This window comes from Xenopus laevis, chromosome 9_10S (assembly GCF_017654675.1).
Source record: "Xenopus laevis strain J_2021 chromosome 9_10S, Xenopus_laevis_v10.1, whole genome shotgun sequence".
NCBI lineage: Eukaryota > Metazoa > Chordata > Amphibia > Anura > Pipidae > Xenopus > Xenopus laevis.
The window spans coordinates 105,556,094-105,665,122 of NC_054388.1; the positions used below are offsets into that span (position 1 = coordinate 105,556,094).

Sequence of the window (109,029 nt, forward strand, 5' to 3'; positions counted from 1 at the left end):
AGCTTATACAAAAACATCTAAAATCCATGGACCTTGAACAAATCCACAACTTGCCATGATAGTACTAATGGTCTCCTTCTGTAATCCATTGTATACAACACAACACATCAGAGCAAGCCTAATGACCCCTGATTAGTGATGGGCGAATAGATTAGTCTGGCACAAATTTGCGGCGAGTTCCAGCGTTTCTCTGCCGGCGAATAAATTCTCTAATCTCCCGCGAAAATTCGCCTGCTCAATTTCCGATTTTCACGATATTTTCGTGAAAACATTCAAAAAGCTCAATTTTTTATTAAAAAGGCTTGAATTGCTTGATTTTTTTGTGAAAACGTTCGAATTGCTTGATTTTTCGTGAAAACATGCGATCTTCACAAATTTTTCGTGAAAACTTTTGAATTTCACAAATTTTTCGTGGACTTTCCAATTTCACGGTTTTTCGTGAATTTTTTGCCGTTTCACGAATCTTGCAGGAGACATTCGCCCATCACTACCCCTGATTAAAATAAACTTTTACTTTATATGACGAAAATCTTGTTATAGGGTATGCCATTCCATGAACAATTCATGACAGGTGTGGGATCCATTATCAGGAAACCTGTTGTCCAGAAAGCTCTTAATTACAGAATGGCAGTCTCCCATAGACTCCATTTTATCCAAATAATCCAAGTTTTTTTAAAACACTTCCCTTTTTCTCTGTAATAATAAAACAGTAGCTTATAGGAGAAGGAAAGGCTAAAACTAAGTAAGCCTTATCAGAAAGGTCCATCTAAATATACCAGTAAACCCCCAAAGTAATGCTGCTCTGAGTCCCCCGTAAAAAGAAACACAGCATTTCTTTCCTTCTATTGTGTACACATGGGCTTCTGTATCAGACTTCCTGCCTTCAATTTAAACCTCATTGCCCTGGGCAAGAGCATGCTCAGTTTGCTCCTCTCCCCCCACCCCTCCCTTCTCTACTGTAATCTGAGCCCAGAGCAGGGAAAGACTCAGGCAGGAAGTGATGTCACACCACATTAATACTGCAGCGCATATTCTAAACAAACAGAGAGTTTCTAGAGCTTTTTACTCAGGTATGGTAAAACATTCTACAGAATAAATATAGCATTCTAGCTTGCACTATTGCAGCTAATCTATTGGCAATAAAATTCCTACGTAGCTTTCCTTCTCCTTTATACTTGATCCAAACTGAGATATAATTAATCCTTATTGGAAGCAAAACCAGCCTATTCGGTTTATTTAATGTTTAAATGATTTTCTAATAGATTTAAAGTATGAAGACCCAAATTACAGAAAGACCCGTTATCTGGAAAACCCCAGGTCCCGATCATTCAGGATAATAGGTCCCATACCTGTATCCCATTGTCAGATAATGCTTTATATAGCACCTTCATTAGGGATAGACCATAGGATCAGCAAAGGCATCTGTCCCAAAAGCTTTACCTTTAAAAAAAAATATATCCAACTTATTTAAAATCACGTGTTCTTTTCCTGTAGAAACACTGATCAGTGGTCAAAACTGTCAAAAGTACATTTCTCAGTAAGAATCTTGAAAAGCTGTATGATGAATCAATTCACCTAATTCTTAATATTTGCATTAATGAATTTAATTTCTATATTGAGAACTTATTATAATTGTTATCAGTTGAGCAGTAGCCCTAAAATACTTTTAACTCTATTACTAAGCAATTGAATTCATAAGTAGGGCTACAGTGCGTGATTGCAATCAGTTTGGGTACTATCACTACTTAACCTTCTACCAATCTAATTGTTATTATCATCAGGTAGAAAACCGTATACCTTCTTAATTGAATTAATTGATCTATTTTAAAGGGTAAACAATTAATTATTTTTGTAACCACAGACATTGATCGTATTATTCAAGCACTGGCACTTTATTTAATTAATGAACTTCTGCACACCATTTAGAATCATTTTTTAATATGATTACAATAATCAACACCAAATCACAAGTTTTTTATTGACACGCGCCTGAGTGAATACAGCCCCATTTGAAATAATGACATGCGTCTATTCCTGCACTCCCCTGCGGCTGAACGCCAAAAAACGTAACGCAGGGGAGCGCAGGTCAGAACGCCAGTGAGTAAGAGCCCTTAACAGCTATAAGGAATTATGGGACAAATTCACTAAGATGCGAAGTTGCGCCAGGCGCAACTTCGCCGCACTTCGCCAGGCGTAGTTTCGCCAGGGCTCCGCAAATTCACTAAAATCCGAAGTTGCGCACTGGGGTAGCGTAAGGTTGCGAAGTTGCGCTAGCGTTGATTCGCTATATAAAGCAAAGTTACGCTAGCGAAGGCTAATTTGCATACGGCGCGAAATTCAAATTTCAATGGAGGAACACGTATCAGCACTACAAATGCCTAGAAAACCTTCAAATCAGCAATTAAAAATGTTATTTTGCCCTACACATGTGCCCACTGTCTAGGTAAGTTGCCATGAGTCAGGAAAATTTTCGATCTTTTTCAGCCTATCAGCCATCATGTAGAAAACACGCCAGCGTTTTTTGGGACTTAGAAAAAAAAATGACTTTTTTTTAAACAATCCCTATCTACTCTATTGTGCTTCGCCAGGTCTGAGGTGGCGAAGGAAGTCTAGCGTAAAAGGTAGCGTTCAGTACACTGCGCAAGTTAGTGAATTTGCGTAGTTTTGTCGCTAGCGAAAATTCGCCTGGCGTAAGGTTGCGAAGTAACACTAGCGAAACTACGCCAGCGTTCATTAGTGAATTTGCGCAGTAGCGAAAATGCCAAACGCTAGCGAATTAACGCTAGCGTTCGGCGCTTCGCGCCTTAGTGAATTTGCCCCAATGTCTCAACACTTACCCAGCACCTCTTCTACACACATCATATGGGTCAGCCCTTCTTGAGTGTTTTTGCCAATGGCCAATGAGATTCTCATGTATTTTTCTGAGACTGTTCCTCTGACCTGCCCAGAGAGCAAAATAATGTATGAAAATAGTATCAGTAATGGTTAGGGATATCCCATTGTCATATCCCAGTTTTCAAGTTCAGTTCAAGTTCAGTGAAGTTATATGTTTCACAATAACTCGTTGCGTATTAAAGGAGAAGTAAAGCCTAAAGTAGTCGCTGGAAATGTTGTACATTATGTTTTGGGCTTCTGTACCAGCCCAAGGCAACCACAGCCCTTTAGCAGTAAAGATCTGTGTCTCCAAAGATGCCCCAGTAGCTCCCCATCTTCTTTTCTGCTGATTCACTGCACATGCTCTGTGCTGCTGTCACTTACTGAGCTTAGGGACCCACTCACAATATACAGTACACATAGAATAGAAATGTCACAATATAAGGCTGATTAGTAATTAATACAGATAATTACTACATGGCAGCACAGAAACCAGTGCAATTAGCATGAGAATTTAATAATCAGCAAACCTGTAGCATCAGCTTATATTACAGCCAGGGAAGCTCATTTTCTGCTGGATAATTAGTGACGAGCCCTAAGCTTAGCTTCTCAACAGCCAATCAGAGCCCACTGAGCATGTGAGTGTCACAGACACTTTCCAAGATGGTGACCCCCTGTGACAAGTTTGAAGTCCTGGATCATTGCTGCTATTGACAAGCTGACACTTTAGCCTCGTGCAATAAGTTCACTATATAAAATATGCCATTTTTAGGTCTAGTCCTTTAAAGCTGCCGATATTGATCCTTTAGACTGATTTGGCAATTTATCTGCCCGTGTGTGGGGCTTCCGACAAGTCTCCCCGATCAACATCTGGCCAAAAATCGGCCTGATATTGTTTGGGCAGGTTTGATTTTTCCTGAGTTTGAAGATCGCATCAACTAGTTGAAGCCACCCTACGACCCTACGACCCAACCCATTTTCTTCTTTGTAATCCGACTGTTTGGCCCCAGGGCCTGCTTTAGACCTATGGTCCTAAGTGTCCTAGAGACACGAAACTCGTCAGGCAAGAGATGTTCGTACAATAAAGATTTATATTTTTCTTCATCTTCTGGTCTGATCTATTCGTGGCTTTCTGGAGTGCCTTGTACCAACATTTGTTTGTCTGCTCAAGGAAAAGTCATCTGCCTCTTCCTAGAATTTATAGTGGCACAATGCACAACTCCGTGACTCTCATTATTAACAAACTGCTGTTCAGCCACCAATACCTTGTTTTGTACTTCACCTCTCGGTGCACTCTAAACTTAATCAGATGCAAAACCTTCTCAGTGCAATGGTATCTGAAATTTCTACAGCTATCCAAACACGAGTGGCAGGGTTGGACTGGGGGGCTTGGGGCCCACCAGGGCTACTGCCCCAGGGCCCCCCTTCGACTCTCTCTGGCGCTCCACCCCCAGCCGCTCCGGTACGCTGCGTTTGTGCTCACGCGGCGGTGCTGGGTATGTGCGTATGCACGTGTACGCAGCACCACGTCAGTGCGCACGATCGAAATTTTGATTTTACTGCGACCCCCTTTGTCAGGGGTCGCGCCACTGAGAAGCGGATCTGGGCCACAAGAGCCTGGGGCCCACCGGGTATTTTCCCGGTCTCCTGCCGGCCCAATCCGACACTGACGAGTGGGGCCTCAGTCCTTGGTGCTCTGTGCCTTCTCCTAGAACAGGGATGTCCAACCCGCGGCCCGAGGGCCACATGCAGCCCAGGATGGATGTGCAGCGCCTACATTTGTGAGCAACTTTTTTCAATAATGAACACGCTAAAGCTGGCCATAGACTCAAAGATTCGCTCTTTTGGCGACATCGCCAAACGAGCGGATCTTTCCCCGATATGCCACTAACAGCATGGCTATATCAGGGGTAATCTGAACGTTCAACAGTATGTCCAAACGATCGAATTACGATGCGCCAAGGGGCTCTGACGGTCGGTCGGTTAAAAATCAAACCTTCCTGATCGATATCGTGGCCAGATATCGATCGGGAAGACCCGTCGGAAGCCCCCATACACGGGCAGATAAGCTGTCAAATTGGTCCAAACGACCGATATCAGCAGCTTTATCTGCCCGTGTATGGCCACTTTAAGAGTGAAATTAGAAGCAAATTATCTGATGAGCACCTTGAGAATTCACTGAGAATTACAACTACTTCCATTCAACCAGATATTGATCCATTCGTTTCTCAAACACAATGTCAAAAATCCCACTAGGTTTATGATCCCCTCTTTTCTTTTACTTTTACAAAAAAATAAATCAAAAGTTAGAGTTAGTTTTTGTGTGTATTTCTAGTGCGGCCCCAGAATTTTGTTTTCTTCCAATGTGGCCCAGGGAAGCCAAAAGTTTGGACACCCCTGTCCTAGATGTTCTGTCTCCTAAACTACGTCTGGTAAGTCAAACTTTAACCCTGAGTTAACAGGTCAGATATGGAAAGAAAACGGAGATTAATTGATGTATTTCCTCTTAATTCAATCATTCAGCTGTAATCTAACCTAATTATCTACCTCACAAGGACCAAAAATGGAGTAGGTTTTTTATGTTTAAACTTTCAGCACAAGACCTGTTCATTGCACTCATGTTGAAAAAGGACGTTTACTTGCCCTTTGGTGTTCTACAGATTTAGGGCACTTACAATCTGGAATGGAGAGACTGGCCTACTAGAGGATCTCCCGTTGAGGCCTAGGCCCTAGTGGGCACATATTATAGTTATCGCCAGTACAGGCTTCTAAAACGAGAAAGAAAATTGCACCAAAAACATGTGCTTGCACCGGCAGGAGTTAATATTCTATTCTTGTAATCTCAAGGCTCACACCTATTTAATTGAAATCTTCATTTGTAAAATTAAAAAAGGGAATTTGTTTTCTATCTCCAGGTGAGGCAAGCACCAGTGCAATTAACTGTAAAATTCTGAAAGTAGCTTTTGCTGAGAGCTATTATAATTGGTTTTAATAACTGTTAAAGGAGAAGGAAAGCTACTGAAGCACTTTATTTCCAATAGATTAGCCACAATAGTACAAGCTATAACACTATATTTATTCTGCAGAATGCTTTACCATACCTGAGTAAACAGCTCTAGAAGCTCTCTGTTTGTTTAGGATAGCAGCTGCCATATTAGCTTGGTGTGACATCACTTCCTGCCTGAGTCTCTCCCTGCTCACTCAAAGCTCTGGGCTCAGATTACAGCAGGGAGGGGAGGAGGGAGGGAGAGAGGAGCAAACTGAGCATGCTCAAGCCCAAGCCCTGGAGATTTAAGCTGAAAACAGGACGTCTGATACAGAAGCCCATGAGTACACAATAGAAGGAAAGAAATGATGTTTCTTTTGACAGAGGACTCAGAGCAACATTACTTTGAGGGTTTACTGGTGTATTTATATAGACCTTTCTGATAAAGCTTACGCCTTTCCGTCACCTTTGATAAAGCACTAGCCTATTCTGCCTATGCAATAAATGAGTGTTACAAATTACATACAATAATGTCATGGATACAAAAGCACATACAAATTCCAGAAATGCATTAATTAGAATATGGGTTAAAGGCAGAACTTCTGGACAAATAATGTTATGTAAATTGCTGGATAGTATTTGTAGAATTTTATGTACCTTTTTATAGAACCGACTCTGAGACAAAATGCCTTAATGGTTAAAATCAGAGCAGTTATATGAGAGTCTCAAAACAATTATCCATGCTCTTGATCTATCTGAAAACATACACTGGCAAGATCAATACGTTTCCTCGAAGGAAAATATGTTACCGTCTCATCTGTGATCAATGTCTCGAAAGCGGTACCTTCAGCCTGTTCACTTTCCTTGGATGAATAATTGATGGTGGTTAAGTGTTTGTAATCAGAATGTTTATGTCTTGCCCCCTCCTTTTCATGCTGGGTTGTAACTCTTCCCCATCCCTAAGATTTGCCAACCCTGCGTCTATAAGATAGAATTGAGGCTAAAACAAAATTGGAGGTTTTTTTTGCAAAATATATCAAAAAAATTTGTAAAAATACAGACATTGATTAGGACATGAGAGACAAAGGCCTAATGCGTTTCATGCCTACTACAAAAACATTGATTAGGACATGAGAGACAAAGGCCTAATGCGTTTCATGCCTACTACAAAAACATTGATTAGGACATGAGAGACAAAGGCCTAATGCGTTTCATGCCTACTACAAAGACATTGATTAGGACATGAGAGACAAAGGCCTAATGCGTTTCATGCCTACTACAAAAACATTGATTAGGACATGAGAGACAAAGGCCTAATGCGTTTCATGCCTACTACAAAGACATTGATTAGGACATGAGAGACAAAGGCCTAACGCGTTTCGTGCCTACTACAAAGACATTGATTAGGACATGAGAGACAAAGGCCTAATGCGTTTCGTGCCTGCTGGGGCACTTACTCCTTAGTAAATGCCCCAGCAGGCACGAAACACGTTAGGCCTTTTTCTCTCATGTCCTAATCAATGTCTTTGTGTTTTTAATCATTTTTGCTCATATTTTTTTCAAAAACTCACATTTTGATTTTGTCTCATATATGCACCCACAGACTGGGGTGAACTGTGAGTTCTGTCTTTTTCTTTTTTTACTGAACTATTACGTACTCTGGTACTGCCTATATCTTAAAGGAGAACTCAACCCCCCATGAATAAAAACCCCTACTCAGTACCCTACAAACTCCCCTCCCCCGCTTAGGGGATAACACCTATAAGTGCAACATAGCCTTTACTTGCCTATAGGTGCAGATTTATCGCAGCGGAGCTCATGGACATCATCTACCAGCTCTTCGGATTTCTTTGGGAAGTGAGCTTCATATTGGTGCATGTGCAGTCGGAACAGTCTTCCTGTTAGTAGCAACTGCACATGCGCTAAAAGTGACGGAAATTGCTGAAGGGAAGGAAGAGGACCTGAAGAAATCTGAAGAGCCGGAAGACGGCACCCATGAGCTCCCCTGTGCTGACTGCACCTATATGTGAGTAAAGGATTAGGGGCACTTATAGGTGTTATTACCATACCTCCCAACTGTCCCTTTTTCAGAGGGACAGTCCCTCTTTTGACAGCTCAACCTGCAGTCCCTCATTTGTACTGGAAAGTCCCTATTTTCCCTGCACTGAACAGCCAGAAAAAGAAACAAAGTTTCTAACTTAATTGGCTTTTAGCAGAGAGCCCAGAACAGCTAACAGGTGCAAATAAGATACTTTGTAACAATTTTGAGACACAAAAACACAGTTTAGATAAGGAGAAATATTTTCAAACTTTCATAACCTGCCAAATTTTGTAAAATGAACATGGTAATTAGGGGGTGTGGCCACAGAAAAGGGGCACGGTCAAAAAATTTTGTTGCGCTAAAAAAAATCCCTCTTTTTACTTCCAAAATGTTGGGAGGTATGTTATTACCTATGCGGGGGGAGCAAGGAGGACGGACTATATAGGGTAGAGTCCTGCAGCGGCCCGGGTACTCGCAGGTTCTCGCAAAAAAAGGGGTTACCGTGCGGAATGAATGTAGGCTTTTCAGGTGCGGGTTGTGGTTATCTTCCTGCTGCAGCTCTCTCCCTGCAGCTTTCCCTTCACTCGTCTCGCCCTTCCCATTTGACTTCAGGCTCAGCTCTCTTACATCACACGGCGCGCTTCTGTTCCTCTCGGCTATCAGGCACTTTTGATGATGGCACTTCCGGTTTGCAGCAACATCACTTCCTGTTTGATGGTGGTCAGCAGGTTGCGGATAAGGCAGGTCCGGTTCGGGTATCAGGTGAAAGTGGGTAAATATGCGGTTCACGTTGTGGGTTTGGGTCGGGTCTGGGTCTTAGAAATTGGTTCCGCACAGGACTGGTGTAGGGTAGGGGTTTTTATTAGTGGGGGGGTTGAGTTCTCCTTTAAGTGACATTCTGCACCATCCTCTTTATTTTGTATATAGAATTGAGGCAGGCTAATATTAGCCCAAAATGGCAGTCATTCTGTAAGGGGAGGAGGTGGTGGTGATAAAGCCATGCAGAGGCAGCAACCTGTCTCAGTGTAAATGCCTTTGTACCAGAGTCAGCTTCTTAAATGGAGACTTACCACTAATGCATCATTGATCTGTGCTCCCTTTGCTTACGTGATGCATTTGAGCTGTCCGATAGCTGAGTGAGGGACAGTAAATGGTAATTTGGTTATTTTAAAATAGTACAGAATTTTTAGTTTTTTTACATACACAACTCTTTCCATTTTCATACACACACGAGCATTTTGTATTATCCGCAGGAGTAAAGCACAGCCCAAGCTTTTTTACTGTATTTTATTTCCTCCAGGTAAATACCCAACTGTTCAGCACCAAGAGAAACAGCAGCTGGCTGAACTCATTAATACCATGCTTGCCTATAACCTGATATACCACCAGGAGTGGACCATGGAAGGGCAGTGTGTCTACAAGTTGGATCCATGAGTCGGATTTTGCTTCTTCCATATTGGTGTTCATGGGATTAGAGTTTGGCTCGGAATACTTATTGACTAGTAAGGAGCTCAGATTTACTTTCGCTTCAGTAAAGCTGCCCAGACTAGGCATGGCTACTGATCAGACACTTGTAAACAAGATGGTCCAGTTCTGTGCCAGCCTGGTAACTGTGAAGTGACTAATTTCCTGGACATCTAAGCTGAAGGTCCTGGGCATGTGCACTTGGACCCCTACAAAGAATTATTAGATTCTTCTTTAAAGAAGGAAAACTACCAAAACAGTGTATTGCCAATATATTAGCCACACTAGTGCAACCTATAACACTATATTTATTCTGCAGAATGCTTCTAGAGTAAACTGCTCTAGAAGCTCTCTCTGTTTGTTTAAGATAGCAACTGCCATATTAGCTTGGTGTGACATAATTTCCTGCCTAAATCTCTCCCTGCTCACTCATAGCTCTGGGCTCAGATTACAGCAGGGAGGGGAGGAGACGGAGAGAGGAACAAACTGAGCATGCTCAAGCCCTAGCCCTGGAGGTTTAAGCTGAAAACAGGAAGTCTGATCCAGAAGCCCATGAGTACACAATAGAAGGAAAGAAATGTGCTGTTTCTTTTGACAGAGGACTCAGAGCAGCATTACTTTGAGGGTTTACTGGTGTATTTATATAGACCTTTCTGATAAAGCTTACTTAATTTTAGCCTTTCCTTCTCCTTTAAGTATAATTACCCACTTTTTAGGCAGCTTATTGGTGAATATGGATCCACGGAGTACATGTTTATTTAGATATTAACCTAAAGAGTGGAAATCGCAGTTTGTGGCTCCTTACTGCAACCCCAGCCAGATTTGCCAGTCAGCCTGTAGGCCTAACAGTTGTATTAACCCTGTTGGGCTAAGATCTGCCCATCTGGGTTAGTTAATGAGATCCTTTCTATAGGTGTATGAAGAAGGCTTGGCATTTTCTCTGTCTGTTTTCAAATGTGGCTAAAAATTCCTTACTGCACCAGCCTAAAGTTTCAGCTTGTCAATAGCAGCAATGATCCAGGACTTCAAACTTGTCACAGGGGGTCACCATCTTGGAAAGTGTCTGTGACACTCACATGCTCAGTGGGCTCTGATTGGCTGTTGAGAAGCTAAGCTTAGGGCTCGTCACTAATTATCCAGCAGAAAATGAGCTTCCCTGGCTGTAATATAAGCTGATGCTACAGGTTTGCTGATTATTAAATTCTGATGCTAATTGCACTGGTTTCTGTGCTGCCATGTAGTAATTATCTGTATTAATTACTAATCAGCCTTATATTGTGACATTTCTATTCTATGTGTACTGTATATTGTGAGTGGGTCCCTAAGCTCAGTAAGTGACAGCAGCACAGAGCATGTGCAGTGAATCAGCAGAAAAGAAGATGGGGAGCTACTGGGGCATCTTTGGAGACACAGATCTTTACTGCTAAAGGGCTGTAGTTGCCTTGGGCTGGTACAGAAGCACAAAACATGATATACAACATTTATACCTACTTCTATAGTTAGGCTTTAGTTCTCCTTTAAGGAGCAGTTACCTATTGATTAGGGTGACTGTGCAAGGTACATCTTGAATTTTCTACCATGCAGCGTAAATATGAATACCACAGCATAGTCGCACATATATGATAGACTAGCCAACATATTCATGCATCTGACACCCAACTCCTGAATGAAGACAGAATGAAGAGAAACAGATGCTGAGAGAGGAGTGAAGATAAACTTGATTAATTCAGAAATGGTACAGAATTTTTAATTTGGAAAGTGTCAGTTTGCTGAAGCTAATTTTCAATTTTCAATATCCTGATAGTTCCCCTTTTATCCTGGCTCTCGTCTATCAGTTTGTCTACTTTCCGGCCAGACTCTTTCATTTATCACTGGGAGGGAAGGGTCTCAATCGCTTTGAGGACTTTCATTTGTTGGCTGGCGATAGTTTCCCTGGAGTCTGCTCGCATGAACTTGCTCTCTTCTGCCCTCTAATGGTGCCACAGAGAAGCAGCAAGGGTAATATCTATTTTTGTTTGTACTACCTCTCACCTTGACTTTTATGGACAATTGACTTTTTAAGCTTTCTGATGAGGTTTGTGCTGTCCGACCAGTCATTTAGTTGTTGTGACAAAGCCAGCGTGTGCCTGTTTGAGACATGACGAGACTCCTGGAGGTAACACTTAGTCTGTAATAGAGAGCAGTAGTTGTGTCTCAAATCCATCTGGCCGCAGGTATCGGAGCCAAGGTACTGCCATGTTGTGGTTTTAGATTTTTATATATAAATATATCCAAAGTATAAACAATTTATTCAACAAACTAACGTTTCGGCTGCAAATCAGCCTTTGTCAAAGTTGCAGCCGAAAAGTTAGTTTGTGGAATAAATTGTTTATACTTTGGATAAGTCCTGTGAGTGCGGCTTATTCATTGGAGGATCGTATGTGTACTTGTGGCGTGCACCCAGGCAATGAGAGACGACTTATGGTGAGTGCTGTGATTTTGGGGATTAAATAAATAAATTATATATATATATATATAACAAACAAGGGAAAGTTGTGCTCACCACTATTTTTTAAAACCATTAGGCGGGGGTGCAATGAGGCTGTGACCACAAAATACATATAGTCAAATACAAGAGTCCTCTGCACTCAACCCATTATCAATATATTTAAGACAGAGACATTTTGTGCTACTGCTACTAAAAATAAAAGGGCAGCCAAGTTTGGGAGTTTTACTTTGAAAGCAGCTAGTAAGTTGCAGGTAAAACTTAGTCCCTGTGTAAAATGTATAATGAAGCAACAGAATTCTTAATGAATCAGATGAAAATTAAGTGTAGGACTGGCCAGATATGGGATGACTTTGACGTAGTTGACCAGCTTAAATATATTGCAATATATGGACAAACAATCCCTGTGTTGTTTAAAGGGTAAGGCATTTTCAGTAGCAGTATGCACACAATGTCTCTGTCTTAAATATATTGATAATGGGTTGAGTGCAGAGGAATCTTGTAGTTGACTATATATATATATATATATATATATCATACCTCCCAACTGTCCCTTTTTTGGAGGGACAGTCCCTCTTTTGACAGCTCAACCCACAGTCCCTCATTTGTACTGGAAAGTCCCTCTTTTCTCTGCACTGAACAGCCAGAAAAAGAAACAAAACAAAGTTTCTCACTTAATTGGCTTTTAGCAGAGAGCCCAGAACAGCTAACAGGTGCAAATAAGATACTTTGTAACAATTTTGAGACACAAAACACAGTTTAGATAAGGAGAAATATTTTCAAACTTTCATAACCTGCCAAATTTTGTAAAACGAACATGGTAATTAGGGGGTGTGGCCACGGAAAGGGAAAAAAAAATGTTGTCCCTCTTTTTACTTCCAAAATGTTGGGAGGTATGATATAGTCCAAATCCTGCTGAAAAATGCTAAATCCTGGCCGAATCCAGGATTCTGTGCATCCATAACAATTCCTTTAAGCCTACTTACCCTTTAGAAAAAGCAAGCTTTGCAGGTCATGATTGGCGTCCAAGGTGTTGTTCTTATGCTTTAAGGTAACTGCAACCCTTATATTGGATTCCCCCTCCCCCTTATAAATATATCTCCATGGAATTATAGTGCATAATATAGATGGAAAGTAGAAAAACCTATTTTTGTCCTTCCAGTTTTCAGTCCCTGGAGCCTTATTGTGTGACGTCTGCACAGTTGCAACACCACTATTAACCACTCCTGGTGTAATGATGAACGTCGTCTCTTCATGCCAGGCAATCCCAGTAGGTTCACAGTTGGGGAAACATGAATGTCCCAGAAGGGTTATAGTTTATATTGTATCCCAGAGACCTTAGGCAGAGGATCCAAAACAAGAGTTAGAAATACGTACACGGCCTCCATGGGTTGTTGACTGTTTTGCTCGGCGATACTTAATAGTCAGCAATTTGCTGCTAAGTATATTTACATGGTTTTTCCTGATGAGGAAATGGAAGACTTCTATGTGCTTTTCCCACCCAGAGTAAAGGGTAAAACCTGGTATGAAGATGAATGATCCAATATATCTTATAGGGGGGCTCCTTTTGCCTAGAAGATGTATTAGACCTCTCTCTATTAAAATCACCAGACATTATGGGGCAAATTCACTAAGCGCCGAAGCGCCGAACGCTAGCGTTAATTCGCTAGCGTTTGGCATTTTCGTTACTGCGCAAATTCACTAACGAATGCTGGCGTAGTTTCGCTAATGTTACTTCGCAACCTTACGCCAGGCGAATTTTCGCTAGAGACGTAACTACGCAAATTCACTAACTTGCGCAGTGTACTGAACGCTACCTTTTACGCTAGACTTCCTTCGCCACCTCAGACCTGGCGAAGCGCAATAGAGTAGATAGGGATTGTTTCAAAAAAAGTCAAATTTTTTTCTAAGTCCCAAAAAACGCTGGCGTGTTTTCTACATGATGGCTGATAGGCTGAAAAAGATCGAAAAATTTTTTGGGGCTCCCCTCCTTCCCCCCTACATTTCCTGACTCATGGCAACTTACCTAGACAGTGGGCACATGTGTAGGGCAAAATAAAATTTTATTTGCTGATTTGAAGGTTTTCTAGCCATTTGTAGTGATGATACGTATTCCTCCATTGAAATTTGAATTTTGCGCCGTATGCAAATTAGCCTTCGCTGGCGTAACTTCGCTTTACATAGCGAATCAACGCTAGCGCAACTTCGCAACCTTACGCTACCCCTGAGCGCAACTTCGGATTTTAGTGAATTTGCGGAGCGCTGGCGAAACTACGCCTGGCGAAGTGCGGCGAAGTGCGGCGAAGTTGTGCCTGGCGAAACTACAAATGTTAGTGAATTTGCCCCTATGTCTCTCTACATGCAGAATTTGTGCAAAAGGCAGTTATTTTGTTAGATTTTGTTTGTACTGGAATCAGTTATTTGAGTGAGCTCTAATACATCTGCTAGGAAAGGAGCCCCCCTATAATATATATTGGATCTAACTGTCAATGAATAGCTGACACCCAACTGCAACAGATGCTGAGAGAGGGATAGTGAACATCAACTGGATTATTTCAGAAACAGTACAGAATATTAAATGGATTGTATTTAGAAAGGTTCTTAAATTAAATTTAAGTTTTTACGACAGTTCCCCTTTAAATCTTCGGTTTTAAATTGTGTGTGAATGGGAGGAAATATATTTGGGGGAAAAAGTACTATAATCTAAAATCTAATTGTTATGGCCCTACTGAGTAATAGAATCATAAACTAGGTACAAAGGTTGCTCCTTATAGCAACCAGATGGATGTTTCCTAGGCAAGGAACAACTAATATATTACATTATCATTTGGCTTCCTTATAATCCTTGGCTTTGCAATAAATGCTTATTTAACATAATGGAGAACAGAATGGAGAAAATGAGCGTATGGTTCCAGTTAGTTCTAATAAGACCACCAATCCCATTGCTGCTTGCCTCCTACTTCTGTCAGGGCTCCTACACACGGACGTTTTTACCTGCGCTCCCCTGCGTTGCACTTTCTTCCGTTCAGCCGCAGGGGAGCGCAGGAGTAGACGCAGTCAATTATTGTGAAGGGACTGTACTCACACACACGCATGGAAGCGCCAAACGCAGGCTGGGAAGCATGTTGCATTTCACCTGTGTTCGTCGCATACATGAGTACAGCCCCCTTCACAATAATTGACTGCGTCTACTCCTGCGCTCCCCTGCGGCTGAACGGAATAAAGAGAGCGCAGGTAAAAATGGCCGTGTGTTCTGGCAAATTTTATCTACGTGGTTTGGTCCTGCAACGAGATACAACAGTTCTGTAACTCTGTTTCTGAATACACATCTGAGATTGTAAATATCCCAATTCAACTTGACCCGTTGACCAAGTGGAGACCTAGTCCCAACCAGAGCAGCAAGAACCCTTCTAGCTATCCTATATACTACTGCCAAAAAATGTATAGCCATGAATTGGAAAGCACGGGACCCTCCTTCACTTGCCATGTGGCAAAAACAGGTTAATTCAATAATCCCTCTCTATAAGATAATAAATATTAGGAGAGGCTGCCCTGAAAAATGTAAGAAAACTTGGATAAATGCTCAACCACATATCATGGAATAATGCGAAATGTGAAGCAAGTACTACCACAAAAGTGACTCCTACATATTCCCTAGTTTACTCCAAGTTGGTGTTTAAACCCTTCCCTGATACATCAAGTAAGAACCATAAGCCCACGTGGTCAGTGGTTAAAAGACTTACTGCACTGATACGAAACTCTTAACTATTCAATACTCCACTTACCCAACACCTACGGCAAGGTTTTGAAATGCTCTTCTACTTATGATTTATATGTAACATTTATGGATTCAAAATGTACTGTGCACAGGGCCGCCATCAGGGCCCCCCTTACGAGCGCCCAAGCCGTACGTCTTGCTTCTGCGTTGCCGAATGCAGAAGTGCCGATGCGCCGAAGCCGATGCGCCGAAAAGACCCGAAGTCCCGAAAACAGCCAAAGTCCCGAAGCGCTGAAATGACCCAAAGTCACGAAAACAGCCGAAATTGAAGTCCTGAAGCAGCGCAAAGACCCGAAGTCACGAAAGGAGGCGAAGTTGAAGTACTGAAGCCATGAGTTCAATTCTACTGAACACCAGTTTGTGTGATTTTTTTTTTTAATCCCCTGGCCACCAATGTATTATTTTAATATTCTATAGGCCCCTGCCACCAATCTTTTTTTAAAACATTTTTTTTTGGGACCCCAATTTTTTTTAACTTGTAAGGGGGCCCCTGCCACCAATCTTTTTTTTTAAAACATTTTTTTTTGGGGCCCCAATTTGTTTTTAATTTATAAGGGGGCCCCTGCCACCAATGTTTTTTTTTCAAAAAAAAATTTTTGCTGGGTCCCCAATTTTATAAAACTTGTAAGGGGGCCTCTGCCACCAAGGGGTTTTTTTTCAATTTTTTTTTGGGGGGCCCAATTTGTTTTTAACTTATAAGGGTGCCCCTGCCACCAATGTTTTTTTAAAAAAGGGGGCCCTGACCATCAATAGCTTTTTATAACTTGTGTGGGGGAGTTTACTTTTTTAGCGCTGATGTCTGTGTGGTCTTTTAACTGCGATGTGGAGTGGGCGGGATATGGGGTGGAGCTTGGGCGTCAGTGTGGGCGGGGCCCAGGGGGCCCCAAAAATTTTGTTGTACGGGGCCCCGGGATTTCTAATGGCGTTCCTGACTGTACGTACCTGTATCAACAATGCAATACCTACCTGTGTACTATTGACGCTATACTTGTATACTTAATAAAATTAAATTGTTAAAAAAAAACTGATCCACTGCAACCAAATTGGGGTTGTGCCTTAAAGCGTCAATTAATTTGTTTAATTTCTTTTGCAGCCTGAAAAAGATTCCTTTGGTCGCCAGATAGTCAAGAAGGTGGCAGCACCAGTGGCAGGTAAGTAACACATATACAGTATAGCATTGCCTTCTGTGTATCTGGTACAAGTAATTCTAAAACAACTGGACTTGCTGAGTAATCAATGAAGACGTTTCACTACTCATCCGAGCAGCTTCTTCAGTTCAACTGACTGGTGTGGGAAGTTCTCGGCATATAAACTCTTCCACTAATCCAATCACAATGGCACATTTACTCTTCAGAGAGGCGACAGTTGAAACTCACAGAGGTGTGTTAGTCCCTCCTATAGATTTTCATGTTTTACTGAGGGACATATATATATTTTATAGAGACTGAGCGTTACCACTGAAGAACAACTGGGTGGATTTTAGCTGAACCTTTCCACCAAGCTCATTTGGATTTCACTAAACCAGTGGAGCTATTAAGGATATTTTGCATACATAAGGGGCTGTGTGTATTTAGAGGCATAAACAGACTTAATCTGGGCATCTCCTTCTTTCCCGGTTCGCCTCCAAGTGTGGGCGCCAAAATATATAAACAAGTTTTTGGGTTACAACCGTTCTTTGTTAGTAAGAAGATAATAAAAACATGCCTTTCTGCTCTCTTGGTTTCCACTGATTGGTTACCAGGTTGGTTTACCCGTGTTTCAGGTAAGTCAATACAATCACTTGGGGGTGCCTAACATTTGGCACCCTCAAGTGCACCAAGCCTTTCCTTCTCCTTTAACTGTAACACTCCACTTCAATAAAAGGTGAACTGTCCCGGGTTAGTTTTCAGCAGGATGAGACACCACAATCTTCCCTCAGGCACCCCCTGCTCCTTAGTCAGACTTTCATTAAGAAACTGTTCTGTACTGCGCAAGCAGATGAAAACAACCTCAGACCAATGCACTTTTTAAAGTAGAGTAGATGTAAGTGACTACAGTTGCTGGGGGGATAGAGTACCTAGCAAATTGGCACCCCACATACGCAAGGTTTCCTTGTCCTTCATATTTAACCCTCCACCTCTAGGCCTTCCATTATTTCTTCTCCAGTTCCTGCCTTCTAGGAGAGGCTTATTTCCCCTTTCTTTTTTTCTTTTTCCTGTTTTCCATTATTCTTTGCTTGTCCATATGTCTCCTCTTCTTGTCCCCTTCCTTTCTAACCGTCTGTATAGGTCAGTTATCTCTATTCACGAGCCCTTCTTTCCTGACTACCTAAGGGACCATTATCTGCTTCTTTGGCCCATTCTTTATATGCCCTTTTATCACCTCTTGCTGCCTCTCTGTAAATGGCAATTCTTTATTCCATCCTCCCTCCCTCCATGAGCTTTTCCATCTCCAACCTGCTGTGTGATTCAATCATACCTTCCCACGTTTGCCATATTCTCTGTTCTTCCTCCCTTCACTTTTGCTCATTTCCTGGGGCCTCCTATACCTTCCACTATCCCAAATCCCAAGCTATGGATTTCTTTTTCCAATTCCGTTAATGTTTTAACATAATAAGATTAAAAAAGCAACATGGAAGGAACAGTTAAATATATATTTTTTTAGAAAGCATTTTGTATTTCCTTTACATGTTTGAAAAGTAAAATAGGTCTGTGGAAACACAATAGAAAGAACTACATTTAAGAGAAGGGGGAAAAACAAAACATCAAATTCCTTATTAGGGGTGGTCTATAGGGTTAACTGACTTTTAGGGGTAAAAAAGCTACAGAAGAGTTGGAGATTTATCTAGTAAAGTATTGACATCAACCTGAAGAAAGCTTAAAGGGACACTAAAAAACCTCCATTACCCTACTTGATTGCTCCATTGTTGTTACCCACTTGAGCAAAGGGGAGAGTTTATTTACATGCCCTTGCCATAGCAGTACTATTGGTAACATATCGCTTAGAAAACGAGTCTGAGCATGCTTCAAGATGCCTTCATTGGTAACACAACTTAGTTGAGTCTCAGAGAAGGAGAACATTTAGGGGTGGTACTTCGTCTCTTCAACAGATGACGTTTGAGAGCAATTGCTCCAACTGACCATTCCCAAGATAGACTTGATTTAGCCATGTTAGGGTTTAAAGTGTTTGATGAGGGTGGGCTTAGGCTAGGGCTAAAAAGTAGAGTAATGAAGTATTTGTAGTATCCCTCTTAAGCATTACCTAGTGCATAGGCCGGTAAGGTAGCGTCAGTGGGCTTTGCATTTACCCACAATAGACTGGGAATTCTATTCTGCATAGTACGGAACATTGTTCCCCCAAAGCCCCCGTCTTTATTATTGCTGTCATACAAACGTGACAACCGTATGAGCCCCTAATATCCCCCCTCTCACTGCCCCATCGCTTATAATGATAGCTAGAGATTAAATATTAAAGATTCAAGGCCACATTAATCCCCGTTTTTAGTGGCCTAGCAAAGAAAATCCCAGATGATCAAATTATTCCACCCACCTCTCTATTTAATACATTTTGTTTAATAGCCTTGATAATGATGCAGTGTAACCTCTCTGAGCAGCTTCCTATCTATCTCCTAATATTGTATAGATTATAGTACATTCAGAGTACATGGGTAATGGATAATGCTGGGGGGTGGGTGGGGAGGGAGCATTCACAGTATGCTGCATTTGCCTCTTTCCACCCAAGGGTTATTCTTCATCAGCTCCGGATTTAGGAAAGGGTCGTTGGGTACACCGTCCTCAATCCACTTGAGCAGCCTGTTGGAAGAAGACGATTTTGAGTGGGGATTGGAAGCTGCAGCAGGCAGGATAGCATTTATTTCACAGTGGGTATATAATCGCCCTGCACGCAGAAGAGCTTTCCATACTGTACTTGTTGCACTGATGAAATGATCAGCTATGATTCTTGGGTCTCCAGTAGCCCTCAGTTTATCAGCTAGATGTTAACTGATGACCTAATTAAGCACATGGGAGTAATTAACAGACAAGGGTTATACCCTGCCGCTGACACATGTTGGCTTCAATGGTAGAGCTCTATTATAGAGTCACATGAGTGCAGTAAGAGCCTTCTCTGGATCTGCAACTGGAACATACTTGAGTGATTACAGGGCAGCTGCCTAAGCTGTCAAATACAGCAGCCACATGGAAAGACCACAGCAGCCCCATGGAAAGACTACAGAATATACATGGAAATACTACAGCAGACACGGAAAGACTACAGCAGCCACATGGAAAGACTACAGCAGCCACGCGGATAGACTACAGCAGCCCCATGGAAAGACTACAGAAAATACATGGAAATACTACAGCAGACACGGAAATACTACAGCAGCCACATGGAAAGACCACAGAAGCCACATGGAAAGACTACAGCAGCCACACGGAAAGACTACAGAATATACATGGAAATACTACAGCAGACATACGGAAATACTACAGCAGCCACATGGAAAGACTACAGAATATACATGGAAATACTACAGCAGACATACGGAAATACTACAGCAGCCACATGGAAAGACTACAGAATATACATGGAAATACTACAGCAGACATACGGAAATACTACAGCAGCCACATGGAAAGACTACAGCAGCCACATGGAAAGACTACAGCAGCCACATGGAAAGACTACAGAATATACATGGAAATACTACAGCAGCCACATGGAAAGACTACAGCAGCAACATGTAAAGACTACAGAATATACATGGAAAGTCTACAGCAGACATACGGAAATACTACAGCAGCCACATGGAAAGACTACAGCAGCCACATGGAAAGACTACAGAATATACATGGAAATACTACAGCAGACACATGGAAAGACCACAGTTGACCGGAAAAACATCCAATTGGTTTTTGTCCCCAAGACTTAATGCTACTAAACCCTAAAGAAGCTACTGGGGATGCACCAAATCCCAGCTGCATTTGAGTGAATGTGTAACATGCAAAGGCTTAGCCTAACGCTGAATCAAAGCCAGACTGTCATTTGCATATGCAAATCTGAGCATCAATGACACAACGGCATCATTTGTAAACAAATCACTAAGGTTCTGGTGAGCTGATAGAGTCCTACAGGTTGGTAAGAGATTTTGTTTTAGCTGAAACGTTGGATCCCAAATCCTGAGATAATTGCTGGATTTGGCCTAAAACGGTTTGATAAGGGATTGAAAAAGGGGAGGATGGGGTCAAAATGGAATAAATTCTCAGAAGATGTAAAATCCGGGTTCAACTGTAACTGTTCATGGCAGGGACCCCCCTGTAACTTTATACACTCCTATGTACATCACCACCTGCTCATGCTGATTCCTGCTACTATACACCATCTCTCCTACTATACCTGCTATCCCACAGTCACACTCCCTTCCCAGAGACTATTATCCCACTGTTACTATAGGCACCATCTCTCCCTACTATACCTGCTATCCCACAGTCACACTCCCTTCCCAGAGACTATTATCCCACTGTTACTATAGACACCATCTCTCCCTACTATACCTGCTATCCCACAGTCACACTCCCTTCCCAGAGACTATTATCCACTGTTACTATAGGCACCATCTCTCCCTACTATACCTGCTATCCCACAGTCACACTCCCTTCCCAGAGACTATTATCCACTGTTACTATAGGCACCATCTCTCCCTACTATACCTGCTATCCCACAGTCACACTCCCTTCCCAGAGACTATTATCCACTGTTACTATAGGCACCATCTCTCCCTACTATACCTGCTATCCCACAGTCACACTCCCTTCCCAGAGACTGTTATCCCACTGTTACTATAGGCACCATCTCTCCCTACTATACCTGCTATCCCACAGTCACACTCCCTTCCCAGAGACTATTATCCCACTGTTACTATAGACACCATCTCTCCCTACTATACCTGCTATCCCACAGTCACACTCCCTTCCCAGAGACTATTATCCACTGTTACTATAGGCACCATCTCTCCCTACTATACCTGCTATCCCACAGTCACACTCCCTTCCCAGAGACTATTATCCACTGTTACTATAGGCACCATCTCTCCCTACTATACCTGCTATCCCACAGTCACACTCCCTTCCCAGAGACTATTATCCACTGTTACTATAGACACCATCTCTCCCTACTATACCTGCTATCCCACAGTCACACTCCCTTTCCAGAGACTATTATCCCACTGTTACTATAGACACCATCTCTCCCTACTATACCTGCTATCCCACAGTCACACTCCCTTCCAGAGACTATTATCCCACTGTTACTATAGGCACCATCTCTCTCTACTATACCTGCTATCCCACAGTCACACTCCCTTCCCAGAGACTATTATCCACTGTTACTATAGACACCATCTCTCCCTATTATACCTGCTATCCGACAGTCACACTCCCTTCCCAGAGACTATTATCCACTGTTACTATAGGCACCATCTCTCCCTACTATACCTGCTATCCCACAGTCACACTCCCTTCCCAGAGACTATTATCCACTGTTACTATAGACAACATCTCTTCCTACTATACCTGCTATCCCACAGTCACACTCCCTTCCCAGAGACTATTATCCACTGTTACTATAGACACCATCTCTCCCCACTATACCTGCTATCCCACAGTCACACTCCCTTCCCAGAGACTATTATCCACTGTTACTATAGGTACCCTCTCCCCCTACTATACCTGCTATCCCACAGTCACACTCCCTACCCAGAGACTATTATCCCACTGTTACTATAGGCACAATCTCTCCTACTATACCTGCTATCCCACAGTCACACCTCCTTCCCAGAGACTATTATCCACTGTTACTATAGGCACCCTCTCCCCTACTATACCTGCTATCCCACAGTCACACTCCCTTCCCAGAGACTATTATCCACTGTTACTATAGGCACCATCTCTCCCTACTATACCTGCTATACCACAGTCACACTCCCTTCCCAGAGACTATTATCCACTGTTACTATAGGCACCATCTCTCCCTACTATACCTGCTATCCCACAGTCACACTCCCTTCCCAGAGACTATTATCCACTGTTACTATAGACAACATCTCTTCCTACTATACCTGCTATCCCACAGTCACACTCCCTTCCCAGAGACTATTATGTAGAACTGTAGTGTAGATGTGGAACAGATCCAAGGCAGCAGTCAAACTGCAAAAAATCCATTTATTGGGGAGTGTACAACATGTTTCGGGACAAGCCCTTTATCAAGTGATAAAGGGCTTGTCCCGAAACATGTTGTACACTCCCCAATAAATGGATTTTTTGCAGTTTGACTGCTGCCTTGGATCTGTTCCACATCTACACTACAGTTCTACATATTGATTTGGGTTATCGGACACAGGATACCCGTGGACGGGTCTGATCTAAGTATGTGGTGAACTCCTTTCATACTAAATTGTCCAGAGACTATTATCCACTGTTACTATAGGCACCATCTCTCCCCACTATACCTGCTATCCCACAGTCACACTCCCTTCCCAGAGACTATTATCCACTGTTACTATAGGCACCCTCTCCCCCTACTATACCTGCTATCCCACAGTCACACTCCCTACCCAGAGACTATTATCCCACTGTTACTATAGGCACAATCTCTCCTACTATACCTGCTATCCCACAGTCACACTCCCTTCCCAGAGACTATTATCCACTGTTACTATAGGCACCCTCTCCCCCTACTATACCTGCTATACCACAGTCACACTCCCTTCCCAGAGACTATTATCCACTGTTACTATAGGCACCATCTCTCCCTACTATACCTGCTATCCCACAGTCACACTCCCTTCCCAGAGACTATTATCCACTGTTACTATAGACAACATCTCTTCCTACTATACCTGCTATCCCACAGTCACACTCCCTTCCCAGAGACTATTATCCACTGTTACTATAGGCACCATCTCTCCCACTATACCTGCTATCCACAGTCACACTCCCTTCCCAGAGACTATTATCCACTGTTACTATAGGCACCCTCTCCCCCTACTATACCTGCTATCCCACAGTCACACTCCCTACCCAGAGACTATTATCCCACTGTTACTATAGGCACAATCTCTCCTACTATACCTGCTATCCCACAGTCACACTCCCTTCCCAGAGACTATTATCCACTGTTACTATAGGCACCCTCTCCCCCTACTATACCTGCTATCCCACAGTCACACTCCCTTCCCAGAGACTATTATCCACTGTTACTATAGGCACCATCTCTCCCTACTATACCTGCTATCCACAGTCACACTCCCTTCCAGAGGACTATTATCCACTGTTACTATAGACACCATCTCTCCCTACTATACCTGTTATACCACAGTCACACTCCCTTCCCAGAGACTATTATCCACTGTTACTATAGGCACCATCTCTCCCTACTATACCTGCTATCCCACAGTCACACTCCCTTCCCAGAGACTATTATCCACTGTTACTATAGACACCATCTCTCCCTACTATACCTGCTATCCAACAGTCACACTCCCTTCCCAGAGACTATTATCCCACTGTTACTATAGGCACCATCTCTCCCTACTATACCTGCTATCCCACAGTCACACTCCCTTCCCAGAGACTATTATCCCAATGTTACTATAGGCACCATCTCTCCCTACTATACCTGCTATCCCACAGTCACACTCCCTTCCCAGAGACTATTATCCCACTGGTAATTGGCCACCCCAGTGTAGTGCCAGTACTCACTCTGGTATAGCTTTGGAACACATCTCTCTCTTGTAAGCCAGCTGGTACTTCAGACTCTCTACCTCCTTCTTCATCTGTGGAGCATCCATTTCATCCATTGCAGCAGAGTTAAATGGTACAAGCCCTTGGAGAATACACTGTAATACAGGAAAGAAATTCAGCACATGGCACACAACCTGTATTTAAAGCAACATACCCTGGTTGCAATATATTATCTATACAGTACAGTCTATATTGAAATGTAGAGAAACGGAATGCTTTATGGGGGAAAGCTTGCATGAATTGAAAATATTCATCCTCCAGCTGTTGTAGAATTACAACTGCCAGCATCTGTTACAGTTGTAGTGTAACTAGAACTGTATGATGCCGCCTGGACATCTACAATGTAAATAGTGGACCCTCTCTACCTCCTGGGCTGACCCAACAGTTGCTGCTCCTCTTCCTCTATACCAGTTATTAAACTCAAGGCACCATATGTACAAAGCTGGACTAATAGCCTATTGTGCTTCTGGCAATCTCAGCATTACCCGGAGTTGTAGAAACCCAATGAGACAAGAGCTGGCGGCTTTTTCTTACCTGCCGGGGGCCACGAGCCTAATTCCTTACGGTTGTCTCTTGTCTCTGATGCTCCTCTGATTTCTCTTATTTGTACAGACTCCCAGCAAGAGCTTTGGCCTTCAAATCTGCAGAGAGAATTTGATTGTGATTTGAATGTTCCAACGCCGGAGAACTTCTGTGACATAGGGGGGGCTGGGGGGCCACTGCTGAGCCAGTGGCAGATTGAGGCACAAGTAGGGCAGTCGTGGTGGGACGGTGGTCTAAGTGCCTGGGGGGGGGGATGCTAAAGTAGGACAGGAGCAGACTAGAAACATTGATTCACTCATTCACTGCCATGGGCTTTCAGCAGCAATTAAAGGGGATCTAAAGCCAAAAATAAATAGCAGAAATCAGATCTCCAGGTCTATTGTTCCAGTAGTCAAAATCAGCAATGCAGAGCAGACAAGCATCCAGACACAAAAGCCACTACAATTACAAATAACTTCAAAATGCAAATTGGGCTGTCATGCCCCCATCTGCCAGCACCCCTCCCCCCATACACCAAGCTGCCTGCCTGCGGGTGTGTCTGTGCCTTTAATTGAGATGGGACACACTATAACAGATGCTGTCAGGCCGCATTAGCGGAACACCACCTAGAGCACTCAGGAAATGTAAATATGATGGTATTTATTACCGCTCGGGAGGAGCACAATGATTAACCAGACTTATGTTACCGCTGCTTTAATTAAAGGAATATTACACTTTAGTGGCATGTCACCCTGAGAGCTTGAGTGCGAGCAGTGTTATTCTATGCAGGAAATTTCTCCCCCCCCCTTTAATTTCTATAGCAGGCACCTGAACCCTTTTTGTGTACTTGTGGACCAGGCAATTGGTGCTGCTGCCATAGAAATTAATGGTGCTTTGTAGCAGCTAAATGCCCTTCCTTTACCCTTAGATTAATGGTCTCAATTCATGAAACCCCAGTTGATATAGTTGCCCTATGCTCACGGGACTTGTAAAGGGTATAAATGGCTGATTTGTGGCCAGGTACTGTCTGGGAGGCTGCCAAGCAGTCAATATGCTAGTGGGTAGGTTACAGGTATGTAATCCCTTATCCGGAAACCCGTTATCAACAATTACGGAAAGGCTGTCTCCCGTAGACTCCATTTTATCCAAATAATCATAATTTTTAAAAAATGATTTCTTTTTTCTGTGTAATAATAAAACAGTAGCTTGTACTTGATCCCAACTAAGATATAATTAATCCTTATTGGAAGCAGAAACAGCCTATTGAGTTAATTTAAAGGAGAACCAAACCCCTTATTCATAAAAAAACCCTAACCCCCTGCTCTTCATAGCCCCCCCCCCTGCTCTCCCACACCAGCCTAGGTGTAAACTCCACTAGTTGCCCCCAAATCTTTACTTACCTCTCTTTGCAGATTCAGTGGAGCTCACGGACTCCATCTTCAGTGATTCGGTAATCTTAAGTAAGTGCAACCGTATCGGCGCATTTGCGATTGTAGCAATATTTCGGTCCTGAATAACTGTGCATATGCGACCAAAGTCACGGATATAGCCGAGGAAAGGAAGACCCGAAGATTACTGAATTGCTGGAAGATGGCGCCCGAATCTGCAAGGAGAGTTTACACCGAGGCTGGGGGGGAATATATAGGGTAGGGGTTTTTATGAATAAAGGGTTTGGTTCTCCTTTAAATTAATCCAATAGGCTGGTTCTGCTTCCAATAAGGATTAATTATATCTGAGTTGGGATCAAGTACAAGCTACTGTTTTATTATTACACAGAAAAAGGAAATCATTTTTTAATGTTTACATGACTTTCTAGTAGACTTAAGGTATGAAGATCCAAATTATGGAAGGATCCTTTATCCGGAAAGCCCCAGGTCCTGAGCATTCTGGATAATAGGTCCCATACCTGTACCAACAGGTTACCTGCCAAAAAAATTAGGTACACTGTGGGTTACAGGTAGAATTTTCAGGTGGGGATATAGATGCAGGTCGTGTAGCGAGTATCTGTGTTGTATTATCTACATTTTACTCCTATAAAAATCTTTTTAGATTTTATTTTCTGGCCCGCCCACTTTTGATGTCACTTCTGGTTTGCAGCAACAGCATTTCCTGTTTAGCGAGTTGCGGATCATGCTGCAGATAAAGCAGTTGTGGCGGGTATAAATGCGGGGGTGGCAGGTCCAGTTTCCAAAAATTGGTTCCACACCGGTCTCTACGCTCAATCTCAGTCTAAAGAGGCCAAGTCAGTAGCATCCGTGTCCGTGTACGACCTGCATTCTCTCCACCTCTATCTATGAATATAATATGTTCCAATTTATTGTAGAGCTGCCTAACTACAATCCTCACAAGACTGGCCTCCATAATATATGGAGCCTTTGCATCAATGATATTATCCAAGGATCTTTACAGACTGTTTTCTCAGTTGTTTGTTTTTAAGTACATGCGCCACCTAGAGAATCTAATAAGAAATAATCAGTGAAACAAAATAAAGACAGAAGGGACAGAGTCCCTTTAAGGGCAGAGACACACGCTCAGATTCGGGGAGATTAGTTGCCTGTCGACATATCTCCTCTTCTTCGGGGCGACTAATCTCCCTGAACTGCCTCCCCGCCGGCTAGAATGCAAATCGCCATCGGGATGGCACTGAGAGTGTTCGTTTTTCGAAGTCGCCCGAAGTTTCCTCGTGAGGCAACATCGGGCGACTTTGGAAAACGAAGCGCACTGATTGCCATCCCACCGACAATTTACATTCTAGCTGGCAGGGAGGCAAGTCGCCCCGAAAAAGAGGAGATTTGTCGACAGGCGACTACTCTGACCGTGTGTCTCTGCCCCAAAATGTATTAGCATTTTCATTTCTGCACATGCCCCCCAAAAACAATTATCTTTTCTCTGGCTTTAGCCAAAAGCGGCTAGTACACCAGTATCTACTCCTACTGTGGCTAATTAACCCAATACATGATTTAATGATGGCAACACTGCCTGGGGCCCGTCCCCTGAGACTCAGCAGAGATAACTGCAAAATCCTGAGCAAAGGGAAAGTGCTGAGCTGAAGGGAAGTGTTGTGTATATCTATAAATATATCTATAATCATGTATCTATCTATAACCCACACACTGAAAACTGACAGGTCTGAAAGCAGCAAATAAATACCTTGTTAAGGCTTAGGAAATAGAAGATTGCATATTCTGTCTCGGGAAAGAAAGGGGGGAAGAAGTTTTCAGTTGCACTTGGCAGGAGGAAGCACTGTGATGCAAGAAGCAGCTGGGAGTTAGAAGAAATCCTGGAAACAAATAGAAATAATATTAAGGACAGTTTAATAGAAGGAGATAATCACCTAAAAACAGAAGCAGAACTAGACACTCATTTCATCCAGCGGAAATGTGCAAATAATGTCCTCTCGTCAATCACTAACTTGTGGGCGCAGCTATGCCCGAAAATTCGAAAAAGAAACAGGGTTGTCCAGCACTCAAACGGATCCACAGGTCCCAAATATTTTAGTTAAAAAAAAATATTTTTATTAGTCAACGTTAAAAAAAATTATACTTGCATCTCCATCCGCCCAGGGGTGTAACTACAGAGGAAGCAGACCCTGCGGCTGCAGGGGGGCCCAGGAGGTATAGGGGCCCCATGAGGCCCCGATTCATATAGTAGTTAAATAAATATTGGTAAAACAAGTCAACCTTTAGACATTTTGAGGGCCTGAAAAATAATTTGCTGTGGGGCCCGGTGATATTTAGTTACACCACTGCATCCGCCCTATGCGTTTCGTGCCCACAAGGGCACTTAATTATGGGCTATTGGGCCATGGAGGGGTAAAACGGGTGCAGTTGGACAGCCCCTTAACAGCACAAATGTAAACTTGTGGTTCTTGTGCTAAGAAACAGCATTTGCTGAACGAATGCTGGGAATTATAGTTCGGCTAGACCAGTTTTGGTCTAAAATGAATTCTACGAGAAATGAGTTTAGGTTCAAGAAGTTTAGGTTCAAAAAGAGCTTTGTATCAGTGGCTTGTTGCTATTTGCCCTTTAACTCCCTTTAATGCAACAAATAGCAGCTGCGCATAAAGACTGTCCTATATGGAATGAATTGGCAGCCAATTGCTTTTTTTTCTGCACTTATGATTTGGTGACATGACAACGACTGCAAGCTCTTCTGGCAAGCATGTCTAGTAACATTTTATGGAGGATATTTGGTTTTATTAAACCAAATGTGCAACTTTCTGCCTTCCCGAACTACAAAAGCTCACAGCTCCCACTGACAGTTTTCATCTACTGGAGACAAGAGCACCACCAATCTTTGTCTCTAAGGGTGAGTGTGTGGCTAACGCTAGACCCCCTATGAAACACCAAACTGTACAACATAGTGATTTTCCCTGGCAGTAACACAAAAGGTCCCAGTTTACTGGAAACACCTGTGTTCCCCTGATGGCTGCCTTGGACAGATGGAAATAAGAAGGACAACCCACATGTACGACATAACCAGCCTCTTCACTTAAAGGAGAGGCTAAAACTAAGAAAGCTTTATCAGAAAGGTCTATATAAATACACCAGTAATCCCTCAAAGTAATGCTGCTCTGAGTCCTCTGTCAAAAGAAACAGCACATTTCTTTCCTTCTATTGTGTACTCATGGGCTTCTGTATCAGACTTCCTGTTTTCAGCTTAAACCTCCAGGGCTAGGGCTTGAGCATGCTCAGTTTGCTCCTCCTCCCATCCCTGCTATAAGTGAGCAGGCAGGAAGTGATATCAAACCAACCTTATATGGCAGCTGCTATCCTAAACAAACAGAGAGTTTCTAGAGCTGTTTACTCAGGTATGGTAAAGCATTCTGCAGAATAAATATAGTGTTATAACTTGTACTATTGTGGCTAATCTATTGGCCATAAACTGCTTCGGTAGCTTTCCTTCTCCTAAGTGAACAAGGGATGATGGGAGCTGTAGTTTTATAGCTGGAGATCTATAATCTAATCATGGGGAATTAGTGATTTTTCTGTACATTTCATATAGGTGCCACATCACCGATGAATGAACTACAGACAAGCATGCAAGCTACAAGGTTTTCTGTCCCAAGCGTTAGTAGAGACCAAGAGGAGTGATGGCTAGAGATGAGAAAAACTGCCCTGTTTCCCTTCGTTGCATAATGGTGAGATTTTACAAAAAAACATGGTGAAATTCCAGTCCAGATAATGCAAAAAATGTCGACACTGTGAAAATCGTGAATTTTTCTGTGAAGCTGATTTTACAAAATTTGATGGTCCTGTGTCTTGGTCTGTGTTGGACGAGCGCTGCCACCTCAAGGGCCCAACACTACTCCCCTGCCCATCACTATCTACCGCCCGTGTTTATTAGCATGACCCCTCCAATCCTGGTACCATGTCAATTTTACTTCCTACACTTTACATGTACCTCTGATCTGCAGACCCCAATGAGGAGCAGCCCGAGCTTGTACATAGTGTCTCCTAGACACAGAAAGTGAGTAGATAGATTGTGTGAAAGGACCAAAAATGTAACATTTAAAGTGCGGACACTTCACAGCAGTGAAATAGCAGGTATAGTAGAGAGAGATTGTGCCTATAGTAACAGTGGGATAATAGTCTCTGGGAAGGGAGTGTGACTGTGGGATAGTAGGTATAGTAGGGAGAGATGGTTGCTATAGTAAAACAGTGGGATAATAGTCCTCTGGGAAGGGAGTTGTGACTGCTGGGATAGCAGGTATAGTAGGGAGAGCATGGTGTCTATAGTAACAGTGGGGATAATAGTCTCTGGGAAGGGAGTGTGACTGTGGGATAGCAGGTATAGTAGGGAGAGATGGTGTCTATAGTAACAGTGGGATAATAGTCTCTGGGAAGGGAGTGTGACTGTGGGATAGCAGGTATAGTAGGGAGAGATGGTGCCTATAGTAACAGTGGGATAATAGTCTCTGGGAAGGGAGTGTGACTGTGGGATAGCAGGTATAGTAGGGAGAGATGGTGCTATAGTAACAGTGGATAATAGTCTCTGGGAAGGGAGTGTGACTGTGGGATAGCAGGTATAGTAGAGAGAGATGGTGCCTATAGTAACAGTGGGATAATAGTCTCTGGGAAGGGAGTGTGACTGTGGGATAGCAGGTATAGTAGGGAGAGATGGTGCCTATAAGTAACAGTGGGATAATAGTCTCTGGGAAGGGAAGTGTGACTGTGGGATAGCAGGTATAGTAGGGAGAGATGGTGCCCATAGTAACAGTGGATAATAGTCTCTGGGAAGGGAGTGTGACTGTGGGATAGCAGGTATAGTAGGGAGAGATGGTGCCCATAGTAACAGTGGATAATAGTCTCTGGGAAGGGAGTGTGACTGTGGATAGCAGGTATAGTAGGGAGAGATGGTGTCTATAGTAACAGTGGATAATAGTCTCTGGGAAGGGAGTGTGACTGTGGGATAGCAGGTAAAGTAGGGAGAGATGGTGTCTATAGTAACAGTGGGATAATAGTCTCTGGGAAGGAAGTGTGACTGTGGGATAGCAGGATAGTAGGGAGAGATGGTGCCTATAGTAACAGTGGGATAATAGTCTCTGGGAAGAGAGTGGACTGTGGGATAGTCAGGTATAGTAGGGAGAGATGGTGCCTATAGTAACAGTAGGATAATAGTCTCTGGGAAGGGAGTGTGACTGTGGGATAGCAGGTATAGTAGGGAGAGATGGTGCCTATAGTAACAGTGGATAATAGTCTCTGGAAGGAGTGTGACTGTGGGATAGCAGGTATAGTAGGGAGAGATGGTGTCTATAGTAACAGTGGATAATAGTCTCTGGGAAGGGAAGTGTGACTGTGGGATAGCAGGTAAAGTAGGGAGAGATGGTGTCTATAGTAACAGTGGGATAATAGTCTCTGGGAAGGAAGTGTGACTGTGGGATAGCAGGTATAGTAGGGAGAGATGGTGCCTATAGTAACAGTGGGATAATAGTCTCTGGGAAGGGAGTGTGACTGTGGGATAGCAGGTAAAGTAGGGAGAGATGGTGTCTATAGTAACAGTGGGATAATAGTCTCTGGGAAGGAAGTGTGACTGTGGGATAGCAGGTATAGTAGGGAGAGATGGTGCTATAGTAACAGTGGGATAATAGTCCTCTGGGAAGAGAGTGTGACTGTGGGATAGCAGGTATAGTAGGGAGAGATGGTGCCTATAGTAACAGTAGGGATAATAGTCCTCTGGGAAGGGAGTTGTGACTGTGGGATAGCAGGTATAGTAGGGAGAGATGATGCCTATAGTAACAGTGGGATAATAGTCTCTGGGAAGAGAGTGTGACTGTGGGATAGCAGGTATAGTAGGGAGAGATGGTGTCTATAGTAACAGTGGGATAATAGTCTCTGGACAGGGCGTGTGACTGTGGGATAGCAGGTATAGTAGGGAGAGATGGTGCCTATAGTAACAGTGGGATAATAGTCTCTGGGAAGAGAGTGAGACTGTGGGATAGCAGGTATAGTAGGGAGAGATGGTGTCTATAGTAACAGTGGGATAATAGTCTCTGGACAGGGCGTGTGACTGTGGGATAGCAGGTATAGTAGGTAGAGATGATGCCTATAGTAACAGTGGATAATAGTCTCTGGGAAAGGAGTGTGACTGTGGGATAGCAGGTATAGTAGGGAGAGATGGTGCCTATAGTAACAGTGGGATAATAGTCTCTGGGAAGAGAGTGTGACTGTGGGATAGCAGGTATAGTAGGGAGAGATGGTGCCTATAGTAACAGTAGGATAATAGTCTCTGGGAAGGGAGTGTGACTGTGGGATAGCAGGTATAGTAGGGAGAGATGGTGCCTATAGTAACAGTGGGATAATAGTCTCTGGGAAGGGAGTGTGACTGTGGGATAGCAGGTATAGTAGGGAGAGATGGTGTCTATAGTAACAGTGGATAATAGTCTCTGGGAAGGAAGTGTGACTGTGGGATAGCAGGTATAGTAGGGAGAGATGGTGTCTATAGTAACAGTGGATAATAGTCTCTGGGAAGGGAGTGTGACTGTGGGATAGCAGGTATAGTAGGGAGAGATGGTGCCTATAGTAACAGTGGATAATAGTCTCTGGGAAGGGAGTGTGACTGTGGGATAGCAGGTATAGTAGGGAGAGATGGTGCCTATAGTAACAGTGGATAATAGTCTCTGGGAAGGGAGTGTGACTGTGGGACAGTATATGAATAGGCTGTAGTTAAACAATAGCCAAACTAACCCACTTTATATAAATAATAGGCCTAGAAAGTCTATTTAGCCCCGGGCCACACCACTAGAGACGTCCCTATGTATATATTAACCCTTGCATGCTTGAAGGCTAACGCCTAACTCAACAACATACAAATCACTCACCTCGTGCTGAGACGCCTGGAGCAGAATTCGGGTGTCGCTGACAATACGGAGAGACGGGGGCAGATGTGTCCGGCAGTAAGAAGGGCCAGTGGCCTTTTATCAGAATGAATCCAGTTAAATGTGCCCGAGAGCCAGAATGGAATCTATTAATGCCCGGCCAATCCAGCTGCATTACACAGAGAGACAGCGGATAAGGAGAATGTTCTTTTCGATTCCCTGATATTTTTTATATCATTGCTCCCCCCCTGAGCACAGATAGAATGCCGGCCTTATGGAACGCTTTACGGACACAGCCAGGATCTCTCTGTTCATCTCAAGCACTTAAATTGCTCTCTGCAATAAGTGGCAGTTTTTTTCCTATAGCAAAACACACGCAGAGCAGCAGGCGGCAGTTACGGCCTCAGATGGCGCTGTGGCTAATGACATGCGATGTTTGGCTACCATAGCTACCTGTCTGAGAGATTCTCCCTTAATTGCCTCCCCGGAGGAAAGTACAGAGAGGCAGCTGTGTGTTTTATACGGACGCCCAAATACACGGCGAGGGAAAAGGAGCCGCAGCCTCGTTTACGAATAGAGCGCAATTACGGAACGCAAATAGCCATTTTTTATTCTTTCGTGAAAGATTTAGCCGAATACTGAACCAAATCCAAATTTGCAAATTAGGGTTGGGGAGGGGAAAAAAAAGAGCTTTGTGCGGCTAAAAAATTTTTTACTTCCTTGTTTTGTGACAAAAAGTCACGGGATTTTATGGATTCGGTTTGGCCAAAGCCTTCAGCTAAATCCAAATCCTGCTGAAAAAGGCTGAATCCTGGCAGAATACTGAACCGAATACTGGATCCCTACTTTTAGTATGTTATAGAACAGCCAATTCTAAGCAACTTTTCAATTGGTCTTCATTATTTTTATTTTTTGAATTATTGGCCTTTTTTCTTCTGACTCTTTGCAGCTTTCAAATGGGGTCACTGACCCTCATCTATAAAACAAATGCTCCGTACAGCTACAATTGTATTGTTATTGCTACTTTTTATTGCTCATCTTTCTATACAGGCCTCTCCTATTTATATCCCAGTCTCTTATTCAAATTAATGCATGGTTGCTGGGGTAACTTGGACCCTAGCAACCAGATTGCTGAAACTGCAACCTGGAGAGCTGCTGAATAAAAAGCTCAAAAAACACAAATAATGGCATGTAAAACAATGGGAGGCCTAGGGGGAAGAGGAAAGGGTTTTGGTATTCAGCTTTCTCTCTGCTTATGACAAGGGCAACGGGAAAAATTAAGTTATCATATAATAAATAGGGATGCACCGAATCCACTATTTTGGATTCAACCAAGCCCCCGAATCCTCTGTGAAAGATTCAGCCGAATACCAAACCGAATCCTAAATTGCATATGCTAATTAGAGGTGGAAAGGGGAAACATTTTTAATTCCTTGTTTTGTGACAAAAAGTCACGTGATTTTCCTCCCTGTCCGTAATTTGCAAATGCTCGGCCGAATCCGAATCCTGCTTAAAAAGACCGAATACCGAACTGAATCCCGAATTCAGTGCATCCCTAATAATAAATAAAGTTGTGTTCAGAATAATAGTGTGTTTAACAAAGTGAATAAAGCTCAGAATCCATATACAGGTATGGGACCTGTTATCCAGAATGCTCGGGACCTGGGGTTTTCCAGATAATGGATCTTTCTGTAATTTGGATCTTCATACCTTAAGTCTACTAGAAAATCATTTAAACGTTAAATAAACCCAATAGGCTGGTTTTGCTTCCAATAAGGATTAATTATATCTTAGTTGGGATCAAGTACAAGCTACTGTTTTATTATTATATATAAAAAGGAAATCACTTTTAAACATTTGGATTATTTGGATAAAATGGAGTCTATGGGAGACGGCATGTTTCCTGAATTTGCTTTCTTTTGAATGACTGAACTAATATTGAGTTGTATAACGGTGTTTCTGAGAACTGCTGCACATCTAAGGCAGAGATACGCGGTCAGATTCGGGGGAAATTAGTCGGCTGGCAACAAATCTCCTCTTCTTCGGGGCGACTAATATCCCCAAACTGCCTCCCCTGCCTTCATGACGGCTAGAATGTAAATTGCCGGCGGGATGGCACTTGAAGCGATTCGTTTTCCGGTCATCCTACGTTTCCTCGTGAGGCGACTTCGGAAAATGAAGCGTTCTGAGCGTCATATTGCTGGCGATTTACATTCTAGAAGACGGGAAGGCAGTTTAGGGAGATTAGTCGCCTCGAAGAAGAAGAGATTTGTCACCAGCCGACTAATTTCTCCGAATCTGAGCGTCTCTGCCCTTACATGGACTCCACCAACTTCCAACAACCTGTTACATTCCTCAATTCTTCTACATTTCTTGCACTTGCCTCACAAACACCATTTTTCATGTCACCCCAAAAGTTTTCTATTGGATTAAGGTCCAGGGATTGGGCCACTCCATAATGTCAATCTTGTAGGTGTGGAACCAAGATGTTGCTCATTTACTGGTGAGTTTGGGGCCGTTGAAACCCCCATATCAAGGACATCTCCTCTTCGGCATAAGGCAACATGACCTCTTCATGTATTTTGATGTATTGAAACTGATCCATGATCCCTGGTATGAGATAAATAGGCCCAACACTATAGTATGAGAAACATCCCCATATCATGATACTTGGGCCACCAGCTTCACTGGCTCCACTCTGTACTGTGACTTGAATTCAGTGTTTGGGGCTCGTCTGACAAACTGTCTGTGGCCCCTAGACCCAAAAAGAATCTCTCTCTGTCTGTCTATCTCTTTCTATGTCTGTCTGTCTATCTATCTCTCAATCTCCTTATCTATCTATCTCTTTATATATATTTATATCTCGGTCTATCTCTTTATCTATCTGTCTATTTCTATCTATCACTCTCTCTTTCTCTGTCCGTCTATCTATCCCTCTATCGTATCTCTCTCTGACTTTCCATTTCTCTCTATTTCTTTCTCTGTGTGTCTATCTATCTATCTATTATCTATCTATCTATTATCTATCTATCTATCTATCTATCTATCTATCTCTCTATCTCTCTCTCTCTCTCTCTCTCTCTCTCTCTCTCTCTCTCTCTCTCTCTCTCTCTCTCTCTATCTATCAATTTTCTGTCTATACTCCAAGCAGATACAAGACTGATTCCCTTTTCAGTGTAATAATAAAACAGTAACTTGTACTTGATCCCAACTAAGATATAATTGATCCTTATTGGAAGCAAAACCAGCCTATTGGGTTTATTCAATGTTTAAAGTATTTTCTAATAGAATGACTAAAGATCAAAATTACAGAAAGATCTGTTGTCTGGAAAACCTCAGCATTCTGGATAACAGGTTAATTCTATGATTTCTGTAGTCCTACCCTTAGATTACACCTCAGTGATATTATGCAGGTAGGATGATGTAGGACAAGTTGCTGATGTAGGACCTGACCAGAAGGGAGACTCATTGGCCAGAGTTTATAGGTTTGAGTGCAGAGTTTGGAAGCCGACCTTGAGCCTGTGATGCTCCATGTTCCATGAAATTCAGTGTTACTGATCCCAATGCATTAGATATATGAATAAAGGTGTAATATAGGGATGATGTCTGATATAAGAAGATTACTAGGAGAGATGCCCCATATTTTATGAATTGGGTGCAGCTGTCAGTCTGGCAATAACCCAAATAGAGAGGCCAAGTTAATCCCCTGAAAAGTGCACCCTTTTATAAATTGGAAACCATTGTATTTTATCCTAATCTGGGAGGTAATCCTTTCACTGGCAAATGGCTCAGGCGTCTGATCTCTGTGTCCCACTCTCAGGGACCTTTCAGTCAATATGGGTCCACACTCACGTCACACAGGGACAAGCTTCTACTTGGTTAGTTACATTTCTCAAATTTATTGGACACCCTCTTGCTTCATATGTCAGTTTTCTGTTCACTAGAACCTTATTTACCACTGACAGCCAGTGCTTTACTGAAGGAGGCTGGGGGGGGGGGGGGTCATCCACTTTATGACCATGGATTATTTGGGGTAGAATATGACAGTTTAATAAGGATTCTAGTCCTAACTAGGGGGAGATGCCTTCTATTATTCCCAGTAAGCACACTCCTGATGTGCAGCCCCAGTGAATGTCAAATGGTCCCGCAAGTAGTCCACAACTTTAGACCAAACCTGAAAAACCATTGGGCACTGCTTTTTCCAGGGAAAACAACCCCAACCTTGACAGTCTCCCCTCATAATTTAACTCTTCCCTCCCTCTAACCAGTTTAGTTGCACTTAGTCTCTGCACTCTCTCCAGCTCATTTATATCCCTCTTAAGGACTGGAGTCCAAAACTGCCCCCATACTCCAGATGAGGCCTCACCAGGGACCTATAAAGAGACATAATTATGTTTTCATCTCTTGAGTTAATGCCCTTTTTTATACAAGACAGAACTTTATTTGCTTTAGTAGCCACAGAATGACCCTGCCCAGAATTAGACAACTTGTTATCTACAAAGACCCCTAGATCCTTCTCATTTAAGGAAACTCCCAACACACTGCCCTTTAGTGTATAACTTGCATTTATATTATTTTTGCCAAAGTGCACAAACTGCATTTATCAACATTGAACCTCATTTTCCAGTTTGCTGCCCAGTTTTCCAGTTTAGACAAATCCCTCTGCAAAGTGTCAGCATCCTGCATGGAACCTATAGTTCTGCACAATTTAGTCTCATCTGTAAAAATAGAAACAGTAACTTTCAATGGCCACCTCCAGGTCATTAATAAACAAGTTGAAAAGCAAGGGACCTAGTACAGAGCCCTGCGGTACTCCACTAACAACACTGGTCCAATTGGAGGCTTCATTAAAGTCTATGGCAATGGTTCCCAAACGGAGACTGAGAGCAATGGCTAGGGGCAGATTGAAGGTAAGTTTGAGGTGAGCTTTGAGGACTCAGCCTCTTTAATCTCCTAGATACACCTTCAATTCCAGCTTGAAGATCTTTGACATCGGCCAGATATTGATCGGGAAAGCCCGTCAGAGGGTCCTTCACATGGGCCGATAAGCTGCCGACTAGGGATGCACCGAATCCGCTATTTTGGATTTCCCAAAATATTTGCGAAAGATTCGGCCATATGCAAATTAGGGATGGGAAGGGGGAAAACATGTTTTACTTTCTTGTTTTGTGACAAAGTCTTGCAGTTTCCCACTGACCCTAATTTGCATATGCAGATTAAGATTCTGTTCGGCCGGACAGAGGGATTCTGCCGAATACGAATCCTGCTGAAAAAGGCAGAATCCGGTGCATCCCTACTGACGACAGACTGAGTTTTATCGGCCCGTAAGTCTGTCCAATCTGCTGCTCTCTAGTGAAAGCCCTGGAGCAAGGCAAATACAGGATAATAAAAAGCCCATGCCTTACCTGCAAATGCACCTGTTGAGCAGAGGTTGCAGCAAATAAACAAATGGACTTGTGGGCGAGTGCACCCCACCGTATATCCTTCCGACTGCATTCCAGGACCCTATTTATAAGGACCGGCTCTGTGTTCGGCCATATTGCTAATTGGCTCCCTATGTAATCTGATCGCCTTGTGCGGTAACAAAGCCAATGTAAACGGGAAAATATTCCGCTATGTGTGCCAACGTTATATTTATATTATTCTCTTGTATAATTCAGCATGAGCCTGATAAATATTTCACCATGATTGTAAACCTGTATCACTCACACTGAAAAATCCCCTGCACCACCTTCCAAAAAGCCTCTTTATCCTTTCCAATGTCCTTCTTTTAAAGGGAAAGCTCATCTGACCAACACTATCATAATAGAAGTTACAGTATTCTCAAGGTCAGTTGCCCCATTGACAATATCCTAATGATTGCATATTGGAAAGTTAAGTGCTAAAACGGCTACACCAAATACTATCACATCCTCCACTGACTACTTATGAAGAATATAACACTTCAGGAAGACTACGGGATAAGAAAAGGAATGTTGGGGTTCAGAACAACGCTTTGCTACAAGGCTGAAACTGGCATCGGAATAAAAGTAGATCTTTACCCAACTAGGCCAACATCCTGGGGCCAAATTAGCGAGATCCAGACAGGGCATAATGGGGACCTAAGTGGAACTCCCAAACGTGGGCTCCATCAAGGTAGACGCAGTCCTTGTCTGATATCAACAGTCCTGTAGACTGTTAGGGCTGCAGCTTTTATTGGTCCATGTATGACCACTTATAGCAACACCTTATGTGATATCTAGTTGGAAGCTGGTGGGTCTGATGAAGTCTATCCAATTGACTTTCAGCAACGTAACAATGCGGTCCTTACCCAATGGGATTTTCTAACCTGCCCAGCTATATATCAAGTAGGCTGTGGTGAGAACCAATAAGCTTTGGCGTTAGCAGCTTTAATTGGCCGGTGTATGGTCACCTTAAGCAACACCTTCAAAGGTAGCAAGGCACTAAATGCAGGCTGGTGGGCCTGATGAAGCTTTCAATATATTAATGTGGTCCTAACCCAATGGTATTTTCTAATGTATTGTGAAGAATGGGAATCATTCACGACAGCAGGTTAACTGCAATTATGCTGTTTATTGTGTCACCACACGACATGTTTCGGACCTATTGGCCCTTTTTCAAGTGTGGAATGGTATTTTCTAACTTGTCCAACCAGATTTCAGGTAGGCAAAGCCCAAAAGCCAATAAGTGTTGGGAGTCCGAAGCTTTTATTGGCCACTTTAAGCAACACCTTCAAAGGTAGGCCTGATGAAGCCTATCCAAATGGCTTTCATCATTAACACAGTGATGTGGTCCTCACCAATGGGCTTTGATATCAGGCAGCCCAATAAGCTTTGGAGCTGGCAGCTTTTATTGGCCCATGTATGGCCACCCTAGTAATACATTCAAAGATAGCAAGGCTCCAGCTGGAGGCCCGCAGGTCAGATCCAGCCTTTCAAAATGTCTCAGCATGCCTAAGGGCATTTTCTAATCTAATACTCCTGTTTTACACTTGCTTTGCAATAGAAAAAGGCTAGAAATTCTGTATTTTGTATACTAAACATAAACTTACTGCACCACAAACCTAATCAAACAAATGATTTATGCTTTCAAAGTTGGCCACAGGGGTTCACCATCTTGTAACTTTGTTAAACATCTTTGCAAGACCAAGACTGTGCACATGCTCAGTGCAGTCTGGGCTGCTTAGGGATCGTCATAAATGATCAAAACAGCACAAGTCAAAATTATATCTGCCAGAAGCCGATACAGCAAGACTGATTAATAATCAGAATATACAGACTGCACTGGGTCCTGTGTTGTCATGTAATCAAATGTGGATTTTATAGTTTTTGTATTGTTTAATACAAACTCTCTACAACTCTGCAGAACCAGTGGCTGCAGCAAAATAATCCTCCAAATAGAATCCCAGTTTATCTGTTTAAATCTGGCTCCATGATCTTTGTCCCTGCAGCTGGAGTTGGAAATAGTAAAGGCGATGTCAAGGCAAAGATAAAATCTAGGGATGCACCGAATCCAGGATTCGGTTCGGGATTCGTCCTTTTTCAGCAGGATTCAGCCGAATCCTCCTTCCCAGCCGAACCGAATTTGCATATGCAAATTAGTGGCGGGGAGGGAAATCTTGTGACTTTTTGTGACAAAACAAGGAAGTAAAAAGTTTTCCCCTTCACACCCCTAATTTGCATATGCAAATTAGGATTCGGATCGGTATTCGGCCGAATCTTTCGCGAACGATTCGGGGGATCGGCCGAATCAAAAATAGTGGATTCGGTGCATCCCTAATAAAATCCAATACAAATCTCTACACAGTCGCCGACTGCTCTACAGGGAAACAAACAAAGCTGCTTGAGTTCTGCATGGCTGGGAAGTAAGGTGGGGGCCCCCCCTACTGTTCATAAGTATGATTGTTTCCCTGCAGAGCAGTTAGGGACCGTCTGACAATTCCTATCCACAGCAGTAAATTAAGTGAGAATTTCACTGCAGGCAGGTTTCTTATAAAAACGGTACACATTTTTTAATTAAAATATATTGGAAAGTTAAAATGGGATTTTATTTTTTTGCCTTTTCATGACCTTTAACATCATTTTCACTGGAATTACAGCAAAGCAAATGAGAGTGTAGTTACCCTTTTAAAAAGCAGAAAGGTAGACATGCAACGGCAATGACTAGTTGTCTGCACTGGGACTGGTGTAAAACAGGCACTTTAATAAAGATTCATGAAAACAAAACACTGCTCGTGGACAAACGAATGAGAAGAGATCCAATCAGAATCACTTGAACCTTTTCTTTTTAAATAGGGCAGAAATACGCCGGTGTCTCAATGAAACAGAACATCTTTATTTGCTTCCTATACAACATGCACCACTAAATCTGGCCATAGATGCAAAGATCCGATCGTACGAATCATCTCCCGACCTGCCACTAATCATTCAGATCAAATAAAGTAGTAAAAGAACAGATCAGCCGATGTTCTGCCCCTGACAGCAATCGTACGAAAGTTATGTCCGACCAAAGCTGGTGACAGTCTCCCTCTGAAAATCGTACGATCGGCAATACATGTAAGAAAAATGTCGGGACTCTCCACACATGGTCCGAAAATCGTACGAATCCTCGATTTGTGCGATCAGATCTTTGCGTCTATGGCCAGCTTAAGTCAAGAACGGTGTCTCTGTAAAGAACCCGCGGCCTGAGTCATAGGCCTGTGCCAGCCAGTCATTTAGAAAGAGTGGCAGAAGGATTATGGGAAAAGTAACATCATGGCGCCCCTTTAAGTCAATGACAGGCAACAGAGGACGGGTATTTGACATTTGGAGAGAGATAATTTCCAGCGTGGAGGGCAGGTAGGGGGCAATGTTTGCCATTACACTTATACTACTTTGACCTCTGGTTGCCCAGTTGTTGCTGTACTAGACTCCCAGCATGCTCAGTGGATGCTCAGCAGGGGACCTAGACCTTGAATATTACCTACATATACGCTCCATGGTGTGGCGTCACAAAACTGGGGGCCAATATTACTCTGTAGTATTACCTAGGGATGTCCCGAATTCACTATTTGGGATTCGGCTGAATCCTTTGTGAAAAAGTTGGCCGAATACCGACCCGAATCCTAATTTACTTATGTAAATTAGGGACGGGAAAGGGAAAACTAGGAAAACTTTCTTTTTACTTTGTTACAAAAAGTCACGAGATTTCCCTTCCCACTCCTCATTAGCATATGCAATTCAGGATTTGGTTGAGCCGAATCCTGCTGAAAAAGGCTGAAAAAGGCTAAATCCTGGCCGAAACGAATCCCGTGCATCCCTAGTATTAACTAGGGATGCACCGAATCCAGGATTCGGTTTAGGATTCTGCCTTTTTCAGCAGGATTCGGCCAAACTGAATAGGAATTTGCATATGCAAATTAGGGACGGGGAGGGAAACAAAACAAGGAAGTAAAAAATGCTTTCCCCTTCCCACCCCAAATTAGGATTCGGATTTAGTTCGGTATTTGGCCAAATCTTTCGCAAAGGATACGGGGGTTCGGCAAAATCCAAAATAGTGGCTTCGGTGCATCCCTAGTATTAACCCATAACAACCAATCAGTATATCGCATTCACTAGTTGCCCGCAGCTGCTCAACCAATGCTGATTGGTTTCTAGGAGTTAAATAGGGTGTACCAGTAAAGACTGCAATTCAGCCTGGCACACAGTAATGGAATACCGTGGTATGTGCATCATAATAATAATACTACTAAAGTCACCGGGAAAGTAAAACTGCATGCCTGCAAATAACAGATCTTAAAGACAACACTAGCACCCCCTGCTGACACAGGACAGAACTGCAGCTGGATACTACACTCCACCGACATCTGGAATATAAAAGTCAGCCAGATATAAAAGCTTTTCCTCCATTTAAAGTCCAAGAGGCACTTGAGTTATGAGAACGGACATGAAGATTCTCTCGGCACAAAGTGCATGTGTGTTTAATGCAGTCTCTCTTTTTGGGCACCTCTAAACCATTAACAGCGGTTTCTTAGTCTGACAATCTTGTTTTGCAACGCCTGGATCTCAGTGAGAACGTGTAGACCCTGCAAGTCCAGAACCTGTATGTGATAGAACAAAATAAACGTCAAGCAAAACCACTTATGTGTGTATATGTGTGTGTGTATGTATGTACATATATAATATATATATAATGTCATTTTTGTCACATGACTCACTAAAACTTGTGATTATAATAAACAAAGAACCCCTGTTGGAAAATATAAGGATATTAGAAGTGACCTCGGAGTTCCATAACCAGTATAAAAGCACTCAGCCTTCGGCCTTGTGTTTTTATATGGTCATGGAACTTCTCTGTGACTTATAATATCCTTATATTTTACAATAGGGGGTACTTTATTCACTATATATATATATATATATATATATATATATATATATATATATATATATATATATATACACACAATAGCCATGAATATCTTGTAAATTGTAGCCTTCGGTCGTTGTGCTTTTACATGGTCATGAAACTCCTTGGTAACTTATAATATCCTTATAATTTACAAAAGGGGGTACTTTATTCACTATATAAAATACACAAAAGCCATGAATATCTTGTAAATGATATCCTTATAAATGGTGACTAGTGATGTCATCAGTTATAAACAGTGAGTTCTGATGTCATTTTTGTCACATGACTCACTAAAATTTGAGTATTATAATAAATAAAGCACCCCTTGTTGTAAAATATGAGGATTTTATAAGTAACCTTGCCCGTGCTTTTATATGGTCATGGAACTGTGACTTATAATATCCTTATATTTTACAATAGGGGTACTTTACTCATTATATATATATATATATATATATATATATATATATATATATATATATATATATATATATATATATATATATATATATATTATATATATATATAGTGAATAAAGTACCCCCTCTTGTAAATTATAAGGCTATTATAAGTTACCGAGGAGTTTCATGACAGAGTGCTTTTATACAGGTCATGGAACTCATTTTCCAACAAGGGGTACTTTATTTATTATAATGCACAAGTTTTAGTGAGTCATGTGACAGAAATGACATCACTACTCCCCATTTATAACTGATGACATCACTTGTCACCGTTTATAAGGATATATTCATGGCTTTTGTGTATTATATAGTGAATAAAGTAACCCACTTGTAAATTATAAGGATATTATAAGTTACTGAGGAGTTTCATGACCATATCAAAACACGAGGCTGATGACAGAGTGTTTTTATACAGGTCATGGAACTCCGAGGTAACTTCTAATATCCTCATATTTTGCAACTGGGGGTACTTTATTTATTATAATACACAAGTTTCAGTGTGACAGAAATGACATCAGAACTCACCATTTATAAGGATATAATTTATAACATATGCATAGCTTTTGTATATATATATATATATATTCATAGGAATGATGAAAACCAGCACTTACGATGAGGAAATCACTATCGCCTGGGTGCAGTCCTTGGTGATAATGAATGGATGTATGTGAATGTCGCACTCGCGGGTCTTAGAAGAATAAATAAGCTTTTTATATGTGGACAATCGCTGACGTTTCGGCTGATGCAACAGCCTTTCTCAAAGTGAAAAAGGGGGTCAAGCAAACGGAATAAATACCTGGTGTGGCGGGAAGAAAACAACCAAAAGCAGGGGAAGTGACGTGACTGTGACATCACACGTAAAACACACAGTGGAAAAAGTGAAAAATACTTATATGTAACAAATTAAATGTACTTATTGGAACCCATATCTTTATATATAGAGCCGCTAATGTATATGTATAGTTATCTCTTTGTATCTTAAAATTACCTCTAATTTGGCCCAACATAACACATCAAAGCATGTAATAACGATGTTTTGGTGTTACAAGGAAATGTAAATGGTGGAGATCAAAGGAAAGCAGGAAATGAGAGACACTGTGTTGTGTGGTGTATTGGTTCCATAGTATAGATCTGCGCGTCTCTTCATTGGCGATATACAAATAGAAGGGGACTAGAGTATAAGGTTTATGAAGGAAAAATGAGACTTGAGTATGAGCTGAAAGAATACAAGGCAAGATGAGAAATCGAAAAAACAAAAAAAAGGAATAGATAATGAAAAGATAAAAGAATAATGGAAAATAAAAAAATAAGTAAAAATAAAAATAGAAAACAAAAAATAATTTAGAAAAAATAAATGAAAAAAGGGAAAAATAAAAAAGAATAAGAAATAAGAAAGTCCTTTGGTCTGTGTCTCATTCTGTGAAGCTCACAGCAGACCTAAATAGGAAGGAATTCTCCGCGCCGGTTGTAGTTGTGGATTGTGTCACTGGCACTTGAAAAGTCAATTGATAGTCATCGCTATTGCTCGTATTACCAGCAGTCATCAAGTCTTTCGTAGTTAGTTGTTGGTGGAACCTCTCGTTGTGTCGAGATTTATTGTAATTCATACATGTTTCATGGGTTATTGATCGCCTTGTTGTAACTGAACTGTTTCGTCACATAGTATAGGGACCATATAGTGTTTGGTTGTCAGTGGTCCGACGTGCTGTGGGTTATCAGGTATCTCTCCGTACCCTGCCGTGTGCAATGGGGGACTAGTCTGTCAAAGGTCAGGTTGGCAGACATCAATGGTATGTAGTTATCAAGCCGCACAAACTCTGTGGCTCATTTGTGGTTCAGTAGTTTGGATGTCAATGGTCGTTTGCCAAATAGTAACGAAAAGTCGGAAAAATATTTGCAGAAGTCTTCAGTTGTAGCTGGTAGAGCTGGTCTCAGGTCCTCAAGTGGTTATTGGGACTGTGTCGTGTGCATGGGGTGACTGGTCCATCGTACCTTAAATCCGCCGACATCCCGAGTGTCTCCACATCATGCTGTCACATACATTGTTGTAAGGTGTTTCCGATGTCAATGGTCATTTACCAATCGGTAAGGAAAATGTAAGATAATTGGACGCACAAATGAAATAAGCCACAACGGATGGCCCGAGGGGAAAAAAAGGGGGTTTTCCAAATAGGATGGATCCGGGTAATGCAGCGTGTACATACGAAAATTGTAAAATGGACTTGAAAAATATATAGTGTACTCAAAATAGGAGAGGTCTTCAATTATACCAAAATGAGTAATAATGACTGGCAAAAAATAGAAAAATGTAAAAATGAATAACAAAAGTGGGTATACCAAAAATAAACAAAATAAATATAAATCAAAATATAAAAATAAATGAACAAAAAGCGAGTAAGAAAAATGCAGTTTAGGGAAAGCACCGCTTGGAAGAAAACAAAAGACAAAAAATGTCAAAAAGGGGAGACACAATACAGATAACAAAGGAAAAAGATAAATGGTAGTTACTGAGAAAAGATTAGGGGGAACGAAAATTATGAACAAAATGATCTATGTGTGGATGGATACAACCACGGTGACTCCAGTATAAGTGTGCTAGAAATGCAGCATATAGTACCAAAAAATGGGAAACCGTGAACAAAAACTGAAGGAATATAGAAAATACACTTGTTGCTTATGTACATACTTCTAAGAGGGTACAATTTGTTTCATACAATGTTATTGAGGGTATTTTTTAGAAGAGTATCCAAGACAGGGGTGCCCAAACTTTTTGCAACGAGGGTCAGATTTGGTGAGGTGAAAATGTTTGGGGGCCGACCATTCAGCCCGACATTCTTTGAAACATTAACATTAAATTACAGGAATCGTAGCAGTAATATTTGGGCACATTAGTGAAATGATCTGCCACTCGGTCTATACTGCTGCCTGTGTGCTGAAGGTGTTAGTAATAGACACGTACTGGAACGTAGTGACGCCATACTTCTTTAGTTTACTTTACTGGCACGTCAGTACATCTATTGACACCTTCAGCCCTAAAGAAATATTCGAAAACAGTGCGTCTCTACATGCCAGATCATTTCACTAATGTGCCTTAATATTACTGCTATGGGATTCCTGATCGCACTGTGCTGGGGGGGCCTCATTATTATTCATTTCATGATGGAGGCTGAGGGCCGGTGTAAATTTGAAAACAGCCCGCAATTGGCCCCCAGGCCACACTTTGGACACGCCTGATCTAAGAATTTAAGGATCAAAAGACTTTCAGTATTGGATCTTAATGCCTCAATCATAACTATTATAAATACAATTATAAACACAACGGTGTGGTCTGGTGTAACTACAGCTACTGTTTGGGATGTTACTTATGTATAAATGGAGAGTAGGATATTAATTTATTGAGTCAATACAGGCTTAAAGTGTCGAGTCTATGGATCCATCGTAGTTCTCATTGAAGTAGGATCTTCTCACTGTTACCTCCTTGGATCGGTTGGGGTACGTGATCGATAAGCATACAACGGAGACTTGCCAATGTGGGTCTGTTAAGGAGAAAATGGGCTGCCACAGGTGTGTCCGCCTTCCCCGTTTTGAGTGCTGCTCTGATGGTGGACCGATGATTGGCCATACGTTCTCGGAATGTTTGATGAAATAGAAGAGAAATTTGGAGGCGCACGTCAGTTTGTAGTTAATGTCAATGGGTTTGCCAGAATGAGGGTAATTGAATGTAGAACCTGTGATAAGATAGTTGGAGGTAACCATGAGAAAATCCTACTTCAACAAGAACTACGATGGATCCATAGACTCAACACTTTAAGCCCATATGGACTCAATGAATTAATATCCTACTCTCCGTTTATACATAAGTAACATCCCAAACAGTAGCTGTAGTTACACCAGACCATACCATTGTATTTATAATTGTATTAGTAATAGTTATGATTGAGGCATTAAGATCCAATACTGAAAGTCTTTGATCCTTAAACTCTTAGATACTCTTATAAAAATACCCTCAATAACATCGTATGAAACAAGTTGTATCCTTGAATCACATTCCTAGAAACTCCGTAAGAAATAATTGTACCCTCTTCGAAGTATGTACATAAGCTACAAGTCCCAATAACCACTTGAAGACCTGAGACAAGCTCTACCAGCTACAACTGAAGACTTCTGCAAATCTTTTTCCGACTTTTCATTACTATTTGGCAAATGACCATTGACATCAGAACTACTGAACCACAAAGGAGCCGCAGAGTTTGTGCGGCTTGATAACTACATACCATTGATGTCTGCCAACCTGACCTTTGACAGACTAGTCCCCCATTGCACACGGCAGGGTACGGAGAGAAACCTGATGACCCACAGCACGTCGGACCACTGACAACCAAACACTGTGATTGAACGATGGTCCCTATACTATGTCACAAAACAGTTCGGTTACAACAAGGCGATCAATAACCCATGAAACATGTATGAATTACAATAAATCTCGACACAACGAGAGGTTCCACCAACAACTTACTACGATAGACTCGATGACTGCTGGTAATACGAGCAATAGCGATGACTATCAATTGACTTTTCAAGTGCCAGTGACACAATCCACAACTACAACCGGCGCGGAGAATTCCTTCCCATTTAGGTCTGCTGTGAGCTTCACAGAATGAGACACAGACCAAAGGACTTTCTTATTTCTTATTTTTTTCCTTTTTTCCTTTTTTTTTTCTAAATTATTTTCTATTTTTATTTTTACTTATTTTTTCATTTTCCATTATTTTTTATATTTTCATTATTATCTTGTCCTTTTTTCTGTTACTTTTTGTTTTTCGATTTCTCATCTCGCCTTGTATCATCATAATCAAGTCTCATTTTTCCTTCATAAACCTTATACTCTAGCCCCGTTCTATTTGTATATCGCCAATGAAGAGACGCGCAGATCTATACTATGGAACCGATACACCACGCAACACAGTGTCTCTCGTTTCCTGCTTTCCTTTGATCTCCACCATTTACATTTCCTTGTAACGCCAAAAATCTTTATTACATGCTTTGATGTGTTATGTTGGGCCAAGTTAGAGGTAATTTTAAGATACAAAGTTATTTGAGCTACAAAGAGATAACTATACATATGCATTAGCGACTCTATATATATGTTCCAATAAGTACATTTAATTTGTTACATATAAATATTTTTCACTTTTTCCACTGTGTGTTTTACGTGTGATGTCACAGTCACGTCACTTCCCCTGCTTTTGGTTGTTTTCTTCCCGCCACACCAGGTATTTATTCCGTTTGCTTGACCCCCTTTGAGAAAGGCTGTTGCATCAGCCGAAACGTCAGCGATTGTCCACAAATAAAAAGCTTTCTTATTCTTCTAAGACCTGTGAGTGTGATCTCTATCATTCATATATATACATTTATTTATATGTTGAGGTCAAGTCCAGCAGGATAACCACTCCTCTTTGTATTTAACGTGCCTGCTTAATGGACCAATATAAAAGGGCCATTGGTTTGGACAATAAGGAAGTAACTTGGATACAAGGAGCCATGTTTGAGCCCATCATTGGGGAATATACACACCTACATCTGAAAACACATTGCAAAAGGCAGCTGCTTAATATGCATTCAATGCTGGGGGACCTCCCTGCCTGTTACAACAGACAAGGCCCCAGTATTGTGCTCTGCAAGTTCCATGATCACAGGTACAAAACGTGGGGGTCGCTTACCCTGGCTTTCAAGTAACCGGCAAGGGTAGGGCTCCATGTGAACCTGTGGAGGAAAACAGAACCAGAGTAACAAGCCATTGGCTTCTTGTGAAACAGGGCCATGCAGTTGAATTGTGATTTACAGATAATAAGTAGCATTTAATTGCTAGATGGCAGCTCCCCCATGAAAAAGGGGCGTGTACCTTCCATAAGAGTGTTGGTAAGGGTTAAAGGACAAGCAAACAGGGGCAGTGTATTTACTGCAGGTCTGACTGTGCAATAAGCAAACATCAAATATGTCTAACCCTGTGGTGCCAGGGGGGGGGGTGGGAAATTACACCTTAAAGGGGTTGTTCACTTAACTTTTAGTATGATGTAGAGACTGATACAATTTCATTTTTTATTATTTATTTGTTTTCGGTTTGCAGGTCAGCAGTCCAGTTGCTAGGGTCTGAATTACCCTAGCAACCAGGCAGTGATATGAGTAAGAGACTGGAATATGAATGAGAGACTTGAATAGAAAGAGTAATAAAAAGTAGCAATAACAATACATTTGTAGCAGAGCATTTTTTTTTAGATGGGGTCAGCGACCCCTGTCTGAGAGCTGGAAAGAGTCAGAAGAAGGCATATAATTCAAAAACTAAAAAAGAAAAAACGAAGACCAACTGAAAAGTTGCTTAGAATTGGCCACTCTATAACATACTACAGGTATGGGACCTGTTATCCAGAATGTTTGGGACCTGGGGTTTTCCGAATAATGGATCTTTACATAATTTGGATCTTTATAGTTTAAGGGGGTTATTTAGCAAGGTCTGAATTTATCTCAGTATTTCTTATATCCAACTCCGAATTCCCGAATGGACCTTATTTATGAAGAAAAGAATAGGGTCGGGCCAAACACTGAATATTTCGGAGCTTTCCCTGAAAAATCCGGATTGTTCGTAGTTTTTCACAAAACCGACAATTTTTTTCTGCGTTTTTGGAGTTTTTTGCAGCGAAACCCCAAAATCATCGGATATTGGTACGGACATCAGCGCAGACACTGGGACCTTCCCCATTGACTTATTATTTGATAATATGGAGTCTATGGAAGACGACCAGTCCGTAATTTGGAGCTTTCTGGATAACGGGTCCCATACCTGTAATAGTTAACTGAAAGGTGAGCCGCCCCTTTAAATTAACTCACATTTTCTTCTTAATTTGATCCACAAGCCTCTTTCCCATAAGCACCAACCTTTTGAGGTCTGTGGATCAGGATTGTTCATATAAATATATGACATAGTTAGGAGGTATATACTTATTATTTTCTGCTCCTTTCAGTGTATGATTTAGGCTAAGCACTACATTAGTCACAAGATAAGTGCACGGTTGCTACAGTAAACGAAACCCTAGCAACAAGCTCCAATACTCCATAAAACACTGCGGTTGTCTTGGTGTTACCATTTGTCCTTTAACTCTGTATAAGAAGGAATATTCAGATGGTGCTTACATTTTTAAATTCAGTATGATGATGTCGAGGATGTGAAAGCCAACAGAGTGAAGGGCATCAAACGAGTGCAGTAAAAATGCAGAGACCAAGTGTGATGCATAGGTGGAGCCATATCTTCTCAGTCTAAGAAAGAAAGAGCACAGAGAGGGTGTTACAATCAAGCTGCCTGCCAGGGAGTTTTGGGTCCATATCTATGGCTACATTACAAGCAGTGCTGCTACAGCAGAATTCTACACTGAATCGGTTTCTTAAAAGAACAAACATATTTTTTTATATTTAATTTTGAAATCTGACATGAGGCTAGACATATTGTCAGTTTCCCAGCTGCTCCCAGTCATGTGACTTGTGCTCTAATAAACTTCAGTCACTCTTTACTGCAAGTTAGAGTGATATCAGCCCCCCCAGCAGCCTAACAGCAGAACAATGAGAAGGTAGTCAGATAGCAGCTCCCTAACAAAAGATAATCGCTGCCGGACCCGAACCGCAACCAGCATATTTACCCACTTTGATCCGCTACCCAACCCGCAACTGCCTTATCATAACTCAACCCGTCGACCACTATCAAACAGGAAGCGATGTTGCTGCAAATTGGAAGTGACATCATCGAAAGTGGGCGGTGACAGAAACATGTTTTGTAAAACTTTAAAAGGAGTAAAATATGGACAATATTACACAAGATAAGAAATTTAGATGAGACCCGCGACCCGCATCTATAGCCACACCTGAAAATCCTCCCCTCATTCCGGAGGGTGCCCACTTTTTTTGCGAGCAACCCGCGGGTACCCGACCCACTGCAGGACTCTATCCCAGAATACCCTTGCTGAGAGAGGTGATGGGAACCATGGCTGTGCCAGAGCTAAATGCCAGATATTAGCAAAGAGCACTTGTAAGGATGGAGTAGAGGGAACAGTGTATATTACGCTGCCAGAAGAAGCTGCTTGTCTTCGCACAGATCTTTGTTTAGGTTGGCTACAAAGCTGAAGAGCAGGGATTGCATGGGGGAGATCCCGTCCAATAACAGCACCAGCGCCCAAATATTAGTCTGGGAAGAGAGGGGAAAAAAAGATTTTATTATAGGCCAACAGTACAAAACTATCATGGACTTCCGAAGGCACATTGTCTAGTTACTCAATCCTTACCCTAAAGGCTAACACCAGTTGTAACGTGGTTTGTAGAGGGGCCACTGAATTCATCATGAACTGAATGACAGCCTGGACCACAAGGATCAGCTCACAGCTAAGAGGAAACTGCAAGAAACAGAGCAAAGGAATCAGTGGCAGTGCAAATACATCATTAACAGTCATCCGGCTGCCCTGTTGTATATTAGTCTCGTCATATTCAAAGGAGAAACATGTAAAGCTAACAGGAGAGGAAATCTAAATCAACTGTGGGAGACCTTTCAAGACCTTTAGTATGATGTAGAGAGGGATATTTTGAGACAATTTGCAATTTGGTTTTCATTTTTTATATTTGTGGTTTTTGAGTTATTTAGCTTTTTATTCTGCAGTTTGTAATTTCAGCAATCTGATTGCTAGGATCCAAATTCCCCTAGCAACCATGCACTGATTTGAATAAGACTGGAATATGAATGGGAGAGGCCTGAATAGAACGGTGAGTAATAAAAAGTAGCAATAACAATCTGTAGCCTTCCAGTTTCCAGTTGTTTTTTTCAGATGGGGCCAGTGATCCCCAACTTGAAAGCTGGAAAGAGAATAAAAAAATGCAAATCATTAAAAAACTATAAACAATAAATAATGAAGACCAATCAAAAAGTTGCTTAGAATTGGCCATTCTACAACATTCTAAAAGTTAATTTAAAGGTGAACCAGCCCTTTAAAGGCAGACTTTGACTACAGATAACATTAAAAGGATCATTCACCTTTAAATTCAATTTTAGTATGAAGTAGAGAGTGATATTCTGAGACAATTTGCAATTGGTTTTCATATTTTTATTGTTTGTGGTTTTTCAGTTATTTAGCTTTTTAATCAGCAGATCTCCAGTTTGTAATTTCAGCAATCTGATTGCTAGGGTTAAAATTACCCTAGCAACCATGCACTGATTTGAATAAGAAACTGGAATATGAATAGGAGAGGCCTGAATAGAAAGACGAGTAGTAAAAAGAAGCAATAACAAAACATTTGTAGCCTTACAGAGCATTTGCTTTTTTCAAATGGGGTCAGTGATCCCCACTTGAAAGCTGGAAAGAATAAAAAAGGCAAATCATTAAAAAACTATAAATAATGAAGACCAATTAAAACGTTGCTTAGAATTGACATTCATATTGCGGTGCTCCCCAACCACCAACTCTTTAATAGAATTGACATTCTACAACGTTCTAAAAGTTAATTTAAAGGAAGAAACACAAGGTCAGATTCGGGGAGATTAGTGCACGGCGACAAATCTCTTCTCGGGGGCGACTAATCCCCAAACTGCCTTCCCGCCAGCTAGAAGGTAAATCGTCGGCGGGATGGCACTTCGTTTTCCGAAGTCGCCCAAAGTTTCCTCGTTAGGCAACTTCAGAAAACAAAGCGCTCCAAGTGCACCCCCCTGCTATAAATTCACAAAACAAAAATCACCCCCATTTTCCTCTGCCATGAGCTCCCTTAACAACAACAGATTTCTCCTACTGCTTCCCTCCAGTCCACAGGTACTGGACCAACTAAGAGAAAGCAACTTTGATTCCAGTACCTGATCAAATTTTCGTATGCGATATAATAATGGTTGAATAATTTGTATTCCCTGTAAACAGGGATTACAAAAATTTAAAAAAGAAAATATGGGCAGCAATGGGACTGCAGTGCCATCAAGTGCTGAGTGGAAGGTATAGAACAGTCACTACACAGGAGAACGCCCACTTGGGCCAAAGAGCTCCAAAAGAACAGCCACTTAGGCTCCAGTAACATACAGTGGTGCTTGAAACTTTGTGAACCCTTTAAAATGTTCTATATTTTTATATGAATGTGACCTAAAACATTATCTTATCTTCAGACAAGTCCTATAGATGAAGAAAACCTAGCTTCTTTATAAAAACTATAGTAGTACTTATCTGTTATCTACTGTGTATCCTGTGCTTGAATGGCTGCCCCCATGGCTACACAGCAGCTTGTTTATATAAACTATAGTAGCACTTATCTGTTATCTACTGTGTATCCTGTGCTTGAATGGCTGCCCCCATGGCTAAACAGCAGCTTGTTTATATAAACTATAGTAATACTTATCTGTTATCTACTGTGTATCCTGTACTTGAATGGCTGCCCCCATGGCTACACAGCAGCTTGTTTATATAAACTATAGTAGTACTTATCTGTTATCTACTGTGTATCCTGTGCCTTGGCACTTGGATCGCTTCGGTTTTCTGAAGCAGCCCGAAGTTTCCTCGTGAAGCAACTTCAGAAAAGTGATCCAAGTGCCATCCCACCGGCGATTCACATTCTTGCAGGCAGGAAGGCTTTTTGGGGAGATTAGTCGCCCGAAGAAGAGCTGATTTTTCGCTGGGCGACTAATCTCCCCAGAATCGCCACGTGTGCCACAGCCCAAAAAGAACTGGCCAAATACTGAACCGAATCCTGAGTCGGGAAAGGAAAAAGTGAGGGAAGTAAAGTATTCAGTAGTGGGTTTAAATACCCATTATCAATATCTGCTCAATAGGGATATTCCATAGTATAACAAAATAGTGCCGGTTCCCACCCTTCCCCCAGCTCGCCTTCTACCTAGCTACGTTGGGAAGAGTGGGAGCTATTCACAGCACCTTCCACCTACGCCGCCCTACGCGTTTTGCTGACAAGCAGCTTCGTCAGGGGCATAAGTGCTGTTCGCGCTCCTTTCTCCCCTTTAAATAGGCCTCCAGCGCTAATGCGGAATGCCGAGATTAGCGCTGGAGGCCTATTTAAAGGGGAGAAAGGAGCGCGACCAGCACTTATGCCCCTGACGAAGCTGCTTGTCAGCAAAACGCGTAGGGTGGCGTAGGTGGAAGGTGCTGTGAATAGCTCCCACTCTTCCCAACGTAGCTAGGTAGAAGGCGAGCTGGGGGAAGGGTGGGAACCGGCACTATTTTGTTATACTATGGAATATCCCTATTGAGCAGATATTGATAATGGGTATTTAAACCCACTACTGAATACTTTACTTACCACCATTCTAGCCTACGCTCTGGTTTTTAATTGTGTGTTATTTTAGGGACATAGTCCCACACGGCGTAGTGTCTTTTCACGCTGAGTGTGTATGCTGGTGTTGCCAAACGAATAATTCTTTTAAACAGTTTGAATTAAAAGTTATGTTTTAATACATTGTAGTAACCTTGGCCTGAACTGGTTGGCTGGCTGTAGCTGAATTAGATGGGTGTGTCACTCTCCACTATTCAGGGCTAAAGGCCACACTGAATTTAGTCAGCTCCGACTATCTTTCTATTTATGCCCAAGAGTTAAATAAAGAAAAGAAGTGGGGCACACAGTACTTACCTCTGGAAATGGAGCGGGGAGGTAAGCATGTGTTTGTCTGCACAGCTCATCCAGGATGGCACAAGACATGTTTGTCACCATCTGTAGGGAAAAGATATTGGGACCTTTCATCAACATTGAACATTTATTCTTTTCCAAACTAAACACGGGCAGGAGAGAAACGAGTGTGAGTGTAAACCCCGGCCAGAAGGGGGCGCTGGGGAGTCAGATAGCTGGGTGGTACCAGCAAGTAGCATATAAGGCACCTTTTAAAGCAATACAGAGGCAGCAATAACGTTTCTATCGTAATGCCAGGGCCTGATATGCAGAGCATGACACTTCATTTTCAGAGCTCCAACCATACAGAAGTGCAGCAGTCAGTAGCCTGTATATACAGCGGATCCAGGGGATGGCACTGCTACATTATTTAGAGATTTTCTGCTGTTACTATAGCTTTAAATGAGCATCCATTGTTTACTTGCTGCCTGGCAATCATTACCACCTGCCAGAGCCCTTCTATACCATTATTAACCCTTTACTTGAAGGTGGCAAAGGGCAAGGCCTAGTGGCACTGTGGGTGTGGCCAGATTAAAGAGCTGAATATGCAAAAAAAAACAAAACAAAAAAAAAAAAAACAGGCATAGCTGCTAGGGATGCACCGAATCCAGGATTCAGTTCGAGAGTCTGCCTTTTTTAGCAGGATTTTTTTTTTTGCATATGCAAATTAGGGGCAGGGAGGTAAATCACGTGACTTTGTCAAAGGAAGTAAACCATGTTTTCCCCTTCCCTCCCCTTATTTGCATATGCAAATTAGGATTTGGTATTCGCCTGAATCTTTCGCGAAGGATTCAGGGGTTCGGCCGAATCCAAAATAGTGGAATCGGTGCATCCCTAATAGCTGCACATAGAACCACTAAATGCTCCATATCCTGCATATAGTGAATAATAACTCCCCCATTGTGATATATAAAAATATTTTAAGTCTATAAATAAAGTGGGAGGCGGAAGGCCAAGTCTATACAGGTCATGGAACTTTGAAGTGACTTATTTAAATGTGACTGTTGGACAACAGGGACTGCATTATTTATCATAATACTCAAATTTCAGTAAGTCATGTGACTAATTACATCACTAAACACCAATTATAACTGATGACATCAGTTTATAAGGATACCATTAACAGTATATTTATGGCCGTTGTGTACAGGTATGAGATCTGTCATGCGGAAACCTGTTATCCAGAAAGCTCCCAATTATGGAAAGGCTGTCTCCCATGAAGTCCATTTTTAAGAAATAACATTTTAATAATGAATTTCCCCGTTTCTCCCTAATAATGAAACAGTAGATTGTACCTGATCCCAACTAAAATATAATTAATCCTTATTGGAAGCAAAACCAGCCTATTGAGATTAAGATTTTAATTATTTTTATAAGGCTTAAAATATGATCCATATTACAGAAAGGAAAAACCCAGAGTCTGAGCATTATGGATACAGGTACCTGTCAGAATGCTCAGACCCTGGGGTTTTCCGGATAACAAATCTTTCCGTAATTTGGATCTTCATACCTTAAATCTACTAGAAAACCATGTAAACATTAAGAGGCAGATTTACATAGGGTTGAATATCGAGGGTTAATTAACCCTCGATATTCGACTGCCAAATGTAAATCCTTCGACTTCAAATATTGAAGTTGAAGGATTTACCGCAAATAGTTTGATCGAACGATTAAATCCTTTGAATCGTTCGATTTGAAGGATTTTAATCCATCGATCGAAGGATTTTTCTTCTACCTAAAAATTGATAGAAAGCCTATGGGGACCTTCCGAATTCTAATTTGCATATGCAAATTAAGGGTTGTTTTGTAACAAAAAGTAACATGATTTCCCTCCTCGCCCCTAATTTGCATATGCAAAGTAGGATTCAGATTTGGTTCGGCCGGGCAGAAGGATACGGCTGAATCCAAAATCAAATCCTAATTTGCATATGCAAATTAGGGGTGGGAAGGGGAAAACATTTTACTTCGCTGTCGTGTCAAAAAGTCCCACGATTTCCCTCCCTGCCCCTAATTTGCATATGCAAATTAGGATTCAGTTCGGCTGAATCCGAATCCTGCTGAAAAAGGCAGAGTACCGAACCGAATCATGGATTCGGTGCATCCCTAATTATTTGATTATAATGGAGTCTATGAGAGATGGTCATTCTGTAATTTGGAGCTTTCTGGATAACGGATCCCATACCTGTCCTGTACTATAAAAAGATAAGTGCACAAGGGCCCCCTTATGGACAGACACTGCATAGCATCGCCTGCTGAAACAATAAAACAAAACAGGACTCAATCCAACTGATAGGTGCAACGTACGCCTTGGAACTGTAGGTCTGGCTCATCTAAGTGCAGGGGACTGAGCTTCCCTTCTGGGGTCAGCATGTCTCTAGTGCACCAGGTTCGGATTAGGGCAGTCCAGGATTTCACCTAAAGGAAAACAGAGGCTGCTCAATGTAATAACACAGAATGCTTCAATTCCTAAGTCTTGCAACATGGTACACACGAGGCATCGTGGCAACTGGAGACTTGGCTGGCAAGGATCTGACTTTTCCTGCATTCACCAGTCCATTGTTTTCACTATTTGGGTGGAGTTCCCCTTTAAAGGAGAACTAACCCCTTGAAATGAATATGGCTAAAAATGCCTTATTTTATATGCTGAATTTATTGCATGAGGCTAAAGTTTCAGCTTGTCAATAGCAGCAATGATCCAGGACTTCAAACTTGTCACAGGGGGTCACCATCTTGGAAAGTGTCTGTGACACTCACATGCTCAGTGGGCTCTGATTGGCTGTTGAGAAGCTAAGATTAGGGCTCGTCACTAATTATCCAGCAGAAAATGAGTTTCCCCTGTAATATAAACTGATGCTACAGGTTTGCTGATTATTAAATTCTGATGCTAATTGCACTGGTTTCTGTGCTGCCATGTAGTAATTATGTGTATTAATTACTAATCAGCCTTATATTGTGACATTTCTATTCTATGTGTACTGTATATTGTGAGTGGGTCCCTAAGCTCAGTAAGTGACAGCAGCACAGATCATGTGCAGTGAATCGGCAGAAAAGAAGATGGGAAGCTACTGGGGCATCTTTGGAGACACAGATCTTTACTGCTAAAGGGCTGTGGTTGCCTTGGGCTGGTACAGAAGCCCAAAACATAATGTACAACATTTGTACCTACTTCTTTTGTTAGGCTTTAGTTCTCCTTTAAGAGCTTTAGTGTGTGACTCCTATGTGACGCCTCCTTTTTAGAGGAGCAGCTCTTGTTGCTGGTATACACCATCGGGATGGAACACCAATGGATCTCAGGCAGCCTATGGGGAACTCATTTGGAGGTTGAGCCCCACCTAAATCAGAAATAGCACCGTTACCACTCACCTGCTGAGCAAGCCCACGGTTCATGAAAAGAATCCTGATCGCACAGCGAACTAAAATCCCCTTTCTCATAGGTGGCCCTTCAAAACAAAAGCCATTTGGATACATCAATTTCATTGTCAGATTATTTAGAACGCCACCCAAAGGTGCTATAGTGTAATGTATGCCAGTTATAGGGCAGGTTGCTTTATTTGTAGGGATGCAGCGAATCCAGGATTCGGCCTTTTTCAGAGGATTTGGCCGAAATGAAACCAAATTTGCATATGCAAATTAGGGGCGGTTTTGTCACAACCCAAGGAAGTAAAATGTTTCCCCCTTCCACCCCTAATTTGCATGTGCAAATTAGGATTCGGTATTCGCCCAGATCTTTTGCAAAGGATTCGGGGGTTCGGCCGAATCCAAAACAGTGGATTCGGTAGATCCCTATTCATTTGAATCTATATTACAGGGGGTGTAGAGACATTGTCGACGTCCCTTGTAAAGTGCATTGTAAATTGATAAGAGTCCTAAACACTAGTCACGGATAAAACAGCTTTAAAGGGATAGTGACAGATTATAGTTTTAAAGGACAAGTACTCTTCCCTGGGGATGTCAATTTTTAGGGGTTGTTTACCTTTAAATGAACTTTTTGTATCATGTAATATGAGAGTAATATTCTGAGACAACGTGCAATTGTTTTTAATTTTTTTTTTAATTATTGTGGTTTTTCAGTTAGTCAGCAGCAGGGTTGCTAGGGTAATTATAGTGCACTGATTTGAATAAAGGTGGTCATACACGAGCAGATAAAGCTGCCAATATCGGTCGTTTAGACCAATTTGACAGCTTATCTGCCCCTGTATGTAGGCTTCGGATGGGTCTTTCCGATCGATATCTGGAAGGTTTGATTTTTCTCCCGACCGACCCGTCGGAGCCCATTGCACTTGTCGTAATCCGATATAGCCCTGTCGTTCATGGCATATCGGGGAAAAGATATCGCCAAACGAGCAGATTTTATAGTGTATGGCCACCTTAAGAGGCTGGGATGAATAGGAGAGGGTCTGAATAGAAAGACGAGTAATAAAAAGTACCAATAACAATACATTTGTAGACTTACAGAGAATCTGTTTTTAGATGGGATCAGTGACCCCCATCTGAAAGCTGGAAAGAGTCAGAAGAAGAAGGCACATAATTATAAAACTCTAAAAAATATATAATGAAGACTAATTGAAAAAATGCTTCGAATTTCTATAACATACTAAAAAGGTGATTTTGTGCCACTCACCGTTAAATCCTTTTCTCTTCAGACATCTGTGGGACACAGGGACTGTGGGGTATAGCATCCACCACCAGGAGGCAGGACACTGAAGAAGCAGAAGACTCCTCCCCTGGGCTACCGACTACTGACTTCAGTTTTGCTCAACAGAAAATCAACTATATAACTATTAACTATATACAGTAGCAGACGATTATACTTTGAATACAGGCAACAGAGGGTCCGCTTCCAGGGAAGGGAGGCCCTGTGTCCCACAGACAAGGATTTATAGGTGAGTAGCACAAAATCACATTTTCTCTTAGAGATCTGTAGGACACAGGGACCGTGGGGACATACCAAAGCTGTCCCCGAATGTAAGGGAGGGAGGAAAGCGAGGCCTATGAAGAAACCACGGCCTGCAGTACCTTCGTGCCAAAGTGTGCGTCAGATGCTGCAAAGAATTTTGCGAACGAATGAAGGGAAGACCAAGTCGCAGCTTGGCAAACCTGGTCTGCGGAAGCACGGTTCCTGAATGCCCATGATGTAATCAGTCCCCTTGTGAAATGAGCCCTGATTCGGAGTGGAGAGGTTTTACCCCGTGCTACATCGGTTTTACGGATAGTCTCCTTGATCCACCTAGAGAAGGTGGCTTTAGATGCTGGTGAACCCTTCCTGCTCCCAGAAGGTAAGACCAGAAGTGAAGTGGTAGTTCTAATTGCCTTTGTGCGGTCCAGATAGAACTTAAGAGCTCTTACCGGATCAAGGGAATGAAGTGCTATTTCTTTAGGATTTTTTGGCTGTGGACAAAAGGTAGGAATGGTGATCTCTTGATTGATAAGAAACTCCGACACTACCTTAGGAAGGAAGGAGTTGTGCGTAAGACCGCCCTGTCTAAGTGAAAGTTCCGAGACTAGTCGCACTGAGGAAATAGCGAGAAGGAAGGTAGTTTTCTATGTCAGCCAAATCAGCGGTATTCAGGCTAGTGGTTCAAAAGGGGGATTCTGTAGTGCCGAAAGGACTAAGTTGAGGACCCAAGGTGGCAGGGGTTCACGATAAGGAGGGGCTAGGTGTGCCACCCCTTGGATGAAGGTGCGGATGTGGGGAATGAGAGCCAAACGTCTTTGAGCAAGACAGATAGAGCTGAAAGTTGGGATTTAAGAGATCCCAGGGATAACCCTTTCTCCAGGCCTTCATGCAGGAACTCCAAGATGTTGGGAATGGAACATTTGTGGAAAGGAAGGTTTGACTGGCACACCAGTCTTTATAGCAATTCCATACCCTATAATACGCCTTAGAAGAAACTGGGTTCCTGGCTCCCTTTCAGTTGTTGTTGCCAGAGTAGGAGAGCAAGTCGAACTGCTCTCAGTTCTAGGATGCTGATCGGCAGTTCGGAGACCACTTGCCCTGAGCAGAGATAGAAACATCGCTCCCCATCCTTGTAGATTGGCATTGGTTGTAATGAGTTGCCATAGCGGCCCTTGCATCGGTTTGCCTCGTCCTAGATTCTGTTGGTGTAGCCACCAAGTGAGTGATCTTCTTGTAGATGGGGAAAGGACTATTCTCTGTGTGAGACTGACCCGCTTCCACAGGGATAGTATATTCCATTGTAGTTCCCCGAGACTAAATTGGGCGTAGGGAACTAGACGGAGGCTACCATGGAGCCCAAAACTTTCATCTGAAAGATGGGAGTCTGAAGATGGGAGGCGTTTGAGGCATTTAGCGCACGCCAAGTATCTTACTTTGGATTGAGCATGTGCCCCTCTGGTAAATGGACCCTCTTGATTGTCTTCAGACATGGTATAATGAGTCTTAAGACTAAGAGGCAATATACTGGTATAACCCTGGGGAACTAGAATGCGTGGGTTCCCATCAGTATCTGCTACCTCAGCGTGTGCCTCCTGCGGCGAATCAACTATTGCCTGGGGTTCCCCGTATGAGAAAAATGCTCTCTGTGGGAGATAACCTGTCCTATACGTTCTGGATGGCGAGCGGTAATCAGTGCGTCCGTGCTTCAGGATGGCAAGCGCGATTGGCTCAAATCTGGGTGCGCGTCACAGAAAAATATGGGAAGTGCAGTCAGCGTGATGACGGTGCACATGGGAAGTTACTCGCGAAGTTCCGCCCTGTGCGGGTACCGGGAAACGCTCCTGCTCGCTGAATGAAAATATAGTGAATAAAGTACCCCCTCTTGTAAAATATAAGGATATTATAAGTTACCAAGGAATTTCATGACCATATGTTTTTATACAAGTCATGGAACTCCGAGGTAACTTCTAATATCCTCATATTTTGCAACTGGGGGTACTTTATTTATTATAATACCAAGTTTCAGTGAGTCATGTGACAGAAATGACATCAGAACTCACCGTTTATAACTGATGACATCAGAACTCACCGTTTATAAGGATATAATTTACAGGATATTCATGGCTTTTGTGTATTATAATTGATTACTGCTCACCACCGTCACGGAATACAGGGCTGCTGAGGAGCGCGTCACAGAGCTTAACGCTGTGCGTACTCACCAGCAGTTGGGAGTCGGGCCCTTACGCTCTGATAAGCCGGGGTCCTTCCCAGGTCCTTGTCTAGTGCGGGTGCTTACTACTCTCCATGTGAAGGAGGGTAGAATGGCTGCTCTTTGTGCTCCGTGGGAGGCTCACTTACCTGGCACTGCCAATCCCACGTAGGGGGAAGCCACTTTAGAGTTATTCCGCAGTGGAAGCTATGGGTCAACCCCTAGTGCCAGATACTGTCTATTAGATTTCATTTGAGGAATGGAAAAGGTCCTGTCTCCTTGAGGACACTGGAAAAACTGAAGTCAGTAGCAAAAGGTAGAGGGGTATAGCCCCAGGGGAGGAGTCTTCTGCTTCTTCAGTGTCCTGCCTCCTGGTGGTGGATGCTATACCCCACGGTCCCTGTGTCCCACAAATCTCTGTAAGATAAAGTCAACGTAAAGTTGAGCCACCCCTTTTTTATAGGTAAGTGGAAACACTAAATTATCCCCCAGGCCATCACTTCTCTTTGCTGAAAAATGCACTAAACCCAGGGGACATTTTATTCTAAGCACATATTTGGGAATTTTCAAGGATCCCATGCAACTGTCCAAAACGGTTTGCATACAAAATCAGTTCACTGTAGGGCCCCAATTATTAGTCCATATATTATCCAGCTCCACTGAGTGGACAGTCCAGTCGGCAAGTGGAAGTGGGAAAAAATGCCCAGATCACTCGCATGGTCATAACCCTGATGTGCCCTGAACATGACACAATGGGGGGAATTCACTAACGTGCTAATATTGAGACTAACAGTAAAGATAAAAATGTCAGATTTCCCACCAAATTCACAAACCTCTATCTCCACTTTTGTGAATTTGTCTTTTAAACACAGTTTTCTGATTTTATCTTTCGCACAACATTTTTTTCTGAATTTGTCTTAAACTCTTACTAAACCCGTCAGTCAGCCATCAAATTGGAATTACAGGGGGAGGGGGTTTACTTTACCTAGGAAAATTACACATTTTTACACAACCTGGCCTTTCTAAATCTACCTACATGTTTGTGTAATTCCACTTCTGTAACAAGATATAAGGGTCTAAATACAAAAAAATGCTATTTTGCATAATATAGGGATTTGTATCAGTTTATATGTTTTTTCTCTAAAGGTGGCCATACCCTATCTTAGCCCTATATGCCCAATAACAGCTGGGCGATATTGGGTGAATACGAATGTTCGGCCCTGGGGCCAAACGATCAGATTACAATGCTGCGAATGGCCACCAACGGGTCGCAGAACTGCATCAATATCTGGCTGGTTTTTGGCCTGATAACGATCGGAAGGACCCATCGGGATCCCACCCCACCCCACACATGGGCAGATAAGATGCCGAATTGGTCTAAAGGACCGATATCAGCAGCTTTAATCTGCCAGTGTATGGCCACCTTTAGGTCATGTGTCTAATTGCTGCCAAAAAAATTGCCTGGGAGGCTTTACTTTTCCTTTAGATAATACATTCACTCAAATTGCTAAAATTGCCTCATTCATTAAGATTTAACTAGTAAAATAACACACAAGAGTGAGTTAAAAACTTTTTTCACATCAAATTGTATAAAATTCACTTTTTATCGTTTAATCAGTGTTTTACTTGTTTTGTTAATAAGGCTTTTACATCTATAGGGTTAGACACAAACTTGTGCCCCGAGTACAAAATGCTGATCCCTATTAATATGATAAAAATTACCCAATAGGGCAACTACAAGAGGTGTGAAATAAAGATTGTCTCAACCAAAGCAGAGCAAATTATATTAGAATTGCTCTGACACATGGGGAAGAGTTTTATTCCATTTTTGGATGTCGGGAAATGTCGTTTAAAATGTCGCTTTTGTGCCATTTTTAGGTTGTTTGAATGACAAATTCATAAAAGTGTCTGTAAACGGTCTTTCTTTCATTAAACCATGAAACGTGGCAGATGAGTCGGAATTTAGGCGGATTTCTGTTTGTGAATATACCAGTATACTAACATTTTTACTCCAAAAATGGGCTCTCTCCACTTTTGTGTCATAACCCTGCCTATGACTTGTACAAATCCCACCCATTCTGCTACAAGCCCCCCCCCCCTCTTATTTCTTTGAGAATTACCCTTTTGTGCCTGTCTTAAAGGGGAACTATCGCGGAAATAAAAATGTAATATAAGCTTCCTCATACTGAAGTAAGAAACTTTCTAAATACAATCAATTAAAAATTCTGCATTATTTCTGAAATAATCCCGTTTATATTCACTATTCCTCTCTCAGCATCTGTTTATCCACATTCTGTCTTCAGTCAGCAGTTGGGTGTCAGATGAATGATCCAATATATCTTATAGGGGGGCTCCTTTTGCCTAGAAGATGTATTAGAGCTCACTCTATTAAACTCACCAGACATCATGTCTCTCTACATGCAGAATTTGTGCAAAAGGCAGTTATTTTGTTAGATTTTGTTTGTACTGGAATCAGTTATTTGAGTGAGCTCTAAATCTGCTAGGAAAAGGAAGCCCCCCTATAAGATATATTGGATCATTTTTCTGACACCCAACTGCTGAATGAAGAGAGAATGAAGAGAAACAGATGCTGAGAGAGGAATAGTGATTGTTTGATTATTTCAGAAATAATGCAGCATTTCTAATTGATTGTATTTAGAAAGTTTCTTATTTCGGTACGAGGAAGCTTATATTAAATTTTCGCGATAGTCCCCCTTTAAGTACCCCCTTACAGCAGCTCTGTGTTCAGTCCAGTAACATTTCCTCTGTTATTATATTGCACATGTACCAACCTGCTTGCACGTTAGTGGCTCTGAACTAATGCTAAAACTGCCGGGCACAAGGATAATGATATATTCTAATATAACACATTGGCACTGCCCAGTGAATAAAAGCACTCACTGTGTCTCTATCATTCACCTGCAAATGGAATCCAGATTTCCTGTGCCACGGGTTCATTCCCAGGTGGGGAGCTGCTGGTCCGGAACATTGTGAGGTACAAGTCAAACTGTGCTGGAGTGAGAGACAGGGCCATGCTACGTGGCAGGCACTTCAGGTTGATGAGCGCATAGATGGCACTTGCAAAATCTCCATATTTGCACATATAAAAGCAGATTTTCTGCCGTAAGCACGTCAATCTGCAAAATACACATAGTTTTATGGTATCTCTCTGTACAGACTATGATCAAACTCAGGGGGCTGTCCCTGCAGAATTGTGCTTAGTACAGGGGAATACCTATGCTGCCATAGTTTAATGGGATTTCTCTGTACAGACTATGAGCAGACCTAGGGGGCTGTTCCTGCTGAATTGTGCTTAGTACAGCGGAATTTCTACACTGCCATAGTTTTATGGGATCTCTCTGTACAGACTATGAGCAAATTTAGGGACTGTTCCTGCTGAATTGTGCTTAGTACAGGAGAATACCTATACTGCCATAGTTTTATGGGATCTCTGTTCAGACTACGAGCAGACTTAGGGGGCTGTTCCTGCTGAATTGTGCTTAGTACAGCGGAATTTCTACACTAACAGTTTTATGGGATCTCTGTTCAGACTATGAGCAGACTTAGGGGGCTGTTCCTGCTGAATTGTGCTTAGTACAGAGGAATACCTATGCTGCCATAGTTTTATGGGATCTCTCTGTACAGACTATGAGCAAACTTAGGGGACTGTTCCTGCTGAATTGTGCTTAGTACAGGGGAATACCTATGCTGCCATAGTTTTATGGGATCTCTCTGTACAGGCTATGAGCAAACTTAGGGGCTGTTCCTGCTGAATTATGCTGCTATGAAACACACTTGAATATGAATATGTGCTTATGAAACACACTTGTCCTGCCGGATATTGTCCAAAGTGTGCAGTGTCAGGATTCCTATATGTCACTAGACACATGCAGAGCTTTTTCTGAACAGAATCCATTCCATGTTCATGGTGGTAGGCATATTTTAATTATTCCTGTCACTGAACATAAAAAACAGCATCATTGTTTTCTCTTTTAGTCAAACAGCAGAAAAACCTTCATAGGCGCGTGAAGCACAATCTGATTCCAGAAACAATGGATTACATTAGCATAAAGAGGATCACTGTACCAGAGGCCACCCCTTCAGACTAGAAGAAAAGAACTTTCATTTGAAGCAACGTAGGGGGTTCTTCACAGTCAGGACAGTGAGGTTGTGGAATACACTGCGGTGTGATGTTGTGATGGCTCATTGTGTTAAAGGAAAAGTAAACCTTTAAAATAAATGAGTGTAAAACTTATGAGGGGGCTATTCTAAACATTTTTGCAATGTACATTCATTCTTTTTGTTTTAATTCCAAGATATTAAGGGATACATGTACTGTTAATACGGATTAATTTTGTTACAATAGCGCCACCTGCTGGTCAGTTTCCCACCAGTCTGACCACCAAGTAGTCAAGGAAGTTGTCAGGAGAAAGAAAGAAACTGCTCTGATGTTCTTCTGCTTAGGAAAGATGTGGTAATTGTTTTCCTAAGCAGAAGAACTTCAGAGCAGCCTCTTTATTTCTCCTGACAACTTCCTTGACTACTTGGTGGTCAGACTAGTGGGAAACTGACCAGCAGGTGGAGCTGTTGTAACAAAATCCATTCTTAACAGTACAGGTATCGGTTTACTTGTCCTTAAATACTTAGTGGCTTGGATAATTTTTTGGACAGACATAATATCCAAGGCTATTGTGATAGTAAAATCTATATTTAGTGTATGAGTATATATAATTAATGTGAAAGTAGGGAGGGGTGTGTGTATGGATGCTGGGTTTTCATTTGGAGGGGTTGAACTTGATGGACTTTGTCTTTTTTCAACCCAATTCAACTATGTAAATAGCATAATTTACTGGAAACTCCCCTCCTTGTGCTACATCCCCCTCCCTGTTCCCTGTATGAGGGAAGAGATCTTGGCGACCAGCCACTCAGAGGTGTCTATGTCCATTTATTATCCAAAAAACTCTTGCCATAAAATGAACCGTGCTTGATAAATTTCTGCAGATATAAGGAATACTCACGATCCTGCGTCAGGGCATCTCACAGCATTCAGGTAGCGCACCAGTTGTCTGTAACTGAATAAAGAAATTACAAAAATAATGATACAGTGAGCAGCTCTAGATTTTGGATGCAGTAATCTCCTTTTTAAATGGTTATGTATTGCCTGTTAAACCGGGAAGCTAATGGCAGAATCCAGTTTTGTCATTTACATTGCTTTTTTTAAAGCTTTGACGATATTACAAGTTCATATACAGCCAATATAACGAATTAGAAACCACAGCACCATCTGCCAATTGGCTACTTCTTTGTTCACCAACTTTCTTTTCTGAGTTCGATGAAGGGGTTGACCCTCAAAACCTGCTGAATATGGGGGGCAGGCGATTTACATTCTAGCTGGCAGGAAGGCAGTTCGGGGAAATAAGTCACCATGAAGAAGAGGAGGTTTGTCGCCGGGCGACTAATCTCCCTGAATCTGCCCTTAGGGGCATGCTTACTACCATTGGAGATCAATATCTGGAGAGATTTCTGGAGTTGTTGCCCATAGCAACCAATCAGATCTTTGCTTTTGTTTTCTAACTTATAGGTAGCTGTTTAAATTAGGGATACAGCGAATCCACTTTTTTGGATTCAGCTGAACCCCGAATCCTTTGTGAACGATTCGGCCGAATACTGAACCCGAATTTGCATATGCAAATCAGTGTGGGGAAAAGAGAGCTGTGCACAAAGTCTGTGGCAAAATTTTTTTTTGCTTTCTTGTTTTGTGACGAAAAGTCACATGATTTTAAGGATTCGGATCGGCCAGGCACAAGGATTCAGCTGAATCCGAATCCTGCTGAAAATAGCTAAATCCTGGCCGAATACCGAACCGAATCCTGGAATCGGTGCATCCCTAGTTTAAATCTAATTCCTGATTGGTTGCTATGAGCAACTTCTTCCAACAGCTCTCCAGATATTTATCTCCAATGTTAGTAAACATGTCCCTTAGATTGTAAAATAACAAAAAGGCAGGATCGACAACCTACCTCTGGTCATCCTCCAGTTTCTTCACTCTGGCCTGTACCACGGATAATGGCTCCCAGAGGAATTCTTTCTTCCCTTTGTTCGTGCGCTGACCCGTTGTATTTTGGCCGGCCAAGACTGAGGTCAGGAATAAGTTATCCCAGCGCAGGACGTTCAAGCTGATGGAAGGAAATTAAGGATTCAGTACTTGAAGCACATAGGCTCTAGTTTTATTACAGAGGGACGCTGCAGTATTTACTGTTTGTTCTACTATACCACAGGCCCGGATATTGGGTTTCTGTAGTGATACAGAACACGGTCTATAGGGTGTGCTATTCCTACAGCTGTATAATGACCCTTATGCAAGCAAGCGTTTTAATTGACCCTTGATTTATAGTGTCCAACCAGTAACAGAATGGGAACAGTGACACCTAATGGCAGAACATCAAACAGGTCCCAAAAAGATAAACTTACCTATTAACGTATGCATACAGGTGAGGGGGAAGTGCAAGAGACTGGAAGAACATCACAAATTTATCATGAAGATCCTTTGGGAAATCTGCGTCAACGAGAAGCCTCTGGAGGGTTCTTACAATCCTGCCGGAACAAAGGTAGACCGCAAGAAGTTCAGTGGTTTTAGATGCCAAACATAGGTTCCATTTGCAAAAGTAACAGGTTTGTTAAAGGGGTTGTTCACCTTTAAATTAAGTTTTAGTATGCTGTAGAGAGTGATATTCTGACACAATTTGCAATTGGTTTTCCTTTTTTATCATGTTTTTGAGTTATTTAGCTTTTTATTCAGCAGCTCTTCAATTTGCATCTTAAGCAATCTAGTAACTAGGGTCCAAATTACCCTAGCAACCATGCACTGATTTGAATAAGAGACTGGAATATGAATAGGAGAGTACCTGAATAGAAGGATCAGTAATAAAAAGTAATAATAACAATACATTTGTAGCCTTACAAAGCATTTTTTTTTTTTTAGAAGGGAGTCAGCGACTCCCATTTGAAAGCTTGCAAAGAGTCAGAAGAAAAAGGCAAATAACTATAAAACTATAAAAAAAAAAAACAAATATTGAAAACCAATGGAAAAGCTACTTAGAATTGGCTGTTCTAGAACATAATAAAAGTTACCTTAAAGGTGAACCACCCAATAAACTTTTAGTACGATGTAGAGAGTGACATTCTGAGACAATTTGCAGTTGGTCTTCATTTTTTTATTTGTGGTTTTTGCGTTATTTAGCTTTTTATTCAGCAGCTTTCCAGTTTGCCATTTCAGCAATCTGGTTACTACGGTCCACATTATTCTAGCAACCATGCACAGATCTGAATAAGAGACTGGAATATGAATAGGAGAAGCCTGAATAGAAAGATGAGCAATAAAAATTACCAATACATGTGTAGCCTCCAATTGTTCAATTCAGCATCCACTACGCAACAATGTTTACTTAATAGCTGGTCTGCAAGGTTGAATACAGGACACCTGACTCACACTTCACATGTGTAGCCTTACAGAGCAATTGTTTTTTAGATGGGGCCAGTGACCCCCATTTGAAAGCTGGAAAGAGTCAGTAGAAGAAGGCAAATAATTTAAAAACTATAAAAATCAATGACAACCGATTAAAAGGTTGCTTAGAATTAGCCATTCTAGAACATACTAAAAGTTGACTTAAAGGGCACTTGTTGGGTAAAAATGTTATCCCCAACCAAAGTTGCAGGCTAATAGAGCCCACATTCCGGTTGGGGATAACAGTAGGTTTTTTTAAAAAATGCCCCCCGCCAGTGCTAGGCTACAAGCATCGGGAGGGAGCTCCCACTGCAAGCAGCCATGTAAGGTCACTAGCATGCGCATAATGAAAATCTGCCCTGAATTGCTGGTTGCTCACACCGGGAGCTCCCTCCCGTGCTTGAAGCCTAGCACTGGCGGGGGGCTTTTTTTTTTTCTCTATTAGACCGCACCTTTTGTTGGGGAGAACTTTTTTACCCAACAGGTGCCCTTTAAAGGTGAACCACCCCTAAGGTATACAGTTAGTGAGGAGCCTCTTAAATTCATGGTGACCCACTACTGTAATGCCCATATTCCCCAAACCCTTCAAAAATGAGTATACACCACTGAATTGACAGTTTATGCCAAAATCGTTCTTATGTGGTTCTATTTAACATTTGCAGGCATGGCCCACATGGGTGAATATTTTAGCTTGGCCCAATCTCTGGTTTGGAGCCTCTTCACTTGGAGCACAGTAGGTAAGTCATTGTAGTGTGGTGTCATGCCATGGTTCCAGACAAGTGGCTGCTCTGCAAATTATAACAAAGCAGTCAGTTTTGGTGAGGCCCTTACAGGGGACCATTGATCACCAATCAGCACAGAGACTCAGTCTCCCGAACAATAGCCGATACCTGGGCAATGCTGCCCGTAGTGAGGGTGTCTGATGTCTGTCACCCCTTCTTGTACAGAATAACAGCAGAACTCGCCTGGAATAATAGGTAAGCAATTATATTCACTGGGGGGGGGGGTGCCTAAATGTTGGAAACCTCTTTACTCCTTATTTAAAGCCGTAATTAGGAGATATAATGATAATAGAGATAGCATGGCACATACCTATCCATTAGCTGCACCGATGATTCTTTTGAACATGCGTGTTGCACCTTTAGTCCAACTGGGCTGAAAAAACAAATTTTTAGACATACCTGGAGAAATAACTCGCAATAAATCACATTACTGTTATTAGCATAAAAAGCTTAAAAGCCAAAGAATAAAAGAAAACAATGTGGATAATGCAAGTGACACAAGGCGGCTCTCCAATTTGCAATTTCATCAATCTGTTTACTAGGGTCCAAATTACCATAGCAACCATGCACTGATCTGAAAAAGAGACTGGACTATAAATAGCTTTGTAGTCTTGCAGAGCATTTGTTATTTAGATGGGGTCTGTGACCCCCATTTGGAAGAAAATAGCGAATAATTCAAAAACTATGAAAGAGAGAAAGAAAATATGAAGGCCAGTGGAAAAATTGCTTAAGGGATACTGTCATGGGAAAAAAAAAATTCAAAATGAATCCGTTAATAGTGCTGCTCCAGCAGAATTCTGCACTGAAATCCATTTCTTAAAAGAGCAAACAGATTTTTTTATATTCAATTTTGAAATCTGACATGGGGCTAGACATTTTGTCAATTTCCAAGCTGCCCCTGGTCATGTGACTTGTGCCTGCACTTTAGGAGAGAAATGCTTTCTGGCAGGCTGCTGTTTTTCCTTCTCAATGTAACTGAATGTGTCTCAGTGGGACATGGGTTTTTACTATTGAGTGCTGTTCTTAGATCTACCAGGCAGCTGTTATCTTGTGTTAGGGAGCTGCTATCTGGTTACCTTCCCATTGTTCTTTTGTTTGGCTGCTGGGGGGGAAACGGAGGGGGTGATATCACTCTAACTTGCAGTACAGCAGTAAAGAGTGATTGAAGTTTATCAGAGCACAAGTCACATGACTTGGGGCAGCTGGGAAATTGACAATATGTCTAGCCCCATGTCAGATTTCAAAATTGAATATAAAAAAATCTGTTTGCTCTTTTGAGAAATGGATTTCAGTGCAAAATTCTGCTGGAGCAGCACTATTAACAGATTCATTTTGAAAAAAATTTTTTCCCATGACAGTATCCCTTTAGAATTAGCCATTCAACATACTTGGGGCAGATTTATTAAAGTAACAGTTCAGTATAAAAAGAAAAACTGGGTAAATAGATAGGCTGTGCAAAATAAAAAAAAAATTCTAATATAGTTAGTCAAAAATGTAATGTATAAAGGCTGGAGTGAGTGGATGTGTAACATAATAGCCAGAACACTACTTCCTGCTTTTCAGCTCTCAGTTTCCACTGATTGGTTACCAGGCAGAGACTTGAGGGGAAGTCACATAGCTGTTGCTTTTGAATCTGAGCTGAATGCCGAGGATCAGTTGCAAACTCACTGAACAGTTATGTCCCATGTGGCCCCCCTTATAGTCACTGACTAACTCAGAGTTAGAGAGCTGAAAAGCAGGAAGTAGTGTTCTGGCTATTATGTTACACGTCCAGTCACTCCAGCCTTTATACATTACATTTTTGCCTAACTAACTATATTAGATACATTTTTAATTTTGTACATACTATCTATTTACCCAGTTTTAGTTTTTACGCTCCTTTAAGGGTCAAATTGAAAATTTGAATTTTTCAACTTTTTTATGGTCAAAACTATCAAATTCGACTAGGGAATTATCCAAACGATATTCGAGTATTTTCAAAAATTCTAATTCGATTTTCAAGATTTATCATAATTTGAAATTCGAGTGGTGACGGACAAGATAGAACTGGCCGTGAGAGCACCCCAGTGATACAAGAGTTAGTAAGAGAGAGCTGATGAAGCTGCTGTTCTAGACATCCCACAGCTTAGTTGTCTGAAAAGAAACAACTTAAAAGTATCCTCTGAAGAGAGACAAACCTTGGGGCCGCTTTATGAGTGACCAGCTCTTTGACTGCACCCAGATGCATCACCGCAGACATTTTCGGGCTTTGCGTCACTGCTTTATTTAAATACTCTGTTACCGTGACATACACTGGAGCATAACTGTAATGGCAAATGAAAGGTTCTTCAGTCACTGCAGCCAAAACAGGAACAAATCTCAACCCAACATTTCACTGGAACTCTGAAATATAAGGCAAAGGCATAATTTCCCAAGCTTCAGAAAACTGGGCCCAGAAAACATAAGCAAAGCTCTTATTGGTTTCTATGGGCAACATAAGCAGTAATGTCTATCTCCAATATAAAAAAAAAAATACGCCCTTCACCGTGTATCACATGCAGTGGTATATGTGCTGTGTATGTGCGTGTGTACACATATATATACTGTATATATACATATATACACATACACACAGGTATGGGACCTGTTATTCAGAATGCTCAGGACCTGGGGTTTTCCGGATAACTGATCTTTCCGTAATTTAGGTCTTCATACCTAAAGTCTACAATAAAATCATGTAAACATTAAATAAACCTAATAAGCTTGTTTTGCTTCCAATAAGGATCCATTATATCTCCATAAGAATCCATTATATCTCAGTTGGGATCATGTATAAGATACGATTTTATTATTACGGAGAAAAAGGAAATAGTTTTTAAAGATTTCTATATATCCCCATCCCCATGTGTCCAGGAGTTATATATATATATAGGATATGCATTGTGAATAAAACACAAAAAATTTTTTTCACTAAGAACATTGGAGTGCGGGTCCATTCTTTACTATATATATATATATATATATATATATATATATATATATATATATATATATATATATATATATATATATATATATATATATATATATATATATATATATATATATATATATATATATATATATAAAAATATATTAATGCACATATAACAAATGAATGCATGTCTTGGAAAAGAATGGCATTACTTATATACAAGTATTTCCGTGTGGTTGGTTGTACACTTATTGCATAGTTGGGTTGTTCTCCTACGGTGGCAGGTGCACGAGCAGGAATACAGGCTCTCTCGATTAGTCATTTCCCCATCTAAGTACTTCTTATATATTATGCTTATTTCATTGATGAAATTCTGCAACAAAATCCCTAAAGAAAACAAACAATAAATCGGCATGTAATTATTATTCCAATAGTCTCATGTGTCTCCCCATTAATATATTAGTGACAAAAGGGGTGGTGCACCTTTAAAGGAGAAACAAAGCCCTTATTAAAAAAAAACCCTACCCCCTCCCTGCTCGCCCCCAGCCTAGCTGCTACCACGGGCAAATGCCCCTAAATTTTTATTTACCCCTCTGTGGAGATTCAGGGATTGGAGTTCACGGCATACATCTTCCGGCACTTCAGCAATTTCTGTAAATTTTGGTGCATTCGCAGTTGTCGCAAACCAGGAAATTTCTCCAACTGCGCATGCGCTAGTCTTATTCTCAGATCACCGAAGACCCGGAAGATGGCTGCCGTGAACTCCGATCCCTGACTCTGCACCAAGAGGTAAGTAAAAAGTTAGGGGCATTTGCCTGGGGTAGCAGCTAGGCTGGGGTCTATAATCATTATAACTATATAATACACAAAAGCCATGAATATCTTGTAAATTATATCCTTATAAACGGTGAGTTCTGATGTCATCAGTTATAAACGGTGAGTTCTGATGTCATTTCTGTCACATGACTCACTGAAATTTGTGTATTATAATAAATAAAGTTACCCCTGTTGCAAAATATGAGGATATTAGAAGTTACCTCGGAGTTCCATGACCTGTATAAAAACACTCGGCCTTCGGCCTCGTGTTTTTATATGGTCATGAAACTCCTCGGTAACTTATAATATCCTTATATTTTACAAGAGGGGGTACTTTATTCACTATATAATTATAATGAGACCGCTGCAATGCTGGGTACGAATAATAATACTAGAACGGATAACAGAAGGACCTGGTAGAGAAAGTAAGGAAGCCTGGAGGTGCCATAAATGGAGGAGGTTCCCATGGATTGAGGACCGATAGTTCTAAACTAAATGACATAACAAGCAAAGTACCGAGTACCATCCCATCGCTTGCTCCAAACAGAGTTGGAATTCAGGCTGCATTAATAAAAAATACCTGGGCACAAATCAGGGAGTAGAGAGAAGACACAGTCTCAAAGAGAACAGGAGCCACAGGATATAGAAACAGCTATATTACCAAGTCCAAAACAATTACAGGTGATTATCCTAGATTATAGAATGCTGCCGCATTTACACAGCGCATTGCTTTCTTTCAGCAGGGAACGCAGGATCTATTCTCACCTCCTTCCCGAAGCTCCGAGTCAATCTCTGTGAGATCCAGGTTGAATATTGTTAGTACCCCAGCCAAAGCGGAGTCTCGCTGCTCCTTCCAGTATTTGCTCTTGTTGTGTGCATTGCAGTGGCAGGAAGAAAGGCTCGTCCAATTGGGGCACTGCATGGGGGCAATAGCATAATAATGTTATCCTAACCATTAAAGGAATTGTTCAGTGTAAAAATAAAAACTGGGTAAATAGATAGGCTGTGCACAATAAAAAATGTTTCTAATATTGTTAGATAGCTAAAAATGTAATGTATAAAGGCTGGAGTGATTTTATGTATAACAAGTCAGTCAGAAACTACTTCCTGCTTTTCAGCTCTCTTGGTTTACACTGACTGGTTACCCTGGCTACCAGGCAGTAACCAATCAGAGACTTGAGGGGGGGCTACATGGGTCATATCTGTTGCTTTTGAATCTGAGCTGAATGCTGAGGATCAATTACAAACTCACTGAACAGTTATGTCCCATGTGGCCCCCCTTCAAGTCGCTGACTAGCTCAGAGTTCTAGAGCTGAAAAGCAGGAAGTTGGATTCTGGCTGTTTTATTAGACATCTGTTCACTCCAGCCTTTATACATTACATTTTTGGCTAACTAACTATATTAGAAACATTTTTTATTTTGCACAGCCTATTTATTTACACAGTTTTTATTTCCACACTGAACTATTCCTTTAAAGGAGAAGGAAAGTTTAAAACTAAACTAAGTAAACTTTATCGGAAAGGTCTATATGAATACACTAGTAAACCCTCAAATTAGGGATGCACCGAATCCAGGATTCGGTTCGGGATTCGGCCTTTTTCAGCAGGATTCGGCCGAATCCTTCTGCCCGGCCGAACCCTAATTTGCATATGCAAATTATGGGTGGGGAGGGAAATCGCGTGACTTTTTGTCACAAAACAAGGAAGTGAAGAAATTTTCCCCTTCCCACCCCTAATTTGCATATGCAAATTAGGGTTCGGCTTCTGTTCAGTATTTGGCCGAATCTTTCACAAAGGATTCTGGGGTTCGGCCGAATCCAAAATAGTGGATTTGGTGCATCCCTACCTCAAAGTAATGCTGCTCTGAGTACTCTGTCAAAAGAAACAGCATTTCTTTCCTTCTATTGTGTACTCATGGGCTTCTGTATCAGACTTCCTGTTTTCAGCATAAACCTCCAGGGCTAGGGCTTGAGCATGCTCACAGCACAGTCCTACCCCGCTCCACGGCGCAGATCGAAGGAAACACTAGAGACGGTATTTTTCAATGTCCTTTCGGCTTTATTTGGCACATCTTAGTGAGTTTCTAGCAGTGGGTTGGTGAGAAAAAACCTACGCGTTTCGTGCCCTCCCTCCAGGCACTTCGTCAGGGTCTCAGACCCTGACGAAGTGCCTGGAGGGAGGGCACGAAACGCGTAGGTTTTTTCTCACCAACCCACTGCTAGAAACTCACTAAGATGTGCCAAATAAAGCCGAAAGGACATTGAAAAATACCGTCTCTAGTGTTTCCTTCGATCTGCGCCGTGGAGCGGGGTAGGACTGTGCTGTGATTGTTACTCCCTCGGCGAAGTGAGGGAGATCCCGCGAGTGCTGCGAACGAAGGAAGAGACGTTTTCATCTAAGAGGGTGAGCTCCGATTTAATGCCTAAACCTATTCTTTTTAAGTCTCTTGAGCATGCTCAGTTCGCTCCTCTCCCACTTCCTGCTGTAATCTGAACTGAGAGCTATGAGCGAGTAGGGAGACTCAGGCAGGAAGTGATGTCACACCAAGCTAATATGGCAGTTGCTATCCTAAACAAACAGAGACTGTGTCTAGAGCTGTTTACTCGGGTATGGAAAAGCATTCTAAAGACTAAAAATGGCGTTCTACCTTGCACGGTTGTGGCTAATCTATTGGCAATAAACTGCCTTGGTAGCGTTCCTTCTCCTTTCAGAGATATCTTTGAGGTACAGCAAATGGAAAAATGGGAGTATTAATAGGTGAAGCAAGCACAAGCCCCTTGGTTCCCTCCTAACTTAGGTTCTTTCTCTGTATAAGGCCATGTCTAGAATATACATTCCCCTCTACAACTCCTTACCTCTGAGGCCAGCTTATCACACAGATAGCAATAGCACTCTGCACAGGCTTTTTCATTGTCTTCCAAAGGCACCTGGGTCTCTTGCTCAGCGCGTCTGAAACAGACAATGTTACAATTACTATAATGACCATTGCCACCAAATCAAATATTATCAAATATGCCACCAACTTACGAAAAAGGGTATGTCATGCAGTCATATCTGGCGTGGGGCATCACATTTCCCCGTTTGCTAAATGTAATGGCAAGTTCCTCATCCAGCACTTCCTCTGTTTTCTTATCTCGAACAAAAGACTCCTCTGTGAAAATGGCATTAACATCAATGTATTACATTCCATGGCAAAACCATTATCAAGCATAAAAGCTGCATCCAATAATGGTTGAAGAAAAGCCATATACCACCAGGCCAAGGAGCAAACCATTTCATTCAAACCTGTGGAAACCCCTGCATCACCTATGAGCAGGCGCTGGGCATCCAACTGGTGATGAGACTGATCAGAAGTGTGCAGCCAAAAGGTAAGTGCTGAAACTTTAGACATGAGGATCATCACTTCAGGGTGGTTTCTACTCTACCCAACTAACACACAGATACAGGTATGGGATCCGTTATCCAGAAACCTATTATCCAGAAAGCTCCGAATTACAGAAAGGCCGTCTCCCATAGACTCCATTATAATCAAATAATCCAAATTTTTCAAAATGATTTCCTTTGTAATAATAAAACAGTAGTTTGTACTTGATCCCAACTAAGATATAATTAATTCTTATTGGAAGCAAAACCAGCCAATTGGGTTTACTGTTTACATGATTTTCTAGTAGACTTAAAGGGGTTGTTAATCTTCAAACATGTTTTTCAGTTCAGTTGGGTTTCAGATAGTTCACCAGAAATAAAGGCTTTTCCCCAATCACTTTGTATTTTCACCGTTTTTCTAATATCGAAGTTTAAAGTTTCATTTTTCACCTTCTGAAGCAGCTCTGGGAGGAGACTCTTTAGCTGTTTGAAATGGATACATTTAGTTGATACATTTGTTATATTTGTCCCTGCTGATCAGAATCCCTGAGTTTAATTAAAGGCAACTGTTTCAATTCAATAGTTGCTAATATTCCGCAGATGCTGCTGAGAAATGTATCAACCAAAGGTATCAACTACATGGCAGATTGTCGAAGTCGAAAGTTTTTTTGTATCGAATTTGGCCGTTTTCGGTCAAACGAAAATCGTTCGATCGTACAGTGAAATCCTTCGAATCGAACATTTCATCGATCGAACAAATGATTTTCCTTCGACTTCTAAAGACTTAGCAAATTTTTGGCTATGGGTTCTAGGAGGTCCCCATAGGCTAACATAACAATTCGGCAGGTTTAAGATGGCGAAGTCTAACTTTTTTTAAAGAGAGTGCAAGAAACTCACTCCGGCAAAAGGGAAGGACCTCCAGGGGCCTCAAAACTCAAAAGCACAGTTCATTGTTCCGGTAGGAATACCATGGGACAAAAACAAAAAGGAGGAGCAAAAGACAGTCTCTACCTATTTCACTCCGGCACCGTTGTGTACTACAACAGCTTTAGGCGACATCTTGGATGATCCAAGAGCGAAAGACACAGAACTGGCAGATGCGTCGCTTGCTACAGCAGCACAGATATGCGAGATACAGGAGGTAAAAAATACTCTGCAAAACTACATCAAGCAAATGTCAGAGGAGCTAAAGAAAGACATTGAAGATGTCGGCGAACGAACTGCGCAATTGGAAGAGAAAATGAGAAACTTTGCAGAAGCTCATAATGACCTCGCAGACTCGCACAGTAAGCTGCAAACCGAGATGGAATGATAGGCGGACAAAGTAACTGACCAAAGGGGACAGGGGGGTCAGAGGGGGGCCCTGGTTAGCAGTCCCGGTGGAACCAGGGCCCACCAGTCCGACCCTGGGTGCATCTCTACTCCTAGCACTATCTAGGAAAAAAAGAGAGATGGCAGCCCAGTACCAACAGCAGGAAGTTTATGTTGACTTCTCATCGGCAACTCTACTAAAAAGCAAGGCCGTTACAGATATAACAAGGCTACTGCGGCAACATAACATACTCCATCGATGGGGATACCCAGCTAATTATCAAAGAAATGGCGTTCCTACCACTTTAATGACTGCCGAAGAAGTGAAAAAATCACTAGCCTGATGGAATATTAACCGACTGGAAAAAGAAACGGCTTCCTCTCCAAAGAGCACAGCATCGACCTCACCACAAAAGCTAAAAAAGAATGGCTCACGGCAAAGAGACGAATATGACATTCCAAATACATTACAGTTGTCCCTCGCCCTTGGAGTAACAATATTAAAAGGAAATCACGATACATGGAAAATTCCCCTAAATACAGGAGTCACATAGTCGCATAAAGTACAGTTTATAGGCACAACGTTTTTCACAATGTTGTTATACTTCTTTTACTTTTCTTTTTCTGGTTTCAAGTTGTATATACTTTTTCAGTTGGATACGGAATCATTTTCATACTAAAGGTCATTGCACAATTCAGTCTTTGAAAACTATTTTTAAGGTATACCGTTAACAAAATATTGCCGAGGGCAAAGCAAAGGTCTGACTTTAATCGAAATTATCCGATTTTATTCCCTAAATGCGAGGGGACTAAATTCTCCTCACAATGAAACCAAGCCCTGAAAGATGTATACAAGGCAGAGGCGGATATAAATATTATTCTACCAGGAAACACATTTTAGTACAAAAACCCCTCCTAAATTCTCAGACAATACCCCCATAATTACCATGCATATTCTTAGAGCAAAAGAAAGGGGGGGTCTCCATATTGATAAGCTCTAAAATAGTATTTCAAGTGAAACAGACCTTTGCAGACCCCACATGCAGATTTTTATGTTGATATGTGTATTATTATTATTATTATTATTATTATTATTATTATTAACATGTACAGGTATGGGACGTGTTATCCAGAATGCTCAGGACCTGGGGTTTTCCGGATAACGGATCTTTCCATAATTTGGGTCTACATGCCTTAAGTCTACTAGAAATTCATTTAAACATTAGATAAACCCAATAGGCTGGTTTTGCTTCCAATAAGGATTAATCATATCTTAGTTGGGATCAAGTACAAGGTACTGTTTTATTATTACAGAGAAAAAGGAAATCATTTTTAAAAATTTGGAATTTTTGGATAAAATGGAGTCTATGGGAGACAGCCATTCCGTAATTCGGAGCTTTCTGGATAAGGGATCTTATATCTGTATTTATAGTGCGCCAACATATTTTGCAGCGCTGAAATGCATTGGGTATTGGGTAACATTACTTATACGTTAGTGAACATATATGCCCGAAACGAGAATCAGGTACAATTTCTCCCACGCATTCTTCCTAAATTACTAAACAACAAACAAGGGAAGTGCATAGTAGCTGGTGATTTTATTATGACTCCGAACCCCCACTTAGAGGTACTTAGAAGCACAGTAAGACCAAACAATAAGATACAACTGAATCAAGCAAAACGCTTTAGGAACTTGATGCATAACTTTGCATTAATTGATGTATGGGGGGCAACGCTCCCGACAGAAAAAGACTTTACATATTTTCTCCCAAGGTTTCACACCCATACTATAATTTACTTATTTCTTAAAGAGAATTAATTTTGAAGGCAAAACAAGAGAAAAATCTCAAGAGCAACTAGAATAGAAGTACAACTAATAGAACTAGAAAAACAGTTAATCCAAAATTATAATACAAACATAACTAAGATAAAGGAAACGTGTTAAACTAAACAAAATAATAGCAGCCAAAATGGCATACAGATTACAGTGCCTAAAACACCTATATTACACTATAGGGAATAAAGCTTGGCAAACCCACTTAGACAAAAACAAACACAAGCCCAAATCAGTGAAGACAAAAATTACTGACGCTAAAAAAACTGCAAATAAATTTGCACAGTATTATGACTCATTATACAATTTAAATTCTGATCCGTAAACATCCGGGTACCTTCAGTAGCCCATATTACTTCTTAATTAAATAAAATAACCCTCCCAACACCCTCAACACAACAACAGGAGACATTAAGGGGCACATTTACTAAGGGTCAAATATCGAGGGTTAATAAACCCTCAAAGTAAAATCCTACGAATTTGAATATCGAATTCGAACGATTTAACGCAAATCCTACGATCGAACAATGAAATCCTTCTAATTGAACGATTCAAAGGATTTTAATCGATCGATCGAAGGATTTTTCTTCAATCAAAAAAACCTTAGACAAACTGATTGGGAAGGTCCTCATAGGCTAACATTGTACCTCATTAGGTTTAAACTGCCAAAGGATGTAGTCAAAGTTTTTTTTTAAGAGACAGTACCTCGACTATTGAATGGTCGAATAGTCGAACGATTTTTAGTTTGAATCGAAGTCGAAAGGTTGTAGTAGCCTATTCAATGGTCGAAGTACCCAAAAAAACACTTTGAAATTCGAAGTTTTTTTACTTCGAATCCTTCACTCGAGCTTAGTAAATGTGCCCCTATGCAAACCGATCACAATAGAAGAAATCCAAACAATCATTAAAAATCTGAAGCCAGAAAAAGCACCAGGCCCGGATGGTTTCACTAATGAGTATTACAGAACTTTAACAAATCAGGTAGCCCCACACTTGGGGGTAAATTTACTTATGGCCGAGTATCGAGGGTTAATTAAGCCTCGATATTTGACTGCCGAAAGAAAATCCCTTGACTTTGAATATCGAAGTCGAAGGATTTACCGCAATTCGTTCGATTGAGCGAAAAATCGTTAGATTAACGATTAAATCCTTTGAATCGTTCGATTCGAAGGCTTTTAATCCGTCGATCAAACGACTTTTCTTCGACCAAAAACGATTGCAAAGCCTAACATTGACTTCGGTAGGTTTTAGGTGGCAAACTAGGGGGGGGTCGAAGTTTTTTTTTTTAAAGAGACAGTACATCGACTATCGAATGTTCGAATATTCAAACGATTTTTAGTTCGAATCGTTCGATTCGAAGTCATAGTCGAAGGTCGAAGTAGCCAATTCGATGGTCGAAGTAGCCAAAAAAAAAAACATTCGAAATTCAAAGTTTTTTTTATTCTATCCCTTCACTCGAACTAAGTAAATGGGCCCCATGGTATTCTACATGACAGCCAAAGTTTGTACAGCAGGAGCCCTTTCGAATGCATTTTAACTTACAAATGGGACCAGACAAGGCTGCCCATTATCACCCTTGATATTCTATGCTAATGGTTGAGCCTTTGGCCCAAAGTATACAAGAAAACCAAGATATATCAGGCATAACTACCCCCTCTGGTCATCAAAAAATTGGCCTATTTGCTGAGGATATATTAATGCTTATAAATAACCCAATTATATCCTTACCCAATCTACTTAAAGAACTTTGTGAGTTCCAGATAATATCTTGGTATAAGATCAATGCTAATAAAACAAAACGATCCGAAAGTGGCATATCGGGGAAAGATCGGCTCGTTTGGCGATGTGGCCAAACGAGCAGATCTTTGAGTCTATGACCACCTTAAGAAGCTTTGAAGACCTGGTGGAAAACAAGGGCATTCCACAAATCCAAAGATACACATATAAACAAACCCAAAGATACACATATCATAAATCCAAAGATACACATATCAACTGTAAGGAAAATGAGTGATTGACAGAGCAGAAGATAGAGAGAATAGAGCAACACCTTAAAGATGTCGTTTAGAGAAGATACACATATCAACTGTAAGGAAAATGAGTGATTAACAGAGCAGAAGATAGAGAGAATAGAGCAACACCTTAAAGATGGCATTTAGAGAAGATACACATATCAACAAACCCAAACATACACATATCAACAAAGCCAATATATCAATACATATATCAACAAAAATTTTCTTCAACCGAATGCCCAGGACTATAAAACAATTCGCAGCTCCACACCAAAGGAATACCTATGCGGAAAACAATGGAACAGTAAGGAGATCTTAGATTGCTATAAGATACAATTCCAAAGAGATGAAACTCAGAAACTCCCATACATGGAAAAATGGGAAAAGGAGCTCCAAATACATTTCACCCCTGCCCAGTGGAGGAAAAGCCTAGACAGAACAAAAGGAGCAACGCAGTGCACTAACCAAATCGAATCGCACATCAAAGTAACAAGCAGGTGGTACCTTACCCCCACAAGGATAGTATACTCCTAACTATCCTATCCAGTGCTGGAGAAAGTGTGGAAATCAAGGCACAATGCTCTACATTCTGGTGGCAGTTCCCAACGGTAACCCCCATCTGGACAGATGTGTTCAAACAAATAAAATCAGTATTTCATCTGGACATTCCTCAACTACCGCAAGAAGCATTATTACAGATATAACCAATGATTATCTCAAAAAACACCAAAAAACGTTTGTTTCAGATTTTCAATACAGCAATTACTTTAATAGCGAAGCTCTGGAAAAAACGGACATACCAGCCGTACAGCAACTTATCCACCAACTGAACCATAGGAGAATAATGGAAACAAGAACATGGGGTGCTATATAAATAAATGATGATAATGGGGGGGACCAGGAAAAAAAGTGTCAAAATCTGAGAACCATGGACCTCTAAGCAAACCTCCATATCTGCCCACATGTGATGTAATGTAAAATAGATCTCTCTGTCACTAGAAGTATAATTGTAGGCTATATGTTGGAGAGCTGCAGTATTACCTCTGAATGTACCTTAACAGTAAATTAGGGATGCACCAAATCCACTATTCTGGATTCAGCCAAACCCTCGGATCCTTTGCGAACATTTGGCCGAATACCGAACCGAATCCTAATTTGCATATGCAAATTAGGGGTGGGAAAGGGAAAACATTTTTTACTTCCTTTTGTGTGACAAAAAGTCACGCAATTCCCCTTCCCTGCAATTCCCCGCAATTCGATTCGGCCGAATCCTGCTGAAAAAGTCCGAATCCCGAACCGAATCCTGGATTCGGTGCATCCCTACAGTAAATATTCATAGTAGGTTAGAGACAGAATGGAAATATTTGAATTAAGCAAACGTGTTGATGTGTATAAAGAGTTCTGAATCACTTATAATTTTGTCAATAAAGTCTTGAATTAAAAAAAAACAAAATAACTGAACTGAAAAAAGTGTTTGGAAGGTGAACAACCCCTTTAAGGTATAAAGATCCAAATTATGGAAAGATCCCTTATCTAGAAAACCCCAGGTCCTGAGCATTCTTTATAACAGCTCCCATACCTGTACTAAAAGACACAAATACTAAAACAGCACTAGCCCTTATTACCGAGGTTTACAAGAATGTGACCAGGTAACTTAAGGTATTGGCAGCAAATGATGTAAGGAACAAGGCGGCACAAGCTGATCACTTACCTCCAGCATCTTCTATTAATAACACAGAGTTCCCCAATCCCAGAGTGACATCTCCTTCATCATCACTAATGACAATGACACTTTCCTCGCCATATGCTTCCCCGGCAGAATTCTTCTCATCAGCAACTTCGCTGACTGTCTTCATGGTAACGTCAACTATGGTATAAAAAAAATAAATGAAAGATTTGGGAGGGGGCGAGTATTGATGGTGATTGGTACAATTGGTTATTTATTGGTCCTGTGTGGGGCTGTTTGGGCCTCATTGCACGTGAGATGCCAGGAACTATTTTATATGCCAGACAGACCTGCCTCCCCCAGTCCCTTTGAGTCACACAGACCTCTGTTTTCTATAATCAAATGGTTTGGGGCCAGTAATAAATAGCGACCAATATAAACTGGAAAATAGATCAGAGGTTACGGGAAAGTGCAAAATATGTTCAAGGTATGGAATGTCCTGACCTGTATAACTCAAAACTGCAGCCTTGTGCATTTATATGGTCACAGAACAACCCCTCAGTGACTTCTAATATCTTTATAATTTACAGTAGGGGTACATTATCCCTTTATAATACATGAGTGATACTCAGAGTTCCCTGTATAACTCAGCTGGAGCCTTGTGCCTTTATATGGTCACAGAACAACCCCTCAGTGAATTCTAATATCCTTATCATTTACAGTAGGGGGTACATTATTCCTTATAATACATGAGTGATACTCGGAGTTCCCTGTATAACTCAGCCTGCAGCCTTGTGCCTTTATATGGTCACAGAACAACCCCTCAGTGACTTTTAATATCCTTATCATTTATAGTAGGGGGTACATTATCCCTTATAATACATGAGTGATACTCAGAGTTCCCTGTATAACTCAGCCTGCAGCCTTGTGCCTTTATATGGTCACAGAACATCCCCTCAGTGACTTCTAATATCCTTATCATTTACAGTAGGGGGTACATTATCCCTTATAATACATGAGTGATAACCAGAGTTCCCTGTATAACTCAGTCTGCAGCCTTCTGCCTTTATATGGTCACAGAACCCCTCCAGTCATTCCAATGTCCTTATCATTTACAGCAGGGGGTACATTATCCCTTATAATACATGAGTGATACTCAGAGTTCCCTGTATAACTCAGCCTGCAGCCTTGTGCCTTTACATGGTCACAGAACAACCCCTCAGTGACTTCTAATATCCTTATCATTTACAGTAGGGGGTACATTATCCCTTATAATACATGAGTGATACTCAGAGTTCCCTGTATAACTCAGCCTGCAGCCTTGTGCCTTTATATGGTCACAGAACCCCTCAGTGACTTCTAATATCCTTATCATTTACAGTAGGGGGTACATTATCCCTTATAATACATGAGTGATACTCAGAGTTCCCTGTATAACTCAGCCCGCAGCCTTGTGCCTTTATATGGTCACAGAACAACCCTATTGAGGGGTGACTATGCCTATAAATTGCTCCCAGAGAGACAAAGCCTGTAGGCCCTATCTGAGAAGCTTGCAGTACAAGAGTGCCATACAAATGTACAAAGTGTTGGTGAGACAAGAGCTGTGAGGCTGTGATTGGTTTTCATAGAGAACCATGTGACCTAATGAACATATAAAAGGGACAGAGGAGCAACAGAAGTAAAGGTTATTGGGCCCAAAAAGCAAAATCATGTTTAGGCCTCACCTAAAAGTTGTACCGAACTGAGCGCTAAATGAAAGTCGGTGGCTGTAGCAGCTGTATATGCGCATTTAATGGCTCGTGTGCTGCCTAAATACACTAATGGCCTAATATCCCATCAGCTCCTGATACGTCTCTCCCGAGCAATCTGATCTCATTCCCTCGTCCCACCGCTCATGCTTTGCCCGACGCCTACCTTCTCTTTCCTTTCCAAACTTTCGCGCCACCCGCCTTACGCTCCTCGGACATGACGTCTTTCCGACAACTGAGCTCTCCATGGCAACAGGAGCAAAGCGAGACGTCGTTTTCAGTTTCTCTTGTTAAAACGGACGCTGATTGGTCGAGCCGCTTGGCACGTGGTTCAATGTTTCAAGCCCCAACACGTCACCTGGACAGTCTTGTTTGTTTCCTTGTGGAAGTAGTGACTGACTGGACGGAGAGAAGTGGCTGCGAATAGAATTATACTTCAGGGCCCAATAATCTCAGTGTCTCTGTGAGAACTAATGTTATATATCTACTGGATTACACAATACTCCTCTGTCCACATAATGTTTAAGAATTGTGCTTAGTACAGGGGAATAGTTACAAAAGCTGCCATAGTTTTATGGGATCTCTCTGTACAGACTATGAGCAAACTTAGGAGACTGTTCCTGCTGAATTGTGCTTAGTACAGGGGAATACCTATGTGCCATAGTTTTATGGGATCTCTCTGTACAGACTATGAGCAAACTTAGGAGACTGTTCCTGCTGAATTGTGCTTAGTACAGGGGAATACCTATGCTGACATAGTTTTATGGGATCTCTCTGTACAGACTATGAGCAAACTTAGGAGACTGTTCCTGCTGAATTGTGCTTAGTACAGGGGAATACCTATGTGCCATAGTTTTATGGGATCTCTCTGTACAGACTATGAGCAAATTTAGGGGACTGTTCCTGCTGAATTGTGCTTAGTACAGGGGAATACCTATGCTGACATAGTTTTATGGGATCTCTCTGTACAGACTATGAGCAAACTTAGGAGACTGTTCCTGCTGAATTGTGCTTAGTACAGGGGAATACCTATGCTGACATAGTTTTATGGGATCTCTCTGTACAGACTATGAGCAAACTTAGGAGACTGTTCCTGCTGAATTGTGCTTAGTACAGGGGAATACCTATGTGCCATAGTTTTATGGGATCTCTCTGTACAGATTATGAGCAAACTTAGGAGACTGTTCCTGCTGAATAGTGCTTAGTACAGGGGAATACCTATGCTGACATAGTTTTATGGGATCTCTCTGTACAGACTATGAGCAAACTTAGGAGACTGTTCCTGCTGAATTGTGCTTAGTACAGGGGAATACCTATGTGCCATAGTTTTATGGGATCTCTCTGTACAGACTATGAGCAAACTTAGGGGACTGTTCCTGCTGAATTGTGCTTAGTACAGGGAATACCTATGCTGCCATAGTTTTATGGGATCTCTCTGTACAGACTATGAGCAAACTTAGGAGACTGTTCCTGCTGAATTGTGCTTAGTACAGGGGAATACCTATGCTGACATAGTTTTATGGGATCTCTCTGTACAGACTATGAGCAAACTTAGGAGACTGTTCCTGCTGAATTGTGCTTAGTACAGGGGAATACCTATGTGCCATAGTTTTATGGGATCTCTCTGTACAGACTATGAGCAAACTTAGGAGACTGTTCCTGCTGAATAGTGCTTAGTACAGGGGAATACCTATGCTGACATAGTTTTATGGGATCTCTCTGTACAGACTATGAGCAAACTTAGGAGACTGTTCCTGCTGAATTGTGCTTAGTACAGGGGAATACCTATGTGCCATAGTTTTATGGGATCTCTCTGTACAGACTATGAGCAAACTTAGGGGACTGTTCCTGCTGAATTGTGCTTAGTACAGGGGAATACCTATGCTGCCATAGTTTTATGGGATCTCTCTGTACAGACTATGAGCAAACTTAGGAGACTGTTCCTGCTGAATTGTGCTTAGTACAGGGGAATACCTATGCTGACATAGTTTTATGGGATCTCTCTGTACAGACTATGAGCAAACTTAGGAGACTGTTCCTGCTGAATTGTGCTTAGTACAGGGGAATACCTATGCTGACATAGTTTTATGGGATCTCTCTGTACAGACTATGATCAAACTTAGGGGGCTGTTCCTGCTGAATTGTGCTTAGTACAGGGGAATACCTATGCTGCCATAGTTTTATGGGATCTCTCTGTACAGACTATGAGCAAACTTAGGGGACTGTTCCTGCAGAATTGTGCTTAGTACAGGGGAACACCTCCCAACTGTCCTGTTTTCTGTGGGACAGTCCCGATTTTGACAGCTCAGCCCCCCCCCCACACACACACACGTTATAAGAAAATTGGTGGCCAGGGCCCCGCTTAAACGTCCATGTAAAAAAACTTGCCCCCCCCAGAAGTTTAAAAAAAATTGGTGCCCAAGGCCCCACCACACAACAGGGACCACAAATGGTTACCTTTAGGGGGCCCTGCCATGTTGCACTTCATTAGTGGGGCCCACCTGCTGTCAGTGAGCTGCCAACTACAGAAGGGAGGAGGGGAGGTGGCTGTATCTTCTTCCAGTGACAACATTTTCTTCCCTTATTGGTCACAGAATTTCAAGTCCCAGTAAAGCTGCATGGTGATTGGATGAGCTTGAGGGGAAGTTCAAACCTCAGCTATCCAATCCCTGAGCAGCTCAGCCAGGACTTAAACTCTGTGACCAATAAGGGGAAGTAATGGACAGAAGACACCTCCTCCTGTGCTAACGCCCTGCCTTCCCGAAGTCAGCAGCTCTCAGAAAGCAGGGGGGCCCGGCTAATCAAGTAAGTGCGGCGTGGCCGGGCCCCCCTTACCCTCGGGCCCCCTACAACTCTCCCCCCTGTCCCCCCCTGATGGCGGCCCTGCTCTGACATCATCTTCTCATAATTGTGATCTTTCCACTGTTATTGCTTTCTTTTCTGTAGTTGGCAAGGGATAATAATCAAGGTGGGGGCTTCCCATTCAACGAAACCGTAGAAGATCTTACATTCCAGGATGTTTCCACAATCTTCTTGAAAATCTTTGAACTCACCAAAGGAACGGGATCTTCTCTTATTTACACGCACCTCACTGTTCCCATTATCGCTTTTAAACTGTTTGTCTTCAGTACCAGGATCATGGATTCCACCAAGGCAGCCCGGAGCCTTGTACAGGTTGAAGGTGGACCCAAATCTGGAAAGGCAAAGGTGACCTGGAGTTGCTGGTGGCGGTTGCAGTTTGGCTTGAGGAACATCGATGGAACATATCCTCACTGACTGTTATAACTAAGGAAGAGGCAAGAAATTAAGAGTTGCGATGACCTCCGCTCATTATTTCAAAAAGGCAGGTGTGTTTTTTGGTTTCTTTTTGGGAAGGATGTGTTAGTTGCTCCTGCCAAGGCATCAGTTAGGTGTAAGTCTTACTAATTTCACTATGGCTGCTTGGATGAGTGTAATATTATACCCAAGTAATACTGCTCTGGGGCACAACAGTGATGCCATATTACTTCAAGAGGGACCAGCCATTGGTGGGCTAAAAAAACATGACTCTAGTAGGCAATGAACTATAGTGATCCCAAAAGAAAATAAAGACACTACAAGAGTTGAGGTGACCTCCACTCATTATTTCAAAAAGTCAGGGGTGTTTTTTGGTTCTTTTTGGGAAGGATCAGTTAGTTGCTCCTGCCAAAGCATCAGTTAATTGTATTTCCTGCTAATCTCACAATGTCTGCTTGGATGAGTGTAATAGTATACCCATGTATTACTGCTCGGGGGCACAACAGTGATGTCATATTACTTCATGAGGGACCAGCCATTGGTAGGCTAAAAGAAACATGAGAATTCAAATGTAGTAATAGGTCATCCTGTAGTAAAGCAGTAGCCAAAAAAGTTTTATGAAAGTAAAAAACTTTATTAGTACATCTGTACAGGGTCAGACTGGGCCGGCAGTATGCTGGAAAACCCAGTGGGCCCCTGATCTGCAACCTGGATTTCTTCCCGGGGCTTCTGCCTCAGGGCCCCCCTCCAGACCGTGAGCTACTGCCTTAGGGCCTCCCCAGTCCGACCCTGCATGTATTGAGTATATCACAACTCATATGAAGGTGAACCTGATCAGTAGGGATGTAGCGAACGTCGGAAAAAAAGTTCGCGAACATATTCGCGAACTTGCGCAAAAATGCGAGCGGTTCGCGAACGGTTCGCGAACCCCATAGACTTCAATGGGAAGGCGAACTTTAACATCTAGAAAAGACATTTCTGGCCAGAAAAATGATTTTAAAGTTGTTTAAAGGGTGCAACGACCTGGACAGTGGCATGCCAGAGGGGGATCAAGGGCAAAAATGTATCTGAAAAATCTGCCTGTGTGTGCTTGGAAGAGATAGTGTAGGGGGAGAGCTGTTAGTGATTTCAGGGACAGATGATAGTAAGTTTGCTGGCTAGTAATCTGCTTGATACTGCTCTGTATTGGAGGGACAGAAGTCTGCAGGGATTTGAGGGACATTTTAGCTTAGGTAGCTTTGCTGGCTAGTAATCTACTGTTCTCTTTAAACAACTGCCATACGTTGACCTTGTAGGCATTGTTTGCCCAGTTTTTTTGGACGCAGCCACTGAAGCACAGTTGCCAGAAAAAATATGCCATATAAATGCTGAAAATATAAATTTTTTTGGTTGCAGCCACTGAAGCACAGAGGCCAGAAAAATTATGCCATATAAATGCAGAAAATATGCATTTTTTTGGTCGCAGCCACTGAAGCACAGTTGACAGAAAAATTATGCCATATAAATGCTGAAAATATAAATTTTTTTGGTTGCAGCCACTGAAGCACAGAGGCCAGAAAAATTATGCCATATAAATGCAGAAAATATGCATTTTTTTGGTCGCAGCCACTGAAGCACAGTTGCCAGAAAAATTATGCCATATAAATGCTGAAAATATGCATTTTTTTGGTTGCAGCCACTGAAGCACAGAGGCCAGAAAAATTATGCCATATAAATGCAGAAAATATGCATTTTTTTGGTCGCAGCCACTGAAGCACAGTTGACAGAAAAATTATGCCATATAAATGCTGAAAATATAAATTTTTTTGGTTGCAGCCACTGAAGCACAGAGGCCAGAAAAATTATGTCATATAAATGCAGAAAATAGGCATTTTTTTGGTCGCAGCCACTGAAGCACAGAGGCCAGAAAAAATTAAACCAGTAGGGTTTGCACCCTAGTTTGTAACGGTGGCGGAGGGAGGAGGAGGACGCTAAAGGACAGCTGTGTGTGGAGTCATGAGGCTTGAAGAGAAGGACAGCTGCATAGAAGTCAGAACAAGTCTTCCGGCGTGCAGTAACCCTCCGAGATCCACCCCTCATTCATTTTAATAAAGGTCAGGTAATCGACACTTTTGTGACCTAGGCGAGTTCTCTTCTCAGTTACAATCCCTCCTGCTGCACTGAAGGTCCTTTCTGAGAGCACACTTGAGGCTGGGCAAGACAAGAGGTTCATGGCAAATTGTGACAGCTCTGGCCACAGATCAAGCCTGCGCACCCAGTAGTCCAGGGGTTCATCGCTCCTCAGAGTGTCGATATCTGCAGTTAATGCCAGGTAGTCCGCTACCTGCCGGTCGAGGCGTTCTTTGAGGGTGGATCCAGAAGGGTTGTGGCGCTGCCTTGGACAGAAAAACATTTGCATGTCTGACGTTACAGACTGGCCAAAGGGCTTTGTCCTTGCAGGTGTGCTCGTGGCAGGATTACTGGCACCTCTGCCCCTGGAATGTTGATGAGTTCCTGAAGTGACATCACCCTTAAAAGCATTGTACAACATGTTTTGCAGGCTGGTTTGTAAATGCCGCATCTTTTCGGACTTGTGGTATGTTGGTAACATTTCTGACACTTTATGCTTGTACCGAGGGTCTAGTAGCGTTGCGACCCAGTACAGGTCCTTCTCCTTAAGCCTCTTGATACGGGGGTCCTTCAACAGGCATGACAGCATGAAAGACCCCATTCTCACAAGGTTGGATGCAGAGCTATCCATCTCCGCTTCCTCATTATCAAGGACTGCATCATCCACGGTCTCCTCCCCCCAGCCACGTACAAGACCAGGGGTCCCCAAAAGGTCACCACTAGCCCCCTGGGAAGCCTGCTCCTGTTGGTCCTCCTCCTCCTCCTCCACAAAGCCACCTTCCTCCTCTGACTCCACTTCTGGCACCTCTCCCTGCGTTGCAGCATGTGCCTGGGTTCGTTCTGGTGATTCCGACCAGAAATCGTGCGCTTCCAGCTCCTCGTCACGCTGGTCTACAGCCTCATCTGTCACTCGTCGCACGGCACGCTCCAGGAAGAAAGCGAAGGGTATTAGGTCGCTGATGGTGCCTTCGGTGCGACTGACCATATTTGTCACCTCTTCAAAAGGTCGCATGAGCCTGCAGGCATCGCGCATAAGCACCCAGTAACGGGGGAAAAAAATCCCCAGCTGTGCAGATCCAGTCCTACCACCCAGTTCAAAAAGGTACTCGTTGACGGCCCTTTGTTGTTGCAGCAGACGTTCCAACATAAGGAGCGTTGAATTCCAGCGAGTCTGGCTGTCAGAAATCAAACGCCTGACTGGCATGTTGTAGCGCTGCTGAATGTCAGCAAGGCGTGCCATGGCTGTGTAGGAACGTCTGAAATGGGCCGACACCTTTCTGGACTGGGTGAGAACGTCCTGGAATCCTGGGTACTTGGAGACAAAACGTTGGACTATTAAATTTAACACATGTGCCATGCAGGGCACATGTGTTAAATTGCCTAGTCTCAACGCTGCCAACAGATTGCTTCCATTGTCACACACCACTTTTCCGATCTGCAGTTGGTGTGGGGTCAGCCACCGATCGGCCTGTGACTGCAGAGATGACAGGAGTACAGATCCGGTATGGTTTTTGCTTTCCAGGCACGTCATCCCCAAGACAGCGTGACAACGGCGTACCTGGCACGTCGAATAGCCTAGGGGGAGCTGGGGGTGCACAGGTGTGGAGGAGGAGAAGGAGGACCCAGCAGCAGAGTAAGAAGAAGAAGAAGACGAGGTAGAGAGCGATGGAGGAGTAGAGGTGGTGGCAGAACCGCGTGCAATCCGTGGCGGTGACACCAACTCCACTGTTGTTGTTGAGCTACCCATTCCCTGCTTCCCAGCCATTACCAAGTTCACCCAGTGGGCAGTGTAGGTGACATACCTGCCCTGACCATGCTTGGAGGACCATGCGTCAGTAGTCATATGGACCTTTGGCCCAACACTAAGTGACAGAGATGCGGTAACTTGGCTCTGCACATGTTGGTACAGGTGTGGTATTCCCTTTTTAGAAAAAAAATTGTGGCTGGGTACCTTCCACTGCGGTGTCCCAATTGCTACAAATTTGCGGAAGGCCTCAGAGTCCACCAGCTGGTATGGTAAAAGCTGGCGGGCTAAGAGTGCAGACAAGCCAGCTGTCAGACGCCGGGCAAGGGGGTGACAGTCAGACATTGGCTTCTTACGCTCAAACATGGCCTTCACAGAAACTTGGCTGGTGGCAGATGACTGGGAATGGGAACAGGTGGTCAAGGTGGAAGGCGGAGTGGAGGGTGGTTCAGACGGGTCAAGGAGAGCAGAGGTAGAGCAGTAAGATGCTGGACCAGAAGGAGTGTGGCTTTTAGTTTGCCTGTTGCCTTTGAGGTGTTGCTCCCAAAGTGCTTTGTGCTTGCCGCTCATGTGCCTTCGCATAGAAGTTGTACCTATGTGGCTGTTGGGCTTACCAAGGCTCAGTTTCTGACTGCACTCATTGCAAATTACAATGCTTTTGTCAGAGGCACACACATTAAAAAAATCCCACACTGCTGACTTTTTGGAAGTGTGCGATCTGGCGGTAACAGTAGAAGTTGGCGGAGTTGGCGGTATTGGCGGCAATGGCGGGTGCGTTGGCCGGCTGAACACAGGTGCCGATACATGTTGTTGCCCTACTGATCCCTGCGGGCTGTCCTCCCTGCTTCTTCTAAGTCTTATTCTCCTACTGCCTCTCTGACTCTCCGTCTCTCCATCTGAACTACCCTCCTCTTGCTCTCCTACTAGGCACCCACAAAACATCAATCTCCTCATCATCATTCTCCTCAGATGCATCAATTTCTTCTGACACATCACAGAAGGAAGCAGCAGCGGGGACCTCCTCCTCATCACTCATTATGTCCATCTCTATCGTGTTCTCTGCCAGAATTAAATCTGGTGTAAGGTCCTCATCTCCTTCATCTTCTTCTGGCAATAATGGTTGCGCATTACTCAGTTCAAGAAACTCATGGGAAAATAACTCCTCTGACCCCAGTGAAGAAGGGGCACCGGTGGTGGAGGAAGTGTTACGTGGGGTGGCCATAGCAGTGGAGGATGAGGAGGATGTTGTGGTAAAGTTAGAAACGGTAGAGGATGGGGTGTGCTGTGTAAGCCAGTCAACTACCTCTTCAGCATTTTGGGAGTTCAGGGTCATTGGCTTTTTAAAACTGGGCAATTTGCTAGGGCCACAGGATTGCATAGCAGCACGGCCCCTAGCACGGCCTCTGCGTGGCGGCCTGCCTTTGCCTGGCATTATTTTTAAAAAAACAACAACAACAACAAAAACTCAGTTGGTTTTTCTGGAAACGATAATACACACAGCTAGATGGCGGGTTGAAGAAAACACTGTGCAAATAATGCCTACAAAGTCAACGTATACACTACTACAGCGGTGGATACGGATTACGTAAAATATATGAATGCTGCTTGAAAAAAAGTAACTCAAGTGGTTTTTCTAGAGACGATAATATTATCAATATTTAGACAAAATGTGAACAAGGTCACACAGCTCGATGGCGGGTTGAAGAAAACAGTGTGCAAATAATGCCTACAAGGTCAACGTATACACTACTACAGCGGTGGATACGGATTACGTAAAATATATGAATGCTGCTTGAAAAAAAGTAACTCAAGTGGTTTTTCTAGAGACGATAATATTATCAATATTTAGACAAAATGTGAACAAGGTCACACAGCTCGATGGCGGGTTGAAGAAAACAGTGTGCAAATAATGCCTACAAGGTCAACGTATACACTACTACAGCGGTGGATACGGATTACGTAAAATATATTATGGCTGCTTGAAAAAAGTGACTCCGGTGTTTTTTCTGGAGACGGTAATATTATGGATATTTAGACAGAATGTGAACAAGGTCACACAGCTCGATGGCGGGTTGAAGAAAACAGTGTGCAAATAATGCCTACAAGGCCAACGTATACACTACTACAGCGGTGGATACGGATTACGTAAAATATATGAATGCTGCTTGAAAAAAGTGACTCCGGTGTTTTTTCTGGAGACGGTAATATTATGGATATTTAGACAGAATGTGAACAAGGTCACACAGCTCGATGGCGGGTTGAAGAAAACAGTGTGCAAATAATGCCTACAAGGCCAACGTATACACTACTACAGCGGTGGATACGGATTACGTAAAATATATGAATGCTGCTTGAAAAAAGTGACTCCGGTGTTTTTTCTGGAGACGGTAATATTATGGATATTTAGACAGAATGTGAACAAGGTCACACAGCTCGATGGCGGGTTGAAGAAAACAGTGTGCAAATAATGCCTACAAGGCCAACGTATACACTACTACAGCGGTGGATACGGATTACGTAAAATATATGAATGCTGCTTGAAAAAAGTGACTCCGGTGTTTTTTCTGGAGACGGTAATATTATGGATATTTAGACAGAATGTGAACAAGGTCACACAGCTCGATGGCGGGTTGAAGAAAACAGTGTGCAAATAATGCCTACAAGGCCAACGTATACACTACTACAGCGGTGGATACGGATTACGTAAAATATATGAATGCTGCTTGAAAAAAGTGACTCCGGTGTTTTTTCTGGAGACGGTAATATTATGGATATTTAGACAGAATGTGAACAAGGTCACACAGCTCGATGGCGGGTTGAAGAAAACAGTGTGCAAATAATGCCTACAAGGCCAACGTATACACTACTACAGCGGTGGATACGGATTACGTAAAATATATGAATGCTGCTTGAAAAAAGTGACTCCGGTGTTTTTTCTGGAGACGGTAATATTATGGATATTTAGACAGAATGTGAACAAGGTCACACAGCTCGATGGCGGGTTGAAGAAAACAGTGTGCAAATAATGCCTACAAGGCCAACGTATACACTACTACAGCGGTGGATACGGATTACGTAAAATATATGAATGCTGCTTGAAAAAAGTGACTCCGGTGTTTTTTCTGGAGACGGTAATATTATGGATATTTAGACAGAATGTGAACAAGGTCACACAGCTCGATGGCGGGTTGAAGAAAACAGTGTGCAAATAATGCCTACAAGGCCAACGTATACACTACTACAGTGGTGGATACGGATTACGTAAAATATATGAATGCTGCTTGAAAAAAGTGACTCCGGTGTTTTTTCTGGAGACGGTAATATTATGGATATTTAGACAGAATGTGAACAAGGTCACACAGCTCGATGGCGGGTTGAAGAAAACAGTGTGCAAATAATGCCTACAAGGCCAACGTATACACTACTACAGCGGTGGATACGGATTACGTAAAATATATGAATGCTGCTTGAAAAAAGTGACTCCGGTGTTTTTTCTGGAGACGGTAATATTATGGATATTTAGACAGAATGTGAACAAGGTCACACAGCTCGATGGCGGGTTGAAGAAAACAGTGTGCAAATAATGCCTACAAGGCCAACGTATACACTACTACAGCGGTGGATACGGATTACGTAAAATATATGAATGCTGCTTGAAAAAAGTGACTCCGGTGTTTTTTCTGGAGACGGTAATATTATGGATATTTCGACAGAATGGGAACAAGGTCACACAGCTCGATGGCGGGTTGAAGAAAACAGTGTGCAAATAATGCCTACAAGGCCAACGTATACACTACTACAGCGGTGGATACGGATTACGTAAAATATATTATGGCTGCTTGAAAAAAGTGACTCCGGTGTTTTTTCTGGAGACGGTAATATTATGGATATTTAGACAGAATGTGAACAAGGTCACACAGCTCGATGGCGGGTTGAAGAAAACAGTGTGCAAATAATGCCTACAAGGCCAACGTATACACTACTACAGCGGTGGATACGGATTACGTAAAATATATTATGGCTGCTTGAAAAAAGTGACTCCGGTGTTTTTTCTGGAGACGGTAATATTATGGATATTTAGACAGAATGTGAACAAGGTCACACAGCTCGATGGCGGGTTGAAGAAAACACTGTGCAAATAATGCCTACAGGGCAAATAATGCCTAAAAGGTCAACTTATACACTACTACAGCGGTAGTAAAATAAAAAAAAGTAAAATAAAAAAAAAATGAATATTAAAAAAAAAAATTAAAGTTGGTGCTGCTGAACTACTAGGAGCAGCAGATTAGCACACCAGTCCCACTCCCCAACACTGCTAGACTAATAGCACTGGGCTCTTATAGTAGTAGTAGTAGTAGTAGTAGTAAAACAACAAAAAAATAAATAAAAGCAGTCCTTACAAGGACTACTGTTATTGCAGCAGTCAGCAGATGAGATCAGAAGCAGGACAGCTGCCCACTGCAGCTACATACAGAGCACTGCAGTAGAAGGTAGATTACTAGCCAGCAAAGCTACCTAAGCTTAAATGTCCCTCAAACCCCTGCAGACTTCTGTCCCTCCAATAACAGAGCAGTATCAAAACGATTACTAGCCAGCAAACTTTCAACTGTCCCTGAAATCACTAACAGGCAGCAGCTCTCTCCCTACACTATCTCTTCAGCACACACAGGCAGAGTGAAAAAACGCTGCAGGGCTTCGGTTTTTATAGGGAAGGGGAGTGGTCCAGGGGAGAGCTTCCTGATTGGCTGCCATGTACCTGCTGGTCTGGGGTGAGAGGGCAAAAAAAAGCGCCAACAATGGCGAACCCAAAATGGCGAACGTCGCGCGACGTTCGCGAACTTCCGGCGAGCGCGAACACCCGATGTTCGCGCGAACAAGTTCGCCGGCGAACAGTTCGCGACATCTCTACTGATCAGTAAATGTATTTAATAATATAAATAATTATTATTATAAATTATATTTAGTGTTAGTATTCCATTAAGCAAGTACAGGTATGGGACCTCTTATCCAGAATGCTTGGGGCCTGGGGTTTTTCGGATAACAGATCTGTGTCAGTGACACAGAATAAGAAGCAACTACTCCCAGAATGTCGAAGTATGTTGGAAGTTGTAGTTGAATAACACTGAAGCAGAAACCACTGCTATGGAAGGTCAATTCATCTTTAAAACCATTCAGAGCCATGTAGCCAAACCTGCAGCATTATATAAAGTATATCTATTGCCATCTTGTGGTACAACTGTAGCATTGTCTCAGTGCACTTAAAGGGGACACAATCCTTTCCTGAATACTGATGCCACAACTACAACTCCCTGCATGCAGAATAGGCAGAGTTGCAAACACTGCATTAAAATAAAAATTAAATAAATTACTAGTGGTTTATTATAGGCTTCAATATTAGGCCCAGTATTTAACTTTATGTATTAGTGATCTGAAAAAAGGTCTGAAAGGTACTGACACCATGGGATGGCAAGTTGCTCTGAGTGTCAGACATATGAATACACGCAGATATTTATGAAGGCTTGCAGGGGTTAATCCTTCCGAAAACAATATCTATTAATTGCCTATGACAATACACGATAGAGATGGTATACCTGAAGTTGGCACTGTATCTCTCCTGCTAGAGGTTATGGGGGTATTATATGTGGAACTGGTACTATATTTATCTGCCATGTGTTCTGGGGTATTATACATGGAATTGGCACTGTATTTATCTGCCATGTGTTCTGGGGTATTATACATGGGATTGGTACTGTATTTATCTGCCATGTGTTCTGGGTTATTATACATGGAATTGGCACTGTATTTATCTGTCACGTGTTCTGGGGTATTATACATGGAATTGGCACTGTATTTATCTGCTATATGTTCTGGGGTATTATACATGGAATTGGCACTGTATTTATCTGCCATGTGTTCTGGGGTATTATACATGGAATTGACACTGTATTTATCTGCCAAGTGTTCTGGGGTATTATACATGGAATTGGCACTGTATTTATCTGCCATGTGTTCTGGGGTATTATACATGGAATTGGCACTGTATTTATCTGCTATATGTTCTGGGGTATTATACATGGAATTGACACTGTATTTATCTGCCATGTGTTCTGGGGTATTATACATGGAATTGGCACTGTATTTATCTGCTATATGTTCTGGGGTATTATACATGGAATTGGCACTGTATTTATCTGCCATGTGTTCTGGGGTATTATACATGAAACTGGCACTGTATTTATCTGCCATGTGTTCTGGGGTATTATACATGGAATTGGCACTGTATTTATCTGCCATGTGTTCTGGGGTATTATACATGGAATTGGCACTGTATTTATCTGCCATGTGTTCTGGGGTATTATACATGGAATTGGCACTGTATTTATCTGCCATGTGTTCTGGGGTATTATACATGGAATTGGTACTGTTTTTATCTGCCATGTGTTCTGGGGTATTATACATGGAATTGGCACTGTATTTATCCGCCATGTGTTCTGGGGTATTATACATGGAATTGGCACTGTATTTATCTGCCATGTGTTCTGGGGTATTATACATGGAATTGGCACTGTATTTATCTGCCATGTGTTCTGGGGTATTATACATGGAATTGGTACTGTATTTATCTGCCATGTGTTCTGGGGTATTATACATGGAATTGGCACTGTATTTATCTGCCATGTGTTCTGGGGTATTATACATAAAAATGGCACTGTATTTATCTGCCATGTGTTCTGTGGTATTATACATGGAATTGACACTGTATTTATCTGCTATGTGTTCTGGGGTATTATACATGGAATTGGCACTGTATTTATCTGCCATGTGTTCTGGGGTATTATACATGGAATTGGCACTGTATTTATCTGCCATGTGTTCTGGGGTATTATACATGGAATTGGCACTGTATTTATCTGCCATGTGTTCTGGGGTATTATACATGGAATTGGCACTGTATTTATCTGCCATGTGTTCTGGGGTATTATACATGGAATTGGCACTGTATTTATCTGCCATGTGTTCTGGGGTATTATACATGGAATTGGCACTGTATTTATCTGCCATGTGTTCTGGGGTATTATACATGGAATTGGCACTGTATTTATCTGTCATGTGTTCTGGGGTATTATACATGGAATTGGCACTGTATTTATCCGCCATGTGTTCTGGGGTATTATACATGAAACTGGCACTGTATTTATCTGCCATGTGTTCTGGGGTATTATACATGGAATTGGCACTGTATTTATCTGCCATGTGTTCTGGGGTATTATACATGGAATTGGCACTGTATTTATCCGCCATGTGTTCTGGGGTATTAAACATGAAACTGACACTGTATTTATCTGCCATGTGTTCTGGGGTATTATAGATGGAATTGGCACTGTATTTATCTGCCATGTGTTCTGGGGTATTATACATGGAATTGGCACTGTATTTATCTGCCATGTGTTCTGGGGTATTATACACGGAATTGGCACTGTATTTATCTGTCATGTGTTCTGGGGTATTATACATGGAATTGGCACTGTATTTATCCGCCATGTGTTCTGGGGTATTAAACATGAAACTGACACTGAATTTATCTGCCATGTGTTCTGGGGTATTATAGATGGAATTGGCACTGTATTTATCTGCCATGTGTTCTGGGGTATTATACATGGAATTGGCACTGTATTTATCTGCCATGTGTTCTGGGGTATTATACATGAAACTGACACTGTATTTATCTGCCATGTGTTCTGGGGTATTATACATGGAATTGGCACTGTATTTATCTGCCATGTGTTCTGGGGTATTATACATGGAATTGGCACTGTATTTATCCGCCATGTGTTCTGGGGTATTATATATGAATTTGGCAGTGCGCAGGCCTAGATTTGTAATGAGGCCACTAAGACTCGGGCCCAGAGCGGCAAGATTTCAGGACGCAGCTCGCCAGTGCTTCGTGTGGGTACCCATGAAGGCAGGGCGGGCACTAGGATCATGTGCCAAAGAGGGAAATCCGGCTCTAACAGTGCATTTAGAGATAGAGGAAAAGAATGAATGAAGGGTATGAGGGAAGGCAGGGGGAAGGTAATGATAAAGGGATACACCAAAGAAAGCAGAAAGATTTGGGGGCTGGCTGTAGTGAACTGGATTCCAGAATGCATGTAAATTTTGGGTGTAGGCTGATTTGCTGCTCTGTTTACCCCCAGGCGCGGATTTGTGGAAAGGCAACCTAGGCCCGGGCCTAGGGCGGCAGCATTTTAGGGGGGCGGCATGCTGCCCAACAACACCCACATTGGTTCAAAAACACTGGGGATGCGCTGGAGATACAATAATTTTTTTAATTTTCCGTGCGCCAATCCCCATTGCTCCTGTCCCCCTGGAGGATGTGCCTAGGGGAGACCACTATGTAAATCCGGCCCTGATTACCCCTAAAACTATAGTAGGCTAACAGTTTTTTGAAGTTGAACTAAAAATGCTGGGGCACATGGGGGGTGTTTAAATGTAAAAAAATCCCGACAACCTCTGGAAGGGGTAATAAATACAAACAAGAGCTTGTGCATAACCTTTGAGTTTCCTCACATCAACCCAACTCTGGGGTGTTAGCAGTGGATGGGGGGGGTGGTGCCAGAAAGTTCCATATTTTGTTTATATTTGTCTAATAAATATTTATTCAACTATAGTATATTGCCATAGATTTCACTCCCCACATACTCTCATTTATTTTCTCATACTGGTGTTCTCAGATGAGAGACTGCTGCGAGATAAGCACATGTACATAGGGAGAGATTTCCAAGAACAAACGGAAAGAATATTTTAAAACGGTTTTATTTCTGATTGTAGAAATCACGATGAGAGCGAGTTCCATCATTACATCGATATATATATATATATAGAAAAGTACTGACAGTGCCCCCAGCTGCTTAATGAAAGCTATTAAATAATTGTATTGTTACTAAAAACCATACACTTGCCATTTTATTGGTGCTTATAATTATACTGCACACAGCCAATCAGATTTCTCCTTACTGGGCTGATGGCTTAGGCTTTAGTGATTCTATAATTTTTTATTACCATTTGCTTAATTATGCCACTGGTATATAAAATAATGCATTTGTTAGATATATGTGCTTAAATGTGAATATATTTAAAAAAAATATACAGTATATATAAAAAATAATAATAATAATAATACCTTGATACAAAGTACATAGTCATCAGTAGAAAGACCCGGCCACCCAAAGCAACACCAGCTATACAGTCTACCCCATTTAGATTTCTTCTATTACTCATAGTAAGGGGCACCACCAAATGAGACAGGCAGACATTAGACAAATGTGAAAAATACCACCTTCCAGTTGTTTTATGGTTACTGGTTGTAATTTTGCAATGGAGCTAGTTACCTATCCCTGGGGTCATGAAGAACTGTTCCTAAAATAGTACTATTTCTTCTCTCCAACCTACCATGGTACTCTAGGCATCCATCTGCCTTATGTTTTTCCTTATCTTGATGGGCACAAAACCAACCACCATTGTCTCCAGAAGGCCAAAGCCTTTCTGATATTGCTGGCCCAAGAGTGTGTGTGTGTGTGTGGGTTGCTACTAAATATATATAGATACATAATTATAATGCCCTTTAGAAACCCCACGTCATATCACTGTTATTGGCCAGGTGTAATCATCAGGGTAGAGAAAATTCTACTACATTTAAAGCTTTACCGCTTCTTAGATTCATGCCAACAATGGGCATTAAATAGACCTTGCATTTACCGCAGAGATCCTCAATCGATTTCACTTCAGCAAAATTCTATTGCCAAGATGATCTATAGTCAGACAGACAATTATTTGCCCCTTGCCAGTTGAATCTCCACCAGAACCTCAGTGAGATGTGTTCTGCACAAGAATTTTTTGCACAGTGCGTTTGGTCACGGTGCTACAATTCTGGAAAATTTCATTTGCTTTTGGCCTTGCGGGAATTTTAGGAGCACAAAAAGCTGGCTCAATGGCTGACAGAGAGGTGTTAGAGCCATCTGCTGATGACTCCCCGTCCGAGACTGAGGGTGAACTTGAACTATCCAGATCGGAAGCCACGGAAGACCTGTTATTGGATGTGACTGATGCGTCGCCGACAGACTGAGACCGGTCTCTATCCTCCTTCTTGATTTCATATTGCCTTTCATAGAGATTTGGAGTAGAAATGTACATGTCTCGGCCAAGAATGTTCTGGAACTTCTCACAAGGATTTCTGTATGGCTTTAGGTAGATGGATGGGATATATCCTGACCTCTTGTTGTACCTGGAGTAATGTAGCATTCAACACATTTTAATTACTTATCTCCTGTATTGGATGTGTGCTAACAATTTCTTATAACAATATTTGGTGGTTGGTCTGGGCAACCAAGATGATCTTACCTGATCAGCCACCAGCCATTGTCAGATTTTTCCAAAACTTCCACAATGACGCCAATACTAACGGGCATTTCATCAGAGTTCTGGGCCTCATAGGCTTTCAGTACAACACAGAAGGTTCCTGTGAAGTAAAAACATGTAAATTTGAGTGAGGAATCCTAGACTGATGGTCTACCTGAGGTGTTATGTAGGATGAAGCAATGAAGATGGAACCCCTGAGCCAAGTGTCTTAACCAAACATGTCAGGGCTGTCCTAAACGACAATTGGCAGCATCCTTGGCCATCTATTGGCCAATAGCAAGTCTTACAACAACTGGCTCTCTCCACTTTGTGTTTGCTAAAACCATGAGTTCCAACAAGAGCTTTGAACCTACCTTGATCTTGACATTCTTGGTTTCCGCAGACATCTTCAGTATTTCTGTGGGCTTTCAAGTAAGGTGCTGGAAACCAAGCAATTTGCCGATCTTCATTCTCAACCAGCCACCACCCTGTAAAAGGAGTATCATTAGACTGCATCCAAGACTAACTACAAGAGTATGCAGTTGTTTCCTTTTTCCCTGGAAACGCATTGACTCAGCATATAAATAGGCATGAATGTATGGAAATGCTACACAAGTTGTTGACCCCTGGGTCAAAGATTTCATCACATTAGATGTCTATCCAGAGCAACCAGGAAAGGATAACACCCAAGTCTCGTTGTTGACCCCCCCCCCTGACATCATAATCAATATCTGCCCAGATAAATGATTGATTAGGGTGCTATTGTTTTGGTCCATACATAGCCTATTGATTGAAGATTCAAAAGTGATCATGCCACTAGGCAATATGGACCCATGTATATAGTCATCTATATTGACAATTTAGCCTTGTCTAAGGAGCAATTGTGGTCACAATTTTTCTTATTGTCTCCCTTAATAAAAAATTAGACAAGAAGTCGGCCAAGTGGACAAGGATGTCTGATGTCATTAGTGGTGTGACCAGCTGAACAAGGATGTCAATTTAACTTTCCATAGTAAAAGCTGCGAAGGGGGGTTGAAACCTAAAATTTTCAAGACTGGAGGTTGACTATTGCTCTCTTACTTTCTTGCCACCCTACATTTAGATGTGGCCTTCTTCTTACTAGCCCAATCCTTCCTGATTAGCTAAGGTCTAGTACAAGGAACGCACCTGTGCTCTCTTTCACTAACACATCCAGCAACTCATGTTGCTTTGCAGTGAATGGCTTATTTTTCAGGTCAACCGTTTCAAAGTCAGCAGTGCAGCGATAAGTCAAGGAGACGAGGGGTCCGGAGACATTAAAATTCTGACTCGGGCAGATGCTCTTCTCTTCCTTGCTGTCTGAAGGCATTATCACCAGACTGGAACAAACACAATAACAAGTTCTTTCAGTTAATATTACGCCATGTAAACAACAAAGTATTGATGTTTCCTTTCCTTAAAGATACAAAAGATCTCTTGGCAAACCACTCGCATCATGCAATAAAAATAGGACCTACGGTTTCACCTGTGCATAATATTTGGGCGTAGTGACATTGAACACTGGCTTCACACTCCCTGAAACAGAATATGTGTATTTTTCCTCCCAATAATGTCAATTTGTTTAGTGGAAAGGTCAGGCCAATTCAGGATAGTGCATGAGGAATGAAACCACTATATATAGTACATTGCAGTGGTGCAACTGTCATGTGGCTGCGTTTTAGTGTTCGGATTCGGTTTGGCCAGCCTTAAGGATTTGGCCTGAATCTGAATCCTGCTGAAAAATGCCGAATCCCAAACCAAATCCTGGATTTTGGTGCATATTTAAAGTAAATATGCCACTGTTGACAGTTGGACAAAGCTGTCTATCAAACACAGGGTGGTAAGATAGGGGGCACATTTATTTAGCTCGAGTGAAGGAATAGAATAAAAAAAAACTTTGAATTTCAAATGATTTTTTTGGCTACTTTGACCATCGAATTGGCTACTTCGACCTTCAACTTCGACTTCGAATCGAACGATTTGAACTAAAAATCGTTCGACTATTCGACCATTCGATAGTCGAAGTACTGTCTCTTTAAAAAAAACTTCGACCAAGTACTTCGCCACCTAAAACCTACCGAACATCAATGTTAGCCTATGGGAAAGGTCCCCATAGGCTTCCTAAAAATTTTCTGATCGAAGGAAAATCCTTCGATCGATGGATTAAAATCCTTCGAATCGTTCATAGTCGATGGTAAATCCTTCGACTTCGATATTCGAAGTCGAAAGATTTTACTTAGACGGTCGAATATCGATATTCAACCCTAAGTAAATCTGCCCCTAGGTGTCAACCTGACATATAGCTCAAATAGCAATATTATTTAGGAGGAGAATTATCAGCATCGGAATGTAATATGAAAAGTAGGAGGTACACATACAATGGTCTGAATGCTGGGCTAGATTTGGGGATGATGTAGAGGGGAACAACATGTGGATGCAGAGGAGCTTTCTGTAAAATATGCCGCAAGGTTTCTAATCGGAGAATGATCCTGCATAATAAATTAATCATTATGCGGGATGATTCTCCAATCAGGACGAATGTACAAGCATATCTACAATGTACATCATGATGTTGCCCATTTATACCAGAGGAGGACATCAAAAGCCATATGTGGCTCTATACTGTAAATTTGGAGGGCAAGAATAAAAGTCCCCCCCTCCCCCCACATAATTTGTTTTAGATTCCACAATGAAACGGTTGGTGCAAGTTCTCTATGAGAAGTAATAAAATGACCTCGTTCTTGGGTAATCAGCATTACCTGTTTTCTGGGAAAGATGGATTCAAGTCATTATTGTGCAGGGTAAAAAACTGCACCACGAGGGGGCACTGCGAGATCTTGCCGTCAAGCTTTAGCAACGCCCGGCAGTAGGTTTCCAGCTGTCGCAGTCTCTCTAAGTACTTTCTGGAGTCCTTTTTCTTGGAGCTGCCATGTAAAGCATCTGAAACAAGATCAATAATATATTTATTAGACTACAGTAACGTCACAGTAGAAAATGAAGGGTAAAAATATATAGATTTTAGTGAACAGTTCCATCTACTGGCAATACTGTACAAATACTGTGCAGCCTGCGAGACAAGCTAGATGGCGCTAGAGATATATTTTCCTGTACTAACACCACCCCACATGCAGAAGGGAAGTCCCGGATACCCAGAACCCCTTGATAATACAGGTATGGGACCTGTTATACAGAATGCTCGTTTTCCGGATAACTGATCTTTCCGTAATTTGGACTTTCTTACCTTAAGTCTACTAGAAAATCATGTAAACATTAAGAGGCTGATTCACTAACTTCGAGTGAAGGATTAGAAGTAAAAAAACTTCAAATTTTTGTGCTCCTCGACTATCGAATCGGCGTAAATTCGTCTGAGTAGAATGATTCGAATAGATCGAGCGCAAAAACGCTGCGACTATTCGCCATTCGATGGTCGAAGTACTGGATCGAGCGCAAAAACGCTGCGACTATTCGCCCATTCGATAGTCGAAGTACTGTCTCTTTTAAAAATACTTCGACTGCCTACTTCGCCACCTAAAACCTACCGAATTGCTTTAAAAGCCTATGGGAAAGTCCCATAGGCTTGTTTTCCAAGTTTTTGATCGAATAAAAAGGCATTCGATCGAATGAAAATCCTTCGAGCGAATATTCGATCGAGCGCCTATTCGACTATTCGCCAGCGCGTAAATTCGCCCGAATTGCCTATTCGATTCTATTCCCCAGTCGAATTTTGAGGGATTTAACCCCTCGAAATTCGACCCTTGATGAATTTGCCCCTAAATTAACCCAATAGGCTGGTTTTGCTTCCAATAAGGGTTAATTATATCTTAGTTGGGATCAAGTACAAGCTACTGTTTTATTACTACAGAGAAAAAGGAAATAATGTTTTAAAATTTGGATTATTTAGATAAAAATGAGTCTATGGGAGAGGGGCATTCCGTAATTTGGATCTTTCTGGATAACAAGTTTCCGGATAGCGGATCCCATACCTGTAATATAAGCGGATCCCAGATCTCAGTGTTACCTTTAAGCTTGGGGATTGTCCTTTCTGATTTTTTCATTGCTCCGGCTTCTAATGGGAATTTCCTCTTCAGCTCTTTCTGTGATGGAGGAGAAAACTGTTTGTTAATCCTTTGTATTTATAAGGCAGGACAATAATGCCACATGTTATTATCCATAATCCAACCCCAAGGTTTAGAACCTGTTTTATTTACCATTACTACCTCTTAAAGACCTCCCATGTTATATTAAGGAGATTGTAAGCCCAGAAATACAATTCTTTCAGTAACAACCACATAATAAATATCTCTACAATTTGCATCAAACCTTTCCCCAGCCTGTCATTGAATCCCCTACCTGGTTGCTAGGATTAATGAGACCCTAGCAACCACAGAAATGGTGAGCAGCGGGGGGTGGAGTACATTCAAAATTTATAAAATACTTTATAGAAGAATATATGACCCCCTCCAGAAATGTGTATCAGAATTGCAGTATAACATAGTAGATGTGGTTGAAAAAAGACACAGATCCATCCAGTTCCACCTTTTCTATATATAATATATTATTAACATTTATTTATAAAACATCTTTCTGCCTACCTACCTGCTTACTTC

At 41.9% G+C, this 109,029-nt stretch overlaps 3 protein-coding genes across 4 annotated transcripts in view; all 3 read right to left on the minus strand.

Annotated features, from left to right (window-relative positions):
* Positions 1–18,239: 18,239 nt before the first annotated feature.
* gng13.S (guanine nucleotide binding protein (G protein), gamma 13 S homeolog) lies at positions 18,240–25,046 on the minus strand (the record flags this gene model as incomplete). Its single annotated transcript, NM_001086660.1, is given in 3 exon segments — positions 18,240–19,419; positions 24,367–24,503; positions 24,943–25,046. Coding segments are annotated over 2 exon segments (204 nt in total). The 3' UTR covers positions 18,240–19,313.
* Positions 25,047–43,185: 18,139 nt separating this feature from the next.
* Positions 43,186–87,204, minus strand: XB5835757.S (uncharacterized XB5835757 S homeolog). 2 transcript variants are annotated; one of them, XM_018239312.2, is made up of 20 exons: positions 87,047–87,204; positions 85,178–85,333; positions 77,971–78,094; positions 77,799–77,892; positions 75,709–75,859; positions 74,340–74,514; positions 73,352–73,477; positions 71,485–71,547; positions 69,360–69,482; positions 68,909–69,064; positions 67,907–67,960; positions 65,808–66,025; positions 59,146–59,222; positions 58,087–58,197; positions 55,747–55,827; positions 52,428–52,535; positions 52,209–52,330; positions 51,289–51,411; positions 49,821–49,863; positions 43,186–43,325 (listed from the first exon to the last, which is right to left on the minus strand). In XM_018239312.2, exons 1-20 carry the CDS (start codon positions 87,126–87,128, stop codon positions 43,242–43,244), a joined length of 2,271 nt encoding a protein of 756 aa, XP_018094801.1. In that variant the 5' UTR covers positions 87,129–87,204; the 3' UTR covers positions 43,186–43,241. The 2 variants fall into 2 exon arrangements, with proteins under 2 accessions (XP_018094801.1, XP_041434307.1); XM_041578373.1 differs by lacking the exon at positions 87,047–87,204 and adding an exon at positions 86,857–87,040.
* A 15,713-nt stretch (positions 87,205–102,917) lies between these two features.
* Positions 102,918–109,029, minus strand: part of noxo1.1.S (NADPH oxidase organizer 1 S homeolog) — a 10,110-nt gene continuing 3,998 nt past the window's right edge. Inside the window, 7 exon segments of the mRNA XM_018239313.2 lie at positions 102,918–103,890; positions 103,892–104,291; positions 104,408–104,525; positions 104,779–104,892; positions 105,572–105,762; positions 107,182–107,362; positions 108,441–108,516. Coding sequence (XP_018094802.2) covers positions 103,837–103,890; positions 103,892–104,291; positions 104,408–104,525; positions 104,779–104,892; positions 105,572–105,762; positions 107,182–107,362; positions 108,441–108,516 — 1,134 coding nt within the window. The 3' untranslated portion in view covers positions 102,918–103,836.

Bases quoted from the DNA above. Each gene is read 5' to 3' on its own strand.
- XB5835757.S (XM_018239312.2), bottom strand. From the start codon at position 87,128: ATGGAGAGCTCAGTTGTCGGAAAGACGTCATGTCCGAGGAGCGTAAGG. The intron at 59,223-65,807 runs GTGAATGATAGA...TTTGTTTTGAAG, and splicing joins AATCTGGATTCCATTTGCAG to GGCCACCTATGAGAAAGGGG. The intron at 55,828-58,086 runs GTACGTTGCACC...TTTTCCCTACAG, and splicing joins CAGACCTACAGTTCCAAGGC to ATGGTGACAAACATGTCTTG.